The sequence below is a fragment of the Vidua macroura genome, chromosome 4 (genome assembly GCF_024509145.1).
Source record: "Vidua macroura isolate BioBank_ID:100142 chromosome 4, ASM2450914v1, whole genome shotgun sequence".
Lineage (NCBI taxonomy): Eukaryota > Metazoa > Chordata > Aves > Passeriformes > Viduidae > Vidua > Vidua macroura.
The window spans coordinates 29827289-29949184 of record NC_071574.1 but is presented as its reverse complement, the minus strand read 5'-3'; the positions used below and the strand labels follow the sequence as shown (position 1 = coordinate 29949184).

General features: G+C 42.5%; 5 protein-coding genes and 1 non-coding gene across 11 annotated transcripts; 3 read left to right on the top strand and 3 right to left on the bottom strand.

Annotated features, from left to right (window-relative positions):
• The first annotated feature begins 874 nt into the window (after positions 1–874).
• SH3D19 (SH3 domain containing 19) lies at positions 875–82427 on the top strand. Of its 5 annotated transcripts, none has more exons than XM_053976199.1 (20): positions 875–1064; positions 40394–40434; positions 46508–46548; positions 47405–47447; positions 48695–48842; positions 49072–49273; positions 49876–50877; positions 61476–61583; positions 64914–65026; positions 67213–67271; positions 69308–69569; positions 70819–70887; positions 72194–72266; positions 72578–72708; positions 75010–75068; positions 76677–76864; positions 77130–77182; positions 77681–77867; positions 78482–78579; positions 79795–82427. In XM_053976199.1, the coding sequence occupies exons 3-20, from the start codon at positions 46533–46535 to the stop codon at positions 79909–79911; spliced, it is 2928 nt and encodes a 975-aa protein (XP_053832174.1). In that variant the 5' UTR covers positions 875–1064; positions 40394–40434; positions 46508–46532; the 3' UTR covers positions 79912–82427. The 5 variants fall into 5 exon arrangements, with proteins under 5 accessions (XP_053832174.1, XP_053832171.1, XP_053832169.1 ...); XM_053976196.1 differs by lacking the exon at positions 46508–46548 and adding an exon at positions 18947–18986 and having other exon boundaries at positions 49879–50877; XM_053976194.1 differs by lacking the exon at positions 46508–46548 and adding an exon at positions 18947–18986.
• A 1903-nt stretch (positions 82428–84330) lies between these two features.
• On the bottom strand, positions 84331–87965 carry RPS3A (ribosomal protein S3A). Its single transcript, XM_053976398.1, has 6 exons — positions 87857–87965; positions 87493–87596; positions 86124–86311; positions 85751–85959; positions 85073–85182; positions 84331–84494 (listed from the first exon to the last, which is right to left on the bottom strand). Exons 1-6 carry the CDS (start codon positions 87916–87918, stop codon positions 84373–84375), a joined length of 795 nt encoding a protein of 264 aa, XP_053832373.1. The 5' UTR covers positions 87919–87965; the 3' UTR covers positions 84331–84372.
• Positions 84760–84829, bottom strand: LOC128806996 (small nucleolar RNA SNORD73). Its single transcript, XR_008437011.1, has one exon. It is a non-coding gene; the product is annotated as a small nucleolar RNA SNORD73 (small nucleolar RNA).
• Positions 87966–88207: 242 nt separating the features above from the next.
• LOC128806361 (uncharacterized) lies at positions 88208–89847 on the top strand. Its single transcript, XM_053975864.1, has 2 exons — positions 88208–88413; positions 88727–89847. Exon 2 carries the CDS (start codon positions 88775–88777, stop codon positions 89717–89719), a length of 945 nt encoding a protein of 314 aa, XP_053831839.1. The 5' UTR covers positions 88208–88413; positions 88727–88774; the 3' UTR covers positions 89720–89847.
• Positions 89848–89943: 96 nt separating this feature from the next.
• On the top strand, positions 89944–91009 carry LOC128806362 (ribonuclease CL2-like). Of its 2 annotated transcripts, none has more exons than XM_053975867.1 (2): positions 89944–90023; positions 90481–91009. In XM_053975867.1, exon 2 carries the CDS (start codon positions 90487–90489, stop codon positions 90916–90918), a length of 432 nt encoding a protein of 143 aa, XP_053831842.1. In that variant the 5' UTR covers positions 89944–90023; positions 90481–90486; the 3' UTR covers positions 90919–91009. The 2 variants fall into 2 exon arrangements, with proteins under 2 accessions (XP_053831842.1, XP_053831840.1); XM_053975865.1 differs by having other exon boundaries at positions 90006–90089.
• Positions 91010–96635: 5626 nt separating this feature from the next.
• On the bottom strand, positions 96636–119381 carry PRAG1 (PEAK1 related, kinase-activating pseudokinase 1). Its single transcript, XM_053976767.1, has 6 exons — positions 119332–119381; positions 116445–116837; positions 113474–115308; positions 105273–105430; positions 101250–101983; positions 96636–97932 (listed from the first exon to the last, which is right to left on the bottom strand). The coding sequence occupies exons 2-6, from the start codon at positions 116799–116801 to the stop codon at positions 96895–96897; spliced, it is 4122 nt and encodes a 1373-aa protein (XP_053832742.1). The 5' UTR covers positions 116802–116837; positions 119332–119381; the 3' UTR covers positions 96636–96894.
• Between the last annotated feature and the right edge of the window lie 2515 nt (positions 119382–121896).

Sequence of the window (121896 nt, the reverse complement as noted above, 5' to 3'; positions counted from 1 at the left end):
CTCACTGGTTTCAAGTAGGTCCTTCTTAAGTAGTTCAAACCACGGTAATGAACTCGGGCCAAGACACACATCCTCCTAGCCGTGAACCACAACTGCTGCCGGTCAAAAACCTGCCTGCCCCCAGCCCTAAGCCAATATCGGGGCCACAGTCTGCTGCACCTACAATTCCCACAGCTCCCGGGGCTCCCGACTTTCCGGCCATGCACAGCAACTGCCCTTGTCAACTCACAGGCTCACAGAATTGTTAGGAGGTTATCTAGTTCAACCCCCCCTGCCAAGGCAGGGTCACCTTGAACAGGTAACACAGGAACGTGTCCAGGTGGGTTTTGAGTGTCTCCAGAGAGGGAGATTCCACGACCTCCCTGGGCAGCCTGTTCTAGTGCTCTGCTCCCTCAATGTAAAGAAGTTCTTCCTCATGTGGAGGTGGAACTTCTTGTGGTTTAGTTTATGGCCATTGCTCCTTGTTCTGTCACTGGGTACCACTGAAAAAGAGTCTGGCATCTTCTTGCTCTCGTCACGAGGCGAGGCAGACCTCGCACCCTCTCGCCGCAAGCCCCTTCTCCGCTTTAGCAGGAGGCCGCCCGGGTTCGCACAGCCCGCTCGCTGCCGGCTGCCGGCCCATCCCCGCGCGGTGCCCGGCGGAGCCGCCCGCCGGAGCGCGGCTGCCCAGCGCCGGCAGCCAGGTACCTCCCCTCGCCGCCGCCTCCTCCGCCCCCTTTTGTGGCGGTGCCAGGCGGCCGCCGGGTTTCCTGCTGACGCCGGAGAGCCGCGGATGGGCAGGAAAGGCCGCCTCTGCTCCCGCCTCGCCCCGCCGGCAGCAGCGCGGAGCGGTCTCCGGGAGAAGCGCGGCGGAGAGGGCGCAGGTGCGGGGCGGGCCCGGCGGCCGCGAGGGCCGGGCGGCCGCGCCGAAGAGAGGGCGCCGGTCATGGCAGCCCCCGCTTCTTGAATGCTGCCAGCTGACCTTCCGCCGCCGATGGCCGAAGCCTGGAGGCTGGAGGAGGACGAGGAGGAGCTGCGGGAGCTCGGCAGGAGGCACCGGAGGGTCGCGCTGAGCTCGGCAGCAGGTGAGCGGCGAGGGCGCGGCGGGCCGTGGCGTCGCTTCCTTTGGGCTGGCCCTGGCCCGCTCCCCGTGTCTGGATTCCTGTCGGGGGCAGGGCGGCATTGGCGGTGCCGCCCCGAGGTGTGCCGGCCCCGGCGGCCTCGCCCCAGGGCAGCTCGGTTCAGCTCAGGTGCATCCGAGCCGCCGGCGTGTGCCCGCGGGCCGACCCCAGAGCCTGCTCCTGCTCCGCGCTCATCATAGTCATACAGTGGTTTAAGTTAGAAGGGGACCTAAAGATGACCCGGTTCCAACTCCCCTGCCGTGGGCTAGGACGCCTTTAACTAGACCAGGTTGCTCAGAGTCCCATCCAACCTGTCCTTGAGCACGTCCAGGGATAGGGCATCGCAACTTCTCTGGGCAATCTGTTCTACTGTTTCACCACCCTGAAGCTAGCTTGGGCACGTGCTGACTAGCACAGACATGCCCAGGTGCATAGGTTGCTCCACCAGGAAATTAAATGTACCAAGGTAGAGAAACATCTAGGTAGCGAAGTTGTTCACATTTAGCCATTTCTATGTAGGTTTGGGCAGCAGGCCCCGTCGAACAGGCGAGAACCAGTGCATGTGAGAAGGAATGGAGCTGGGGATTGAGCAGATTGTCATTGTAGAGAGACCTGGACAACAACAAGCTTTTGTTTGAAATGATGAACTCGAGTGGACCCTGGCAGTAGCTGAAATTATTTAATTTGGACACTATTGTTAATTGAGGGTCAACATGCATGCCACTGTCCTGTAGTCACTGAGGTGTGAGTGCAGCATTTCTTTTTCTGTGTAAAATCCCTTCCAGAATGAATCATTTTCATAAGGTCTGTTTCCAGGTAAAATCTCAGCCATGCTACATAGTTGAATTCCAAATATTCTGATTTTTAATAATTACGGTACAACTGTAACAATAGAGCACCCTTTGCAATTCATGTGAGTTTGCATCCATTTGAGCAACCAGAAATTGAGTGTCCCTTTTGTAGTGGATAAAAACACAGCAACATGAGGGATCCTAGAGGAGAACTTTCAACAGGCAGGCCCTGTGGCCTTCAGTCGCTCGAGTTATGTCAATGCCTGTCTGTGCAGGTGCAGGATTAGCAGGACCCTATTGAAACCACTGTCGTTTGGCATGTCTGCAGGGTTTCACCTTGTCTGGGGTAAAGTGCAGAAAAGCAGTGTTGGTTCCTGTATGGTTTCCTCCAGAGCAAAATGTTTGTGCTACTGGTTATGGTATCTGTTTTCTAAAGGTGTTTCTTCTAGAGGTTTTTATTAGCAGAAAACATGGAATTGGTTCTACCGTTCATATATGTACATAACCTTTGCCACCTTCCACCTTCTGTGGAACAAAGCTTGTTCCCAGAATTTGTCTTTGGCCCAGTGCTATTAACCAGTAATGAAAGGTGTTTTTTCAATTTTTACTAGTATTTTTTCCTGACAGCCACTGCTGGAAATGGGGCCAGCACTGTTTGTTTACCTTACTGGTGTAAAGTATGTGTGAATGAATAGCATTCTGCTTGAGCAGTCTCGCCTTCTTTCCATCTGTTTGCACATCTCTACGCTGGAAAACACCACTAAGGCTCCCAGCGGAGTATTCTTAAGGGCATCAGTGAAGAATATTGTCCAAAGCAGATGAGTTTGCTGCTCTTCCCTTACTTGACCTTTATTTACATACTTTTATTTACAAACCTGTTGAAAATTAGTGAGGCTTTTTTGCATGTAATGTGCGGTTGCAATGGTAGTATAAATAGGTCTTAAATAAGCCTGCGAGATATTTTGTTGTAGGGTTTAAAAAAAGTAGTGGCACCTTAGGAGACTGTCAATTTAATTATTTCAGTCTGTTAAACCAGTTGTGAATGCAAGCAGTTTAAATTTCTGCTATGTTCAGCCTGTGCATGTCTGTGTAAGGGCAGTTGATCACCTTTGTCCTGCCAGTGCGAGGCATGTGTGCAAAGTGGGAGCTGGAAGGTGAAAGTTCACAAGTGCTTCTGACTTACTGAACGCTCAGACTTATTTAGCAGTGGCTTATTGGAGAAGCAGAGCTCAGGAGGCTCTGCAATGAGGAAGTAGTATTTTCCCTTGAAGCCAGTCGCAGTTGTGCTGCACCATGTACTGCAGGATGAAGCTAGCTAGACTAAACTAACAGCTTGCTGCTGCTCTAGAGGTGTGATCTCCTTTGGGGATGTCCACTTCTGCTCTCTCTTGTGTGTCAGCTCTGCTGCTCGTCCAACCTGTTGGTGAGTGCAGTCACTAGAGTTGTGGTTTGGTGGTAGCCTGGGCTGATGTACTGGGTGGCAGCCTCACTCAGAGCCCCTGTGCCTGCTAGAACCTGCACCAACCTGTTCTGGTGCATTGTACAAGCAGAGTGATATTTTTCTAGTTCTCTTCAGTGGTTGGGAGTCTTCTGATTCAGCTCACTGTAATGGTTTTGGGTGAATGTTGAAGCTGGCACAACGGAAAGAGTAGGAACATGCAGCCAGAGGGAGGTAAGAGCCTATGCCAGTCAGAAGTTAGTTTGGCTTAGATTGCTGTGAAACGGCATCCTGAGAACTGTTAGAGACCTACTCATGGTTTGGTTTTTTGGTTTTTTTTAATTTGATTCACTGGAGGGTTGATTTGTTTGTTTTTTGCTGTGTTGGGTTGGGGGCTTTTTTGCTGGTTTAATGAGCTGAAGATGCTTGCTTAAGCAGTAGACTGCCAGAGCAGATCTTGGAGAAGGGAAACTTGGAGGAATGAGATAGGCAAAACCATTTGTGTCCATGGGGTAGTTGTAGATAGCTCAGGTGACGTGTCTGACTGCCTGTGTCTACCACACTGCATGCCAGGATCCCATGTCATGGCATTATTTTCTCTGAATTTAGAAGGTTTTTATTTGGCATGTTCTGGAAAACCTGTGAGAAGATATATTAAATACAGCAATTTGAAACTCTTTTAAAAAATTATTTTCCCTTTGAAAAAATGCTGATTGGATTTTATATATATATATATATATATATATATATATATATATATATATATATATATATATTTTAGGTTATAGGGAAGAGAACTACAATATATTCTTTAAAAATTGAGAACAATGAAAGTAGCTGCATAGGTTCATTAAAACTGAATCATCTGGTCACCTGCTCTGGGAAAGGAAACCACTTTTGTTGGAAACTTTTTGGGGTTTTAACTGCAGTATAAATAATGTGATGGAATTCTACCTCCCTTGTTGCTTATTTCTGTCACGTGCATTATTGTTCTGGGAAGTTATAGAGACTGCAGGATATTTACTAGATATTTTTTATTTAGAATGTTAGTATTTTTACTTAGTTTTCAATAAATAAAGGTGTTTTTTTTTTTAAATAAATAAACTTTTCTTTGGTAAAATAAATAAACTTAAAAAAAATCCAAAGAAACCATAACAACCTCACTAAAATGCTATTTCTCCATAGACTTACAGGTTCTCTCCAGTCTAAACCTTTATCTGGTGTGCTTTCCTATTTTCACTACCTTTTTATTCTGTGACTACTGACTAACATAGACTTGCAGGAGAGTTTATAGTGAATGTAGTAAATTTTAGTTATGAACTACATTGGTTGATTATCTGTCCTTACTGTCACATTAGAACTGAGTACCACAATATTCTGATATTATCTAAAGGACACGAGAAATTTTTAACATAATCTGTATCTGCATTATTTCACTTTGAATTCTGGCCAGTGTTCCCTGAGAAAGAATAGCCCATTATGGATGTGGCAGAAATTTCCTTACTTAAAAATAAAATGAAATTACTAAATATGGAAGCCAATAATGAAATTTGAGTTGTTCGTGAAGCCCTATGTGATTTTTTTACTTTAATGTGTGGTTAAAAGTACAGGTGGTCAAGGCTTTGGTTTAATTTACTCTGTTTTACTTATCACAAATGCTTGTCTGTGGTTTGCTCTCATACAATGGCTGTAAATTTTGCAGATGAGTTTAGCTGTGCTGATTGAAACATCTCTGGGTTGAGTTTTGTTGGGGTTTTTTCCCCTTCCCCTAGTTCAGATGTTTCCTGGAATTTTTTGAACTGTAGTGAGCAGTTTCAGATTATGGGTGAAATCATCTGGTTTTGGTTGGTTGATTGACTGAGTGCTTTGGGATTTTTTGTGCCAAAACAAGATTTAGTTCAGAGTTGGATCAATTCATTACACTCCCACAACTCCCACATCAAACTGGCACTGACTTGTTTTTGAAGCTGAGAACAATGAGCTATATCCAGTATAAAAAAATTAAGGTTGAATATTTCACTGCTCAACATGCTGAGAGGTTGTGGGGGTACGTTTCTGTAGTGTGTCTGACAGAGTTCAGTGAACACTAATCTGCAGGCATCATGGACTTTTTACAGATAAATGAAGAATTTAATGCAACAATGCTCAGCAGTTGTTCCCATGTAAATGCAAAACTACATATTTGGCCTTAAGTAAAGAATAAGATGGTCTGAAATTCTTCATTAAATTCTTGGGTCAGAGACTGTTTCTGTGGTGATGTCCTTTAGGGTTCACTGGATCATAACAAGGACAGCTCAAGCATAGTCCTTCCCAAGAGGTGTCAGCGACCCTGGAACTGGGTGAAAGCATGATTAGGAAAAGGGTGATTTGAAGACTTAGTTGCTTAACTGACTCTTATATTTAAGAAGTAGAAGGATCAGCGTCTTGCAGAAGAGAAGTCAGCATTGTTCAGCTGGAAACTTCTTTGTCTGCATGCCTGTGTCCTTCAGTGCTGATCTAGAAATTGTTCTGCTTGTCCATACCAAGTGTAACCATTTATCCTCTTTTATTAAGAGAAGAGAAAAAAGTCTCCATCAGGCTGATCATTTGTTTTAAATAAATTCATAAATCTACCTATGATCTGCTAGTCTGCCCATGTGTACACAGGAAGCCCTTAAAAAGAGGACTAAGAGGAGCATTCAGGATAGGGGAGTGGGTGCCACTATTTTAATTATGTCTTAGTTTAGTCAGTTAGCTCACAAATTCAAGAAGCGGTGGAGTTGATGGCCAGCTGAACATCACTTCCCTCTTTTCCCTGGGATTCAGTCTGTTTCGTTTTGATAGTCCTGATGCAGATTTAGGAGCTTCAGTTTTAGTAACTGCTTCAGGCACCACCACAGTAAAACACTTAAGATCCAAAGAGCACAAATAATGTAATTCTCCTGTACTAATCTCTGACTGACGCTGGTATGTTGTATCTTGGAAGTATTAAGAAGATTATGTGATTAAGCATTTTTCACAGCCCTTTGAAGTTACTGGGCACATTTCTACTATATTTCATAGTCTTTGACTGTAGGTTGTTTGAGGTAAGTATAAATACTTATATAAATAAAGCTTTTCTGGAAGTTAAATAATATAGCCTATACATGGAAGTTCTCCAACATATCATGAGATTCAAGTTAGTGGCAAGAAAAAAACCTGCTTGCAGTTACTTGGCCAGGAGAATAGACTGAACCCCAAAGAATGTTGTGCCTGTTGAAGAAAAAATGCTTCTAAAAATGAAGGCTGGTCTTAGAAAAATAATTAAATAACTTCTGCTAGTCAATGGGGTGATTTCCTAGCCAAGGATACTGTAGAAGAACAAATAATAATAAGTATTATTATTAAGTGATTAAATGGACCTACTTCATTTAGGTTAGAGCCAAAGCAAGGCACAGAACTATATAATTGCTAAAGAAGAGATGAGTTTGTAGCCAGAGAATGACCCATAGAACTGTGATTGCGCAAAGACCTTGCTGTTACCTGTGTTGTAAGCAATCATTTCCTGTCAGGACAACAAATGATAAGTCTGGGATGTTGCATAAAGAATGGGGATAGACAGCAAAGCATAAAATGAGTCATAACCTCATGGCAAGAAGCTTTTACCAAAGTGGTTTTGTTTACAGATGGAAAAAAATGTAATATTTGTAAATAAATTTGTTAATATTTGCTTTTGAGAGTATAGCCTTTATTGTCCCAAAATGGGTTCCTTTACCCAGTGTGCAAGAGGCCAGTCCACACAGAGTTGAGGTATTTGATTTATGTAGTTCAGCTCAGAAATTTGCCAGTCCTAGCTAGCAAATTCACAAAGCCAGTACACCAATTATCAAAACTTTTCATTGTTTATACATTTTGACAAGCAAAGACATTAATGTTTATCAGCTATAATTTATACAGTTCTCTTATTAATTAGTATTTTATTTTTGTTAGTTAAATTGCTTTCTTTCTTCTGCTAATCAGCCCACATGCTCACTCACATATACTCTTTTGAGTATGTGGGTTTCTTGAGTTGGCTGTGAGTCAGTGGTTGTGGTCTTCCCCTGCCAGAGTTGCCTTTTACCTAGTTAGAACATGAGTTTGATGAGTTGGCTTTGTTTCTTCCTCCTAATCTGGTTCCTGCCGGCCTTATCTTGGACATTCTACCCAGTGTCCTTGTAGTCTATCAGTTCAGCATTCTATTGTGATTCTGTTTTTCAAATTTTGTACTCTGAAGTTCTCTCTTTTTTTTCCTATCTCTATAGCTGAAGTCACTGAGGCATGTTAAGCTGCAATTACTGAGGCATTAAATATAATTTATCTATTTGGAAGCCATGCATCACCTTGATTTAAAATCTGGAAACAATAGGGTAGTGGTGTTTACTCTCTCCATTAAAAGTTTATGTAGTTCTGTGTGTTTTGTTTCAATAAGCATCTCACACAATATGTGCCATATGAAATTTTATTTTGATAGCACTAAAGTAATTTGCCATGAGCTTCTTTTCTTGATGCTTATTAGCTATAGTGAAATACAATGCTTTCCCATTCTTCCGTTTCTTTGCTTTGCTGACTTGTGGCCATGGAAGTGTTGTCTGGAAGGGAGCTCTGGGGTTACCTAATCCAGCCTCCTTCTTGAAGCAGGCCTGTTGCCAAGGCTAGATCTGTCCAGCCAAGGCTTTGTCTAGCAGTGTCTTTAAAAGTCTCCTGAAAGGGAGGGATTTACACCCTCTGCAGGCAACCTGTTTCAGTGCTTTACTTATTCCTAATGGAAGAATTTCTGCTCACCTATAACTTGAACCTCCCAAGCTACATTTGTGACCATTGCCCCATTCAATATTGTCCACTAACACCAGGAAGAGTCTGAATTTGTGGATCTTTGTTGCTACCCTACAAGTAGCTGTGTGCTGTGGCTAAGTAGCTTCTTTGCCTTTTCTAGGGTAGAGGAGTCTGGCCCCTTCAGCCTTGTTATTGCATGGTGCTGTCTTGCTTATTCAATTCCTCTGACTGTACAGAAAAAAATCTAGTGGAAGTGTTGTTTTCATTGCTGGCCAAGATTTTTTACTCTGTTCTTGAAAAACAGTATGCACAAAAGGCACTGAAGCATTCCAACAGCAGATTTGGGAACACAGTATATCATCTGTTGATCTGTGGTTTATGCTTGGCAAGCATCCTTCCCTTTAGTGAAGGTTGTAAATAAGTTTTGTGGGAAAGCATAGATTTAGTGGTTGATGGCATGTACCAAGAAAAAATTCCTGATTTTCCCCTCAATGTTGTATAAATTTTGACAGACACAGGATCTTATGTATATCAATATTTTTAAATTGACCACTTGATGTAGTGCTGTTAGACTCATTGCTTCAGGTGTTTTACATCTGTAGAGATTTGTATGGAATTAATATGTTATTCTAAAAACATCAATTTGACATTCTGACTTGAGAATTTAGAATCTTCTGACAAAAGTTAATGGAATGCTAAATAAGATGCTTCAAAGATGAACCTGTTTGGTTTAGAAATTCTTGCAGGTGCTACAAAACAAATATATTCTTGCTTTCTTGCTTTCTATGACTGTATTTGGGTCCAGCATGAAAGGCTGGATGACAGCAAGGCTGAAAAGGTTCACACTGGAGTAGAAGCTGTATGCAACACATTTTACTGTTCATTTTTTTTCTTTTCCCTAAGCTTTTAAAGAGGTCATAGCATTTATTTTGTGTGTGTGTTGTGACCTCAGTCAGCTTGTTCATGCTTTTGAAGAAAATACGAGTGGATCAGAACATGCTAAAGGTTTCAAATGATTGACATTGTTACTCCTGTGGTTAATAGTGGGCACACTGTCAGCCTTTCAGAGCTGTGCTAGTAGCTCTTGTGTCACAGCATACAAACTGAAAAAACAAATGTCTTCAGGAAAGTATGCAAGAAGCACCTCCCAGGATTCAGTTTTTACTTCCAAGAGAAATTCCTTCCCCTCTGCAGTCAATTTCTTAACAACTTCTGGGAGGCCGTATATGAAAAGCCCTGCTAAATTGCTGCCAATGGATTTATCTTTCACTAATTCAATTCCTTTTTGGAATACAATTAGACTTTCAGTCTTCAAATCTTGCATGATAGTAAGGAACACAGTCATTCATTATATGAAATCAGTTACTGCATACTGATTGGTATGTCTGCTGGATAATCACTGGGTCTTGAATTATGATGATGAATTTCTTATCTGTATTTTGTTTTTTAATGTGGTGTTGATCATGGTGATTTACTTCCTTAAAAGCTTAGGTAAATTTTCAAGCACTATGTTTACTGCAAAAGGGTTTCTGGTCCATTCTCCTTCTAGACAGAATATTGTATATATTAAAGAAGCTGTTTGGTGTTTTTCTTCAATTACAGCATTTAGATTCTGTTTATAAGAGATAAGCTAAAATTAATATAATTTGTTTTCTCAAGGTGATAATTTTGTATTCATCATGAATTCCTTCTTGCATTAAAAACTGAGTTCTCAATATCGCAGATCTATACATGAAAATTGATTCAAGTTATGCACATCTCTGCTAAATCATTTAAAAGAATTTTTGAGTGTAAAGTGTGTTGTGATCTTATTTGTTATTAAAATACTGTTCTTTCATCCTGTTGGAGAGATGGGACATAAATGTCTGGAAACAAGCTCAGCATTTCAATAACTTTCTCATATTAAATTACTCCATTGATGTGCTGTATCCATTTTATAGCTGCACTTTAAGTTTAGGGTACAAAACTAATAGAAATGTGGGACTTGGGATCAAAGTAGAAGCTTTATAAGAGGTCAGTCTCCTTCTGCCTGGTACTTGAAGATCAGCATTGTCAGGTGCCACAGTTCAACTGACACCAAATGCTGTACACTTTGTCATTTGTCTTAAGCTTGCTATTCTTTGCAACATCCAGTGAACTCCAAACTGGCATGATGAAATTCACCTGAGAATGGAGTTCCTGAGGCTGGGCACCTGCCACGTCCTCCCTGGACAGTTTTCCATGTCCATTGTTTGAGCAGGTCAAGTCCATGCTTGGACAAGCATCACTGCCAGCATGGAACACATATAACTGAATGATGAGACGGGATAATGCTGCAGACCTAATGTATTCAGAGTTTATCAGCTTAACTTTATGAAAAAAAAGTTTTCTCTGTTCTAGTGTGCAAAGCTTGCTGTAGATCACCAACATCATCTCTGGGAAATACATGGTAGCAGCTGCCATGACATTAGGCACATTTCATTTCTGTAATTGCTGTCCACTAGCTTGATGTTTGTGGATCCATTATCAAGAACTATTTGAAGTGTGTCATTATGGTATTTTGGCACTATAGCAATGTAGAGGTACTTATTAGTATATTTACAGAGGTTGAATGCCTCTGACAGGATCTGTAGGCCTTTTTGGTGAGTGCACAGAACTGGGGAGAGGTCTAGTAATACATGAGAGGGTAGTTATTTCCTCCAAGGTACCAAACAATTGGAACTGTTTCTGCCAGCATTACCAGAGTGTCCAGAAAAGCTGTGCTTATCTGTGGTAAGCACAGGATTCTTTGTTTTGAGGGTTTCTGAATGCTTAATAACTTTGCCATCCTTTTTCTTGGTCAAAGCAGATTTTTGAAGCCCTTCACTGACTGTAGGTGAAACTGCTTCGTGTTACCATGAGTAGCACCTGAATGGATGAAATTTGCATTTAGAAGACTGAGAACAAGATGCAATAGCCACATGTCGAGGGTAGAAACAGGTAAAGAATGACTTTTATAAGAGCTGCACAAGGTGACATCATGGTGCAGGGAATCCAGCTGTACATAGTGACTGCTGGTCAGAATGTTCTTCCAGGTCCAAAGGGCACGTGTATGCAGATTTACATGCACACATTAGGCCAGTAATGAAGGACTCTGAGGTACCTTAAAGGGGATATGGTAGATGTTTAGCACCTTGGAGTAGATGTGGATAAATTCAGCGCACAACTCAGTAAAATGTCTTCAGAATGCCAGGTGATTCACATCTTTAAAAACTGGATGCCAATCACTACATTATTAAATAATATGCATTAAAACATTACTTGCTTTAATAACAGTGAAGTGCTGGACTTCCTGTTCTGTGGAATAGTGGCAGAGAGTTGCACAACTTTTAAGCATGTGCTCAAAGCTGATGGATGAGGGTTATCTCAGGGTACAACAATTTATTCATATATGCCACCATCATTAAATAAATCCATTTTTTGCACCTTCACATTAATGCTTTTTATGATGTATCTAGGTCTTGTAGTCTTTGTTTGATGATATAGTGCAAGAGTCCTTTCTGGGAATAATCCATTTTATGGTACTTCAGAAGAATCCTGTGCACATGAGAAGCAATTGTCGTATTCAGTTTCCTAGAATTTTTTTATTTCTGTGTTGGGCAGAATTACCAATGTCACTGGAGGGAAAATATTTTGTTAATAGGCTAATTTCAAATGCACTTCCCTAGAAAATTAATACTTGTAAAAAAATCAGTGATATTTAAGACTGTTCTTGTTAGGTGAACTGGGTAAATGGCTTGGGGATCCTTTAATCATAAATAGTGACAAAGGACCACAAAATATTCCAAGAATAAGTTACTGAGTATTTCAGCAGTATCTTAAGAGAAATAAATACTTTCATTTGCCTGGTACATTTCTTCTATTTTTAGAGATACTGCTTTTTTTGTGGTTGAGTGTATTACAGTCCTTTCTTTTCAGACATTTCTTTCTCTCTGTGTCATTTCATCTCCCTAGTCTCCAGATTCCTCCCACAGTGCAGACCTATGCACTTACTTGCACTCACTATCATGTCTGATATCTAAATTGAAAGCAATGTCACCTTTATTCTGTCAGTGGCTTCACAGGATGAAATAGTCAAGAAAAAAATTTCTTGTGTGTTTTAAAGTCAGATTAGTTTCCTGATGTACAGAAGGGGGAATATCTTCTGAATTGCTATTCAGCACTTTATTGTGAATCCATGTTTTGCCCACATTGAATATGATTTAGCTTCCAAGTGCTGAATCCATTAGATTACACTGGGGACTTTTGTTGAGGTTGGCCACCTCAGCAGTATATTGTGATATATGAATGAACCTACACAGAGGTGTTCAAAGCTGGAGGCGCTTTTGGTGCTGGATGTTCTGATTCTCAAGCAGGGCAAACCCCTGAGGAGGAAAATAATGGAATTCATTTAGATCTTGCATATTGTGTATGAATGCTTATAAGATAGTCTGTTAATACAGTGTCAGAAGGACAAGTTTATTCACATGTCTACTGCATTTTTTGCATGTGTGTCAGCACCCTTTGACAGGCAGACTGAGGTAGGACTGAGAGAGCTCTGTGGTCTAGTTGAGGAATATGCTGAATCTCTGCAGGCATGCTAAATCTCTGATTTGGGAAGAAAAAGGTAGTACAGTGCTCTTGAAAGATAATTTCCTTTTATTGGCAATGCTAGCAACATGAGAATATTATTTTTCAGAAATGTAGATTTAACATTTCAGAAATGCCTAGAGAGAAACATATTTTGTGGTTATAAATCTTCTGTTCATCAAAATGTGGAGTCAATTGATACTTTGTTTATACAAGTATAGAAAAATTAAGGAGTAGGGCTCATGCGAGTAGCTCCCACTGTGATTCTGGCGGTGTACTGATACCTGTGTCTAGTTATACCTGAAGTTCATAATCTAAGAATTACATTGCACTGATCAGCTGGAGTGTCTTCTATGAAGATCTAGGGATTTGTATTTTCAGGAGTTGCTAATTTTTTGAAAAAAGAGCTTTAGAAGCAGCTATGTCCTAAATTTCCTTCTTAAACAACTGTGGTAGAAGGCAAAAGTGTGGTAAGATATGTATGTAGTGGGTGTATTTGATTGCTTATATACTTCATTTATCATTTATGCCTTAATAACAAGCTCAATTCCCAATGCTGAGTTTAGTCTAGGTTCTTACAGCACGAACCTTTTAGAGAAATGGTGAGAGCTTGCACAGTCTGTTTCCTTTCTCTGTTGTTTTCTGCATCAGCCCCCTCTTTTGCTGGCATACATGCTTACACTGATGCACAGACACTTTTGCTGTTGCAGTGCAGGAGAAATGTAGGAGCAAGAATGAGGGGGTGGAACTTCAGTCACAAAAACAAATCAACAGCAAATGTAGCATTGGTAAATGTGACCTCTGCTGTCCAGAAAAATCCTTTTCCACTCATATGTTGGGCACTTAAAGTGCACCAAAGGCTTTAAAGATGATTATAGTTTATTTTTAACCTTTTTAGCAAGGTAAAGATAATGTAACTTAGTCTTGGGATAATTACACGCATTATGGTGGTCAGTAGGTTTCAAAATTAAATACTTGACTGCAGGAGTTCATTGTGTTCTCAGCTATGTGTTGGGGTCCATCCCTAGGCATCTATCAGTTGTGTTTAAGAGTGGGGGGAAAAAAAGCATTACTCCAAGTATAAAAAACTGCAGGAATGCTTTATGCTTACAGCCTCAGTTACTGTTTAGCACTGAAACTGACAGACTACTAAAATTTCATTATGGGGGATGTTATAATATTGTTTTCTTCCTGGCAGTATACTGCTCTGGAAGTCAACAGCATACTGTAGAATTTAAAGTAAGTATATAAACTGTTTGCCTTTACAGTTAAAAACTCTGAGCATGTCCTGATTTTGTAGCCTTTTGCAGTAAAGGGAAAGCTATGCATAAAGTAAATTTAAAATGTTTCTTCCAAGCCTCTGATTAACCTCTGCTTGAGCCTTCTGCCTTTTAAACAGCTGATAAGGGACTCTGCTGTTAAAATATTAAAATACATAAAAAATATTCAGCTTTGTGCATTTTGCTGTATGGCTGTTCCTAACAAAATTGGCCAAAATTTATAGTAGATTCTACACAGTGGAACCAATTTGCATTGTTCTGATTCCTTACCTGAGGGAAGTGCTGAAAAGAAGGAAGAGTGGCTTTGAGCCACAATATGCCATAACAAACAGAGGCAAAAAGGTGGCAGTATCAGTGGCAGTTACTGCTTGTCTCAGTGCAGATAAAGCAATTAGCGTTGAAAATCATGCAGAAATGCAGATCTTTTTCCCAGAAAATGTGCAATTCATTTGAGTGAGGGCTCTGTGTACAATAGCAATTAGAAATGAAAATTTGGGGTTCTTGATGCAGTTGGCTGGCAGGGACTGGTGCACCATTTAGCTATGGTCACCTGGGTCTAGATGTATATGACTAAAATAGTGGCATCACGTTTCTGCATGATGCCTTGTAAAGCTGCTGTATTGGTCTTTGTGTCAAATTGGGTTTGTTACGGCCTGATAGCCTTCAGAGCTCATTGAGGTTGATGCATTCAGATGCATCATCAGATAAAAGTTGTACAGCCTCTTCCAATAATGTGCTTATCATGAAAATATCACTTCTCTCTGTATTTTGGTGTTGCCAGCACTGCTTAAAAGCCCATGGTTCACATTGTTTGGTTTATCTGGAGGTCTGCCATTGTTACAGTAGCATGTCATACTTGCTTTCCTTGTGAAACCACTGCTGGGCTAAAAACTGCTGGGATGGAGACTGCTGCTCTAACTATGTATCCTCCTGAAGAGTGTTAGCGTCCTGCCTCTTGTGCTGACTGGTCAAATTCAACAGGCATAGTTAAACTTGAAGATACGGTATTTCCCATAAATGGGAATGGTATGTGTCCCCCTTTCCTCCCTTCATCTTTTAAGAGATCAAGCTGTGGAATGGGGTTAAAAGAGGGAAGTTACCAGCCTCAGGAGGTAATTGCATTGGAGGTTCCCCGGTAGCTTTGCAGTTTGATGCGGCAGAATGTGTGTTAACTTTCCACTCATTTTTCAACAACGTTTTATGTTTATACTCGAATTTTTTTCTAGTGAGAGCAAACTTTTTAGTTGAAGTCACTCTTAGCAACAAGATACTTTGAAGAAGCTTGCAAAATAAACAGAGGAAAATAATGGGTCTACTGAGTGTGAGTTGCCTTTTTCCTTTTCTTTGCTTATCTTCCAGAAACAAGAGTGATTGCCTTAAAAGATACTGTTTTCTGCATTGATGGTCTTTTTGGCAAAAACTTAAGCTATTTCGGGTTTGTGGAGCAACTGAAATGATGTTGACCCAGTTATTTTTCTCCTGATGATTATAGTTATATTTTCCTTGAGAAGAAAATCTTTTCTGTCATATTAAAAACAAACAACAAAATAAACTAATTTTCCCAAACTTGGAGTGTAAGAGAATGGCCTTTTTTTCTGAAAGCAACTGGAACGTGGCAGTTCTGTCTGCCACTCACCCTTTGCATGCTGAAAAAAAGGCATAAGGTGTCCATGCTGCTGCTGAAATACACAGAGCATGATTTGGTAAAGAAACACTAGATTTGCCAAAAGATTATGGTATGAAGAGCAGATTTTTGTGCCTTAATGTTTTCCTTGATTCTTCTGCTGTGCTTAGAACTGGGCAACAGTCTTCCCAACTTCAGCCAGGAGTCTCTGACTTCTTCCACCTCGTCTGTTCCACCTGCTAGCTGCTTGGCTTCTTGCACTATATCCTGCTTCTGAACAAGGTTAATATATTTCTCTTGTATGGCTGTAATTTCATGAGGGCAACAAAGGTTTTGTAAATAGTAGGTGTTAATCTGATGTGGAGAGAATCTTGAAGTACAGTCAGCAGGAGGTTGGAGCATGGTCAATTCTTACGGATTGTGAGACTGCAGATCTCTGGCTATGCAAATTATGGATTGGAAGACAGGCAGAAAGAACTTCATGAAATAAACTTAGGATCATACAATCCAGTTCTGTAGCTGGTGAGTACTAGCGGCTTATAAATTCCTGGCGTATTTTACTACAGCTACATACACAGTAAACAATTTTATTACTTCTAGCAACAGAAGGATAGAGAGGACACTACTGGTATCTTGTGTCTGGAAGGTAATATCTGTCACTGGAAGTGGCATTTTTTCCTGTGCATTTCCTATGCCAGAGTGCAGACCAGCTTGTTTGTTTATTGTGCCAGTCCTGCAACATTCAGTGTTTGCTCTGATCTGACACACAGTTTTGGCTTCCAGAGTTTAGAATTGAAGAATATACAGTTTTCTGCTAGAAAGACATAATGTCCTGTCATGTTTTATAGCAATTTATATCTTTGATATAGAGGAAAATCTGTAGTGCAGGAATTAATTTTCAGATCTTTGTAACTATATAGTCTTCTTGCTTATTTCTGTTAGAAAAGATTACAAGGACATCTCTCTGCTGTTGAGGTAGCATGTATAGAGAAAAGAGAATCACCTGTGGGCATGCCTTTTGAGACAGCTTTTTTCAAGTCAAGGATTTGCCTACAGAATGGAGAGATAAGATCTGCGTGTGTTTGTATTTTAAAAAAATTGCATTTTTCTAGGCTTTCATGTTCTAGTGTTTGTAGAGGTGTGTCATTATTTGAATTTATGCTGGTACCTAATGCCAAAACAGCATTTAGAATTGCAACATTTACAGAATCACAGAATCAATTAGCTTGGAAAAGACTTATGAAATTGAGTCCAATCTTTGACCACACCACCTTGTCCATCAGACCATGGCATCAAGTGCCATGTCCAGTTTTTCCTTAAACACCTCCTGGTACAGTGACTTCACCACCTAATTGACTCTGAGCCCATAACTGAAAGATTGAGCTCTTTGAGTCTCTCCTTACACTTGAAACTAAAACAAATTTAAAAGGTTAAGGTCACAGCAAACTTAACGAGGTGGAGGTTTTAGTTCTATTTTAAAATGTTGGCTCTTTGCTTGTTGGCTCTTTGTTCTTTTCAAGAAGATCAATATGCATGTGGATGGTGTGCTCTCACTAAGTTTATCAGAAAATAAAATGTGCAAAACCAAATGTAGTGTTGAAATGCTGAAACAAGAATGAAAATAAAAGGGGAAAAGGAATTGCATTGATTTCCTGAGTGAGCAGGTTGCAGTGATGTGGGCGGGCTGTGGTGGATCTGCTGACTGGACACGGGCTGTGTGGGAGAGCTCCCAGATGCTGTGCTTACATGTGCTCCGACTCGCTTTCTTCCTTTTCACTGGTTCATTCACACGATTGTTTTAGCAGTGGGGGGGCTTTGTCTGAATACTGTTAGACTGTGGCTGCATACAGAGCAGGAGACACTGATAACAAGCAACAGATGGCAAACAGATTTCAGTAGGAAGTCAGGTCTCATTTTGTTCAGTGCTCCCAGGTAAGGAGGTTACATGGTAAGGATGGAAGGAGTGTGTGTTTGAAGAACTGCTGCTGCAACTCTGGTTTGAGTTATTCCAGAGCTATGCCATGCTGCTTCTGCTAGCAGAGTTGCACACAGTGTGATGAAATGGAGAACGTTGTTTGTCAGGAAGACAAATTATGACTGTGTGGCTATGACAGCTCAGTAGGAGCACCTATGGATGGAAAAAGCATTACATACTTTTAAGCACTTGCTGATATAATTTTTTTTACCACTTTAATGAAAGCTTAATCAAATGAGCACATAAAGCTTGGAGAGGAAAATATTTCTTTTACACAGGAAATAAAACTGCACAAGCAAATGTGTACTATTAACAGAACAAATTTTATTTTGAATGCAGAGCTTTAAGATTGAAAATACAATCTGTGAGCATGAAAATTTTTTTAGGAAGACTCTTCTGTATAGACTAGCTTTTCAGTAAATTGTTTATTAACACATGAAAAACAGGTTTCTGTTTAAAGTACACAGAGATCAAATTAGAACCAAAATCACCATGGTCAGTGGAGATTATGTGCAGCTGTAGGAATTACCTTCTGCTTGTATAGTGGATCTTTCTGCATTAAAAGATTAAACCCCTCTCTAATTTTAGAATATATGCATTTTAGGCGGACAACAACAGTCTCAGCTTTTCAGATAGTTCAAAAGTCATGCAGTAAAAGATATTCTGGACTTAAAATATAAATGATAATACATGAATTCTAATATCATAGCACTGGAGTTATTTTGTAATGCTTGTATGATAATCGTAACTCTTGAGAGAAATATTTTATACTTTCTGTGCATACTGGAGCTTTATGTGTAGATTTTTGGGTCAATTTCATTAGTCCAAATAAGCTACTTGAAATACTTACAGGATAAACAAAACCCTTTCTAAAAGCACAGAAAAATTCAGTGTTTGGAACCCCCAGAAGCTGAAGGGTTAATAGTGGGGTTGCACTGGATTCAGTGTATTTGCAGATGTTGCTGCAACCAACTGCTGATTTTTCTCCCATCCTGTCAGGGAACTCTGCCAGCCATGATTCATGGAATGATTTTTTTGCGCTGAGTAATCTGTGGTTTTTCTTTTTTCCTCTTCCCTCTCCCTTATTTTTATCCTGAACTAAAGCACTATTCATTTCAGCTAAAGGGAGGGGAAGCTTCCAAAGCAATACAAAACATTAAATACACTGTGTTTTGAGTGAAGGAATTGTAACAAATGTTAAACTTGCAGTAATTTTACTTGGTCTTAGGCAGTCTAGTCCAGTGTGGGAAAACAGTTTTAGAACAGAATCAGCTTTTGGTTTTGCTAGTCATATGGTTTTACAGTTCTCTTAAGACTTCTGTACTAGTATTGCTAAAGAACATCCAACTTCTGTGCTGATATTATGCCTCCTTTCTCACAGATCGCTCAGAAAGAAATAAACCAGACTGTCGCTCTTCAGGGTAAGAACTGTATTTCTCTATTTATTCTTCCCTTCTCTTCCTTTTTTTTTAACCCTTATTTTTTCCTTTTATTGGGTGAACTAGGAAATTGGCCAGAAATATAAAAATGTCATTCTTCTACTTTTCTGTTTTGGTAACAGTAATGTAATACCAAAATAAGTTTGTGTTTAAAATAATTGTTTTATATTCTTTATGGGCAAAGTTGTTTGTTTTTTTTTTTTCCCAAGAAATTCATAGGACTTGCTACATTGTAATTGTGCACACTGAAACTTCAAATGCTTGTTTATGTATCATGTGCAGGGTTGTTTCATAAAACTGTGATTTAAAACAAGCCCCATGACTTTTATTACTTTGAACTGTTTGCTTCTATAGCAAGGAAATTAATTCTTGTTTCAGTCAAAAATAGCAACACTTTATTATTTATTCCATTAACTCTGATCCCATCATACCTAAGGTTTCACAAGAAGCAAATGAAAGTGTTTTAAACAAAGCCCATGTGCACACACACCAACACATTGTGTTTATTTAGAATTTCCATCATGACTTGTCATGAATTTCTAGGCTATTGATTTGCAAGGCCATATTTTCCCTTAAGCTTCTGAATATTCTGTAGTTCTTCTTATCCTCTAATTTTTAAATAATCTCTTTCTCTATTGCCTCATTTTCGAAATGCCTTTCAGTTCTTCACTTGGGAATAGGATTTTGTCCATGTCATGTGGTAGATAGTAGAATTGTAATGAACTAAAGTCATAGAGCAGACCAGCAAACACTGGCTCTCCCATTCCTTTGTGAAAAGTCTTTCCAAAAAACTCCCCTGGTGTCCAGGCTTTTGACATGACCTGACCTTTTAATTTGATTTTTACAGTCTACATTTTTTCCTTTTTAGTATGTCTTTACAGTACAGTTGGCTAGGATTTATAGCTGGAAGAACAGTGTAGCATTTTCTTACAGCACACTTGATGTGTTGTATCTATTGTGTGATGTGATAGGAGAGGATGTTTTTCCCTTCCCTCCCCCCTCTGCCACAGCACTGTAGCTGATTCCAGCAGCTGATTCCAGTGTTTAAGTTACAGGGGGGTATTGCCTTTGTCTTTGAATACTTTTACCTGCTTAAAAGCTCAATCACTGCATGTGCTGATTTCCTTTAATACTTAAAAATACTGAACTTTTTTTTTTTCTTAAAATTATGTGATTGCAGTCTAAATGTTAGAACTTTCATTAGATCATGTCATAATACAATAATGTCAAATAAATCCAAATCATTATCAAAAGGAAATCTTATTTTATCAAAATGTTTAGTTTAAGGTTGAAATACCTTCAATCTCTTCCCCTTTCTTCTCTCTATTCATTCTCACCAGTACCTTTTTGCTCTGGAGTGTGTTTTACAAGTTTGAATTTGGACCAAAAGCAAAGTAAAACTTCAGATTTTTTTTCCATGGAATTGGAAAGTTGAATGTGGACCAGCCTTGGCAACAAACTGCCCTAAGTTGCCTGGACTACAGTCTCCAAATTCTCATGTGGAAAGCACAGAGTAATTAATAGCATAATGTAGATTGTTCATAATGTTGAGAGATGCAACTTTCAGTAGTCTTTCATTCCTGTAAGTAGTGCATGTACTTTCTGTCTATGTATCTTCTACCCCCTTCTCTGTCTCACTGGCCATTGTGTCATGAGCTGCGAAGAAGAAAATCCACCATTTAAAGAGTAGTGTTGTTTTGTGCATGTCTCACTGCTGTTTCTAGGCTGGAACAGGAGCAGCCTGCCTTACTTAAATGATGTACTCTGCTAATTGATATTGCTGCACGCAGTGGTTCATCTCTCATAATTAGAAACATTATTCTGTGGTGACAAATTGCTGGGTGAGATTCTTATCCTAAGTCTGGCCATATCAATGCCCTGGAAAAGAGCTGCAGTTGCATCAAGGCCAGAGCCCCTTGATAGAAGACCTGAGGGAAAACTAAATTGTGAAGCATGCACAGCTAAAACTGTTACACTTCTCTTGTAACATAGGCAGCATTTCCAAGCTGTTTGAATTTTACTGGGGACAGTTTTATTCCATTTTATGATGAGCTGCTGCACTTTGGATGCTGTCCTCTCTGGGAGCAGTTCATGACAAGGGAAGGAGAAAATAAAATGGTTCAGAGGCATCTTGGCTACTTATTCCTTAAATTGCATGTTGAGGGATGCATAGCTTAAAAACACAAGATACTATCCCTCTCATGGTCTCAAGTGGAACAAAAATGACACTACAGGTCTTAAACTCAAGATCTGGAAACAAGAGTTTCTGCACTAGAATTATTGTGAAATATTGGATGTAGACGTGGGTAGACCAGCTGACAAGATGAAGGAATAAGCAGTGAACCTTAAGAAAGGTAGATAACCTAAGATGAAATAGCAGATGTAGATGTTTCCAAGAGAGATCCAGAGAAGTGGTTTATTATTTCATACAAAACTCTGGTGAGATCTTGCCTAGAAGTCTGTCAAGTCTAAGTATAAATGTGGAACAGTGGGATAAGAAGAGACCAAAAAAAGGCCCTGATACCCAACTCTTCCTCATGCATTGTAAGGTTAGGTTGTGGTCTGGAACATGATCATCATAACAAAAAGGTCACATAACAATATTTCTTGTGATTTCAAGATTCCTTGCCCTTTCCAATCTCCTATTCTTATATATGTCTCTGCCTGTGTATTTCTAGATGTATTTCAAGCTTGTGCTTGAGTCTTTACAATATTAGGGATGAAGACAGGAGTGAGACAGGAGCAGTTTTAAAACATACCTTTGGATATAATTCATTTGCAGTGAAAGACATTAAAAAACCTGTTCTAGGTAGAACAGTATATAAATGGTCATTAATATAGTACTTTATTATAGGGTGATGCCATTTAGAAGAATTTTTATGGCAATATCAGGAACTCTGACAAATATTCTGTTCTGGTTATTAGCCTGTCAAATGTTTAGCATGGGAGAAATGCTACAGAAAGAGGGACCATTCTGAGAGTGATACAGGGATCTAGCATAGCATGGGAAAGAAATCTGGAGAGTAGATGAACCAAAGACCATAGATAATGATTTAAAGGGAGAGAAACAGGTAATGTTTACAAAATGTGCATTATTACATTATCTTCTGCCTCTCTTGTGATTAGCAACCATCTGACACTCAGGAGAGTTTAGATAAAGCAAGGAGTAGTAGAGCAGGGCCTGTGTATCTATTTTGCGTACTGCTCTGTGCTGATTTTTTGTTAGCTATAGTACATTAGTAATATCAAAACAAATGTTCACTGAATCCAAATAATACCTATTGCTGTATTAAGTTTTTATCAAGAGACATTTTGTTTCATGACCTAATAGCCACCCTTCAACTGTTATATTTCAGACAGTATGAAAATATATCTCTACTGGTAACAGTGGTCTGTAATTATAATTCTTGATTTTACTGTCAGGTCATGCTTGTAATATTGTCTCTGATAGCTTCAGGTCATGCACTGCTGTAACACAGGTCAATTAGGTCAAAAGAAGTAGGTCTTTATTCCTCTAAATGTTTTCAAACTGAAAATTATATTATAGTAATAGAATAGAAGATTTCAGGCATCTGCATATTTGCAGTTAATCCCTGAACATGAGTAAAGCTTGTAGAAGGAACTGGATTTTTTTTCTTCTTTTGGTTAAGGATTATGGATCAAAAAATCCTGAAACACAGTCCTATAATTTGGTATAATTCATTGTAGTTGCCTTGGCCTTGGAGATGAGTGGATGAAGGTAGCTAACAACTGCAACAATTTATTGAGAGATTTAGTAGGGTATCAATCACTTGAAGTAAAGTCAGAAATATCAGTGTCTACTGTGAAAAATGGGGAGGGGGATGAAAACAATTAATTCATTTCTAGAAACAGATCCTAGGTTTTACTGCATGTAGTCTGCCTGGTGACTGTAATGTGTTTGAGTTCTTTTACAGCTGGTTGCCTTCATTTGATTGTAGTAAATTGAGCTTTTTTATTTAAAATGCATCAAGTCAACAATACAAATAGACAAAAGTAATCTTTTGTTCCTTTATAAACAAGCACTTGTAGTGGCTGATCAAAGGGGCTACTGATCCCTTTAGTGAAGCTCTGGTAAATCAAGTAATCATTTTTATGAATAGTTTTTTTGTATCTGACTTTGGTTTTAGTTGTTTGGGTTTTTTTTTTTAATGTAGCAGAATTCCATTAGTGAAAGCTTCTCTGCATTTCTATTTCCTCTGCTATATAATGTTGATTTTGTGAAACTGTGTTTAAGAAATACCACAGTAACAGTATGACTATATCTTAAGAATGTGTTTTCCCAGATCATCTGTGAAACCTGAAAAGACACCTTTTAATTAAGATCTTAAGCGTTTAACAGAGCGTGAAGGGAATCCTAAGGCACTGCCTTGAGAATGTGGTGGAACTGTCCCCTCTTTATAATTAAAATGAGGTGGTTTTGCAAATCAATATGCTTTTGAGGTCTTGAGAAAACAGACAGAAAACATTACAGTCAGTCATTTAATAGTTTCACTGGATCATAGAATATCCTGAGTTGGAAAATACCCACAAGGATCAATGAAATGTATCTCCTGTCCCTGCACAGAACCATCCCCAAGAGTCACACCATATCCCTGAGAACACTGTCCAAATGGTTCTTGAACTCTGTCAGGTTTGGTGCTGTGATCACTTCCCTGGGGAACCTATTCCAGTGCCCAGCCACCCTCGGGGTGAAGAACCTTTTCCTGATATCCAGCCTAAACCTCCCCTGACACAATTTCAGGTCATTCCCTCAGGTCCTGTCATTGGTCACCACAGAGAAGAGATCAGTGTCTGCCCCTCCTCTTCCCCTCACCAGGAAATCATAACTGCAATGAGGTCTCCCCTCAGTCTCCTCTCCTCCAGGCTGAACACACCAAGTGACCTCAGCCACTCCTCATATGGCTTCCCCTCAAGGTCTTTCATCATCTTTGTTGCCCTCCTTGGGTCAGTCTCTAATAGTTTCAGTGTCTTATGTTGTGGCACCCAGAACTGCCCCCAGCACTTGAGGTGAGGCTGCCCCAGTGCAGAGCAGAGCAGGACAATCCCCTCCCTTGTCTGGCTGTGCCTGATGTCCCCCAGGACAGGGTTGGCCCTCCTGGCTGCCAGGGCACAATATCTCACATTCAATTGCCATGGACCAGGACCCCCAGCTCCCTTTCTGCAGTGCTGCTCCCCAGCCTCTCGTTCCCCAGTCTGTATGTGCATTCAAGGTTGCCCTATCTGAGGTATAGGATCTAGCATTTGTCTTTGTTAAACTTAATATTGTTGGTGAATGCTCTGCCTTAGTCAGAGGGGCAGTGTGGAGAGACTTCTGCTGCTTCTGTACTGAGAAATCACAGAATGGTGGGAAGGTCATGCAGGTCACGTAATCAAGCATGGTGCTCATATCAGGCATGGGAAGATGCTGATGCTAGATCAGGCCTGTGATGGTTTTTTATAGCCAAGATTTGAAAATTTCCTGGGAACAAGAGATTTGAGCCTACTTACTTTCAGCCCACTCTGAGGCTGCTTGTTTGTCATTTGCTAACTTTATTTCTAAATGGTGCTGTGGGAAACACTACCAAAAAAACCAGTCTAAACACTGGGCTACTTAATATTCAGGAGGACCGAATTCATTCACGTAAACATTCTGAAGTACAGTTTTTCATCACTGTTGTTTAAAACCCTTGTGTTGTCTACTAGCAATGTCTGGACAGCCTTGTCAATGCTTCTGTTTTATACAGGAAAATTTCAGGCTTTTGCCCATCCAGCCAGTGTAACAGACTGTAATACACATCTGAAGTTTGAGACTTTGAAACCTTTCTGGCACTCCATCTGAATGGGAAGGGTTGTGTGTAGAAGAAAGAATGAATGTTGGGTGATGTTTTACTGTGATATTCTTATTCATTACATTTAGCTTGTGCAATTTTTAAGGCTAGGGACTGTCAGGTTACTCTTGCTCTAAGCATGCTTTTAGGCTGTGAAAACAGAAATGTCCTGCTTTTGTACCCTCCCAGTAGGTCAGAAGTTGGGGTAGTTCTAAAACGTATCTAGTCTCTTTTCCAAATCCTTGGGGTGCAGTTTCACAATTGTCCTGAGCTGAGCTAAGCCTGTGTTGCTCCAAGAAGGAAAGGTCTCATTCTCTCCTTTGGGCTGCTGTCAGTGCTCATGTGGTTAGTTGGATCAGAAGGCTGATTTCCAGAGGAAAAAAAATAGTTGTGTTTCCACTTCACAGATGAAGCAGGTTCAGCACAGGGGAGCAGAGTGATTTCTTGCAAGTTCCACAATCAATCAATGGCAGAACTGGAAACAAGGGCTCTCAGTTGTGACTTTTCTTGTTATCTTAAAAGTAGGCTCATGTGACTCCTTTATTTTCAGTCTTAGAGATACATTTTGGACTCAGTCAGTGCAATCCCACAGGTTAAATATAGATTTAAACTGGTGCAATTTGAGATTGGAATCTACTTATGTGTCTTTCTTTTGTTTATCACGTGTTTCTAATCAGCACGTGCTTTCACATCAGAGCTGTTGCTTCTGAGAGTAGAATAAGCTGGAGCAGTTTTGTGCAGCTTGTTTCTTTGGTAGCTTCTTTGCCACAATAAATCATTATATTTAATTTTTAATTTGCAATGTTAATTTTTACTCTGCTCAGTTTATACTTATCTGTAAATGAGGAAAAAAAGAATCACAGGTAGAGCTGAGGAATAAATGGCAGATGTGTTCAGCATAGTTTTTGGCAGTTAGGGATCACAAGAGTATCTAGAACCTGTTCCTGGGGCTGTTTGTTTTAATGTTAGCAATTCGGCACTGTTGCGTTGGGGATTTTTGGCTATTCGTCTCACAGATAAAGGTAAAGAGTTATTGTGAAGGGTGTATCCTAGCCAGCCTCCTAAATCCCGTATTCCTAAACAGAGAAGAGGGATTTGTTTTAATAAAAAGAATGCTCTGTTCCTGCTTTCTGCAAAGGGAATTCTGAAGGACTGCTTGCTCTGGTGCCCTGAACAACTCTTTCCGTTGTCTGGGCTGCTCTCCAATGCTTATTCCAATTCATAATGGAAAATAACGCTGCAAATGAGATGGTTGTTGAAAGAATAAAGAGAAAAAAGCTCACCCTCTGTCTTCACTGAGAGAATTTCACTGCTTCTTTGGGCATCTTGTGTACATGACCAAGTTTCATCATCCCATCATCTTTCAGAATAGACTGCTGTAGAAAGTACTGAGGACCATCTAGACACATAGCAACACTCCTTGTGCATTAGGAGAATTATCTGGGGCATGAACAACCATGATGGACATTAGTTCTAAAAAGGTGGTTTCAGAAATGACACAATTGCACATTTTTTAAGCCAAATTAATCAGTCATGGTTATAATTTTGCTTCTTTATATTTTTTTTTCTCCCCAAGACATTTCAATGATAAACAGCAGATGAAGCTTATGTGGTAGCTGGGAAGGAGGGCTGGGAAAGAATTCTTTCCAAAGGTATTTATAATGTTCTCAAAGAAAACAGAAAAGGAGGAGGAGCTGCTAAGAGAAGCCTATAGGATATGTGTCAGGGCTGAGGAGGCAGACTCAGCAGGTTGTAAACTTACAATGCAGAAGTAGTAATCGTGAAGTTGTCTCTGAAAGAATTTCATCTTGATATTTTAAGAGTGTTGGAGCTTTCATTTATTTCCCTGAGGATTTATGTAGGGTTCTGTCTAGGCTCAGTATCTACATTTTCCTTTGCCTCTGGAATTTGAGTGGGAGAGCTCAGATTGCAGTTACATTGTATTCATTTCTATGGCCTCTTACTCTGATGTGCATAAAAGAGAAGAGGTTGTTATTTCGTTTTGTTTTTTTTTTTGTTCTCTCTTAATGTACTGCTCACCTACTTTGTAATTTCATTGTAAGTCATTTCTTTGGTGTCTTTGCTCCTTATTCTAGTATAGGGAATCAGTTACCTTAAGTACCAGCATTTGATTTGGCAGGTTGAACATTGAAATGATTGATCAAGTACTCTTTTAAAGCATTTTACAGTTGCATTCTTACTATATCATGGGGGTAAAGTATTCCTAGTGAGGCCTGTCGCATTGATAATTTCTTCCTCTTAAATGTATTTTAGTATAATGTGCAGTTTGCACAGCTGTACTTTTGACTCTGAGGCTGTCGTTTGTGAGAGATTGCATTTCTGATTTTTGCTACAACATTTCTCTGTTCAAAAGTGGTATTTTGCTCAGTGCAGACATCACCATTTGAATTTAAGCCATGTTTGCATGCTGCATTTGCCCTAGTTTTGGCCATCTGTGACAAATCACAGGCTCAACAGAGTATTAGCCCCTAGTATAGACAAGGGTGAGCTGCTTTTTCATCTGTTCCAGCTGCTTCAGCTTCAAGAAGAGAACTAAGATCCAGTGATACAAAATGTCATGTTGCCTGTTCCCTTGGAGGCTTACAAGCAGCCTGATCACTAGCAGGTGTCATGCCCCAGGAAGGTCCCCTGCTCTAGAGGACTGAAGTTAGGCCATGCAATCCTAAATATGGAAAGTATTCGTAGAAGTATGGTCTTTATAAATATGTGTAGCTGCATCTTCATCTTGGGAGCATTGTTACAAGAGGCTTGTCATCTGACTGGTAGACATTGCCGTCTCCTGAGGCTTGAGGCAAAGGTTGACTTCTAATTAAAGAGAAGGTGCAAATCTAACCAGGATGTTCCAACCACAAGCAGTAATTACTTTGGTAAATCTCTCTTTTGATCTATAGCATAATAATCTGGTTGAAGCAAAAGAAGTACCTCAGTGATACCACGTTTTTATTAGGCAATACTTTTGCTTGGAATAAATGCTTAGTAAAAAGAAACAGCTTTGGTTTTACTATTATAATTCTTCTATTTCATGTAATTGGACTCCTGCTTCCCCATCCCCTCACACACCAATATCTGGTATCTAGTATTAGAACCTGAAAGGAAGTTGTAGAAGTGAGAGGACTAGAGGAAATGGCCTTAAGCTGAGACAGGGGAGATTGAGATTAGTATTATAAAAAAAAATTCACTGTTACAGTAGTCAGGCATTGGAATAGGTTGCTCAGGGAGGTAGTGGAGTCACCATCCCTGGAGGTGGTCAGGAGACATCTGGATCTGGTGCTGGATGATACAGTTTAATGATTTAGTGGTTCAGGGGTTACAATGGTAATGCTGGGTTGACAGTTGAACTTGATGATCTTAAAGGTCTCTTCCAACCCTAATGATTTTGTGTTAGTTCAAGCAGTCCTGATACTGTTTTGTGATTGGACCAGGTCAGGAGGTTTCACAGTTTCTATGGACAACTGTTTTTAAAACCATTGTGTTGTTTTATTGCCTTTTTTTCCACGGCCCCTTCTAAAACAATAGATTCATGAATAGCTAAAAGCATGTAGTGCTCCTGACAGGTAAAGGTTGGATAGCTAGGAAGAAAGAGAACAATATGATGGGACAAGTACATTAATGACAGCTGCAGGAGAGGCTTTCTCACCACACCTTACTAGTGTATAGGACAAAAGATTATTTGCTTTACTATTCAATCTATCTTCTTCCTTCTAAGGTTGTTGACAAGGAAATGGGTTCTGTTAAATGAACTTTTTACAGTGTGAACTGAATAGAAATGCTTTCTGTTAATAACAGCAGTCATTTTTTTCACCAAAGACGGATCTGAAATGACTACACAGTTCTCTGGTGCAACTTGAAGCCATTTCCTTTTGTTCTTTTGCTTGTTATTTGGCAGAAGAGACAGACCCTCGCCTTGATCCAACCTATTTTCATGTGGTTGTAGAGGGCAATAAGGTCTTGCATGAGCCTCTTTTCTCCAGGTTAAACACCCCCAACTCCCTCAAGCTGCTTGTCACAAGATTTGTGCTCCTGACCCTTCATCAGTTTTGTTGCCCTTCTTTGGACACTCCCAGCACCTCAGTGTCCATCTTGTAGCAAGGGGCCCAAAACTAAACACAGAATTCAAGGTATGGCCTCACTAGTGTGGAGTACATAGTGACAATCACTGCGCTGGTCCTGCTGGCCATACTCTTTCTGAGACAGGCCTGGAAGGCGACCTGTATGTATGGTGGCTCATGAACAAACACTATCAACCAGCATCCCCAGGCCCTTTTCCACTAGGCAATTTTCCAACCATTCTTCCCTTGGCCTGTTGCAATGCCTGGGGTTGTTGTGACCCAGGTGAAGGACCCTGCTCAAGCAGGGTAATGCTAGAGCACACTGCAGGGATTATGTCCAGACGCTTCTTGAGTATCTCCAGTGATAGAGACTCCAGAACCTCTCTGGACAATTTGGCACAGTCACCTGCACAGTAAAAAAGTTCTTTCCTATGTTCAGTGGAACTTCCTGTGCATCAGTTTCTGTCCCTTCCCTCTTGTCCTCTTGCTTGGCACCACTGAGCGGGGCCTGACTCCATCTTTTTGTCACCCTCCCTGCAGATACTGAGACATTGATGAGGTCCCCTCTCAGTTGTCTCAAAGCTGAACAGGCCCAACTCTCTCAGCTTGTTATTTTAAGGGAGATGCTCCAGTCTTATCATCATCTTTGTTGCTCTCCTCTGGACCTGCTCCAGGAGCTCCATGTCTCTCCTGTGGTGAGGAGCCCAGAACTGGACACAGCACTCCAGATGTGTCTCACCAGAGCTGAGCAGAGGGGCAGGATCGCCTCCCTTGCCCTGCTGGCATTGCTCTCTGAGAGAAATGATACTTTGTATTTATTAGCCAACGGTAGGTTTTCATTAGGGTTTTCTTGAATTCATCCACACTTTTAGCACCTACAGTGTGTTGTGGCAAGCAGTGCCAAAGCTTAACCTCACATTGCATGTTGAAAAGTCTCTGTGGCTCTTTTGAGCTTGGTGTCTGCTAGTTTTGTATTGTGCTTTCTACGTTCTGTAGTGTAAGAGACTGAGCTGTCATTCCCTATAGCTTTGCTGCTTCGTAAGAAAATTAATATGGTGTTGTTCTGCTTTTAAATAGATCATGTCAATCAATTAGGTAGTCTTAAGGAAAAGGTCACTACTACTTTTGGAGGCCCAGTGGCATTTTAGCAATAGGCAAGAAGATTGACTGATACAAGAAAAAGGATGGGAATTATTTACTGCCTTTGGAATTAAGGGCATCACTGAGAGTGGAAATTAGAGAAACTACCACCTTATCTGAATTCAGGGCTTTTAAGTTGAAATGGAGATTGAAAAAAAGTAATATTTATTTTCTACACCTGTCCCTGTAAAAATTATGGATCAAAGGTTAAAGGTCAGAGATGAAGAGGTTGTTATAAGAGAAGGGTAACCCCACTGGTCCCTAGTTTTTCTGTTTTTTTTTTTAGTTGCTGGTGTAAGCTGACACTTTGTGGCTCTTTTTAATTTCCTCTGCCTAATTTACCTGATGACTTGTGGCACATTGATTGAAGTGCATGGAGGAGCATGTGATAGAGCTATGTGTTTGGGGGATACTTACAGGTGAGGGAAGGGCATTGATATCTGTGGCTGTGAAATGTTTTGGAGAGGTATTTCTTAGGGCTCTTGCTCTGACAAGGTCCGGTTCAATCTGTTCTACAAGGTGTTTGTTTCTGAAGCTAAATTTAGTTGGGTGGCAAAAATGATAGTGATTATTTCTTCCAAGTTGTAATCATCCATTAGAGACTGCAGTATTTACTGTCTTGCCATATAATTTGAGGTCCATGATGTTGTAAGACAGCCAGGATATATGATTGAGGGTGGAGGAAGTTCCTTTTGTCTTGTAGTATGTTTGCATGGTGACTTGCTCAAAGATGAGATCTCTGGAGAAATGTCCCCGGAGGTTAAAAGCCTTCTCTCGGTTGTTGAGGTAGGTATTTTGTTCTTACAGCAAATTCAGTGCTGTTCCACCTATCAGGATTTTGCAGTGGGATAGATGAAGGTTTTGTAGGCATGGGAATGATTTTAAAAATTTCTTTGGCTCTGTGGGTCAGTGCTTCTATTTCACTCTTGGAAAATAATTTGAGTATGTATAAACTTGAATACTTTTCCCCAGCCTGGACTAGCAAAGTCCTATACACTATACCTTAGCAACCTTCCTGTAGAATCAGAATTAAAAGACTTGAAAAATAATCTTTGATGTGTATGATTTTGGAGTGGTTGACCTTAATCTCAGAGTTTCTGGATCACTATGAATGTATAAAAAGGACTGAAGTTTAAGGTCATGTTTAAGCTCAGAGGTAAACACTGAATATCTACAGATATCTGAATGTATGGTCTGTTGTTGTGTAGTGCAAATTTTCTGTATTTTGTATTTTCTGTATTTTGTAACCAAAAGCTTCATGAATATCTGTGGCATAGAAGAAAAGGAAGCTTTTCAAGAAGGGCAAAGGAAAAGTGTTCAGGAAAACATGCCATTTCTCTGACTGAGCTGCATGCAGAGTTCCTTCTGGAAAGACAGGTCCAATGAAGGGTGTGGTTGTGAGACTTTATTTGACAATTTCTGTGCACTGTGCATTCTGTAAGGGCCACTGTTAAAAGTTCATGGATCTCACATAGTGTAGGGTGTAACTGGGTGAGTCAGCAGTACATTGCAACATATGTGATCATGCATGAAGATAGTTCTACTTTTGTGAGATTTTAATGTAAGAGGGTTGAAAATTAGTGTTTCTGCTGCATGTTAAATTATTTGTTTATAAGTACAAATGGCCTGTTTGAAACCAGCATGTTTCTTTATTTGGATGACCTTGTAGTATTCTTAAACACATCTTTTGGCTGTTGGTTCACATTTATGTTGTACGAGGGGTTTTGGTTTTTTTGTTTCTCATTTTTAAGCACTCAGTTAAAACTTTACTATGCTTGGTGCATATATATTAATATTGCTGTCATGTAGGCTGTCCCTTCACAACAAATGCCTTTACTCCCAACACACATCTATAATTAAAACAATAAGGAAATTCCCTTTGTTTCCTCACTCAGCTAAAGGTTAAGCTCCAGCACATTTCATGCTGCTTGTTTGACTCGGCTGGCCTATAAAGAAGTTGAATTAGGCTGAAGGAGCACAGAAATCCTATAGCATGGGACTTGTCAAAGAACTTAGCATTGGCAATTGTTGTACTTTTGAGATTCTCAAAGGTGTTCAACTGATTTTTTTGGCACTGAGGTCACACCAGTACTGAATGCTTCTCATAATCCCAGTTCTGTGGATTAGGTTGAACTTTACATTTTAGATCCCAAACATCTGCCTTTTGTATTACAGTGCTGAAATTGTGCTGCTAATCTTTGACTAGGCAAGATCCAGATACTATTTCAACTGCTGAGTGTAGAACCTATTTAGTAGTATTCCTGGGAAGTGAGACTCAATGATTCACCTGTTGGAAGCCTCATTGCCTCAAGATTCCCCAGGAACTCCTTCCTTGTTACTCTAGTTTCCTCTCAAAGGATGTACAGTAATTGAACCAAATGGGCATATATTTTACAGATTTTTACACAGGAAACAAACATACCTAGGCAGAATAAGAAACATGTGTACCTTGTTGCCTTGGTGTGATTACTGCTGTGATGTCTTCGAAGTCTGTATACTTGCAGGCACCTGAGCTTTCTCCACTGGATTCCTCACCTCCAGCATATGTGTTGTCTGGATCTTGCTGAGTTCTTGTCCTTGCAGTCAACACCCTTTTGTTCTTGCTTGTTCTTCTCTGGAGCAGTGTTCTTTTGTGTTTCTATTCTGAAGCTTCTCTGTTTTCAAAAGTCCAGCTGAAATATTCCCATCTTTTAATTTCTTTGGGTGATTTCCCCACTATTCCCTATTGTTTTCTCTTTGCTGATCTGCACATAAGTGATTTAGTAGGGATTTAAGATACTCACTGCTATAAAAGTAGACTGTATTTTGTTACAGTCATTATTAATGTTTCTAGTCAAATGAGAGCATTGACATACCACTTTTTCCCTTTACAATACTTTAAAGATAATCTTACTACCATACTCATATGTTCTGTGAAATATAGAAACTATTTGAAGAAAATCTAATATTCATACTTTATAACAGTTAAAGCCCTGTAAAGACATCTTGAATCCTGTGGATCCAGATTTACTGGTTTTCTTTATGCCTTTGTCCTGCTCATCCTTCATGATTAAACCAGGTTTTATTCATCTGTGATGTCATTTACAAAGGTTCTGGAGCTCATTTAGCCACCAGGTTATATTTGATGTACAGAAATGTAGGAAGCAAGCAGAATGTCCCGTCAGTAGCTAGAGCAGGCTTTGATTTAGTGACTGAAATGCAACTGCAAATAGTTGAATCAAATAACCATTCTTCAGATATAGGCTTTGTTTTGTACTCTTGAACTGTAAAAGTAGGGCACTGTCATCTTTCCCCATGTGCAAATGCAGAAGCTCTGTAGACTTTATGGTAAAGTATTTCCATCAGCAGAAGCTGCACTTTACATCTAAATTGTTCTATTTGAAAGCACTTTTCTTCCCTTCTGTTTTTTAACTGTTACTTTCATGTCTGAATGTAATTGTGGCTGGGCCCAAATATCCCGTCCCTATCACTATAACAATTCAGTGATACTTTCATTTACATTTACAGTGCTACATTGCTATTATGCTATTATTAAAATTATAGGTGCTTTCTGCTCCTAGAATTATTTACTACCAAGATTAAATTGCCATTAATCACAAATACTATTTACTGATTTTAATCAAAACATACTAGCTGGCTTATCATAACAGTGAGTGTGATATGTTGATAGATGGCATAGTGGGGAGCCTTTTTAGCTGTTACAGGAGGGCCAAAGTCTTCTTGTAGCATACATTTGACTGGGAGCTGAAATCAGTCAATATGCAGTGAAGACTGAGAATTACTTGAATCATGCTCCTGGCATTTGCCTTTCTGGAATGGCTGTGTTTATACAATCATCTTGGGGGTTAGGGGCAGTTCAGCTCGGGTTGTTGACTGAAAGAAAATGCTGTGGGAAATCTATCTAGAATGTCTGTAGCTCAGGATCAGGAAAGATTAGTTCAGGGTGCACACAAACCAAGTGACTCAGATTCACAAAAAATTTGGGAGGTGTTTCAGCTTCAGAGTCTAAGCTGGACATTATTAAATATGGAAACCATTGTGACCTCACGACTTGTAGGCTGCTGTGAGAATTGAAGTGTGAAATGTTATCATCTGCTGCCATGATTTGCTTTGACTTCCTGCCTGTGTTCTGCCTTAAAATTGAAGGTTCGGTTGCTAAAATACGATCCCAAAGTATGACAGTGACAAGCCCATGAATATGTAATAAGTAGTTGAAGAAACAGCTAGAGAGCAATTCCTGAAAGGATTTCCCTATGCTGATCAGTGTGAGCTGTTTTAATTAGCAGAGCAGCTGGATTTTAGCTGCTGCTTAACTACATCCTCACTTGTCCAGACAGTGGGAAGTCACGGTTGTGGCATTCATTAAGTGATGCAGAAGCAGACATCCTCAGCATACTGATGAGGATTGAATTGTTGCTGGACTTAATTACTGGCTCAGGATTTCTTGCTTTTGGGGCTGAACCCAAGAGAGAAGTAAAGTTGTGTGGGGATAAGTCTTAATTTCTAGATTACCTATCTGTACTATTGCGCATGTGATTTCTTAGGTGACTAGATCTTTTCTAGCCTCCTGTACCTGCAGGGCCAGGACAATACCCCATGATCTGGCAGAGAACATGCAAGTGTTCATTTTACAGAAAGACTGTGGGGGACAGACTGCTGCCAACCGTGTTTTTTCTGGTGCTTGTCTGATCTCCTACTGAGCCAATATGGATGATCAGCACTAACAGGAAAAAAAAATATAAAGAGTGGACCAGCTGATACTGAAGGATGAGAAGAGCAGCTGACATGAGGTATAGCCAACATTTGGTGATTTACTGTCAGATTAGTGGCAGAATCATGGACTTAAGGTTTGTTTTGTCAGTGGAGGTTGAGCTGCTTACCCCAAGGACTGCTGCTGGCCTCCCCATGTACTCCGATCACTTCTCCAGTGCCACCCTGATGCTCATGTGGCTCTGCAGCCAGCTGGAGCAGTTGGCCTGTCTGGCTGAAAATTAATCAGGATATTTGGGATGGGATTCTTTGTTGTTAACAAAACCACGTGGCTGATCCAGCAGACTTGTGACCGTGCCAGCACCAACACAAGAGAGCTGGTGGAAATGATGAGCGTGGGGAAGGCAGGAGTACTGGCTGTGCACTGTCTGCTTCTCTGACACTGATGGGTAAAGTGCACCTGGACTCCATGTGCCATATCAGCTAATTTACACTATCAGCTAGAGGACTGGGGCTCCTCAGCAATGGAGGCATTGAAGCAGCTGACCACTGTGGTTGCATGTTCAGTGTAAATTGACTTCCACAGGATTAATACAATTCTATCTACTGCACCCACATCATGAATTTGGGATAGCTGTGAGTCTTCCGTTTTAGCTTTAGGAGCTTTCTGGTAGAACTAGCAAGTCTGTCTTTGGCCTGCAGGTGGTGGTAAAACTGATCTTTTGCACCACCCCTAATTTAGCTATTAAGTTACTACCATCTTTATGTAATTCAGTCTGCAGTGAAATAATTTAGGTGACATTTAAAACATTCTGTGCTTGGAGCAGTGTCTTTTAATAAGTTTTTAGAATGTTGTACTGTAGTACACTGGCTGTTACAAAGATGGCATGATTTCTAAAGTAACAGTAATGAAAATAACTAATATGATGCTTTTCATTAAACTCGTGTTTTGCCTTACAGTAATTTCAGCATGAGCTGTTTTAAAATTCTTGGCTCACATTCCAAGAAGTCACAAGACATTAAAAATAGCGACATTTTAATTCTTTTTGCTCTGTATGTGAGTATAAAGCAGGGTCAATAACCATCACAATTAGACATATGTTTAACTGTTCATAGGTATGTGAACCTAAAGACTGATACTTTATGAAAAGCTTCATATAACTTGACAGAAAGAAATTTTGGGATGTTGGAATAGATACTTGAGAATATTAATTTTTTTGGAACAAGTGATCATTCTTTTTCATTGTTTTTGTTGGTTTTTTTTCCCCTTTAGGCTTTTATGTATGTCTAGAGTGATGTATGAAAAAAGTGCAATCAGTTTTCCTGTAGAATATTCATTGTTATGTCAGTTTAGATAAATAAACTAAAGGTCCTGGTTTTGATAAAGGAAGCAGGCAGTGTGAAGGGCTGCTCAATTCCTACTGAGAATCCCATGCAAGCCAATAGGAGGGTATGGAAGTAGATGACAAAGAGATTCTGAGACAAGCTAGTAGCTTGGGATGTCTTCTGTGTCCCAAGCCGTATCACAACTTGTAGAGCAGAAGACTGTAGATAGCCAGGGGAGACCCTCCCTAGATGGCTATGGGTAGGCTCACAGGCTAGAAGGGGACAGTCACAAGCCAATCCTGTCTGTGATCTCCAGAGGCAAGCAAAATCCATCAATCCTCTGCCTGGTTGCACTCAACAGCCAAGCTGCCTCACTGTCAGCCAGCTTGTGGGAATGTGCCCATGAGGTGCCCTCCTCTGAACTGGAGACTCTGCTGCTCCTGAACCAGCTAAAGGACCAGGTGGGTGAAAGATAGCCCGATACCTCCAAGCCTCTCGGCTTAGGTAGCTCTCCTGCTCTGAGCAGACACAACTCCCTGCCTGCTCCCTTGGAGATGGCTGTGTGATTTGAGCTTTATTCCACTTAAACAGCACTTCCCCTTCTCTTCTCTGTGGGGACTGCTGAGGTGAGTGATGCTCACACAGTTGCTGTGTTGGGTCAGGAGTCACCCTGCAGGAGCAGCCTTCTGAGAAACCTGGCAGCTACATTGAAATTATGTTTGAAGAGAGACAGTGTTCAGTCAAGGAAGTGTCAAAGCAGAGCCCCAGATAAGGGAGAAACTGTGGTTTATGCACAGTAAGTGCACTTACTCCACTGAACAGTTTACAGCTCTTTGCCCAGTCTACCTTGTGGCAATTTTATTTTCCTAATGCACAGATCTGAAACACGTTTTTGAAGCATTTTCCTCAAGTATTTATATTTAGAAAACCTGTCCTTGAAACCCAGAGTAGAGCCTACCAGAAAGAGTGAGTAGGTGTTTTAACAACTTGAAACACACCACTCCAAGTTCTTTATCTTTCAGAAATGGTGACCCATAGGACCTTTTCATATCGCTGCCGACTTGAAGTACCCAACTGCTTTCAGCATAGCAGGCACAGCAACTTACAGATCCCCTCTGAACTTATTGAGTGGGTTTTTCTGGGTGCAGTGTGGATTTTGAGGAGTTGGCAGGGGAAGTTCATCAAAGCTATTGCCTTAGCTGGAAATGAAACCAAGTCTGTGATTTAAATTAACAGTTAGCAAGGTCTGGGATAAATGTGCAGATGTCAGAGGAGTTGCTCTGGTTATTCAGTCCTGCCTGCTAAAAGACTGGGGGGGACGAGTGGATGACTAGTTTGCATTTTTACTTATTCTGCATTAGATATGAGTCTGGTGTTCTTGCTAATGTTTATAAGATTCTTTAATACTTTGGAACTTCCTGCTGTCTGCATGGTTTTCTTCCAGCAATATGAGTTTAAACTTCTCTTGTGTACATTGCAGGGTGGCACAGGAGCTGCTGTTTCCCATCCCCACAGCTAGTTACTGTCACACTGTCCCCTCGGGTGTTCTCATGTAGTTGTGGGGAGAGTCACATTTTGGATGGATTAATATTTCCTTGGCATGTGCATTTGTGAGGATTATTTTTCTGCCTTCTGGTTCATTGCTGTCCCTTATGAACAGGAGGAGGAGGTGGGAAAGAGGCAAGAGCCATACAGTACAGTAATTGCTGCAGCTCCTACCTCATCAAATAGGAGAATTAAATTTGATTTGGTTATATTAATTATTTGGATGGCTTGAGAGAAAACATGTCATTAACTGTGGAGCAGAGGAGGTTATTAGTAACCTTATCACTTCTCTCTTTGCAACACTGAATAAGAGACCAGGAATTGCTTCCTATCAAGCAGGCATGGGTAGGCTCAGCATAAGGTATGGGTAAAATCACCAGCTGCCCCAAGAACAGAATCTTATTTAAATTACTGGGGTTTAGTATATAATGAGGTTATGAAATTTGCAGTTCCTTTACGGGGCTTCATGGGGAAAAAAAAAAATAATGTGTCTACTGTCATTTCCATGTTTTTAAAGGACTTAAATAATTGTAAGCTAGATGTGAATCAGACTCTCCTGGGAGTAGGAAATGTAGTGTTTTGCCAAAAGGCTGTTGATGAATGACCTGTTAATGGAAAGTGGAAAAGGAAAAACTGTCTTCTAACAGCTTGTGTTGCCTGTGAGCTAATAAATTTTCTAATAGAGCCATGTTGTCCTGGGTTCTAAATTACAGATAGTTGTATATTTGGGCTGCCTTGCTGTCCTTGATATATCCATTCTTCAGCTTCACTAGGTTGGTTTCATGAGAGATTTTTCTTCTTTGTTCTTTGCATTTTGATTATAAAAATGTTTTCTATGTATCCTTTTGGTCCTCATGCCGTATGGAAAGTTTGAACTTTGGTCTATGTGATGACTCCTATGATCTTCAGCCAAAAGTACTTGCTTTTATATGAAAGTGTTTATCAGATTCTGAGGCAAATTGCAATGGGTCAAAGGGTTTTTGCCAGTGGAAGAAAGAACTTGTTTCTTTTTGTTCTTACTGATACTTAAATGTGCATACTTCATAGATTTCCTAATTTCTGCCTATAAAACTTAAGTAAATCCTGAATTCTCAGTACAGAAAGTAATAATCCAGGAGATTTCAGATTTATATTACCAGACTTCAGTCTCCTTCCTGTCTGATAATAAATATGATTAAAACCCTAAAGATTGTAGTTATTCAGAGTAATGAAAGCAAATGAATAAAGCTTCAAAAATGAACATCCAAAAGAAAGAGATTTGAGATACGAGGAACTAAGAAAAGAGTCTGGGCTACATCTGTGAAGAATACACAACTGAAAGTGTTTCTTAAAGATAAGGCTGTATTTTGATGGGACACTTAGAAGGAAAATTAGAACCCTTTCCTGCTAAAAATGCACAGTGAAATATGACTGATAGAAATGTTTTCTAAAGCAGCTTTGCGAGCAGCGTGGATTGAGGCCAAGCCACATTTGAACTGTTTCTGAAACAAGACAAATAGGTATTGTTTATCCTAGACTAGCCAGACTGTTTCAGAAAACAGTTCAGTCAGAGCAACATTCATTTCTAGTCTTAATTAGTTTCCAGAATGACTGTAGAGGGAAGACGTTTTTCATCCACATCCTTTTTGACTGTCTCTTTCTTCTCTCCTCCGAATCCCCCCCACTCTTCATTGCACTGGAGTAATTACAGCCATCATGTGCATGTGGAGCTAAACTGAGTCCTGACAGGGTTGGTGTGCTACACGAGAGCAGACTTAAAATGCTAATGCACTCCCTGTGCTAACATTCTTGCTGATGGAGTCTGGTGCTGGAAGGTTTCTGGAAAAGGCTTGATTAGTATACTTTTGTTTTGTTGTTAAGATACTGTATTAATTTGAACCAGATACAGTCTCTTTATTTTCAGCCTTTAAAAAGTCCATTCAGCACTTCCAGAGGCTTCTCACCAATAAATATTCTTTATCTCTTGCATTTAAAAGAGAAAAAAGAGAAAAAATCCTTCTCTTCTGAACTGGTTTGTTTGTTTGTGTTGTTCTAATTCCTTTGTAGCTTAGCACAAAGTGGAAGAATATTAATACCATGTTCTTCAAATTGCAAAATTTCTGAAAGTGATAATTCCAAATTAGATTTGCTTTTTACATGCAGAAATAGTAGGGACTGCTGTATCTCTTAAATAGGACATTCAGAAGAGAGCCATCAGAAACCTTAGTCTTACTAAGAAAACAGATGAGTTGGCAAAAGGAAACATTCTTCTGTCCCTGCGTATCAACAAATATTTGGTCATGTTGTCTTCCTAACCCCACCCACCAATTTATTACTGAAAAATGTTATCTCAACTGGAAGGGAAGACAAGTTGTTAAGTAATTGTTAAAAATATTTAGCAAAAGGGTTGTAGGTTTTTACTTTACTGTGTAAGTTTTATTTATTTATGAGAATATAAGTCATTAAATACTTACAATCTGTGAATATGCACGCCCACATGAAACAGAATACGAACTTCAAGACAGGATCGAGAGACATAATGGATTTAATAATTGGCTTTCTATCTTTGCAGAGTTTTGAAGCCAAGCTGTAACCTGGTTTTCATTAAAAGGGGTTGGGTACGGTTGTATAGTCCAGGGGTTTGGACAAATTTCTGTAAGATAACAACACAGGGGAAAAAACAGGCTTGGCAAATCCTTTAAAATATATGGGGAATTTTTGCATGGTGTTACTCAATTGTTTTTTCTTTGAGACATTAACCATGTTTTAACAATTCTTTTTTTTCAATAAGCCAAGGACCCTTGTCATCCATAAGAGCGGCAATCAAGAGATGTAAGTTTACTTTTCCTTTTTGAGAACTGTAATGTTGTAAGATTGCTACATCTTTATTTTTAGTAACTGTTTACCTTGGTATGTGAAAACAAAGTAGCTGTAAGTAAGTAAGCAGTAAGCTGTGGGGCTGTAATTTCTTTCTCTCTTTAGACCATCTTTTTGTTCCTTCTTTCCAGTTGCTAACATTTTCTTATTTATTCACTAATGCATTTGTGCACAGATGTGATCCTTCTCTGAAAAGCTTGGGTTAGATGTGCCCAATTTTTAGTTAATTTGACAAAATAGATTGTTTGTTTAATTTTAGCAGAAATCTGCAGCAACTGCTTTTTCACTGTACTGGGGACAGAATTAGATTCCTGTACTGGGCTTGTTTTGGAAAATAAAAGATTGTTTATAAATCTTGAATGAAAGTCCAAACTCTTCTTCCCTGATTTCAGCATTTAAGTCCTTTTCCCCTTTCCCTGCTCATGGTGTTTCCAGGCAGAGAGTTTCTTTAGATGCATCTTTCAAAGTATTTTATGCTGTTACTTTCTTCCCCTTTTCAGTTTTATTTCTTTTCTGTCCATGACTTTAATTTCATATTAATGAAACAGCCCTCAGAATTCTGCTATGGGGAAAAATAAATTAGTGTATGTAGTACTGATTTGTTTCTCCTAGACCTATTAGTCAGGGACTCATTAGTGTGGATTAGATTGGAGATAGTGAAAGGGCATCGTGAAAGCTTTACTCAGAGCTAGTCTGCCTGATGCTGTCCTTAAAATGCAGCACTTTATTTGTGCTGTTGCTGCCACAGATGGAAACTGGAAAACAGCACCAGATCACAGAGGGCCTTTTGTGGTGGAGTCAGAAATTGATTCAGACCGCCTAAGCCCCAGTACCTCGCCAAACTGAGAAATCATCTACAAGATCATTAAGCATTTGATATCTATGTTTTTGAAAATGCAATAGCAAGTGATTCTTTGTTTTGAGGCATAACACATAAAGATCCAGTCAAGAAGCTGTGGCTCATGTTATTTACTTATTAACATGTGAATAACTGATGAAATATAAGTACCATGTGAATTATTCAGATAATAAGCTAGCAAAATAATATCCATGTACATAGCAAGGCATTGTATATGAAACTATAGGGTTTTTGTACACCATTACCCAGTGCTGTTAGGATGGACCTATATTACAGTGGACACCGAATAATTCCTAACTTCCCTTGCCATTAATCTGGAAAAAGTTTGGTATTCTCTGGACAAGTATATTTCCCTAACAGAGTTAGAAATCTGTCTTTCCTAATTCCTGATTCTTTGGGCTCTTACTCTCAAATTTGGAAGAAACATGATAAGTATGTACAGGGTTTCAGCTTACCCACCTGTGGACAATACTGTATATAATTTTGTTTTGATAAGTCTCTTCATTTCTTGTGGCCAGAGAGAAAGAGGGTTTTTTTTCCTTTGGCGCCCTGACCACAACTCCAGATAGAAACATGGTGTCATTTTCAGTTCTTGACTGCTCCATAAGATTCAGAAAAGTGAGCCAGACATAACCTGAAGGAAGCAAGCATGTGAACATGGGATTTGCTCAGGAGTAATCTTTTGATCTCAACTCTTAAAAAGTTACCCCAGGATCTTTAATGATGGTCTCAGGCCTGGACACACCACTCTTATCTAACTCCCACTGAAGTCAGTGAAACTGTTTACACTGATGCCAGCACAGCAACTGCACAAGAATGGCAAAGAAAGTGGAAAGAGACAGGCCAAATGCTGCAGCAGTGAGACAAAGGGGAACAGTGTTTTCACTCGTTTCTCCACTCTTCCAGACCAGGCTGTTGTTAGGAAGCAGGGCTACAGAAGCAAGTCTCTTATCCTAAAATGTTGGAAGAACCTGTGGGCTTGTTCTGTTCTCATTCTGTCCTAAATAAATACATGGCTGAATGAAGGATGTGTAACAGCTTGTATGCACTCTGAGGCTGTGGCTTTCCATTTGGCAGTTTTGCAGCCATTTTTGGCTGTGGGTTTTGTTTGTTTTTCATTTTGTTTGTTTTGCTTGGGGGCTTCCTAGATTCTTTTGGCTCCCATTTTTCCCAGCCAGATCAATTCTGTGACCTCATTCTCTTCCCCATCTGCACAAACATTTGGGCTGGCATAATACAGGGAATGGTGCAGAGGCAGGAACACCAAGGAAAGGTGTAGGAAAGAGTGAAGTGCTTTCATAAATCATGATTGTCAAATTTGAGTAAAACTATGGATTTGCTCTAAGGGTGTAGTTATGAAGATTTTATTCAGCAGCAATGCCAGCCTCTACAATGCCTAACAGTCAGATCAGCTGTGAAAAAGGCACAGAGGACTACCCTGGCGGTGGCAAGAGGAATTCCTGTAACCTCCCATAGGTTATTATTTTATCAGTTCCCTCCCTGAAGTTGCACAGAGAAGCACTGGAGCCAGGAAACAGGGGCAGGAAAGAGACTGCTGTTGGGGGTGGCATGTTCCTTCCCCTGTGCTGCTGGTGGTCTGAGCCCAAGGTAAGCAGGCTCAGGGAGGTAAAGTGGGACAACAACTGTACAGACGTGGTTACTTTGTTATCACTCTGGAGTCACATGAGTGGTAATGTTCACTCAAGGGGAATCAAAAATCTATGTTTGGAAGGGGAATTGGGCATCACCATCTCTTTAGCTACATTCAGGCATTAAATTGGCCCAGCTGTAATGTTAGACAATCTAATATTTCCTTGAGATGCCTGGAAACACAGCCAGAAAAGGAACAAGACCTCCCCCTTGTGCAAAGAAACAGTCTGGGAAAAAACTCTCTTATTGCAGAGATGCATGAAAAATTCCAATTAGTTTGAACCTCGACATCTTTTCTTCACAACCTTTCCATACAGAAATAGTCTAATCAGATGTTGGGTGAAATCAAGGCTCTTTTTTCTGGTGTTGGCTTGAGGATTATCTGATCATTTTAGTGTTCCCTGAGGAAGGATCTCTGCAGTCATGTAACACCTTTGATATTTCAAAGACCGCAAGCATGACCTCTTCCATGGGAACATCCTGTCAGTTCTTCAAACTGCATTACTTTGTAGGTAAGGGAGGGAGTGTTTGCTCACCCTTGAGGCTTTCCTTGAGATACTATAATGAACAACCTTTATTCCTAGTCATCTATATAGTGAAACAAATAACTTCTTAGTCTAATAGTCTCCATATTTCATAGGTTTGGAAGAAATGTCTAACCTGGTTTTAGAAAGCATTGAAAGAAGGCGTGTTTTTAAATATTAGCACATGTCCTTGTTGTAGAAAGGCTTGGCCTATTTGAGGCTATCTTTCCAATCTTTAATGCAAAATTTAACTTGCTTTTAAAACACTCTGCAATGACAAAACTGTTCAGTATTTCATACAGTTTTGCTAATGGAAGCACACAAATATTGTTATGCAGTGTGTACATTGTGGAAGCACTCTGTGCCCACAGCAGAGTCTTATCTCAGAGCAGATCATTGGTAACTTTAGTTGTCTTTGTATTGCCTTAAAAGGTTGCCCAAAAGACTGTAATTTCTAGCCCAGCTGTCTTCTACAGGCTCAAACCTGCATGTCAGACTTCTGTTGCCACCAGCTTGTCTGTAGCATCAAAGTTTATGGGTTTGAGGTATAATGGTAGTTGTACTTACACAGGCATTTTGATCCCAAAGCCTAAAATACCCCTTGCACCATATGTATGTATTTCAAATACAAATGACCTATTAAGTACACTTGAAAAGTAGGACCCTGAGAAGAAACAGTAGAGGAAAAAAATTGAAACATAAGTATGCAGCACAAATAGGATACCCTTTGCCTCCACACGTTTAAAAATAATTGGAAAAAGCCCACTAAATAGTTCTTCTAAGAAATACATAGAAAAGAGGAATATATAAGTCACTGATCTGCCCTCTATTTACAGTATTACCATTAATCCTTTATGCTATACAAGGTTAAACACATTTAGATGCCTCATTGACACTGGCTAATAAAGTGCCTCATTGACGCTAACAGAAATAAATACTGACAATGGTATGAGTTGATTTGATTTTTTCCCCCCCACAAGACCAATACAGTTATAAGTTGAAAAAGTGAAGGTTTTATGCACTGAGATTTTCCTCTCCTTCCCCTTCTGAAGTTACTTTACTTGTTTACTTACATACCCCTAAGCATAAGCTTCTGAAAATGTTAGTGATTCTCACCCTGAGCATTTCTTATTGTTTAAGTTGAGAAACCAACTCTTTTCAGTTGTCAGTGTATAAAGCAGTGCTGAAATACATTTCCATTGACTCCCATGATGGAAAATAGGTTTTTTAAATCTTAAAACTGTCATAATTTGAAATCTGTATTTTTCCGATGGAAGAATTAATAGTATGCTTTTTCAAGACAATCCACAAAGGGAAAGAAGAATGGACTTAAAGGAAAGACCACAAGGCCAGAAAAATGGCTGCAGGTTGTGTTTTTTTAAGTCATGTATATACTATATTTTAACAATTCATGTCTTCTTTCATGCACTTTTTAATTTAAATTATTTTCTTAGAAATAGTGAAGGAATAAAAGCTGTGCAAGTCTGAGGACAAGGATTATTTAGAAAGTTTGTATTTTCTTTTCCCTAGCATTTGTGGACTACCTGAGAGCAGAAGATGCAGTAGCTTTCATCCCTGTTTCTACTGTGGATTTAAATCCTCTTAAGAGCTTCCAAAACAAAATATGTTCTAAAAGTGTGGTTGTAAAATAATGTGACAGCAAAAGTAGAGGAGATGTTGACAGAAGAAGGGAAGACCTTTGTCAGTGTCATTAAAAAATAAATGTTTATATTAAATGTTTATAAACATGGAAGTAACTTGATTCCATTAATGTTTGAGAGATTTTTTTTCCAGAAGAATGAGTACATTCTGAAAATATACATGATGGCTTGGGCATTAGTCTTCTTAAGGAGACATTATTATATATTTATATATCAATTAGTAAAGTTATTTTTATATAAATGTTTTAAATATGTTGTTTTCAAGAGAGTTTATTTGTTTACTTGAATTTTGGAGCTTGATGGATTACGTAGATACCTCACTAGATTTTTTTTTTTGCCTGTGTTAAGAAAAGAAAAAGGTCTTTCAGGCTTTTTTTTTAGATTTTTCCTGTTTAATAAATAGAAGCACTTTGATAAATAGAAGCACATTTAGAGTCTCACAGGAAGAAAGAGCTTGTAGAATTTATCCAGAAATTAAGAAATAGTGAAGAAAGGTGACAGGTTTATCAATTCCGTTTTACATTCCTCATTAATTAGCTCTAATTTCTCCTGCCTTTATCATTGGAATTGGGTTATAACCCAAGCAGTTGTATTTACTACATTTACCAAAAGAACACTTTCTTCCATCATCTTTGCAAAAGTAATCTTGGATTTGATTGGTTTGAGTCAGTTTGGGTTTTTTTCCCCTAATGTGTGTGTTAGATCAGTGCTATGTTGAGATCTCTAAAGAGGGAAGTGAAGGCAAGATATTTATTTACCTAGTCAAACAATTTTTATAGAACTGATTTAGATGTGAAATAATTTGAGGTATGCCTCTTTCTGGGATCAATCTGCCTGCCCTTACCTCTGTGGTAGAGGATCCCAATTTCTTTGCACCTGTATCGAGTCCTCAGTGTAAATTATTATTTTTGGAAAGGAGAAAAGGCAGACCCAAATAAACGACGATTTTAAACTGGAAAAAGCATTCAAAGAGATTTGATTTCCCTCTCTGCATTCCCAATATGTTTACATGTTGAGCCATACAGTGGGCATTTCCATGTTCAGTTATATTCTTCATGGTTAATTTAGTGCAAGGAAAACTTCTAAACAGCCACTGTTAAAATTAGCATGTGACTAGAAATACAATGTACTTTTATTTTAATTTTTTAGGAAATTAAAAAGTGAAATAAATAGTGTTGTGAATAGACATTACAGTTATCCCCTTACATCACTGGCACGTGCACTATTCTTGCATGACTAACCCATTTGATCATGGCTTCTGGCACTCTGAAGCCTTGGTTTTTTCTCCTTCACCTCCTCTTTGTCTTCTGTAACCCCTTCTTTTTTTCCTCTAGCACTCATGAATAGTGCACATCCAAAATGCCCTGTCGAAGAGGTATGTCTGACACAACACTCTGCAACTCTCCAATCAAGTATGCTTTGCTGATTTTGGCTAATGATGCTGTGATGTTGCACAATAAGATGCTACCACTTCCTTAAATTGCACTTGCTGTGCAAAATTTTTTTCCCTTGGATAATTTGTTTTTCTCTCTAAAGAAATCCAAATGAAAATGCAATGTGGCCATTGGAAAAAAAATATTTGAATGTAAATATGGCAAAACCAGAAAAATTCAGGGGTCGGGATTTGCTTATTTTATGTAACTTAAAACACATGGTTTGAAAAAAAAGTTTCTGACTCTTAATCCACAAATGATTTAAAATTTAGCAAATACATAGCTGGGAACATTTAATATTTTCTTTTTACATGCAGGAGAGTGAAATATCTTTTTAGGTTCTGTGCCTTAGTACCTTTCTCTTCTATAAAACAGAAACATTAAGTAAGATTGAAGAGTACATCTAAGAAATTATCCATCAACAGGAAAAGCCTGAGATGTTTAACACTTCTTTTAGTTTAATCCATGCTATCATTTTAATGAAAGGAAAAGAAGTTTCAACTCTTGTGTCCCCACAATGCAGAATATAGGAAGGTGTGGAAATGAAGAAGACAGGGGAAACGACCATCTCTCTTGGTGGTAACTTGGACATAGAGAGAGACTTTAAAAACTTCTCATATTTAATACAAATATTTTTTTTTAACCTTGGCCAGTCTTAAAATCTGGGATTTAGGATCAGATGCTCTATGTTGTGCATTTCATTGATAGTGGATTGGTACGGGCTCTGCTATTATCCTCATATTGCTATGACAGTATATTTTAACCTCTTCAAAACTTTTGTTTCTTTTCTTTAAATAGCTTCTCGGACCTCTAGCCATAGTGATCAACAGAGGGATAGAAGGTATGATGCTCTTATTTATATTGCAATTAGCTGTTATTGTAAAAGTTGTTAGATTGTGTCACAGTATTACTTTTACAGTATTACAGTATTACACAGTATGGCTTTCTCCTCTAGTTTATTTTTTTCCTTGTCTCTATTCTTAGTTTGTTTAGAGTAGACTTGGAAAAAAATAGAAATACTTTGATTTTTAAGCATGATAGGTTAAGAGTTTGAGGAATTCTCTCATCAACTTTTGTATGTGTCCTCAAAAGGAGAATGCAACCAACCATCAAACCTCTGCAGAACTGTTTTATTTTCCTGACATCTATGTACGGGATCACTTCACAATGAAAATAAGCACACTTTCAAGCCTCCTTTCAGTTTGTCAAAGGGTATTGAGAAAGGAGGTCACCAACCTGGATGGCTGGTGAACTGAGTCTGCCATTATTTTAGATGTGAAGGAACTGTACCCTTCTTTTTTTAAATTGTTTTTAAAATAGTTTTAGAAGTTATGCTTCTGCAGCTATATTTCTGTCAGCAGACAGAAGCTTCTGTAAGCAGATGCTTTATCTACTCACAAAAGTCCCTCTTCAAAGTGGAAGGTTTGTGAGATTCTGGATGGATCAGTGGTGCTGCAGGGACCATGGCCTGGGAGCACGGGCCATCCCTGCAGCTGAAGCTCTGAAAGAACAGGTACAGTGATAAACCAGGGGTGCTACCTGTGGGTTCTTCACTGTCATGGAAGTCTCTATAGTCCTGCGTGATGGAAGCAAATAGGCCCTGTCCCAAAGGCCTTGTGAGACTTGCTTTGCCCCACTTCAGCACCCTGGAAGGTTTCCCTTGGGGTCTGAGGATACACAAGTTTTTAGGTATCTAGCCAAGAAGCAGTTTTAACTACCCTGCTGTTTTCAGATTGTAGCTGGCTACGGGCAAACACATGATTAGTTCTCATTACCCTGTGAAGACTAAGACTTCTGCCATCTAATTGAGTTACACTTGTGTTTAAGTACTTTAAGCATTTAAATTATTTCACTGAAGCCAATAAACCTACTTTTTGGCTAAGGCATTTAATTAGGGGCTTTAAATGTAAGCCTAAGTGTTTGTTAGAAAGGTCAGGTAAGTTGCTTTGAAATAATGGAAAAACACCTTTAGGTAAATCAAAAAGCCCTATTTTTACTTCCCATTCCAGGAAGACCTTGGACTGTTACACTTTAAAAGAAGTATTTCTAAATGTTTTAGGTAATCATTCCCCTTTGCCTTCATTCCAGGCGTCCAGAAATTACAATAGTTGCTGCTGAACCCCTCCGGCCATCCTCCTGGTTTCCAGGTGCAAGTCCTGTCACTCCTCAAGGATTAGGATTCCCTTCTGCTTCATCTCATGCTCAGTGGAGGAGAAATGAGCATCTTCCAGCTGAGGTGAGCCTGAATTTACATGAGGCATTGTTTGATTTACAAAGGTAAAAAGCTCATTAGGTTAGACAGGAACAGTTTTTGCTTGCTCAGACTTTCATCACATTGAATGGAAGACTATGCCAGTGTTCTTTTCCTCTGTATATGTTAATTTAGGATTTTTTAATTCATATGCCAATTTTTTTTTAAGTATTCTATCTGGATGTACCTTAATATTTATCTCTCTATTTTGTAGCTTCCGCCATCATATGAGCAAGTGATAAAAGAAATCAATCAAGTGCAAGTAAATACAACAAATAACAATAATGCTGCTGCTCCTAGACATACCACTACTTCTGCAACACAAACTGACTTTCCAGAGGAACTAATCAATCATTTGCCAGGAAGTAATGTAAAAACTAGTGTGCCTACACACTGGGAATCTGCAGGCTGTCGAGGTGAGGCTGTTTTGGATTTCTCTGTGATGAAAACCTTACTCTGTCTTCTGAAGATGCACTTTATTGTTGGTCTGTGCAGCATTTAATATGAGTAACAGTTAAATTTCTGTGAATTATTACTACTGTAAATTTCTGTAAAAATCCTTTCTTCTGCAAAGCTACTATTGCATTCAGAGTATCATTAAATCTTGAAAGTTTTGTTCAATTCAGCCAAAATGCCAGTCAGAACTTTGGGGCCATAGAAGCTCAGATATCAAAATAGCAGCACTTCATACATTTAGACTGAAAAGTGTGCTAACCAAGTTGGGGAAGCTACTGTGCTCTTCTTTGGTCTGGATTTTGTTTGCATGCCTCTTAATACTGCAGGTTAGCAGGAGCTTTCTAACTCAGCTTGTAGATACCATGTATTTCAGCAATCTTCAGCTTATTCCTAAAGTTTGTATATTTTTCCATTCATCTTTTTAGGAACAGAACTGTATTTTTACAAGCACTAGTAGAGTTCTCAATGAAAGCCATCATGTTTACCATCCTGATAGCAGTCAAAAAATAACACAAGTTAAATTTTCTGGAACAGAGAAGTAAAACCTTTTCTTTTCTGTTAGCAGGGCAGAGTCCTCTTAAACCTCCTAGGCCTCCTGCAACTCTTCTGAGTAAGTCTCCTGCAGAAAATGAGAATCCTTTAATAGTCTTTGAAAATCCTGAAGCTCAGAGGTGCCAAGAAAATCCCAATGCTGTGATATGTCCTGTGCCAAAGCCAAGATCAAGAAGCAATCTCAGACCTGTGGTCAAAAGTACTGAAAGTAAGATAGACAGTGGAGAAGAAGTGAACCAGCCTAATGCAAACCAGCAGCAACCTCCAATTCAGCAGTCACCTCTTCTAGATGAAGACAGCTTACTAGACAATCACTTGGTGATGGACAGCATGAGTACAGAAAGGAGCCAAAATAGTATTGTTTCAAGGATCAAAGTTTTTGAATCCCAAGGCACTAATGATATCTCAGGATTATCAAAAAAGCCAGAAATTGCCCCTCGTTCATTTGTTCCAAGATCTGTTACTACAAAGAAGCCAGTGATTGCTCCAAAGCCAGGGGTAGGCAGAGTTTCAGAAGAGTGGGATGCATGGACTGAAAGCAAATCAACACCTTCCAAGGAATTGCAGCCTCAGTCTGAAATAGCTGGGAGCAGTGTTGTAAGCAAACCTGAACTGCCAAAGAAGCCAAAACCTAGCCTTGTTAAAAGTAGCAGTAGTGATTTTCTTGATGCAAGGAGTGGATCAGTTGCAGAAAACAGCGATGGACAAAAGAGATTTCCTGTTCCTGCTCCAAGGCCTCTTGTTCCTAAAAAGTCTTGTTACTCAGAAAATCCTGGCCTTTCTTTAGCCTCACTAAAACCAGTTGCTGCTCCTCCACGGCCTTCTGTATCTGCCCAAGACAAGATTTTAAAGTCTCTGGGGGAATTGTCCCCTGCAGCCAACTCCACAGCACCTGCTTTGCAAAATAAACTAGATGTGGAAGGAGATCTGATTAGTTTTGATGATGATGTTTTGCCCCTAAATCCAGCCTGTGTAGTTAAAGATAGCATCGGTTCTGAAGCAGCAGCAGCAGGTAAGGAGAAACTTTTTTTTAGCTGTTACTATGGTTATTCTTTGCAGCTGTATCCTGTGTGAGTTACACATAAACCCCAACAAGACAGGTAGATGTGTGTAAGAAACTTTTGGTTTTCTATTATGCCAAGATCACTATGAAATTGCATGGACTTTAAGACTTTGGAGGTTTCAAGATTATATAAATCTCAGAGCTTGTCTGCTGGATATATTATGTGATTACTAAATAATGATAAAAGACTTGATCTTATATGTTAGATGTCACCTCCAGAATGTGTAACAGTTCTCTCTGGGGAACTTGGGACAGCGTATCTCTCACCATCTAATGTGACTAATTTATGTGAGTGCCTCAAGTTCTGTAGTGGAAACCTAGTCATCTGAAGAAGGAGTAGTGTTTGTGGCATATAGGAACACTCATGATCAAATATACTGGGGTGGTCTGTCCATCTCACCAATGCCTACTTATTTTCTCTGTCCTATCTTTCTGTCTTGTCTTGTCATGTGACAGCGTTGTTGTAACACAGTTTCAGCCTCAGGGTTTTTTTAATAAATGAAAGTAATTATTTAATGTGGACTGATCAATTACTAGAACTACATTCCTTTCATAAACCTTGTTTGATACTGTTAGACACTTGGTGTCAACTTTTTTTAGTGCTGTTTTTAGGTAGTTTAAGATGCAAGTGGGTGTTGGGCTGTCATTACATTTTATAGCAATAGGTTTTGCTCTCTTAATATTCAATATGTCTGGTTTGGTTCACCAGCCCCATTGCAATCCAGGTTGAGTTCTGTTTTAAAGCAGAAGGTGTGTCATACAAAATGCTCGTTTAAGGAAGTGACTGTGACTTTCAATGTTTTTTTTTGTTAGCCTCATCTATTAGGTTTGTGTGGGCAGAGTTTGATATTGGTGGGGACTACAGGGTGGCTTTTCTGACAAGCTGCCTGAAGCTTCCCCCATGTCTGACAGGGTGACAGAGATGTGTAATGAACTGACCACAGCCCCTGTTTTCATCCCCCTGTGCTGCTTCAGGGAGGAGGTGAGAAAATTGCAAGTGGAGCTGAGACTGGAAAGAAGGGAGGGGTAGGAGTAGGTGTTGTTAAGATTTGGATTTATTTGTCATTACCCTTCTCTGATTTGACTGGTAATAAAGTCAAGTAATGTTTCCCCAAGTCAAATCTGTTTTGCCATGATGGCAGCTGGTGAGTGATCTCTCCCTGCTCTTATCTTGACCCAAGAGCATTTTGTTACATTTTCTCTCCCTGTTCCTTGGAGGAGTGGAGTGATAGAGTAGCTCTGGGGGGCACCTGACATCCAGCCAGGGTTAACCCACCACACATCATTTTTCATCTTAACTTTCACAAAAGAGAGGTGTAGATGCTGTTCAGTTGTCACGGTAAATCAATATTAATTATTGTTAGCAAATGTAATTTCTTCACAGTTCGTGAATTATATGTCAGATGAGGTTCCAATTTGTTGTTTCTCCTCTGTAGTCATAAAAGCCCCAAGGCAGATGTAGAAAGTTGCCTTAAAGTTTTAAATTGTTAAGATTGGTATGTACAGACATACAGTTCTCAGGAGAGCTTATGTAAGCAATGAAAATAAGGCAACAAAAGATCCTGCAGGAGAGATGATTATTTCAATGTGGATACAAGTCCATTCTTTCTTGGGCTGACAGATTCCAGGAACATGGCAAAAATGTCACCAAAACTGAAAGGAGGCAGCAGTACAGGGTGACTGGAGAGGTGTTTCTTGCTTACGTCAAGGAAATGTATGGCTGATGGTGTCTAGGTGGGAACAGAGGCATGATCATTGTGTCTGGAGACTGGAATCATGGAGTAGACACTGTAAATGTGGATGGTTTTAGAGGAAAATATATTTAGGGTAAAACTTTTGTAGTTTCAGTCATTTTATTTTGATTAATAGAGGTAGCAAATAGAAGGAAAACGTACCTGTTCTAAGTAGTAGGCAAGAAAAGAGAATATTTACATTTTGAAAATGCATAAAAAGGAAAATAATGTTTTAGCTATGTTCACTAAAAGACAGACTTGCCCACAACCTAGAAAAAATAAAAAACATTAATTCTTCCATTAAATCAGAGGTTGAGTGATCACAGAGGAAAATCACCTGAGAAAAACAGCTTTCATGATGAAGTGATATGAGTGTTGTTTTACTTTTTCTGGTCAGTGCCCTAGGTGTTATTCTTCATTTAATTAAGAAGAAAATGCTTTCCATCCTCGTGGTTAACAGAGGAATTATTCATAGAATAGTTTCCTGACTTCTTAAGTCACCTGCCCATGATTTTATTAATTCAATAAAATGTCATCTGCATTACAATCCCTTCTTGTCTACTAAAGAGAAAAAGGTATGGCAGCATTACCACTTTATTGCACCGCAAAATTAGGACTAATTCCAGATTTTTGCTGGCATTTCTGAGCTCAAGATCATATCCTGTACCCTTGGTAAGTAATACTCTGCAGTGTCCTGACAGAGCATCCACAAGAACACTGGCTCTCTGAAAATGAGGCAACACAGAGCACTAACACTAGCTATTTCTCACGTTCCCATAGGAACGGCTTAGGGATTTGCAAGATGAATCCATGGTAAAATGTTTTGTGAAGGCAGGAAGAGAAGCTCTAATCTTGCTCCCAGTTCCCCAGACCTTTGCATTTCTTAGATATTTGTCATTGTCATTACTTAGCAAAATGACAGTGCTCTGCTTGTTGTTATGGCAACCCTAGGAAAGGAAGAAGATTTTATGCAGTGGCATTGGAAGCCAAGCACCAACATCTTGTTTGTCAGAGAGCAGCGTTACATTGCATATCGCAGTGTTAGCAGAGCTTCATTTTGTCTGGAGCAGCACAGCTGTGTTAGGCCAATGTAAACAGAACTGCAGGGATCAACCCCTGTTGCTGCTGGCTCCTGCTGTGAAAGGAGGAAGGGGAGGTGTTCAGTGGATGATGAGGAGGGCACAGAAGGCAGAAGTTGAAGTGAGCATATGAATGAAAAGGTGAAACAGGCAAAACAAAGTTCAGAGTCTCCACAGCAGTTTAGTTGACTGATGTAAGGCATCAGCTTCCTCTAACAGAAGGCTACCACCTCCACAGTAAGTGAAAGATATTTCAATACTGTGTATGTGCTAAGATCAACACTGTTGGCAACAAACCACTTTAGTTTCACCTGTCTAAATGTCAGTGTTTAACTAGTAGTTCAACTACCAAAACTAGCTGAATGATTCAAGTTTACCTCAAGCAATCCTGTGAGTTTTATCAGTGTTTGACAGCATCTGCAGCAGCTCAGCTGTTAGTTGAGTGAATTTATCCAAACATCAATAATTTTATCCTTGTCCAACCTGTATGAAGAGGGGAATCATTCTGGTGCAAATAGAGACTCTGGATACTGAGATTTCTTTTAAAGCTTTCAGCATCCACTCAGAGAGTTAAAGTCTGTGGGAGCTTTGGAAGCTTCAAAATCCAGAGGAGAATTGTGACAGAGTCTTGCAGCCAACTCATGATGTTGGCCCAAGGGAAGTGCTAGGAGGGAGAAGTCAGGAATGACAAATCTGTAGAACTGCTTTGTCATCAGCCGAAACAGTTGTAAGTGCCATACTTGTGGACTCAAAGGCTAATGTTCAAAGCCATTTGTGTCCTAATGAAATTACTTCTATTTAAGTCAGTCATTTAGAACGTGAAGGCATCTGTTTGGGACACTACGCCTTTTGGTTCTAATGCTTTGATGACATTTGTGGTATTTTTGGATCATCTGGGTTACTTCTGCATTTCTTTTATGGCTGATAACAGGAACTTGTGCAGTTCCTGGTGGTTAAAAGTTTTGGTAATCTATCAGGTGGGCTCAATTCTCACTTATCCATTTTTACAAAGGCTTGAAAATTAAATCCTAGTGCAAGTTTAACTGTGTAAATTTCACAGCTTCAGAAGACTATGATTTTACCTGTAACTTGTATTAGTTGCTAGGTCAAAGCATGTAGTGTGCCTGCTTGCTAAAAGTTATGAGAATATATGTTTTGGACAAAGAAGATCAGGTTATGGTGCCTTTACAGCACCCATTTAAATTAAAACTCAGAGGTGATATTGCTTGGAGGCGGTATATTGCTGCAATGTTTTTATTCCTTTTCACATGTGGGGAGCTCTTCTCTCCTCTTCCTTCTCTCTAGAACAGCATATAATTCACTGATTGCTCTGTGCCTGACATAGCAGAATTCAATTTAAACCAGATGCTTTGAAAAGTAGTTCAGAGAGTGCCTTACCTTGCCAGCAGGAGACAGCTCTCATTTTGATATCTTCATTACGTTCAGGTCCAACAGTAGTGAGACTACTGCATTTCTTAATTGTCTTATCTGTCTAACTACTTTATCGTAATGTAAAGGTTAATTTCTGTCTCTGCTGAGAAAAAATATCCAACTAAAGCAATGCTGCTATTCATTTATATGTATTGTTGCTTCTTGTGGCATGAATGGTGGCATTTGTGTGACATTATAGACAATTCAGAAAAACTGCTGCTTGAGTAACTCCAGATTTGTCTGCTATGAAGATATTGCCCAGCTGCTTGATTTTAATTGTTTCCTCAGGATGGAAAAGAAAAAAAAAAAGGAAATACTTCTAACTGGTCTATTAGTCCAGACATATCATCAAAATAATGCAATGTTTCTAAGGTTCAGCAGTGTTTCTGATGACTCTTATTGTGGTTATTTTTACAACACCTGTCTCCCTTTTTACTTACTGACAAATTATCACCCCAGAAAAGAATGAGCTGTCTCATCCATTTTAATCTGCTCTTTGGCATAAAACCCTGTAAAAACAGTTTTACCTGAGGACATGCTGCTGTTGGAGACTGGGGGCTGTGCTGTGTCCTGTAGGTTGTGCTGCAAGGTTGATAGTCTCCAGGAAAAGTGATAACAAGCATCCATTAACTCTTCAGTCACTACAGGTGCTTGCTTAGTGGATATAAATTGGAGCCTTCAAGGACCTTGAAAGTTGGCACAGGAGAAGGCTCAGGAAACAAATAAGGTTTTTAAATCATAGCTACATAATAGATGAGTAGCTCTTTAGGTTGTCAAATGCAAATTAATTTGGTTTGAGTTCCATGTCTATAGATGCTGTGAACACACAAGTAATAATGTTCTTAATAAGATCTGTCTTCTCTGATAATTAAATCTGTTTATTTTACAATATTTAAAATGCAGATATCCTTTCTTCACAAAGTTTGTCAAAGAACAACAGAATGCTTATTTAAAAGAAAATGTTTATTAAAAAAACCCTTTTTTTCCTGAAAGCATGTGAGATTCTTGCAAGAGAGTAGGTTAGGTATTTTAAACAACATTATAAATTACCTTGTCCTTCACATTTTCAATTTAAAAAAAAAGATTTTGTATGTCCAACTGCTTTCCATTACCTGCTTTGGAAAGCCTGTTTTGGGGCACTTAAATCATTCATTCACCTGGCAAGAATGGACAAGGCTGTGTTTCTCAATCTTCAGGGCAATTTGGGTGTATATTTTCTTGGTCACCCACTGTATGTCCAAATACCCTCCGGTGTCTAATTTTTGAAGTCAAACTAGGTTACACAACCAATTTCTAGCAACATGCCCTCACAGCTGACCTGTTCTGGGCAGGAGGTTTGATCAGAGACCTCCTGAAAGCTCTTGCAATCTGAACTATCCTAGTCTTACTTCAACTAGCAAACTAGACCCGTGATAGAGGAGGAACCTCCAAACTCTCCCATAATAGCTCATCATGGTATGCACAGTATTTTTGTGCCAAAGGCAGTGTAATTTCCAACACCTTTACTAGTACAGGTGAACAATGTACAAATGGTTATGCTTTTAAATACACACAGGTGCAAAGGGTGGGCATTCCCTTCCCCCACTTCCAGAGAGAAAATGCTCACAGAAGGTTCATCTATATCTCTCTATATGTACAAGTAGTATGTGTGTCATTTTCTACCCCATGAATGCTTTTATTGCCATTAAGTGTTACAAAAGTCCAAGAAGTTTTGCTATTCTAGTAGTGGATTTTATTTTATCTGCTCTCCAGCTTTCTGACTACATGGATGGGATTTCATTGCTCAGTTAGGGACAGCTTGCATTTTCAGCAGGTACATTTAAGTCAAATCTTCAGTGGCATCTCTTGGCAAATTTTGTCTATACTTTACAGAGAATACAAAACTCTATATAGTTCTTCGTCTTTGTGCACTTTTGTCACACTGATGGCTAGGCTCTTTCTGCAAAGCAAATTTGCTTGCCTCTCCTCCAGTTTTAAGTCTGAAGCAGTACTAAGTCTCCTCCCAAATGCATGCATCCCATTGTCTCTTTTTTTTTTTTTTTTTTTTTTTTAAATTTTCCAGTCTCTTAAAAGTTACAGTTATTGCCAGATTGTGACAATGTTCTGTGCAGAGGGAGCTGCAAATTGCATATTTTGTGAAAGGTGGTATAGTCCATATTATTCTCTCTGTGTCAGAAATCCATTTCTGAAAACAGTGAACTGTTAATTTTCTTGATGAAAAATACTGTGGAAAGCAGCTTGGTAAAATCACTGATGCTGGAATTTAAATTCCATACCTGTCTAATACATCTCTTTATTGTTGTAAATAGGTTGAGATTTATAATGTCTGACTTTTGATCCAATCCAACTTTTGATTGTGGCATTTCACAGTGTTTTTTGAGCATGAGCCCCATCTTTTGAGGTGTTACCTGTCAGGTTTCCATTGACTCTCTGCCTATATTACTAGGAGGGGCCTGTTGTTGAGAATCTTCCCCCACGTATGGGCTGATTGTGCTTCTATAAACACCAGAGTGCTTTCACGGGGCTGGGTTTTAATAAAACCATTTGTTGATGAAATCTGTTCCTGTTCTCTGTTCCTGGAAGACTCTGGTGACAATACTGTTCTGTGTGAAGGGAATGTGGGGGTTTTGTCTTTAGCAGCTGATTAAGGTTTTTAAATTAAACCTGGAAAATAGACACAGTTGCATACTTCTGTAGTGACAAGTGTAATATCAGCATCCACACCTTTGTACTCCATTGTTCTCATGTGTATTGAGTGCTTCTTGCAGGACTGAGCATCTTCACAACAGATAGTACCATGTGGGCTTTTAGCCTTCCACCTACTATTTGTTTGGAGATTCCCCTTACTGATGCTTAGGTATCTATTACCATCTTACTACCTCTTACTTAAAGACTGCTGGTAAATATTTCAGGAAGATGCCCATCTGTCCTTCTTGCATGGGCAAAACCTACTGCTTCTTCTGTAACCTCATTTTTAATTTTAAACAAGGGTGGTGTATGTCAGTGTGGGGTGGGGGGTAAAAGGTTGTTTCTCCAAAACTGTTTAAAGAAAGGAGATTATGTATAGTTTATTTGAAGACACAGCTTGCATTTGTCTTTCCTGACAACAAGCATGGTAATATATGTTCTCACATAACCCTTGAAACAGAAGCTCTAGAAAAATGAGACTAAGTAAGCCACAGATTTTAAGCATCGTTGCAAAACTTTAATAAAAAAATCAATAGAAGTCTGTTGATATGTCTTATGAAAAATTATTTGCAGATTAATTTCCTTGAGCTGAGAAGCTTTAAATGAGTACATTAACAATTCTGTTTTCACACCTCCATGAATTATGCTCAAATTATGCCCAATTGTTGTTAAACAACATAAAAAATTGATATGTTGTCAGTCCCATTGCACAAAGCAGCACAGTTATTTTCTCAGCCAATTTCTGCTGCAAGCCCAGCACTGGAGAATGGAATAACACAAACAAGGTAATGAGTTTTAAACTAATTATGAGGTGACAACAGTATAATTGAACATAAGATAATGAGTGGAAAACTAATGTTCATCAAATGGTTTTCTCAGCCTTAGAAATTGCTTTTCTGAGACTTAAAAATTGTCAGATGTATTGATGTAGAGACCTCTGCCAACTGCTGAATGGTCAAGAAAACTTTCTATGCATAGCAGTGATTAACAGCTGACAAACAGCAATTTTTTACAATTTTAAATCTTCTTCAAATTTACAAGACTACAGAACTGTGATTGTTTGGGATATTTAGAGCATTTCCACTAGGTCTCTCAGTGTCTATATTTTCATAAGATGGAGGCTTTGGAAAATTGTTTCCTCATTTTTCGTGCAGAACTTCCTTCACCTTTGCAGAACCTTACCCTGAGAGATGCTCTGCATGCCAGAGTGTTCCTTATGGTCATGCTGTGTCAAGGAGCCCATGACTTAGTCCTGCTCACCTTTCCTCTGCTCATCCTGTGTCTCCAGCTTCCCTATAGGCAAATGCAGCTCTGAGGCCTTGCTGCCTCACCAGGGTCACTCCTCAAGTCTGATGTAGTTGCCAGATAACTAAAAGAGAGAACATAGCCCAGTTTCAGGGTTTTCTTTTTTTTTCAGCTGCACTTAAAGTCACTCTAAACACCAGCAAAAAAGTTAGGGTTTGATAAATCTTCAGGGTTTTTTAATGCAATTGAAGTGTTAGCAGTGTAGCTAGCAGATGGAGGTATAAAAGAGTAAAATAATATTAGAAGCTTTCTCCAATGATGGGATTTTGATTCTAGTAATGACTGTACTTCCAGAATGCTTCTACCCCACTAGTGTAGAAGTGTTTTCAAGTCCTCTACAAAAACTCTTGCTGCAATGCAGCTTTCACTGGAGAGACCTAAACCCTCTACCCTCATGTGCTAATCCATTACTTAAACAAAATATTATTTCACCCGTACATTCTAAAGCATTGTGGGTTGCCTGTACCTAATTTCCAGATGCAGTAGAAATCTTTGGGCACAATGTGATGGAGCCATCTTTTGTCTAGATGGTAACAGAGGTTTTTTAACTGTAGCCTGTATACCTTTATCTGTAGACAAATTGCTGACCTGCCATGATCCTTTGTACCTGAAGTGTACACTCCCTGCTGTTGTACAAGCAGCCTAACGGAATTGATTTGCTTGATTCCTGATTAAAATGTGATCTGAAGGTAGCCAGGTGGGTTTCTGGGGAACCTGTAGGCAGGTTGGCTTTAAGAGGGGCCATGGCATAAATCCACACAGCACACCCGTACAGGATGGATCTGCCTGTGAAGAAAGCCTTAAGCAAGGGCTGGTGGGAGGTGGACATCTGAGCAGGGTGAGCCATGCATGGGCCCTCTGGCATGTTGTCCCTGCTGTTGTGACAGCTGCACGCTGGCAGCAGGAGCTGAGGGCACTGCCAGAGGGGGCTGATGGCAGATGCACTGGTAAGGGGGAGCTGTGGCCGCTGAGTCATGCGCATGTGGGAGGGCATGAGGTTGTTCATAAATAAATACTGCATTTCTGGACTTTCTAAAATCTTACGTGAATTGCCAGGCACAGATCGTGAATTGCTTGGATTGGATTGTTCAAAATCATCCGTAGGAAATCATTACTTCATGGGACATAACATTTTTTTCTAAGTGTTGAAAATAAAATTTTATCAAACACAGATTTTTCCAGCTTTGTCAGGAAGTGTGGCAGTAGTGTTGGGAAAGGGTATGCTTTTATTAAAGTAATGAGGAATTCAAAGAGATGCCCTGCGTATTTCTTCTCTTGGACTATGACACTCCATAAATAACATCTCATTGAGCTACACATCTGAAAAGGCCAGCAGAGGAGATCAGACTCGGTTGTTGTGGCTATGAATATGTGTCAGATTTATCACCCAGAGTCCTTCTCCAGTTTCTACTGTACACTTTTATGATACTGTTAAGCATTGCCATTTTACTGCAGAATTTGATAATGTCAGACAAAGAAGTAGCAGTTGTTAAGAAGAAAGAAGTATTGCTCTTTGACATGAAAGTGGACTTGAGAAAGAACACATTAATTTGGTCTTTATTTATGTGCTAGTATTTTTACAGCTGCCTTCTACATGCGCCTATATTCCCATGCCTGTTAATAAGAGACCAGTGTTTAAGGTAATGAAGCATGGGAAACATTGCTCCTGTCTTACCAATGGAATGCTTGGGCAGGCTTGTAGAGGAATGAGTGATATAGGCAGGAGCAGAGCTCAGGCACAACTCCCAGACCTTGGTGTGAACCAGTTCCCTCCATGTCACTAGGTTTATAACCAATAAAATTATGCAGAATCTTTAAAAGAATTAGTTGTTCTACAGCAAGGATATTTTGTACTCAGTAGTATTTAATTTTTTGTGTGTTTCTGTAGGTATTTTATCTGCTGCAGTGCTGATTGTTTAGCTTTGACAAGATTGTATTGATTAAAACTTTTCAGTGAATGTGTTCATAGAATGTCAGTGCATTAGATCAAGTGCTTTGTACCTTTTCCTAAAGCCATTCTGATTTCAGGTCCCTATTACCAAGCAATGCAGTTCCTCTTGTTCAGTGGCTCATATAATCCCAGAAGGTATCTGGAGCATATTTATGTTAAGTAAACTATGAAAGCAGGTGTACAAAGAAGACCTGTTACTTACAAAGAGCTGGGTATGGTTGTTGCATCAGCCTGATCTATCATTTTTATTACTGTATTGGGTGAGAAATATAAATATCCTTAATAATGGAAGCAGTATTTGGTAAGATTTGTGTTCAGCAAATAAGTATTAAAAATGTTGGGTTTTCTTCCTCCTTCTAGATCCGTTTCAGTTCCTTACCAAAAATGAACCTGCCAAGGAACAGACAGCTCAACCAGCTTTAGCTCGGAAACCCACTGTAATCCGAATCCCAGCTAAACCCGGGAAGTGTAAGTTCTTCTCCCAAATGTCTGAGAAATGTGTTAGAAAACCATTTCAATTGGGGCTTAACTGATTTGCTGTTTAGTAGCTAATAATCAGCTGCCAAAGGTATGGTTTGACAAATCAGAGGAGCCCAGCCTAAGAGCTGTGGTGGGAGGGAGAGGTAGATGAGTGTCATGTTCCAATCTCCCTGCTGCCCAGCTGCCTCACTGGGCTCCCTCCCTTGAGTTTGATGTCTCTCAAACCTGATGGAGCCAATATATATCAGAGGTGAAACTGTATGTAACGGGCAGATCTAAAGGCTGGAAAGGAAAACTTGGAGGAGACCCTTGCAGCAGCAGCAAGCTTGTTTTGTCTGCTAAACCATATTCTGGAGCTGAACCTTTGGCCATCCTGACTTTGGTGCTGACCTTAGCTGAGGTTTAGTGCTGCTCCCAAGCTTCCTTATCCAAAGAAAAACATTGCTGCATTAAACTTTCCTTCAAATACAACTTGGTTGGGATATTTTGCATAGTTTTCATCGTTTAAATCAAGAAGTTCCCTTGATCCTTGCTAGTTTTGAAATCTGTGGCCGTTTAAGCAAGAATGTTTAGGTAGCAGTTTGAGGGAATAAAAAAGGCATGTGGGAACTGGGATGCAAAACCCTTATGTGTTCAGTTTTATGTCAGGGTTTTGACTATAGTTTTCTGAGTTACTGTGTTCCTAAAGCCTGCCACCTCTAATCCTTTACAGCTTTACAAATGACACTGACAGCGTCTCAAAGTGGAAATTTATCAATGAGCCACAAGCTCTTTGTGTTGGTCTCTGTATGCTGAAGTACATACTTGCAGAATTCTGTTTGGCTTTATCTTTGATCCTCAGAGCTTAGGGGAAAATGTCAAAAGATAGCTCTTTAAACTCATGTTTCAAAATCATGTTTTGCCACATTTAGTAGGTGTATAGTCAACTTGTAGTAACTGTATGGTCAGGTGGTATTTCTCCTAGGAGTTTCACTCATTTCCCATCCCCCCCATCACCAACCCACTGTTAAAATACTTGGTTTTCTTTTCCCCTGCATATGTGAGAAATGCAGTGGAAATTATTAAAAATGCAGAGAAGACTGAAGATAAAGCAGAAGTCTTTCTGTTAATACAGATGAAATTAGTTTTCTGATTAAAAGGTTTTTTTCAATTGGAAGAATATGTTTATGGACTACTATAAAGAAACTATGACATTATTCTTCTCTATAAAGGAAATTTTAATTACAATTAAAAAATAAAATTAAACAAAAAGCCAACCAACTACCTGACTTTTTTTTTTCTTTTCCCTTTTTTTTTTTTTTTTTATGAGATGGATTCCCTTTTGAACTTGTAGGTTACTGGGCTCTTGCTGCTCTCTAGTGGTAATTGCAATTTCCACAAAGGACTGCCGGTCCTGTACTTGGCTACAAACAGCAGGAGGTTGTGATGGACTGCCTGCCTTATGGGAAGCAGTGGTTGGAAGATTAATGGGATTGGGAGGAACAGAAGCATATTCCAAGATATCAGAGTAGCCTTTTGTCATATAGGAGCTGCTGCAGAAATGTAACCTGTTAAAAGAGGAGAACAGTACAACTGGGCCAAAGTATAAATGGATATAGTAGGATTTACATTGTAAAGGGGCTACATCATCTCAGTACAGGGGAGTCTTTTGCCCTCTTGTTTATTGAGGAGATAAATTCTGTGAGGAACCAGGAAAGACTGAAAAGCCCCAATAAACAAACAAAACAAATTAATACCAATTTTTAACCCCCCCCCAAAAACAGCCCATCCAGCACTACCAAAAAAGGGACAGAACTGCTTAAGAATTTGAGCTCCAGTGAAGTTTTCAATTAGGACTAGCATTTTTGTTGAGATGTGGTTACAAAGAAAGCATTAAAATTCCACTTCAGTTATTACACTTAGAAATCACTGAAAATAACACCTGACTTCGAGTTCTTGGGGATTTTTTTTTTTGTTCCTCTAGTTCCTTTAATTCTGACTTTAAAAAGAGTAAGGGAGAGGAAATTAGGCCATCTGTGTTTATAGCAAGATTTGAATTGGTAAATAAATATTTTATGCTTTTTTATCAGTAAGACACGATTTAAAACAATTTCTTTTGGAATTACTGCCAGATATTGGTTTTATGTTTCATCCATTGCAGTACCTTAGAAAAGTGATGAACTTTTTTTCCCCATGCCTGGTCACTGCCAACACAGTAACTGTGAGCTTCTCCTAAGAATTGAACTGATCAATTTTTAAACATCACAGCAGTGTTTTACATAATAGTAATGCCACAAAGATGTTGAAAATAAACAACACTGCTCCTTTCTATGTGTTGTTTATTTGTTGAGAGTAATTTTCATGAAATGAGCAACTGTTTCAGTCTATTAATGTCCAGGCTGTCGACACATATTTTTATGTAACTCCAAGTTCAGCTGGAAGTCAGAGGAGCTTAAGTGTGTGTAGTTCTTTGTAAGAAATTAATTTTCTTGATATACAAACAGATGGTAAAATAGATGACATGGTTCCAATATATAAAGACAAAATGGTAAACATGCTGGTAAAACCTGTCCAAGTGCTTCCCAGGTTTCAACGGTGGAGACATTGAAAGCAAATGTCATATATTTAGAAGGGTTTTCTGTTCTTTATTGAGCATGAGGACATCATCACTCTTCCCTAGTAAGATCTGTAATGTTTCCTCTTCTGTGTCCTAAACTTGTTTTTCTCCTTAAAGACTACCTGGGAACTTCCATCTCTGTTTTATGTCATCCTGAATTTGTAGCAGGCAATAATTTATTTTCTTGCCTTTACCTTTCTGGAGATTCTTCCATCAAAGTCTCCTGATCTTTCAGGGTTGCTTGAAATAACCCTCAGCTGTTTTCCAGCCTGAAGGATATTCCAGGAGCTGACAGCTGAAGAAAAAAGTGAGCCAGTTTAGAAATGTGGTGATGGCGTTTCAGGGTATCCAGTAATGAATCTGACATTCCAAGGAGTAGAAACTCTTCTACTCATCTAATATTATATCACCAAATATTGCAGCTGAAACCTTGGAATTCTGAAATTACTTGCTGGTGTCCTTAGAATAAAGTGAAGATTCATTATGCAGGGTGGGAAGTACTTCTGAATTGAACCTCAGAGTTAAAATGTTCCCCTCCTGTTCCTTTTCCCTTCACTACTCTTTAAGTGGTTCTTCCCTTTGGCTGCTCCAGCTTTGACGAAGGAAGTTGCATTCACACAAAAAATGCTCCAAACAAAAGTAGATTCCTTTACCTGTTGTTGATCCATGTGAGGAGGGTATTAATTAGACTTTAATTTGGGATTTTCTTTGTTTTTTTACAGCTTTAAATGACAACCCACATAGCCCTCCGCCACTTCCTGCTGAAAAGCCTATTGGGAACACATCCAGTATCACAGTGGGAAAACCTAGCAGTGGTGACCTAGTGAAAAAAGGGGTAAGTTAGAACTGTTTTCTTGTATTACAGCTTTGTCTGCTTTGGTTAAAAGATCTCTTGTGATCCTCAAGCATTTGTAAAGTAAGTTGTTTGAAGGACCAGAAGATGAAAACAACTACTCAAAAATATAAGGCTTTTTTCTTTTAATTCTGTTCTCTAATTAATTAGGTAATTTAGACTGCTGCCAGTTTTGAAAAAGTCTGTGGTGATTTTACTAAACTTTGATCACATCTATCTTCAATTTTCTGTATTCATCATCTGGAATCACAATATTCTATAACTGAGTGCAAAAGCATTGCAAAGTGGCTCAAAGTCCGGTGGGATTTACATGGTGAAACGTTGTCAGTGTTGTGCTTTAGAAATGTATTTTTTTACCTTTGTGCACACAACTTCTCTTGGTGTCTGTGCTAATGTGCAGGCAGAGGGAACTTTTCTGTAGAAGAATGAGGCTTGCTTTTTTTCCAGCTCTTTCCTTCTAATTGTTTCTGCTGAGTCGAACCACCTATTTTGGGAAGTAAGGCTCTGCTCCTTGCTCTGAGGCATGTACATAGTAATGGATGGTGTTGTAGTTAAATGACATTTGACACAGATTTTCAAAACAGAATTAAAATAAACTAGAAAATGACAGTAAAATTTAAAAATACTGAGTTTTCTGGTGACAAAAATGGCAGAGAATCTTGTGAAGGCCACAGGCAGTAAAAGATCAAATCAAATTAAAAGCCCTTACTAGATGGATGCTGCCAACAAATGCCTTTGTAGCTACCTCTGCAATTAAGATAAAGGATATTAAAATGTCATCATTGAAAAGACTGTTCAGAGAGGTTCCACCTTTTCTGGATAATGCTGAAAGGAATAATTTATGAAACAGGACATTAAATGACATTTTATGCAGTAGAACTCCAAACTTTTACAGTGTCATCCAGGTTATTGTGACAGGCATGTATACGCTTCAGAGGATGTTTTTTTTAAAAAGATTGTATTGAATCCACTGGAACATTGAAATCCTATCTTTGGAAAGGCAAGAGCTGTGCTTCTAAAACTAGTATTGTTTGTCAGTGGAAGTGATTAAACAGCAACAGCAAAAATTGTTGACCATAAGCAGCAGATGGCACAGATTTCTTCCTTTTCACACAGAAGAGGAAAATTTTTGATATGAGGATAACATCCTCATCTGAAAGTGGCAGGTTGTTTTCTTTCTAATAGGGTCATTTAATCAGAGCATTAATTTGGGGACTCAATCAAGGGTCAGATTTTGTCAAAATATATCTGGGTGTTTTCTAGATGAGAAAAATCACAGAAATTGTTTGAGTTTCAAGCACATTCAAGCACCTAATTAAGTGAACCAGACTGTTCAGACCTATCTATAAGTACTGGGTCAGAAAGGGTTCTTTTGAACCCAGATTCAGCACTCTGATTTCTGATGCTGTTCCAGAAGCAGCTGTGCTTGTTCCACAGAGCTGGCAGAACCTTCTGGCACTGGGATGAAAATGAGCAGCAGGAGGCAGTAAGGATGGTCACTTGTTAATCCATCACTGTGGTCCAAGCCCTTCAGACATGGCACATGTCCTCCTCTCCGACTGCTGTACGGGGGTAATCTCTTGCAGGGCCAGCATGGGCAGCTGGGAGGAGTGATGCCTTCATCTGCCAAAGCAAGATTCACAGGGATTTGTCTGTTAGATCTCTAGCAAACATATTTTGATGCCTTCTTTAATGAGAGCTAATGTTGTTTGCAAGAGAAGCTGTCCTGTGTGAGTTACATTAATGTCATGTTTTCTGCTTTAAACCTGTTCAAAGTGTTCCTTGCATGGAATAAATCAAAGTTGATAATACAAATTCCTGTGGGCAATGTAATTGTACATTTGTATGACTCTCCTGGAATTGGCTCTTAAGGCTTTACTGCCATGTAGTAGGAAAGAAGGGGCTGGGTCATACTTAATGTGCAACTGAAGCTGTGTTTCAGGTGGTAAATCAGGTTATCTGCCCTTCATATTTTCCTCCACGTTCAAAAACACTTTAAAATTGCAGCATCACACCATAATTCTTACTACTTTACTCCCAGACCTCCAGAAACTCTTCTTTTTCATGTCCATAGGATGTAATTTAATACAAGAATTATGTCATTTAAACAAGATTTTTTATTTTCCTTAGGCTTAAAGAAATGTCTTTTTTCTTTTGAATGGTTGTAGGAGTTGGATCACTCAGAACAGGCTGGAGTGCCTCAGCTAGAACCTCTACTACCCCCAAGGTGAGTGTGGTTCTCCAAAAGCCCTAACAATTGGTGTTTCTAAATTAATTTACATAGTTAGTCTCAGTGTAGACACTACTGACTCCAGCCATAGCTCAATAGTCTTGGCTGGGCACTCTTCTCACTAATAAATAGGCAGGACCAAGTTGGTAGCTGTTTAATACTTGTTTGTACAGTATGGTATGAGCAAGGAGATTATAGGAGAGCAGCTGTTTGACTTTTCAGCTAATGTACAGTGGCTGCTGACAGTCATTCCTTTCTGAATCTTTAACCTTTTCACCCACAGCACTTGCACTTGTGGTGGGATTTGGGTGCTGAAGGAATGGAGGTGGCAGATGATGCCACCCTGAAAAGGGCAGATGCTCGGCCAGCAGCCTCCCAGAAGCACTGGCTAGTCTATACACTTTGGACCTAAAATGCAGGTGCAGGATCAATGGATAACCTTGGAGTTTTTTATTCTTGTGAACCAAAAGGAAAGAATGTCTGCAAGGGCAAAAGTTGCTGGACCAGCCTTTAATTCATGTCCATCAATGCCAGAGACACAGTGGATGGAGATCTGGCATTGAATAGCCAGCCCGCTGTGGGTATATCAGTGTTTGCATTCTAAATCTCTGAGTTTAAACACGAGAGTTTGCTCTGTTGTGTTAGGACGAGAGAATCTTTCTGTTATTGAAATGAGTCTATCAATAATAATAGTAAGTAATAACTAACATGAAAGAACGTGGATGTGCCACAAGGAAACACCTCATTACTGGCTTGTTCCTTTCCCACATTCACGTTTAGCATAACATTCCTGATTCTTATGAGGGGCTCTGGAACTGCAGTAAATATTTTGTCCTTTCACTCTTCTGCTCAAATGGATTTTTAATTTATTTTTTTTAAGTAAGCAGTAATAATTCACTGAATTGCTTGTTAGGGTCTTCATGTTTAGTTAAGTTGTTTTAAAAATGTGTGGGTTGGTCTGTTTACAGATTTAAAGTAGTTTAACTTGGAATATCCCCTTTGTCAATATTAAAAATGCTTAGTTTAAGATGGGGCCAAGAAAAGGGAGAGATGGATAATGAAGAGAAGTGGAATTTTTGACATTTAAAAATTGTTCCATACTTAAATAGTAACAGAGAACTCTTATCAGGAGCATTAGGAGAGCCACTAGTACCTTCTCAAGCGATGGGTGACACTCACAAAATGTGTTAGAATTATACTTCAAAGATCCACCAATGCACACTTGTTGGGGTTGATAATTTTTGTAGACCCATGAGGATTGTACGTGAGCAAATATGCTGAATTACGTTCTATGAAACAAAAAAACAGTTGTAGCAGAAACTTGCAGTAACTGGTTGAAGATATCACAATAACAATTAAATGATACTGTCATTTTGGAATATTACTAGTAATATTAATTGCTAGTAGATATTACTACTATCACTTGCTAGTCTCTGATTTTGGTTTCTAAACTGCTCATCCGCTAATAGGATTGCAGGACCTCTAGCATTGCCAGAGAATTTGAGTGTTTTCATCAGTGTTTTCTTTCTGTGGTAGACATCTGTTGCATAAAAAGTGATAAATTCTGCTATTGATGGCAATGTGCAAAGTGGTGTGATATGTCATGAGTTTCATCAGAGTCACTTTAGGTAAGTAACATCCCAAGGAATGAACTAGGTTCATTCCTGAAGACCAGCATTCACAAAAGCTCTCCAATGGCAGAACTTCATCCTGTAGCAGCTACAAAGAAAGCTCTTTCTAGAGCTGGATTGCAGAAACAAATCCTTCTTATTTAGTGGGCTCCCCAGAAAGCTGGCAGGCTGTTGGTGAGCAGACTTCGAAATATGTAGTCAAAGGATCTGTCTAAGGACTTGATCATCTGGTCCCAGTCAGTATCTGAAGAGTTCGTGTATTCCTGGAAAGCTTCAGACACTACACACTGTACAGCCCAGGTCATCAAAAATCTTGTTTCCTTACTGCACACTCTGTATCTAGGATGAGGTGGTAGGCTTATTAATATGCATGTTTTTCTAATGTTTTGCAAAATGTTTTAGGCCTGTGGATGGAAAAATTATACCTGCTCGACCTCCCCCACCTAAAAGTGTTCCTGGAAGGCCACCTCCACCGAAATTCTCTGCAGCCAAGACCTCCTCCCAGAAGGATGTTCTTTCGCGATCTAGTTCTGACACCGCTTCTGATAAAAAAAACAAGTTCAGGTTGGGACCCAAGAGAGCAAAAAGTGCAGTCTTTAAAAATCCAGATCCAGCATTACCTCCTAGACCTAAACCTGGTCATCCTCTCTACAATAAATACATGGTGAGAGTTGAGATATTCTATCTGAGTACATTGTTTTTATAAAACAGCATGGGTTAAAATAGCAGAGAAAAAGGTATAGTAGTAACCTACTTTAGTAGGTTAGATAGATGCACTTTGAAAGCCACATAATAGTAACCTACTTTAGTAGGTTTTTACTATTATGTGGCTTTACTATTATGTGGCTTTCAAAGTGCATCTATCAGCATAATCTTCCCTAGAAAATGCTAGTAGATAAATAGTAAGGCAATACTGGAGAAAGTAATAAATACATGTAAAGTATAGATCTGTGTGGTATATTTTTGTGTATATATGTAATTATATTATCTTTAATGCATAGCTCTTGGGGCTTGGGGGTTATTTTTTCAGTCGCTGGTTCTGAATTCTCTTTCAGTAAAATTATGCTGAATAATTGCATTTGTATATTGGTTCACCCATACATATCAAGATGCTTCGGGAAATTGGGGAAGCTTTGGAACTTATAAAGTAGTTGACCTTATTTAATCAAGCTTGCAAAAAGTGAGGAATGTAACATTGCAAATCTTACATTTTCATCCTATTGATGTCATTCCTTTTCATTATAAAAATGGTTTTGGTATTGTATGTGTTATTAGGGAATTTTAAATACAAATGGATCAACACTGCAAATAAAAACAAAGAAGGTCTTTCCCCAAAAACTTGAAACTGGTCAGTGATAGAGCGGGTGGCTGCTTGAACCAGTGCTGTTGTCAAAAAAGCAGCCACACAGCCATAGCATGAACAGCATCAACATTCCATCACCATGAAGTGGAAACTTTCAGTTGCCACCTTTTTGATCTTTCACTCATTTCGAGTTTTGTGTATGAGACTTTTTTCTGTAGAAGATCAGTAGTAATTCCCTGCCCCGAAGTGTTACTGTCAATGGAAATTTCCTCCCAGGGTGTTTTTCTAGTGCCCTCCATGACAAATGAATATGTTTCTGCATCAGAGTGTCTTCTGAATATCTTGTAGTGTATGGTGTGATATCAGTTAGGTGTCTAAGACACTTTCAAAGGCGGTGACACCACCTAAGTTTCTCAGAGTGGCAGTTCATATCAGCAGCAGTCTGTTCTGAATGCCTTCCAAAGAAACCTGTCCTCTTCCACTGGACTCCTAATTACATGCAGTGGGTGGTTTAAATAGTTAAATCATTTGACTATTATCACTTGAAGTGAAAATTTGAGGTGCTTAGAAGTGAAAAAAACTTTTCCATTTGCCTCTGTTTCTCTTCAAGCTGCCTGTGCCTCATGATGTTGCCAAGGAAGATTGTCTTCCCAGGAACACTGGAGAACTGTCCTGTAAGGTAAGATGTTTTTTCCCTGCTGGCTTAAATATTCAATGAACAAGGCTCCTGTTGCAGTAAAGTATCAAATGTTTTAGTCTTCAGAGGTTACACTGAGACATGTAATAGCGATTTATTAAATCCTTGTTTCTGTAATCAAAACAAAACAACTGCCAAAACAAAACCCAATAATGATGATTTGCCTCATAGCACAGGGACATTCAGCTTATGGAACAGAACAAGAGTAATTATTTGGAGTGCCAAAAGGGAGAGGAAACCAGTAAAGTTCCTCCATCTCATAGGAAAATAATCACTCCCTTGGCTGAATATCTGAGAATTGAACAAAAGATAAGCCAGTACTTTATGAAGTGCTGTACATGATACATCAGCAAATTGGCTGTGACATAACAGATTTGACAGTAATTTCTTCTCTGCTTCTACAGATCCTGATGTGGTTTTAGGGCATGACCCTATTAATATTAAATAGCTACTGGAAATGAGAGCAATGAGCAGCCTTTTTGACTATTGTCAGAAGCCTACATAGCTGAAATAGATTTCTGTGCAGTATGTTGTTGTCTGTTGTAACTCAGGTCTTATCTTTGTCTACATTGGGGTTTTTTTGTTGGTGTTTTTGGTTTTTTGTTTTGTTGGTTTTGGGTTTTTTTTTTTTTGTACACAGTGAATTACTTCATATGTAATTCACACATCATTGTCATCAGTACAGCCTAAAAATTCCTGGTGGGTGGGACAGAGAAGGTGGCTCAGCATTTTGAATAAAATTTCTCTTTATGAAAGATGCCACAACAAAACTGTCATCTCCCCTCAGTGTTACCTTAGTGTAAGCAAAGGTATAGTGGTTTCCTTGCTCCTCTTGGAATGTGACAGCATATGTGCTGTCTCTGCTGAGTGTGCTGGGGAAGAGTTGGGTTGGGTGTTCTCTCGAGCAAGGAAGAGTGACTGGTGGCACAAAGTACCAAGCACCAGTGCAAAATCTGTCCACAGCTCTTGCAATGAGTGTTGCTATCAGTGCTACAGATTTCTGGCCCACAGAGATAGCTGAGGCTCTTTCTACACTTGGAAAACTTGCATGCCTTCCCTTCCTTTCACTGGCTCAGAAGAAGATTTTGGTGAAATGTATTCTTGTTCACACTGGCAAAAGGCATACAGAATTCAGACCCATAGTTGTGTGACCAATAACCATTTCCTTCTGCAATACCAGAACAGCTCTGTGTCCAAAGCCAGAAAATTAATTCAGGAGTACATAACAGAGAATCTGTTAGTATCTTCCATGATTTATAAACTACTTGGATTTATTTGTTGTTGTCAGGATTCAAACCACCCTCCAAAAGTACCTGACACAAGTGCACCTCATGCTGTAGTCCTGCATGATTTTCCTGCAGGTAAGTGAATGTGGATATTCTGGAAGCATGTTTTACTCCAACACTTTCAAATGGAAATTTTCTTAGAAATTAGAGCTTAAAAATGGTGTGGAAGCTCAGTCTGCAAGGTCTGCACATAGAGTTGTTCAAATCAGTGGGTTTAGCTGTAGATGGATCAGTCTTTCAGGTAAAGCTAATTGATTTATCAGGTAAAATTAAGACTTTTTAAAAACTGACTCTGGTTTTGTCTGTGGTATTTGTATTAAGGTTTTACTTAGAGAAAATCAGTGAGTGTGACAAGTACTGTTAACTGAAATGATGTTGTCTTACAGAGCATGCTGATGACTTGGACCTTCATTCTGGAGACACTGTTTGTCTTTTGGAGAAAATTGATACTGAGTGGTACAGAGGAAAATGTGGGAATCGCACAGGGATATTTCCTGCCAACTTCGTTAAAGTGGTTGTATGTATACATACAATTTGTATACATTGCTACATAAGATCCTGTTGCATTTGTTTTCTGGTTCTATTTTACTAAGGCTCCTGTGTGTTTAACTCCATTATGTGTTTAGATAATCTCTTTTCCCACTGGCAGCACAGAAGACTCATCAACTTGTTTGTGTGGTATTAGAAAGATGCTTGATTTGGCACAACCAGCTTGTGTTATGGGGAATAATTTGCTGTCTATTTAAAGCCAAGTGAGAAAATCATTCCCCTTACCAGATTCTCTTTGGAAATATGCACAGTTTCTCAGGGTCCTCAAAGCAATTTATTTTTTGACAGCTGCATGTCAGAATCAACAGTCGGTATAAGATGGTTGTTTTTTGTGCCTCCCCCCAGTTCCCTGTCTTCTGTCATTTTCTCATCCCTTGAACTTTGCTGGAATCACCATTTTTTTAGCCATGTAATGAACTAGGTCAGAGTAGTAATTTGAAACCATGGGGTTTTTTTTCTTCCTAGAATACTGTTTTTTCCAACAGGATTAATTTGCCTAAGTGGTTTTCTGAGTGGCTGCACAAATGGTTATTCTGGCACAGTGCAAGGAGGTTGTGTTGTTGCAAATGAGCAGCTAAAAGCAATCCTGTTCCTCAACATGACACTTGACAGTGAGCGGAAGGCAAGAGACAGGTGCTCTTTTGGAGCCCAGTGGTAATTTAAAAGGGATACAGTATGGTTCCCTGCAGTCAAATGCTGGGTCAAACCTATTGCAAACCTGAGACTGAGACTGAAGTCTGTTTTGTGACAGTGGAAAGGGCTGCCCACACCAGCCATATGAATATGGAGGAATGCCAGAGTGACACCAGGATGCTGGGAAGGTGCATGGCTTGGCACTTAGGACAGGAGGTGTCTGTGGCAACACTTCTGGGCCAGCACAGCTGGCAGAGTGAGTCCTGCTGCTGCATGGATTTGGTAGGCATCAGAGAGGGTAGGGTGTCTGATGAGTTTGTAGTGGTGGTATTGGAGAAAAATGTTAAGATCTGAGAACTGCTGAAGAATAAAAACTAAGCCCATAGTTAGTAGTAATGGAACCATGCTTGATTCACTTTCACAAGAAAGATTTGTTAGCTAAATTGATTGGCTACTTCTGCACAGACCAACAGTTCCATTTAAAAGCTCTTGCTTCTGCTGATAGCTAATAAAGAAAAGATTTTATGTTAAAGCAGTGGAGTGAGTATTTGGGGTCAAATTCAGCATTGATACAGACAGATACAACTTCATAAAAGCTAGGGAAGATGCATTTCTGTTTTAGTTTTACAAGATGATTATCCTTTGAAGGCAAAAATCTTTTGTTTGAGAATTTGGAGTTGTTTTAAAAAGAAAAAAGAGTGCAGTACATGAGGCTAATTTACTTGAGTGAATTCTCCTGTTAATTCATGTCAGATTTCATCTTGATACAAAGTCTCCATACAATACATACAATGTGTTTTGAGCTGGGTAGTAGTTTGGATCTGGACACCTAATAATAATACATAGTTATGGCTTTCCATGGAACCTTCAGAGCACCACAGATACCAGCTCATTCAGCAAGAGCAATGCAGGGTTTATTTGTCCTAAAAGGCATTGTGATTCCCTCCAGTGCTTCACACAAGCTAATGAAACATTCCTGTTGATTTTATGGGAACTGGCTGGTATAATAGTGAGCTGTAACCCAAAGCTCCTCACCAGGACCTCTGAGCTCATAGTCCTGTACATCTCACAGATCATCCTTCATGTCACACCAAAAATACAGTTGAAATCCTCCTGTGATAAAGGACTTGAATGTTGGGTTTTTGATGTACCTGTGTATTGATTCTTTAAGTTGTATTTCTCCAATTCAAGTGAGATTTGTGAGATGTGTTTTTGTTTGGAGAGCAGTTGGCTACCGAAGCACAGAAGGGATAAGTGTAAACAGTAGTTTTGTCTGTTGTGGTATACTGTGCTAGTAAATAATTGAGAGCAATTACCAGTTGAGAATTGGGATCTAAATTCAACAACATGTAGTAGCATCTAGTCACATATTCTGTCAGTCTCTCATGCTGCAAGTAGAAACAATAAACCAGCTTCATAAAACAAAACATTAAATATTGCTCCTTGTTTGCATAAGATTAAAAAATGTGAAAACAGGCAGAAATGTACATTAATGTGGTCATATATCAGAGCATGCCAGGGATTACAGAGTGTCACACATCTGAAAAACAGATTGTTTTAAGCAGTTTCAGGTTTATTGTGGTTAGTTGCCATGAGCTTGTAATGGAAAATATAATTTATTTTACTGTCTTATTAGATTGATGTCCCAGAAGAAACCAATAAGAAAAAAATACCCTCTTCATCACGATGTATCAAGTGAGTCAGATGAATCTTATTTGCTTTCTCATGTTGATTTACGAGGAATGAAAAAGAAATACTAACTTTGAAGCAGGGGCTCTCTGCGCTGAAGTTAATAGGGTTAACAATTTATTCACCAAAATACATTGTAAAAATCAAATTATATGTTTTAAAAACCTGAATGTTTATGATGCTTTATTAAGACTCATATTTAGGTAAAAAAAGCCTAAAACCTTACTTTCATGAAAACTGGTTCCAGAAACCATGAACCAATCTAATTAACTTCAGCAGCACTGTACACTCCTCTTTTTGCTCCTGACCTTGCTGCTTTCTTCCATTGTCCTCACAAGACTGAACATGGTAGGGCTCCTACTCATGTGAAAGATACAGTGGAACAGAATATAGAGGTACTTTAAGCAGAGAAATCTCTCTGTCTCTAAGGTGTGCAGATGTATGGGTAAATCCAAAGTTCCCCACAAGTGATCAAATAAATTGCCAGCACTTTCATTTCTGAATTTCAAACAACTTGTATTAATATTTGTAGGCAATAAATGATTTTTCATGTTGCTTATTTCTCAGTGATGTTTATTGGATTTTGTAATCATTCATTCCAGGAATTAAAGCAAATTCATGAAGAGGCAGGAGCAACTAGTGTCAATGGGATCATACAGTTCTTCTTTAGGTGAAGCTTGGTTTGTCAGGAACACAACTTTATTTTAAAAAGTTGCTTCTGCAGCTAAGAAAGAAACAGAAAGTTCTAGCTCTGTCCTGAAAGAAACATCTTTGCAAAGATACTGAGTGGGGGACAGGGGTGGGAATCAAGCTACTTACTTTGTTTGTGTGCTATGAATATATAGAAAGAATTCAAACTTTTTAATTAAATTAATGTTTTTTTTACAGCATGGCATTTCTGATAAACCAATATTTTCTTAGGTTAATTTCTTAAATTTAATTTACTAGGTTCTTAAATAATGAAATTGATTTAAGTCAGGGGGAAAAATAATTAGGATTTTTTTCAGTGCTGTGCCAAAGTATATAAAATTTATCAGATGCATTGAAGTTTCTTTCTTTGATAGATAAGCTTTTTTCCCTATAAGATTATAGGGATGGATTTTACAGAATAAAGTATTTTAAAGTAGATAAAAACTAGCTTCTTCCTATGAAACCTCCATGTATTTGGGACAAATACACAGCACTCACCCCCCACCCATGTTTGAGTGCATCTTAATGGGATGCTAGCTTGAAAAATAATCAAACTCTTAACAAAAGTGTATCAGGACACTTGCTTGGATATAGGCAAAGGTATTAAATTGGACAGGTGACCAAGAAACAAGGGGGTTAATTGTTGCTTGGAAGGGAAATAGGGTCTTTTCAAAATACTGCAACAGCCAGCAAATGGGATGCAGAAATTGCATCTGGCTTCTCCAGACTCTGTACTCACTCTCCTCAGAAAGCAGAGACAAGAACCAGGGCTAGCCCCCCAATTGTCCACCTGTCCTATCTTCAGTGCATTTTTTTATCATTTTAATTAAAATATCAATCCATATATTGCACACAATGCTATCTGATTATTGAGTAGACAGTAATAATAAAGAAGCAAAATAATTTTCTCTTTTGTTTGTGCAGAGGTCCAAGGTGTATAGCACGATTTGAATACATTGGAGATCAGAAAGATGAGCTCAGTTTTTCAGAAGGTGAAACTATTATCCTGAAAGAATATGTAAATGAAGAGTGGGCCAAAGGAGAGCTCAGAGGCACGTCTGGAATTTTCCCCTTGAACTTTGTGGAAGTTATTGAAGACCTACCTGGAACAGGTATGAATATGTTTGCAAAAATCTTCAAGAGCATGGGTTTGTACTCAAAGCAAATAGGCAGCATATAGGAGAAAATTCCAAAGGACAGTGATTGCAGAAAGGAGGTAAAAAGAGAGGGAAGGCTGATAAAAACACCTCAAAATTAACAGTAGGACTTCTTAAGAAGCTATTCTTAATAATGACTTCAAATATCTAAAATCTCTGTCATTAGTAACATTCTGAATAGACACTGCTCCTGTTCTTAAGTTGTGCTTTACTTACATAGGTACAGAAACAGCGCTGAAGAATAAGGTGGAGGTTTCATGTTCCCTTCCTCAGGTAATAAAACTTTATAGGTGAGGGCCCAAATTTATGTATAGATTTACAGAGACTATTATAATGTGAGAGTAACTGCAGAATGTGACACCACTCCCACAACACACAATGCTGCATTGTCACAGCCTCAATTCTGACATGTGGCCTAGGCTGATAGAATTCAGAGCTTCTGACAAATTAACATTGGTAAATTTTTATCCTTTGTGCTGAAGGAAATTTTTGTTAGGTCTATTTTAAGTATTGTTGAAGTGATCTAATTTTGAATTTATTAATCCTTTCCCCTGCCACCAGAGATAAAAAGGAATGTGGCTGAGCCTAGATGAAATTCTGTGGTGGTAATTGCTGAAATGCCATTCTAGTCTACATCTGCAGCAGCACTGTTGTATTGGGAGGGTGTCAGGACAGCCATGTGTTGTACAGCTGCTTTCAGCAGCATCCGTCAGTTTTTGGGCTCCATTCACACTTCTAAAATTAATGCATCTCTTCTGTTAACTTGAATAGAGCAACAGACGCTCACTAGAGTGGTGTGAAGCGCTTCATGATTTTACAGCAGAAACCAAAGATGATCTGTCCTTCAAAAAGGGAGACTACATCCAAATACTGGAACAAGTAGATTTGGAGTGGTATAGAGGAAGACTGAATGGAAAGGAAGGGATTTTCCCAGCAGTTTTTGTTCAGACCTGCTCAGGTACAGTGCTCCTACTAGATGGCAATTTATTGTTCCTTGGATTGTGCCAGTCATGACAGCTGTGTGAGAGCATGACATCAACTGCATGAACAACTCACACACCACCAGAGCCTTCAGTATTCTAAAGCTAAACTTAACTTTTGAACCAACTTCTCTAATAATAGCAGTATAATGTTCTAGTCAGTAAGTAATCTCTGAGGTTACACAGACTCTGGAATGTTTTCCAGTGTGGTTTGGGCACAGGCAAAACAGGGCCATTGAGCCACCTTTAAGGAATAATTCAGGAGTATTGATGCTGCTTCATCTTAGAGCAGAAAGAGGGAAAGTCAGCATTTATTATGTGTCACCATTGGGAAGTTCAAGTTAAGTGAGTTTTAAATTTAGTCTGCTTAGAAGCAGAACTGTGAGACTGTTTAATACTAAAAAATGAACTGGTGGCAGTAGAGTTTTTTTGTTCCAGTAGGACAGTGAATTTGGTACAGCAGCAGCAATAACATTTGGACAACTTGTAGCACAATAACACGGAGAAAACATGAGAATGACAGGAATCTTCTCCAGAAACAGAGATTTATTTCACTCCCATGCAAGTAACTTCTCTTGTCCACGTTCTGTAGCCAGGATAGAGCTGTCACAGCCTGGAGGAGGGAAGAAAGGAAAAGCCAAAGCTCTTTATGATTTTCATGGAGAAAATGAAGATGAGCTTTCCTTCAAAGTAAGTACCTCTCTTAGACCAATTTTCAAGAGGTCTCATGCCCCTACGGAGTGCTAAAAAATAAGGTTCATCCCCTGTGAATGTAGGCTTTAGACAAGAAGGATGAGCTCAGAGGTATTAACACATTTGCTAAGTGGTTTCTCTTTTCCCTTATCAGTCCTGTTACCTATCAGCAAAAATCTTCATTAAAGACTGACACTGAAAAGATAAACAAACCTTATTTTGCAGTACATTCAGTTCTTGATTGGTTGATATGGTCAAGGGAGCCTCTCTTTGGACTAGAAAGAAAACTCTTGAGTAGGAGGTGATGGTGAGAGTGCCAATACTACAGCAGCCAGGCCTCTAAGGGAAACCTAGTACAGCAAAATCTTGAACTGGCAACACAATTCAGAGTTACCATGGGAACAAGGGAAAAATTAAATACATGCTGTATGTCCAGATCATATTAAGCATGAACAAGAAACAGAGTACCCTTGATATTCAAAGTCATGATTTAGGTAACCATGTTCTCAAAAGCAAATTTCTGAGAAACAGTAGACTTTAATAGGAGCTGAAACACACAGTATTTTCTCTTCTAAAACTAGCAAAATAGTTGCAGCATTAGCAGCTTGCAATGCTGAAAGGATAGATGATTCTTTAAAGCAGAAAAGGGGAATAGAGGTGCTGAAAGAAAGGCCAGTACTTCAGATGAAGGGTGTGGCATGGGACAGTGAGAACAAGAACCAGGACCAAACACAGGACCTGCAATTTAAATGGCCATACTGAGCTTTTAGATTGATTTTCTTCTTTTTGGGAAAGTTTCCAAGTGCTAGAAAATACTGGGACTAAATTAAAAAAAAAAAAATCTTTCCAGTGTTTTAAGAAAACAAACCCTGGAAGCACACACAAATAAGCACTAAAGCAGGGGGCCCATGAGCCAGCTCTTAACATACCTGGAGAGGCAAAGCAATGTGAGAAGTTATCCAGCAGTGCTCTTCTGTCCCTCCAAAGGTGGTGTTTTTTCAGTACAGACAAGTATTTAGCCTAAAAGAAGCTTCAGCTGGTTTGGCAAACTATCTCCAAGAGATGTAACCAAGAGAAGAGACTGGCCACATCTTACTCCTCTTCTCTTTGATTGATATTGTTTCTAAATAGAATGAGCTCTGCATGCATTAACATTGCTCATTAAGATTGCACAGTAAGCTGTACTGACTCACGTTACTGCTTCTCTTACAGGCAGGTGACATGATAACAGAGCTGGAATCTGTAGATGAGGACTGGATGAGTGGAGAGATACTAGGAAAGTCGGGGATATTTCCCAAGAACTTTGTTCAGATTTTAAAAACACCATGAAGTGTTGCCTTTCTACTACTCCCTGCGTGTGGGAGAGAATGTTTTCTACCCTAAAGGCACAGCAAAGACATCAACAAGTGTTGATTATCAATGTTTTGCACTACTTTTTCTAGACAGTCATAGTAGTATCTTGAAGTCAGATAAGAAAATTTGAGTCTTTTGTGACAGTGTATGTAATCATGTTTCATGAATGCTCAGAGAGCAAAACAAGCAGGCTTTTTAGCCATTTCCAACTAGGGAAATACTGTGGTGCAACACCATTTTAACTTATATAGCATTCTAGTATGTTTACTCTCTGGTATTATATTTCTCATGCACAAAGTCTGCATAACATAAGCTGCTTTGGCCTTCTTTGAACTTCTTAAGATCCAAACTTTAAAAATTGTTTTAATATATAATTACAGCACTCAGTATGTAGATGAAGTTTGATATTCAGGTTTCATTACTGCTTGAGTTCCACATTAGCAGTAGAATCCACTTGTTTTATGATTTAGAGGATAAGAAAAATAACTGGTATTTCTAAGTAGAAAGGTATTAATCTAATACTGGTAAGAGGGGAAATGGAGAAATAAATCCTTGTGTAGTATCCTTCTATTCTTAGCCCAAGCTGCTCATACAGCAAGATCACAAAAGTAAAATTTGTGAGTATTTTGCCTCTTAATTCTGTTTACATTGGTATGACTCATCTTAGACCTTCCTTGCTTTCCTCAAAATACTTTGCAAGTACAGGTTTCGTTTTTTCCTACTGCCCACTGTTCTTGGAGCACCATCATACCCTTCTTTCCTAGCTGAAGTTAGCAACAGACTGTTGATTGAACTTTCTCAGATCCAGCCATGGAATAGCTGCACTATTCTAACTATTTGCCCCTCCACTCCCCTCGTGGAAGTGGAAAGCCAGTGTTCACCCAGTATGCATTTTATTTGTCACTCAAGCACTGGAACATACTTCAGTAACACTATTCCTATTCTTAACATGAAGGATATTACACAGCCTTGGGTTTAGTTCTCAGCAGACATGGGATTAGTTTCCAGTTTGTTGCCACATACCAGATACACTGAGAATCCTTATAAATGGTCTGTCGAGGCCGTAAGGAAAACATGCCTGGCAAGAGGTTACTCCAAACAGCTCTAACCAAGGCACTTGGTAAAAAGCAGCAGTGTAGCTTAACTGACCAACTAAGATGGATGTGATTGAGGTAGTTTCAGATTATAGGAATTTCTGGTAGTCAGTTCTTTTTTGTAACAGCAAGGAATGGGCATCTAGTCCCAGGGGCAGACTGGAGTTCACCTGAAGCAAGCCTGAGGGACCTGCAGTGCAGACATGAGTGTCTCAGCACCATCCACCCAGCAGTCACTGCCAGGCCGTGGAACTTGCACAGACAGACACAGGCCCCACTTTGTGTTCTGCTGTGTTTGAACTACACCAGTACCCTTCACACAACTGGGGGGATGAAGACCACACAAAGTTTTAATGAGCTGAGGAACTGGACTTCTACTGCCATTAGGGATTAACATGATAAGCAAAATGCTGAAGTACGTGCTGTTCTAGAAGGTTGGAAATGCAACAATGGCTACAGCTGTTACTCAGTTTTAGCAGCCCCAGCAAGCCTGTCCAGAACTCCTGTGGAATCATGTGGAAGTCCACAGCCAAGGACAATCCTTCCCGCTCTCTTAAGTTTTCCTGTTAGGAGATTCTAAAGGTTCTTTATTCAAAAAAAAAAAAAACAGTTATCTCCTAAAGAAATCCAAGGAATAGCCAGATCCTTCAAAGACATACCACATCAGTGTGGTGGTAGATGAGGCTGAAGTGTATGATGTTTACTTACTGTTTGTCTGGCAGTTTTCTAATGTTTTGATACAATTCTCAAAAGTAGAACTGATTTTTTTATATTTTTTTTCAATTTCCTCTTTTCCATTTTTATAACTGTGTCTTGACCAGTTGTTTTTTGTAACTTCACTGAATGTTTAAAGTCAGTGCCTGTTCATTGACAAGACCACTCTGCTGTATGTAATCTCCTCTCTGTGGGGCAGGGCAGGAGTAGCAGCAAGGCCTTTTACTCAGAGCACCGAGTGCCATCTAAGGGCTGCTCGCATGGCTGCAGGCAGCTGACACGGCGTCTCTGTGAACGCTCAAGCAAGGGAGATAGATGCTCGGCTTTTACAGGGCAGGATTTTCCGAAGACAGTGCCCAATACCACCACCGTAAGACCGATCACATGACATTCCTAAGGTGTACAAAAAAGCCGAGGATGAGGTGAAGTGCAAATCTTAACTGCAATGTAGTAGCAAATTCCAGCTGTAACCTTAATCCAGCTAGATCTCCATGTATTAGAATAAAAGCCTCACTTACCAAAATATTTTGTTTGACCCATCCTCTAGAAATATCTTCAGGAAGGTATCTTGGTTCTGTGTACAATGAACAGTATCCTAACTAAACCTTTGTTAAGTCCAGTAAGTTTGTTATGGTACCTCTGTAAATTAAGAATGTATTTAACCAATAAAATTTTTATAATTAAGTCATGGTGGCATTTTAATTGTCTTATGCTATGGAAAGCTGAGCTTTCCACTTGACAGTTTGAGAGATCTCATTCTGCAAAGTAACACCCCACCCCCAGACAAGCAGTCCAAACCCCTCAGAGAACCTGGATGATTTTAACAGGTTATTCAAGCCTTTGCACTTGGGTGTGCCTCACACTCACCACCTACAGAACCTTTTGCATTTTGCTACCTGCAGCAAGCAGCTGTCACCACAGGGTGTCACACGCGCAGTGGTTCTCACTGTGACAACGTCGTGAGGAAGACACAGGCTGATCCTGCACGTAATTTAGGTGTGCTCTGCTGATTGCTGCTGTCATGCTCCATGATTTTTCAGCTGGTATTAAATGAGAGAATACAGAGAATGATGCACAGTATTTTCCTTCCTGCTTTCCCCCCACCTGAAATCACATTACAAAGCGTGCATTTACCCAGAACACCTACGTGGCAATGCACTGTTCCAAACAATACATTTAAAAGCCTGAAAAAATCCCAAGTTCTTGTTTTCTCCCCCACTCCTCTTGGACTAACCCTTTGGCAACATACAGTCCTCAGATATGCAAGTAACAAAACCTACAGCTTCAAATATGTGCCTGTCTGGGATTCCTGGAGGCAGGTGGCACCTGCCTCAGCCGTACAGATGGAAAGAGCAAAGCAACATGATTCCTTCCCCCTGTTCCAAGGCGCCGTGTTGAGCACTCGCTACTCTTCTTTCCAGTACACAAAGTGGAAAAAACAGAACGTATTAAAATTGTAACTTGGAATCACAAGACAAAATTACATCACCTGCAGCATTCTGAAGTAAGTTCAAAAGCAATCTTCTCATTTTGCCTATTACTTGGTCCAAACCAGCATTATCAACCAGGAAAATGTAAAAATCCCTGACAGGGAACAGTACAGCCATCATGGGTAGCAGGGCCCCTCTCCTCCAGTAGCTTTGTAGGAACAGTAGTATTTTCACTATTTTCCTTTATTTCATGTCCAAAGCTCTGTGACAACCAATTGCAAGAGCCACCACTCTCAGAATTCCGCATTTTGCTCTCAGTTTTAAATCATTAACTTACCAACAATTTAATAGGACTAAGTTTAGGTTTGTTGGCCTAAACAAAACACATTGATAGCGCACAAAACTCATTTTAGCCTAAAAAAAAGCCAACGTAAGTTGAACAAGAAGCAAAAACGCTGTTAGATAATGAAAATCAGTCTTAATATTACTCAGCAAAACATTTAAGTGCTTTGTTTTCAGAATACACACCATTGCCTCTTTACAGACTTTTTTTCCCCTGAAGTCCTACAGGTTTTCCATTACAGTCATCCCTCAGTTCTGACAGGTTAAAATCCAACACCCAACTCCAGTGCTCGAGCACATTTTGGATTTTTCTGCAATGCTCAAAATTAACACTGCTTCCATCATCGTAATTACAACTTCAGCACCTTCAAACACCTTCTGACTACCAGAGACCACACCTATCCCATGAGAGGTTGACCATGAAATTTAAACATATGCACATTATTCTGAAGCAAGTCATGTGGATAAAACTGTAACACTTCCCAGTAGTACCAAATTCTGACACAGATTTCCCTGTGCAATTTCTGCCTTCGCTGTACTCTGTGAGGCACCTCTCACCAATACAATCTCTGCACACATACACAAGTTTTTTTTTTGGTGAGGACTAAAATTACTGGGTAAAGCCATCAGAGAGAATCCACAGAAAGGACATCCCACCTTCTTCCACCCATCTCCACAACACAATTGGAGAAGTACATGTGTACTTCTTTTATTTAATTTTTTTAAACCAAGGCCATAGGTTTACCTTTTCGAAAACTCATCCACACATCCAGTACCAATATTGTCCAGCAGCAATACAGGCAACCAAGCATTAGTTCTGTATATTAAAACCTTTTATTTTCCACCAATTTTTAGTTTCACACAGACTCTTGCACAGGCGGCTCATATCCATCAGCTCGTTCTACCTTGGTGCCTGCCTCATCCCCAGAGGGCTTTCCAGCACCACCACCTTCACCATGCAGCTCCATCAGCTTGCCCACTAAAAAGAAGCAGAGACAGAAACAGTGAGAGATAGACCTGTTTGAACAGTTTTAAATTACTCAATTATTCACGACACAGAAATGAAACCACCAGAACATTTTCTGTAGGTAGGACTAAGTCCACTGCAGACAGCTCATGCACAAAGATGCTGCTGCAGTGACAGACAGAAGCAAGCAGTGAAATAAGGCTATGTAACGAAACTACAAATGACACCTTCTCCTAAAAGGATCTGGACTCAAGAACCTACTGCTGCATTACACGGGAATGTCAGAAATTGGTGAAATGGAATCATTCCACATCATCTGGGACCGAAACATTTTGTCATCATTCATTCCCAAAGCAAAGCTTTTAAACATTCAGCAGCAGTTCCAGGCGAGAATTCAAGAAGCTCCACACTGGACACTCACTGCTTGGCTTTCAATCCTGGAAGCCACACATCGGGACAAGGACATGCTTTCCCTTCTACAACTACTAAAGCTCACTGATGCTGCTGTAACATCTTTTATCCAAAAGCAAACACATTTAAACTCCCTCCTTTCCACACCCTCCTCCAAATGTCTGCAGGAACAGACTTACATTCAAACTTGGGCTTCTTGAGCATCTTCACCTTGCGGACATAGACATCGTGCAGAGGGTAAATGGACTGGCAGGCCTTCTCGATGTCCTTGCCAATGCTGTCTGGGATCCTGAGAAATCACAGAGCACCACAATGCTAAAAACTCCACCTGCTTCTGCAGCTTAAAAAACATCCTTAACAATACAAAATATTCTACAAAAGTTTACACCATCACACTGACAATTTTCTTCAAGTACATTTAGATTCTATGACACCTCCCTTACAATGTTAGAAGGGACATAGTGCAAGTGTGCTCACTCTGAGAGCAAATCTGCCAACTTGTGGAAGCAATCAGCCCACTTTGAGAAAATCTTCTATCAGAAGAGCTCAGAGCATTCACAGCCCAAGTGGATCAGAATTACAACTTTAGTCTGTAGAAATGTGAACCACAAATCTTCTGGAGAGTGATTTTGTATTTATGCAAACGTGACAGCGGATTCAGGTCAGATGGGATGCAGACACTAAGAGGAGCCATTTGCAGAAAAGGGCAGTTGTCTTTTCCACAAGAGGGACTCCTTGCCTGGTCTCTGACAAACAGCCTGGGATGCACCAGCACTCCCCAGGCACTCAGCAACAACCAACCCCCAAACAAGGATTTAAACTGTAGGGGACAAAAAAAGAACACGGCCAAAGCTTACAGCTTATTGACAACTTCCTTCAGGTCATTGGTCTGCACCTCGCGGGTCATGATCTCCATCATTTTCTTACGGATCTGCCGGACCTGCTGGTGCTGGGCATAGGAGGTCTTGCGGATTTGGTTATTGCGCTTCTTGGTGAAGCCCACGCAGAAGAGGCGCAGCAGGTACCCATCTGTGGTTTTGACATCCACGTGGGCTTCAATCATTGTCTGAAAGAGGAAGCACGGAACATTTACCACCCACGCAGCACAGGCTGCCCAGCCCCACACGCCCCACGCCGTCTGACGCTGCTTCAAACGCGGCTTTGCCAGGCACCAGCGCTTCCCTCCCTCCCTGAGGCACCGGCAGTGACCAGACCTTGTTTCTTACACACCTGCCATTTTTTGACCATGGAGCACATTTTGTCCCGTGTGAGGTCCATCCCATGGAAGTTGGTCAGACAGTTTTTGCCCTGAACGTCCTCAGTGATCAGTTTAAATTTGCGGAAGGCAACCTCATCATTCTGCAGATCAGCCAGGCTCACTTCAAACACGCGGCCCTTCAGCCCATCAGAGGCAATTTCTGGGAGATGGAACAGAATAAAACACCTTAGATTAACATTAGAAGCACATTCTTCAAATCAGATACTGAATTCCTGCTGGAATCCCGTTCTCTGATGTTTTCTAATGGTGATCACAGAGCCAACAAGGTTGGAAATTTCTCTGATGTTTTCTAATGGTGATCACAGAGCCAGCAAGGTTGGAAATTTCTCCCTTTGGGAGGAATCTTTCAAGGCAATAGTATCAGGTGTGGGATATGAACAGCAGCACACGGCAGATTCCACCACGTGTAATAATTTGGTTTGTTTCAAGCATAAATGGGTTACAGAGTATTTGGAAATTATGAACAGTAATGAGAAAACTAAACATAAAAAGCCACAAGTGCTCAGCAGAGATGAAGCAGCAATGAACGGCCCAGTACAATCATTTCACAGCTCCTCCTCCAACGAACAACCATTTTAACAACACCAGCTGGTTGATACTTCGTTTGGCAGTGACCCTCATTTTTTTTTGTTTCACATGTTCGAAGTAACAATCAGCATCCTAACTTTGAGTGCAGCCAGCAGAGTATCATAAAGCTATTTAGCCATTCTGCATGGATAAGCTTCCAAAAATAGGGTTACCTCTGCATTCCTAACAGAGGTCTCCTCTTTCTAAGGTGTGCCAGATGATATAAAACCAAATTTACCCTCCTGTGATACATCCGTGTTCCCATTAAGTCAGCAATCCTGGCTCTAATTTTTACCCAAAACCTTTAAATTTCAGATATTTCAGCGTCTTGATGTGCTGGTTGTTACAATCCTATTAGGACTAAGGTCTCCTGTAGCACTGTCCCACATCTCTCCCTGTGACAATCAGGACTACTGCATGTTTCTTGAACTTTTCCCAACTTGCCAAGTTATCACAAGGAGAGCTCATTAGAAACTTCAGGCCCTTCCTTCCACGGTTTGGCATTCTTGTACAAACAAGAGCCCAGCATACAAACTTCCTGCATGAAATGAGCTAAGCTCATTTATGCGAACAATTCGGTCAACTCAAAAAAAATCCACTCAAATCACCCAACTTTTTAAGCTTCCAAGCTCGTAACAGTACAAGCAAACCCCATTTTTCAGCAGTCTTTCATGCAACAAGTTCTTTAAGCGCTTGGAGCTAGCACACGGAGCAAACACAATCCCCTGTACTGCCCCAACCCCAACTACTCACTAGTTCCTTGAGTCCTGGTGACAAGCGTCTTCCCGATGTTTCGGATATTGAACATCGCCGGTGCTTTGACATCGTACCAGTCCTTCTTGGAGAAAGGGTCGACCCTTAAATCAAACGAAGAAGGTTTTTTAACCGACTTTCTCAGGCCACACCGGGCTGCAGTAAGACCTTCCTCTCCGACTGCCCGCCGCCGCTCCCGCCCCGCCGGGCCCACGCCCGCCCGCCTGACGCCACGACAGCATCGGCCCTGCTCCGGCCGGGCCGCGGCCGCCATCCGCCCCGCATCCCCGGCATCCCACCTCCGCGGCGCCCCGCCCGGCGCCCCCGGGCACCGCCCGCCCGCCCGCGCCCCGGCGGCGCTCACACTTTCTTCTTGGCGCCCTTCTTGCCGCCCTTGGTGAGGCGCTTGTTCTTCCCGACCGCCATGGTCCGGCCCGCGCCGCGGAAAGGGCGGGGCGCGCGCGCTCCCGCGAGATTATACGAGAGCGGCGCTCGCGCGAGACCTGCGAGAACGGGGCCGCCTCCAGCGCCGGGAGCGGGGGCGGCCCCGCCCGGGACGAACCACGGCGGGACGGAACCAACGGCACGGGGGGGGCGGGGGGAGGCTCGGCGCAGCCCGTGCTCGTGAGCGCCCCCGCCCGGAGCCCTGCGGAGCGCCCGGCCCGGCGCTGCCGGCCCGGAAGTGGCGATTGGCCGGGCGGGGCCGCTGCGCGGACGGGCAGAGGCACAGGCGCGGCCTTCGCCGCACCCACTGCGCCCGGGCGAAAGGCAGGTGCCGCCTCCCGCCCGTTCTGATGTCTTCAAGCTGAATTACCTGTCCCCAGGCTGAGTCTCGTCACCTTTTGTAAACGAAACTGATGTCGTCTAGTATTTTCTTCAATGGAAGTTGCTTAATGAAGAACTTTGTATTTCAAGTATCACGTAAGAGTACCGTCATACAAATAAATCAAATAAATATACATCGATAGATGAGGAATATGCATTAGACAGGCGGGCTCATGTAAATATTACTGTATAAAAGATATTACTTTTTATCCCATGGTGTGTTTGATTTCTCAAACCGCCACCTTGCATCCTGTGCAGAATAAATAACATCTCCTTTCTAAACTATGTTTAGAGAGCTCCTAAAATCGGCAGCTTTCCCAGGCCCTGGGGCACCGAGGGAATAACCAGAAGTTGGTGGTCTGGGCTGCCCCAAATGCCCTGGCTGATGGCTCCTCTCCCCACTGCACAGGGCAGGAGGAGGCTTCACTCAGCCCTCCTGCATGGGCAGGGATGGCTCATGGAGAAGCGGTGCCCAGGACAGCGCCAAGCAGTTGGAACCCCCTTGGAACAAGAGCTGACCACAGGCTGTGGCTCACCAATGAGCCTCAGAGCAGCCTCTGGCGAGGACATGCCTGAGGCTCTGCCAGGTAGGATGGGATCCAGCACAGGTACCTGCACCATGCCCGCTAGAGACAGCCCACTGCCAAGCATCCAGGCTTGTTCCTCCTCTTGTGGGCGCCATCTCTTTTCCACCCACACCAGGACAGTGGGAAGCAGAGTGTGTCCGAGGGGTCATGGTGAGAGTCCCCATCCTCCTTCCATGCCCAGGAGCAGGGAGGGTATTGAGAGTCAGCAGGAGACTGTGCTGACCTTCCATGTCTGCAAGGTTTTGGCCAGGTGCCTGAGCTGTTCCCACTGTAGGGGCTGTGTACCTTTGAGGAGGATTTCTTCAGAGGCTGTAGAAATGCCACCAGAGCCCAGGGCAGGACCCTCTGCGCCTTCACTGTGGCCAGTATTGGAAGTGTTACAGCTCTTTAGGGAAAGGTGCTGCCCAGGACCTCATTCTCTCTTTGCCACTTCCCATCAGAGTCTCTCTGATGTCTTTGAAGAGGAGGATGGAGACCACTTGCACCCACTCGTGACAGCCTCTCCTGGGCACTGCATGCCTCTCCCTCTGGAGAGGACATGCTTGCCTTGGGGCTCCATTACGATGGTCAAGGGAAAGGAGTATTTGGTGAGCTCAGGCTGGTTCCTGGCTCTCTGCTTGTCTCTGCATCAATGGAGCAGCATGGGAGGTAGCAGTGAGGAAAAATGCATCCTGGCACTTCCCAGGAGTATGAATTTGCCTGCAAGGGGACACGGGGAAAAGGAACACATAGGCCCCTTAGCACTGCAGAAGAGCTGTGGATGTGCCGTATCTTTCAAGAGTTGTAGGAACAGCTGCCAGCTGCCCCAGTGGTGATGGTGACATCCTGCCCCCCCACCAGGGAACCACACAGCTTGCCCTGCCACCCAAAAGGACCCAGGTATCCTGCTTTTCATGGGACAGGTGGCCAAGGCCAGAGTGGGCAGGGGCCACCCAAGGGGATGCACGCAGACGGTCACGGGTTCGTTAATGACTACCTAATGACCTTGGCGGCCATGAGGGTGAGCGGGGCCTCCTGGACACCTGGCTCCGCCCAGACATCCACTGGACCTTGCTCTTTACCCTGCCCCTCCTCCTGGATCCTTGCCCATTGGGCACAGCTGGGGCCAGTATAAAAGAGGTGCAGAGGAGTGGGAGGGATCCTGGAGACCCTGAGCCCATAAGGGAAACTGAGGCGTGCACACAGGTGCGGGTGAAGGGTGCATAGGGGACCAGAAGGTCTGTGGGAGGGCTCTGTGAGGAACAAGCATCCAGTGGGGAAGGGAGGCTGTTTATGGCATCTGGGTGTGGGGGCACGGGGTGGATCTATAGGGGAGCCAGGGGTCTGAGGAGCAGGTAGGGGGTGTTCCATGGGGGACTGAGGCTTCTGGGGAGTGCATAACTTTAGGGGACCCCTGCATTCAGGCAAGATCCACAGATAGCCCAGCTGTCCAGAGATGAGCCCCCTGCACTGGGAGGGGATTTGTCTGGGACCCAGGGATTTGGGAGGGGGAGTCTGTAGAATAACCAAGCACTCAGGGTGGGATTTCCAGTCGGGGGCCCAGAGGTCCAGATGGCCCTAACCCCACCTTCCCTAGGTGGCCATGGCGGGCTGGGTGCTGTGCATGACCTTGGTGCTGGCAGCACTGGCAGGGGCGGCGGGCGAGACCCGCTACGAGAAGTTCCTGCGGCAGCACGTGGACAACCCCCGGACGTCCACGCTGGCGGCGCATCGCTACTGCGAGACCATGCTGGCACGGCGGCGGGTGACGGCCCCGAGCAGGTGCAAGCCCTCCAACACCTTCGTGCACGCCCCGGCCGCGGACCTGGTGGCCGCCTGCTCCCAGGCGCCCGACCCCGCCACGGGGTTCCACAGCACCCCGAGCGCCCTGAGCCTCACGGCGTGCCGCCTGCGCGGCGGGGACACGCGGCCGCCCTGCGCCTACCGCGCCCGCCAGGCGCAGCAGCACGTGCGCGTGGCCTGCCGCGACGGGCTGCCCGTGCACCTGGCGGGCACCTACACGGCCCCACAGTGAGGCCTGGCATGGCGGCCCCGTGGGCCCTCGGGGCGGATCCTCCCTCCCATCATGGGCTCTGTTAGTGCTGGCAATAAAGGAGGTGTCAGAGGCCTTGGCTCCAGCATCAGCTTCTGGCGGGACCCTGCGATATACCCCACCCTGGCTGCCCCCTGTGCTTCTTGGGTGACCCCAACCCTATCCAAGCTGTATTTGGCCCCCATGTGCTTATAAATCCCTGGGATTTATTTTTTCCCAGCCTTCTGGGAAAACCCATAGCCCCCTGGGGTGTCTCTGCCCTCTCCCCTTTCTTGGATGTCTCACAACTCCCATGGGTTCCCCATAATCACCACCACCCTCCCAGCAAGGCCCACCAATCTCCTGGATGTGTACCCAGCCCTCTCCCCAGTGTCTTGACCCTTTGGGTGTCACATTGCTTTCCTGGATAGCCCATAACTTTCACAGGGTTTCCCAACCTCCCACATGCCTTATAACCCCCCTGGGTACCCCCAAATTCCCCCATGTCTGCGCCATAAACTGTCAGATGCCCCATCTCCCACATGCCTCTGACCCCATCCGTGACCTCTCTGGGGCTGAAGCTGCTCCCCCTTGGGGCCCCCACAGGACTGAGCCCCAACTGGGGCCACACAGAGCCCTGAGCCACCATCCCACACTGAACGCAACACACACGCACACAACGCACACAAAACCTGCACTGGGCACACAGCGTGTAGCCACACTTACAACACAAAGCATTCAACACTCACAGCCCTGCTCTTAGCACAGCACACTGCATCAGCACACACAGGACGCACATACCAGCACATGCACACGGTATGCACACACATACAGAAGTTGTGTTCCTGAGTCTCGATGGGATTTCACAGTTTCAGCTGGTGTTCTTCATCTCGTCCTTCATTCTTTCCATCAGTACTTACCAGTACACTTAAAAACTCCCCCTGTCTGAGCCTTCTCTTCTCCAGGCTGAACAGTCCCTGCTCTCTCAGCTTCTGCTCTGGTCAGGCATGCTCCAGTCCCTTCATCATCATCAATTCCTTGCTGGACTCTCTCCAGTATGTCCCTGTCTCTCATGTACTGGGGAGTCTACCACTGGATCCAGGACTCCAGGTGTGTCTCAGTAGTGCTGAGCAGAGGAGCAGGATTACATCCCTGCATGTGCTGGCAGCACTCTGCCTAATGCACCCCAGTAGGCTGGGGAACCCCTTTGCTCTGGTCCTATTGCTGTGGGAGTCCTGAGAAGTCCCATGGGACTGCTGTCATCCAGGAGCTGTGCTGCTACAAAAAGGCAGCCCAAATGCATCCAGAAAGTGTAGCTGAGGAGGAAAAGGAGTGCAGAAAATGGTCTTTCCAATCCTTTTCCTCTCTCCCCAGGATACCTGTTGCTCATGTGCCTCAAGTAACTCAGGTGCTCCTTTTCTGAAATTCAGGTGAAAGGCATTTTGAGGGCCATTCATGGACTGGTGAGCTCCACCTCTCAGCACTGGCCCAGTAAGGGGAGCACTACTCTTTGCGCACTGGGAAGGAATTGGGGTATTTCAAAGGTATTGGCATTTCTGGACCTGCAATTTACAGCAGACTCATTTCTCCACACTGCTTACTCCTGGCCATGGGAGGAGCTGACTGGCTCAGGAGGGAATACTCAGGGTCTCTGCAAGTACAAGGGTTTGATCTCTGCTTCTTGCTACCTTGGTTCTTCAGGACTTGGAGGAGGATTCCACCTCTCCAATTGTTCTCTAGTAGCTGAGATCATCCTGGCAGTGACAGAGAAAAATATCATCACCGTGATTTACCCCACAGGCTTTGCAGTACAGGCTCTGAAGAGCATGGGAGAGGTGGCACCCATCCTAGGGAAACAGCCCTGAGCCACAGTCCCAAAACAGCAGTGCCATTTCTGGGATGCCCAGCATGCTGCAGCTACCTGAGTCTGCTGGAAAGTCTGGATGATTCCTGGATCTCCAATTTGATGGCAGGGCAGCTCACCACTTCAGCACATCCCATCCCATTATTGCACTATTGGTTCACTTCTCTGCTGTGTTTTCTCCTAAGACGCAGCTCTGTTTCTTCAGCATGTGTTTGTGTCTGTTCTTTGTGAAGGCTAAAGGGAAAAAAATAGCCACAAAGGAATCAGGATATCCAGAGGGTGTTGTGGCCTTTGCCACAAGCAGCAGTGGACCATTTACAGGCAGTGGTCAGCAAATTTGTAATGGCAGCAAGCAGCAAAAGGCCAGGGAACAACTGGTGCCTGAAAACAAAGGAAGGAATTTTGCAATATTATGTTTTAATAAATCAGTGCATTTATTTCCCAATTGGTTCCTCATTTAGGTACTTTCATGTCCTGTCTAACACAGTCAAATATAAAGTTGTGAGGTTTGTGGTTGATTCTGCTTTGTAACACAGAAACTGATCATCTCTGCTTTGTGGGTGGGAGTTAAGCAGCTTTCCTAAGGTCACAGAAAAGTCTAAGAGAGGAGCTCAGTTCAGACCTCCTCAGCCCTATTTAACAGCCTCCTTTCCCATTGATGAGCTTTTTTTTTTCTGAAGAAAAAAAAAGATGCGACCAAAAACGTTTCAAAAACAGCACTATATGCCTAAAACTTGTCTCTGAGTCATATCTGCTTAACTTTCATGCCCAGCCTTTGCTTTGACAGTGGTCAGCCTGCTCTGCTCACTCACTCTATTGTCAAACAATTCATTCCTCCACCAGAAACTGGCTGTTGCTTGTTTACACAGGGAAATGAAACAAATAATGCTTACTCACATGCTTCATTTATGGCTCACAAGCTTCCACCGCCCAGCCTTTGATGATAAAAAATGAGAGGCATGAGCAGTGTGTCAATATTTCCAGTGCTACTGTGGAAATGTGTTCCTGCTCCTTGAAAAGAAAGGGCATTTTTTCAGAACCAGAATTGCTTAAGCAGGCACTGCAGAGACCTTCAGATGTATTTACTCAGCAAAGTCATATATCAGCTCCATGGATTTGGCAGAACAAGTCCTGTGAAACGAGGCTGTTGCTGCATGCCATGCATGCCGAAATTGACATTGGAAAAAGCTTCTTTCCAGCGTATCACTTGCTCTTAAAATATACCCTGCACAAATACAGCAAAATACAAGACAGTTTCTGTGCAGCACATCCGCCTTTCTTGTGTGCTTGGACCACTGGGAAAGGGGCTGCCAGGCTGCCTGGGGGCAGCACAAGACAAGAAAACATTCCTTTCCCCCTCCAGCAGTACCTCTGAGATCCTGGGCTCTGTGCTGCTCCTCAGCACTGGTCCCTATGGCACACAGACATCAAGCTGAGCTCCCAATCAGACATATCCTGCAATCCTCCTTCCCCCTGACCGGGTGACACACTTGGCTCCCAGGGTGCAGGGTCATCTGTATCCCCTGCCACAGAGGGAATGATCCATCCCATCCAGCATTCTTGCAGAGGTTCCTGGGCATGGGGACAAGAATGCCTGCTAGGAATAGGGGAGCTGGTGCTCATGGCATGGTGGGGACAGCAAAGACAAGGAGGGCATAAGACAGCAAAGTCCTCAAACTCAGCTGTGGCACTCAGCTGAGGCTTAGGTGTCATTTTCCCCAGAACAGCTACACATCAGAAATCCTAATGCACTTCTCCCGTTCAAGCATCGACCCTAAGACCTAAAATCTAGGCTGGAGAAGAAGCATGAGCTACCATAGGGGAAGTACCAGGAAAGCCAGGAGCTAAGAATTTCTGTTTGAGACCAAGAGGCCACCCACCCAATCTAAAAAAAAATATAGCTGAAAAATATTATTGTTGGCCTCTGGTCTGTTGGGAATGCTGCTGCCAAGACCAACACCAGAACCAGACTCAAGTGCTCAAACTCAAGGTAAAGAGTTTTGATCAAGTTAACATCTCACACCATGCAGGCCGTATGCCAATACCTGTGTTTGTCACTAAATTGAAACTCAGCATGCAAAATGGATCCAGTCTTATGTTTTGTGGGCTGGTTGAATGTTTGGCTACCTCTTGAGTCCCACTGAGTACACAGCTAAAGCTTTGCAAGCCACTTGCCTTGCAAATTATCTCCCCCTTGCCAGCACAACATGGATGTGTCATGGCCAGTCCCTGTCTCCTTCAGTGCTCTCCTGCAGAGCTGCCACCAACCTCTTCCCTACATTCATGCTTAGAAACTGAATCATCTCTTCACCTTATCTCAGAAAAAACATGCTAGGCTCCTTCAGACAGGTTCTCCAGCTGTTTCATCACTCTGCTGGCCCATGTGAGACCACATGCAGCAAGTCAGAGCCAGACCTTCCAGAGTGTTGTGTCCAGGATGATCCATGGGATGGACAGGGGCTCCCAAGCCAGAAAGCTCCTGCTACCTGTACCAGAGGGAAATTGACCCAAAAGTCAGATGCAAGAAAGCCAGTGTATAAAAAATTCCCAGCGGTCGCAGTTGGAGCCATCCCACATTCTTCCAGCAGGCAGGGACGTGCACAGCCTCCTCCCTAAGGGGATCAGGGGAATTTCATTGCAAATGGGTGCCCAGCCAAGGAACTATCCCCTCCCATCAGCAGCAACTATAGCCAAACAGATTAAAAAAAAGAAAGATCCAGGTGAGAAGCCTGGAAAGTATTCACAGAAAGTACACAAAGTGTCAAGAAAACCTGGGGAATTAAAATTGCCCCAAAAAGCAGGCTGTGTCTGGAGGTGAATCAAGTCTGGAGGAAAGTGTTCATGAATGTCTCCCTGTTAGAGCTGGGAGGTGGGTAGCTCAGCTAGTGACATCCTGTCTCTGATAAGCTGATGCTGGGCTCTCTCCAAATGTCCTTATCTTACTGCTTCTCCAAGGGCTGCAGAACTGATGTCAGGAGCAGGGCATTCATCTCTGCCTCATGTTGGGGTGGAAAAGTAAAAGAAGCTCGCAACCTTTGAAAAATATTTTTTTTTCTCAGCAGCACCGCCTCTCTCCCAATCTGAGTGGCTGCTCTATATCTGGATGGAGGGAAAGGGGCCAAAGGGAGCCAGGCCAGTTTCTCCACCTTTCATTGTGCTGCTCCTGCATCCCATCTGTTGGAGAAACATGTTTGCAGCACACCCAGCCCTATGCATTTCTAATTCAAAGACCAGCAGCAATAAGACCCTGCCAGCCTGTAGTGGCCCCAGCCTTTCACATGCCAGCTCATCTCTCAGTAAAGCAGTTAAATAAATGTTAGACAAGGGACAGGTGAATTACCAGGCGAAGGGAGGGAGCTGGAGGGATGGGGAAAGCAAAGCAACCTGGCCCTGACTTTCCCCCCAAGGCCCTGGAGGTGAATTGGGGATTTTCCATTTCATTAGCTTTACAAGGGGTAATTCCCAGCACCATTCTCATGAACAGGCCCACCCTGATCTCTCTCGAACCCCTTCAAGTCCAACAGTGGTGCTCCCCACAGAGAAAAAAAGAACTGATACACAGAAACAATCAGCAATTTTTGCTTTGGAAGGGAGAAGCAAAATGGATGCCAAAACTCACAAAAGATGTGAATTTGAAAGCCCCAGGTTCTCCCTTGCAAAGGAGCATTATGTGAACTGCCTTTGCTCCTGAAGAGAACCAGCCATCTGTTCATCCCTGCTTCCTACTCTAGAGCGTGATGTTGTTCCTGGGCAAAAAGGCTCTGATGCTTTGGGAGAGCTGGGGATCGGAGGACAGTCCCACAGGCACAGAAATCAACTCGGTACAGTGAGTTCATTAGAAACATGCACACGCGGGCAGGAGTTTATTAGTCCACATTTACCATACCAAAAACCAAAAATCCCCCAAAACAGGGGTAGGTTCCCAGTTTTGCCTGCTCGCAAACTAACAGTGCTGAGGATACTAAACATGCTGTGTGCACTCTGACTGGAGTGCGGGGCAGGAGCTGAACGTGCATTCACAGCTGAGGTTCAAACCTCTCACGTATGAAAGGGCTGTGTACCTTTAGCCACAAGGCAGTCAGGAGCCCTCAGCTGCCTCTGAGACACATCCAAGGTCAGAGCAGCTGCAGCAGTTTCAATGTGTGCAAGAGGGAGGCTGGCTCAGCAGATGCTAAGTACTGGCAGCACAGCCAGTCCTCCAGTTCAACGCTCCGCTCCGTGTCCACGGCCCTCTCTGCAAACTTCATCATGAGCAGGGCACGCTTCATGTCCACCCAGTTCTGCAGCACCTGGCGCAGGGTTTCCTCATGGCTCAGGGGCTGCTCTATGAGGTCTTTTCGGGGCCCCCAAAGCAGACACTGCAGCATCCGCTTGGCCTCGGTGATCCGCACACGCTTGATGGGATCTGCTTCCAGTAGTAGGTGGGCCAGCTGCTGGAGTCCCCGGGAGTAAATGGACAGGCTGGGTAGAGCAGGGAGGTCCTCAGGGCTGTACTCCTGCTCCCTGAGGTGTACCTTCTCCTCAAAGGGGTTGGGCTGGTGCAGCAGTTCATAGATGAGAATACCAGTCTGAAACTCATCAAACTTCTTGTACTGAGAAGCCGACACAATCTCCGGGGCCAGCCGGGCCTGACTCTTCTTCAGCTTGGAATCTCCAGTTCCAGTCTTCTGTTTAGCTTTCAAAAAATTGCTGATGATGAGGCGGGGTAAGTGTTTGTCATCTTTGGCTTTCACACAGCTCATGGGGGGCTTGCAGGGCACAAGCAGGAGGTTCTCCAGGCACAGGTCACGATGGATGATGCCATGCTCTTTGAGATGCTCCAAGCCGTTGCAGAGCTGGAGGAGCAGGAAGCAAACGCGACGTTCGTACAGCTCCGGCTTGGCTTGGTGGAGCATCACCGAGTCCCTCACGAAGTCGGCGGTGGTCTGGTTCGGCACCTCGCGGGTGATGACCACCACACAGTCGTGCTCACTGGCAGTGCGGGAGGGATGGAAGCCATCTCCAGGCGTGCTTTTCCCCACATCTGAGGCCAGCAGCATGCTGGAGGGGACGGAGGCCACAAAATGCCCACAGTCCTGCTGGATGTTGAAGTGAACTGGCACTGCAGGGCTGCAGTATGAAGCAGCTACCTTGGACTCCTGGGTTTTACAAATCTGTGAAGAGAAACCAAAAGAAAAGTCTCATCAGCCAGTAACAGAGACAGAGCAGAGACCAGAAGCTGAGAGGTGGGATGCTAAGCTGTGATTTGCAGATGCTCTGGAAGACAACAGGACAGCAGAAGCAAGATGTGCATTGGTCCCTTAAGCACTTTAAATTATCTCCTGACTTGAGGATTGTTTTTGTCCTGCAACAGCCCAACCTCAGCCACCAGATGTCTGGGCTGCCTTTCTGGGCACGCTTCCTTTGCCAGGCAATGCCCAGTAACTGGAGGAAAGGAGGACAGTAGTCCTACCATGAATAACTTCTGAAGATTTTGTTTCACTGCCAACAGAAGCAACATAGCTTTTACATCACAGATATCATTTAGATAAACTCCTGCAACCCAAGAGACATTCCTGGAGGGAGAAAAGCAAAGCTTGTGGCAGAAGACACGCTGTGTCCATCTCTGGAGACAGTTAACAGTCCTGGATGAGGCCCCATTCAATGTGAGGTGACTGTGAGCAATAGTGCTGTTTGTGGTGAGGGGTGGACAGAGGCCTCCAGCACTTTCTTCCCACCTGATCCTTCTGTGGTCCCAAGCCCTGGAGCCACTTTCACATCCTCCTCAATCATTCCACTTCTGTGTGTCAGTAACTGCTCTCAAGCCCCTGATCAATGGCTAGGGGAAACCAGCAATAAGCTGTACTCCTCAGCACAGGCAAAAAAACCACCAAAGAGAAAATGGGAGCTTACAACAGGCCTAGAAAGAAGTGAAAGTGCAGCAAACTCTAGGGAGAAAAATGCATTTTATAATCTGGATTCTCTTTAACCTACATGAGTTCTATCCTCATTTTCTTCCCTATTTTAGCTTTATACTGCATTAGAGACTCAAAGCCAGGTTTATTACAGGAATATCCATTAGCTTATGGGGCCTTCTGGCATTTCTATTATACTCTTTTCCCCCTTTATTTAGTGATGTGTTTGTATGTCATCCACAGCAGTAAGCAACAGGCTGAAACTCAGCATAAAAGGTTTCAAAGCCTGGAGCGTGCCAGTGCCAGTCACAGCATGCATGCAAAACCATACAAGAAATCAATTTTGCCTCCAAGTTAAAATATACACAAGAATAGAGAGGAGCTGAAGAAGAGGGCGGCTTTTGTATTCCTCTAGCAAGGGTTTGAATCTAGGCATTTACAGATAATTCACTCAGATGAGACAGAACTGTGGAGATGGGGCATTTCAAATCCCTATTGTCCTCTCTTTTCTAAACAAAAATACCCTGCCCTGGCTTATTTGTGGAAAGACAAGCTTTGGAGAGCTAGGCAGAATGCAGATGAATGCAATGGGACCCAGGATGCACAGGAGGTCACCAAATGCAGAGCAGACCTTCCAGCCCTCTGGCTAACAAACCTGATTGTTCCTCCTCCCAGAGGACAGTCAGGTAAGGCATAGGAAAAGGAGGGGAATTCCTGGCAAGAGAGAAGTCTCTGGAAGAACAACTACAGCCAAAAGAACACAGGGAAATCTTCCCCATCCAGCCATTCTTCTTGACTTTGGCTGCACCAGAGGCATTCTCCCTGCTAAAATCTCCAAGCAGGAGCCTGGGCTGGCTTAGTCACACACCTCTAGTGGAGAAAGAAGCCAAGGCATGGAACATATATTGGCTTAATTCCTCTAAAGCCATTTCCAAACTGTTTTATACATAGTCATGTCTGTCTGTGCACAGCTCAGACTCTGGCTCCTGCTTCTCAATAGGCTCCTTGGCTCAAGTCTGAGCCTCTGCCCATTTTGAGCTCTCCAAGTCTAATTTTAACTACAGGTCTGTGATGTCTTTCATGTCAAAAAATCTATACCAGAAGCCAGGAGGGGCAGCTAGGGATCAGCCAATTGAATTGTTTCACAATTATTCATTCCCTGCTTTGGCTGCCAAAGGGATGGTGGCACACAGGAATCGTATCCATGCACATGGATAAACATATACACAACATCACTAAGCTGGCACAGAGTATGGCCTTGTTGCAGTGGCTTTGACTTCGTTAAGATACTCTGCAGTGTACCTAGGGCACAGAGTAAGCCCACTTCACACACAGGGACACAAGTGCAGTCCTGTCAAGAGGCGGAAATGTGCTGTTTCTGCCTTGGCAAGAATTCATGCACTACAGCCGTAGAGCTGAGCTACTGAACCCCACCTAGCACGGCAGGCAAAAGCAAAGGTGTGGGAGTGCCATAGGGTACTGCAGATTGAGAAGGAGCACAACAGTTCTTAGGCGTCAGGAAGAAAGTTGTGATGGATTTAGGCATAACACACAAGAAAAGCTGCAGCTCTGAGTGCTGGACTAAGGGTATTGGTGCAAGATCTCATCTAATTTGATTCTGATTATTTACAACCCCCCTGTTGGGTTGACTTTACTTCCTTTAGGATATGAACTGGCTTTTAAGCTACCACTTAACTAGAACATCCCTTAGGGATGTTTTAAAACATTCTAGAACAACCCTTAGAGTCCATAATGGTGGAAACTATTCAGCAGAGATTTTTTTTTCTTTTTTTCCCCTTCCTTAATGCATCTCTGACAGTGCTTTTTTGGAAATTACTTTAGGCTTTGAAACAACCTAAGGAATAAGCAGCAGTGAGATGTCCCCGGTGTTAAGTCAGAACGGAAATGAAAATCTCTGTATTCAAGTAGCAACATCAACCAAGAACCCAAAATCCACAGGATTTTGGGACTGGTTGGATAAGCTTACTTATCCAGGTTTCAAAGAGTTGAACTATTGCACCTCAAGTTTCCATTTCAAAACATGTATTCCATGGAGTTACATGAAAGTATTTCAGACCTGACCTTACACAGCATGTCTGGGTCAGCCTCGCATTGTTTAATTGGGATCTGCAATATCTTATTGTCTGTAGTTTCAAGATCATATAAGCACTCAGTATCTGGGTCAGAGCTTCTACTTAAAAGCAGGCAGAGGCAAAAATGCTGTCTTTTGAGCAGCCTTTCATCAGCTTGTGTTATCAGGGGCGAATGCCTCTGAGTTTACAACAGAGTATTTGCACAAAGATGTTTTCAGAGGGAGAAAATAGTTGGGTTTCAGACCCCTTTAGCAATAAGTTAAATCTGACTGGCATTTATTACAATGAAAACTCCTTCTCCAAATTAACCAAGCAGTAAGGGGAAAGTGGCAATTTTGGAAAGGATTTTGCTTGCCTAACTTCACCGTGAGAAATACAAGCAGAAAAAACAAGACATTGTATGAGATACCGTGTGCTGCTAGCGTACACATCTCCACCTAAAAGATGGAGATAAGCTTGGATACCTCCTGGCTGTGGACTTACCTTCACAGCATAGGTAGTAGAAGGGTCCTTGGAGCAAGTGGCACAGTAATAAATGGCGTCCCCTGAGTTGCAGCAGGGCTTGTTGCACGTCAGCTTGAAGAGCGACCAGTTGTTCTCGCTGAAGTGCAGCTCGTTCTTCTGCTCCCGCATGAAGCAGTCCTCGCACTTGGCAACCAGGCGCCGCAGGGACTCGGCGTACAGGGCCCCCAGCTTGCTGTACACCCCCTCCTTGCTGTCCATGTTGCTCAGGAGGTTGTGGAGGCTGGAGGCCGAGGACACCTGGCTGGATACACTGAGCTGCGAGGAGGAGAGGGACTGGAGGTTTCTGCTGGGCCCACAAGCCCCTGTGCTCTTACCAGCACTTGAGCCCCAGTAGCTGTTTCCTTTGGAGCTTTTCTCCAGGGACTCAGAGGAGGAGAAGGCACCAGGGCGGCCCCCCAGGCTGGCTGGGTGGATGAAGGAAGGCTCCTCTCGGAGGCACATATTGCTCTCAGAATGGCTGACATTCAGCCTGGGGCTGGCAGCACCAGCTGCTTTGCCTGAAGATGCCTGTCCCCCAAAAAAGCCATCTGGAGAAGACACAGTTCTGATCACTGTCTTCTTCTGGGGCAGAGGGGGTGGGCAGCTGGGGGCAGAGGAGGGACCGTCCTCAGTGGAGACAGGAAGGAACGGGACAGAGGGAAATACTTGGCTCTCAACTGGAGGGGGCGAGTGGTTCGGCTCAGATGAGTGTCCTAGGAGATAACAACACACAAGAAGATGCCATGAGTGGCCCTTGCAGGCTGAGAGCACAGGTCCTTCTCCATATCCCTGCCATCCCCAGGGCCCTGGCTGGGAAGAAAAGCAGCAAGCCAAGTTACATCTGAACCCAGTTCATAGTCTTCAGCTGCTCACAACTGCTAAGTTTTACTGGAGAGGTTAGGGATTTAATCCAGTTTAATAGGGCAGGTTTGCAAAGCAGGCTGCAACCAGCCATCCAGAGAAATGCACTTCCCCACCCTTGAAACCATTCCCCTATGAACTGCATATACAGTAGTAAAAAGGTAGTAGAGGGTAAATATTTAAGCTGTGATGTCATCCACAGGGAGGTAAGAATGAAGCACTTGATACAAGGACAATCTTTTAAACACAGCCTCTCTCACCTGGGAGCTGCCACCCAGTGCTTCAGCAGCAGGGCATGATAAGGAGAGAGTGACTCATGGCACACAGCTCCAGCCCTCTGGCTGTACTGGAGCACTCCAAGTATATCGAACCTTTCTCTCTGCTTCACACTGGGGAAGAGTTGCTGAGCAAGCCTGAGATTTTGGCAATTTCCATCTAGCTGAAAAAAATCTGGCCTTCCCCCCACGGCCTGTTTCTCAGCTTATTCTTTGCTCAGAGGGCCCCACTCCATAGCACTAAACCCCAAGCAGCTCCACATGCCAACTGCACATGGATTGGGTTGGGATGGCTGGCTCATTTTGGGCAGCCATAGCAGCTGCTTTTCTACCCAAGCCACAATGGAGATGGGTAATACACTTACATGCCATAAAAGAAGCGAGACATTAAAAAAGGGACAAAAAGATGATCTGACATTGAAATAAAGAGCAATAATTTCAGGTCATAGAGACAGAACAAGTGAGGAGTGGAGGGGAAATTAAAAGAAGAGAGACAATAATTCAAGGGAATTTATCTATGCCACTTGAATGACAAACGAGACCCTGCTAACAACTCACATGCAAGTGTAAACCTTGAAAGGTGAAAGGTGGGGTTTTGCTCCAAGCAAATAGGAAATAGTTCAGCAGATAGGAGGATCTATTGCTTTCTTTAAATATATTTTCCAAAGCTGCAGAGTGGTAGCAAAGGATCCTTCCTCCTCACAAAGCTGCTGCTGGGGGTTCAGCTGCCAGCAGGCACTTCCTCACAGTGCTTTCTGCCTGCTCCAGAGGAATGCCCTGGGGCCCTTTCAGTGTCAGCCCGCAAAAGGCACTTGTCTCCTCACAGCCCAAGTGACTCACCAGCAATCACGTACAACCTCCAAGTGCAGGGGCTCAGGTCCCTGAGCTCCCAGCCTGTCCTGGCATGTCACTTGCAGGTTTGCACCAGCTGTGCTAGACCAGCAATCCCTGTTAGCTCCACCACCTGAGACCACACGACGTGAGGGCAGATCCCCTGGTTCTCAGCTACCAGAATGGATGCTGGCACCATCTGGCCCTATCCCTCCTCACCAGATTGTAGTAGCACTGGTCAATTTTCATTTGTCTCCTCCAGTACCAAGGCTCTCTGTATGCACCTCCTGTAATCTATCCCATCACACCAACATCACCAAGAGATACCTCAGGAATGAGCAGCACTGATTTCAGCTTCTGCAGGTTTGTCTCCCATGCAAAGCTGTTTCAACAGCCCATTTCTGACAATATGCTCAGAAACAGCTCTGTTGGAAACGTGAATCAGCACATGTCTCTTTTGCCCCAGTGCTTGGGTGCCGAGCTATCTGACTCCTGTTGGACCCTTGCCCCAGGTGTGTGCCTGCATTGTACACCCAGCTGCCCGGCAACTGACTGCTCTCCAGTTTCAGCTAAGAAATATCTGCCTAACAATTGAGATTCATGCTCCAAGCTTTAGTGAAAACCCACACATCTGCATCATACTCTAATGGGTCCACAGGAAAGATTCTCTCCATTAAAACCCTGTCAAAAGCCACAGGCAGGGATCATTCAGCATGGCACCTCTTGCCACTTCCATCCAGGGGGCTTTAACAGAGGATAGAGCCAAGAGAAATTCTTCAGTGTGTAGTCCATGAGTACCTCACCAGAGGCATCTCTGCCAGGACATGCAGCTGAATCCCTGTTTCAAGAGACAAGATTTACTTGAGAGAGTCTTAGGAAACAAACGTCAGCACTGGAATCTTTGGCAACCAGTCCACATGCCTAGCTCACAAATGCCAAACTGCTCTTAAGTTTTTTTAATATGCTGCTGGGCTCTGCCCCAAGCAGAGGGTAATGAATTAATCTCTTTCACAACTTTCCTAACAGTGCTCTGCACCTTCAGCATGGAGTCTTTCTGCATGTTAAGGGCTCCCCCCCACTTCATATTTTAACATCTGACAGCACAGCCAATTAATTTGAGCTCACCTCACTCAGTGACTGATTGCACAGCTTCTTGATTGCATCAGCAAGACAAACTGCATTCAAGTGTTCATTTAAAAGCTCATCTTTCCTATTATGAGTTTAAACAGTTGCTTCTGTTAGTGAAGGCAGAGAAAGCCTCTTGTTCCTATCATTTTTGACAGCAAAATGCTTCTGTGCCTAGCAAGTAAAGATCCAACATATGTGAGTTTTTCTTACCCCTGTACAATTTCCTGGCAAGGTCTCACTCTCAGACTCCAAGCTAGTGGTGGAAAAACAGAGTTTTCAGAGCTCTGGCTCTTAATTTTATTGCTGCACATTGTTGCTTTTGGAAAGACAGAACTTCCACTACATGAAGGTTGCTCTTGGTAAGGAAATACTTTCTGAGCTGGTGAACACGTTAGTGCATGCCTAAGTTACGCACTGATGAAAAAAAGTGACTTCATAGTAAGTATTTTTTAATCTCAGTTAAACGAGTGCAGGCAGATTTTTTCCCCTTAAGAAATAGCTGGGAACACAATGAGAGGGAGAGATCATGTCTAGCACAAGACTACTTCTGGTACTCCTCAAATCTATGTAGGACTTTCCATTGCAGGGCTTCTTGTGACATGGTGAAATGCACAAAGCACAAGCAGGATTGTTTTTATATGGAGATTTTATCTAGACCAGAGGAGATCTACAGGGTGAATAATATTGGCATGTGCCAAATGAAAGAGAGAAAAGTCTGTGATGTTGGTCTGACTCTGCCACATTCATCAAAACTGCATCAAGAGGCAGAAGGGTAGGAGAAGTGGAAAAATGAAGGGTCTCTGGGGGAGCTGGGGACTGGACCCTCGTGACCCCTGCTCCGAGGATGCTGTCCCAGAAGTGGGCCTCAGGTACAATGCTACGTCTCCCATAGGCGGTGGTCACTTACTGCCATCGCTGCCGGTCTGTGTGTCCGAGTCGAGGCTGTCGCTGGAGCCAGCCGTGAAGCTGACGTGGGCACTCCTGAAGGGTGGGCTGAGGCTCTCTGCAGAGCTGTTGCTGACTCTCTCCAACTCAGTGTTACTTGGGTTCATTTTCAGAGTGTGCCTAGAGAGAGTGAAAGAGAAGTCAGGAGACAGATAGCAGAAGGATACCCTGCATGCACTTTTGCATGGAAACTCAAGCTGAGAGCAGCCTTAGTTTGGTATCTGCCTATCCATACACTGCACAGTCTCTTACCACACCAAACTACCTCATTCCTATGCACTTTTTTCTTTCTCCAGTACCTGGGGACTGGCATCCCACAGACTCTGAGCAGGTTATAGGCTTGCAGTCCCCATGCCAAACTAGCTGTGCTTGAGCAGAGAGGGAAAGCCGGTGAGCCAAAAGCATTCAGTCCCAGTCTACACCTCCTTTGCCTAGAATATGTGAGGTCCTGGACTACATCCCATTTTGGCCACTGCCACTCAGAAGTGGGGACCCACCAGTGTATGCCTTCAACAAAGTTCTCAAAGGAAGGAAGTAGCATCACTCTTCCCATTTTACAGAAGGCAGGTTGAGGCTGGGTGTGTGAACCCCATTCCTGCATGACAGAGGCATAGGTAGCAGAAGAGTCCATCATCTCCAACCGTGCATCACAGTTAACAACCAACACCTTACAAAAGAAGAAGCAACTCTGCAGAAAACATAAGTCTGCCAAACTCAGAACCTACCACACAGTTTTTAATGTAAGACCTGCAGTTTGCTGTGTAGCTTCCACCTAAAAAAATAAATAAACCAACCATAAACTGGGCTTATAACCTGCTAGGTCATGGTTTAAGTGACCAGTTTAGGCAAGCAGGATTTTTTGTTAAGATAAAGAATTTCCCCTGCATTTTCTTCATGTTTCTGCCTTGGAAAACAACAGGAACTGTTAAAATCATGCAGCACAGAAGAGCATAAATGCTCTTAGCATTGGTACAGTTCCCACTCTGTCAGCCAGAACACAAAGGTTATCAGTCCACATTTTTTAAGTAAAACTGCCAATCCACTGATAAAATTCAACACATTGATTAAGAATGTAAAAAGGTTAGGAGCAGACTTGTACAGAAATAAAAGGACTTCCACCAGCTATCTTGCTGGAAGGTATCCGGTGTTTCCTAATCAGACGGCTGAATGGCTGCTGAGAAAGACAAACAAAAGACATGCATGACCGTTTTCTTGTGGCACCCTGGTCACATGCATGGGACCTCTCCTCATCCAAAACTCCCAAGCACAGCAGACACAGATTTTTATTTGAAGATTGAGAAATGTTTAATTCCCAATCCAGACAAAGCACTTACTCTTGTGTCCACACCACCACATGGAGAGCAGAATGTATGAGAAGCCCGGAAGAAACTTCTGCCAGACTTCCTCATTTGCCTGAGCAGCCTTGGTCTAAAAATACTCAAGGGCTGATGAAAATAAGGCTCTAAAAACCAGTTCAGGTATACTTCAGCAGAGACACCGGTCTTCCACCAGTGATGAATTCATCACAGTCAGCCTCTTGGAGATGATTTACAAAACTTCACAATGCAGCACACAAGTCACAGTTTAAAAAACGAGAGAGGGAGAAAGAGAGAGACAGAGAGTTTGAGGGGTTTAGGTCTGTTATGACTAATGCTGTTGAAACCAACCAACTGCATTTAAATTCTTTTTTTTTGTTTTACTATCAAGATACAACTTTATCCTATAACTTTCTCAGATGTTTAACATTTAGTAATTTGGGTGGAAAAAATGCAAGGGTGCACACCCATGCCAGTACACTGTCTGACCTGATAGGAATCAAAGAAACATTCGAATCCATCAGAAAAGAAGATTTAGCGAGATATCCGTTCTTGATTCACACAGACGAGATGTTTTCTAACACATTCCTTCCCCCAGCCCCCCCAAAACCTCGGTGCATTTCCGTTTCTTTCCCATCACTAAACACAAACTCACGGAGCTGCCTTACCATTCCCGCACTCAGAGAGAGATGAGACTTTGCTCGGCGCGGTCCAAGGTCCGCCGTGCACAGCCACACCTATTCTTCCTCCGAGCAACCTGGGCGCAGCGCGGCCAGAGCCGTGCTGGCTGCTGCCCTTGCTGCGCTCAGCGTTGGCGAAGTCAGATGCAGAGAGAGCCCCGTTTCCTCCCCACATCACCGTGACTGATGTAAAGCGCAGTTCCTGAATAGGCGCACCGAAATAGAAATTGTTTGCTGCTTAAACGACATCCTGCTCTTGTTTCAGATGTTACAGCCAGGCCAGCTAATACCTCCTGGAATTACCTCTGCCTCACATCTCCCTCTTTTCCTATGAACTGCTTGAAGCCCAGGGTGCAGCCTGCACAGATCAAAATACTGCCCACTCTACTGAAGAATTACTACTGAAAACTTGCTAGGGTCAAACTCTCCCGTTTCAGTAAAATTCCACCCCAAGAGCTGAACAGCTCGTCGCTGCAACAGCCTGTGGGACCCTGATTTACAGCTAACCCAAACATCCCCTGCTTTGCTAGGATTCCTTCCACTTCACTTCACTCTTGCCCTGAGTGCAAGGGCACATGTGGCTATTTTCTGTCTTGCCCTTTTCACCAAAGGATATTGGAAATCACCAAAGGGTGTTGGAAATAAAGAGCACAACCCATCTTAAACCCGAAGGAAGCACTGGGTTTGTGCCCTGCACCACTGACTTGTAAACATCTGTGGGCCACATTCCTCTTCAGAAAGATGTAACAGTAGTTAATTTACATCAATTTAAAAATGCCAGCTCAGCACCTAAAACATAACCAGCAACTTCCAAGAGCAGCACCAGAGCCATCATTGTGTGCCTGTGCATAAAGAACAGGTCACTAGAGTCAGCTCTCCCAATCTAATAACCTAAACCCACAGGGTTTCACAGATTTTCAGCTCTCCAGCTATTCTGGCAGCTTTAAAAACACTTCAATTACTCAACATCCTCCATGCAACAGCCCGGCATATTCAGGCAACCCTTCCAGTTCCCTATTTAAAAGCTTTCCCATAATAAACAATTTCATTCAGCTGACTTTCCACATGATTCTCATAGTTCTGCCTAAAACAATTCAATATTGAAAAGAGTGGTCTTGTAAAAAAGCACACCAAAACAAAACAAACCCCCCCAAACTCATTGTCTGGAGTCCTCTTAACATTGAAAAGGGACCCAGCTCACTTCCCTTGTCTCAGGCTGCACCGCTGGCCAGGGTCTGCTTCATCTTTCCTGTGTCTCAATTTGACCAGTAGCCATGTGTATAATTTCACATTTCTCCACAGATTAGGGTCTCACCTAATGCTGCTGTGGGATTCCAGCATCACCAACAGCATGCTTTGCACTTCTCAGAGAGATGGTGGAGATGGGCCCCAAAGCTTGGCTCCACTAACTGCAGAGGACCCACATGCCTTGGGATATTGCCCCGGGAATCCCTGGACTTTGGACATACCTTCCTCTAGAATTTCCTGTCTGAGATTTGACACGGAGATCTGGTTACTTTCCACAAGTGCAATGGGCAGGTTTTGAGAGCAGGAGGCCCCTCAGACAGAAAAGCTGCCAGGCTCCCGCTCACTCCTTTCCCACAGCCATCCCACGCGCAGCCTGTTGGCAGCGCTGGAGGATGTGCAAGGCACCTTTGCCCCGCACAGAGCCGTGGTCACTCTGCAATGCCATCACGGGGGCACCCAGCCTTGCTGTGCCAGCAGGAGAACACTCCTCCTTAGCACAGATGACAGGACTGAACAGATAACAGAGATGCTGAGCTTTATAAATCATGTGACAGAGGAACGGAGAACAGAGAACACACACAGATCACCACACAGCAAACTGCACTCCAGGAGGTGTTTGGTGATAATGTCAACAAGACACCCCCTCCCAGTATAAAATAGAGGAACTAGTGCACAGACGAGAGAAAAGCCAGACTGTATTACAGCATGAAACATAACATATGGCTAGGCATAATTATTACACAAGAGGAAGCACCATTGTACCATATGCTTGTCTATCATGAAACATGAATAATTATATCTTCCTCTTCTTGCCACTTGCTGTTTCTTCCAGCATCTTCCCCTGGTTGCAGAGGGAAATTAAAACCCAGCATATAGGAGCTTACAACATTTGAAGCTTAGATTTGTACTTATCCTTCTGCTATCAGCTGGCAAATGTGGAGAAACCAAAACTGAGGTAAGGAAAATAAAGGATTTTGAAGAACTCCTAGCTTTGTTCAGAGGGATACGCCACTCCGCCCTGTACTAGAGAGATTTTATGTAGCACAGGTTAAGTTGAAACAAGGGTTTGGAGTCTGGAGATGCACAGGAAAATTCAGATAGGGTACAGAATTAAGAAGGTAGGTGGGTCAAAAATTAAATCACTGCATACTCTAATGTGGTAAAGAAGGTAAAGTATCTCATTTCAATTTCCAGCTCTGTGCTTTTTTAAGAGGTAAGACAGGAAACACACAGAAGAGTGAAAGACTTTAATTTTAAAAGAAACAAACTCTCCTAAAAGATAAGCTGATAGATCACAACCTTTTAAGCCAGAGTATTCTGTCACTGGGATACACCCTGACACTGAGCTCCAAGGAGAAATGGGTGCCTCAGGAATGGTAAGAAAAGAGGAATATTCTGCCTTACATACAGCTGCTGCTCCATCACAGACTGATTCCTGGCAAGAACACACAGCACAGCCCCACCAGCCAGCACCACCTCCCCAACAAGAAACAAACCTGGCTCTTTTCCTGGTGATCCTGTTCCCAACACCTGGCTCTCCTCCTGTGATCCAATTCCCAGCATTGCAGCTTTTTCTGTAACACTCCTATGCTCTGCTCCCTCCGGCAGCAAGCGGTGGCAGCAGCACCAGAACAGGCGATCTTGGCACTCCTCAGGCTCTTTCTCCCTGGCTGTGTTCAGCAATGACAGGTGTGGGGAAGTGCTGTGCTGCACCTTTGCTACCCTGTGCCAGTGCACTCAGCAAATTTCAGAAGCTTTTTTCGCCACTGCCTTTTGAAGGTGGCACTAATTGTGATGAAAACAGCTCAAGATGTAAAACAGCATCACTGGTTTCTTTCTTTAAGAGGCACACAAAATAAATTAGCCATCAAGGTTTTGGAGGCTAGAAGAAACCACGAGGATCATTTAAGCCTGATCCTCTGCATAAGACAGACATAAATTTCAGCAAAGATTCATTCCCTGTGCCAAGAAACTGAAGGCCATACTACAGCACTTTACACCAAAGGGCTTTTAAATCATCATTGCACGTATATGTCTGGGGGATCGTAGTTTCCCTGGTGAGCTCCTTCCCTAGCCAACTACCTTCCCAGCTTTTGGAAGAAGACCAGCCACCACATCTTCCCTTTCCAGTCTTTTCCCCCTTATAATTATACTTATTTGTTATTCTGTTTCAGACCAAGCAGACATCAAATATCTATAATTTTTCAAACAAGCAGAAAAATAGGATTGTATGAAGAAACAGTTGCAGGAGATCCAGAGTAGTTTTACATAGGATCAAAACCAGGCACATATTCATTATTTTCCTTTTCTTGTGACAACTTTTAAACCCTCCTGAAATAGCTCCTTCTGCCATCCTAAGAGACAGCTTGCTTCCAAACCAGAGCTTCCTCAGTCTCTGGAAGGAATTTACCCCGTAAATTTTTTTTTCCCTTTTAATTGTTAAAGCCAATATGAACAAAACAAAATCTACAGACTCGCTTTTTCTTTCTCTGCTTTATAACTATTCAAACACACATGAAAGTTTTCCTTAAAAAATAAGCAATTAAATTTCATTAGGAAAGTCAAACAGGCAAACTTAATTTTCCAGCATGAAATCAAATGCCTTGCTGCAGCTTGAGATCTAGAAGGAAAAAGGATGGTTACATGCCTTTCCTGCAGCTGAGATGAACTCTGATCTGCTAAGCCCCCAGCCCGTGCCACAACCAGATCTACACTGGCTTCACCTCCATCCTCCAAAGGAGCTTTTGCAGCTGAGCCACCAGTCCTGGGCTGAGGCGCTCTCTCTGTGTGGGGAGTACGTTAGCCTGACAGAAGGATCAGTGGTTCTTCCATCAGGGACAAGCACACGTTCCCAGGCCTCCCGGCACTAGGAGAGCATGGATGTGCCTCAGAGTCATCTTTGTGATTCTGCTTCTTCAGGTATTTGGCTGCAGCCCACGATGAGCAGAGGGGATGTTCCTCCAGCACCAGGCCATGGCCCAAAGCTGCAACAACTATCCAGGGTGACACAATGCCACCATGGTGATTTTACCAGCTGTGCATGCAGCTATCCCTCCCACCACCCTGGTTCCTGTGTTGACACGCTCCACTCCGAGCAGCCACAGTTTTGCTTGAGACAAAACAAAGCACCCTCAAAGCAAAGAAACAAAGCAGGGCTTGCAAAACCCGAGTCTGATCAGATCACTCCTTACTGCTCCTCAGCCAGCTGGGCTCCAGTAGCTGGAGGCAGGACTAAGCTTTTTTGAGTAAGGTGCCCCAGGGCTCAGCTACAGGCATCAAGGCCCTTGGGAGACAAAAACCTGTAGCACAACCTGCCCTGCAGCCACAGGGGGTAACCAACACCTACCTCAACCACCTGGCAGGGTTTACAGCTCTGCCAGAGATCCCAGTCATGGATGCCACGTGTTCCCTCACCTCAGCTTCGCTGCCTGCTTTCACATAGGCTTTCTAGCACACAGATGCTTTCATCAGGATGACTCAAAAGCAACTGTAAGAACAGACACAGCCCAATCGCACCAGGAGCATGAAGTAGCCCCTCAAAGGGGCAGAAAATGCTCCACGCTCCTCTGGTGTCATAACACCACACAGAGGACAAAAGCAAATACATCTGTGTGCTCATTTGCTTGTGGACCTTTTGTTTCCTCTGACTCCAGCAGGCATGTCGCATCACAGCAGGAAGCCCAGCATTAAGGAGAACTAAATCCACTTGTTCATCTCTTCCCTTCCCTTGAGAAACCTCATTTGTTCACCTCTTGGCCAATTTAAAACAGTAGTTCCCTGGGTTAGCCAATCCCGAACTACATGGAAAATTCACAGTCTCAACCTGTAGGTCAGTGATGCCTACACATAAGCTTGACCATGGACCCCAAGGCCAAGTTCTCCTCCAAACACCCATCCCTTCTTCTCTTGACTTTTAAATCAAGGAGCTGCAGTCAAATCTGTTGCGCAATGCACAGTTTTAGGTAGCAAAACTGCCACACACAATAAAGCAAATATGGGACACCTGCAAAAGGTGAAAGTATCCTTCCCTAGTATAGTCAGACAACATAATTAATGGAGAGAAAATCAAATTTTCTTCCCCCATTTGACCTTTGTTTTATTTATTTTTTCCCTTTTTTTTGGTTACTTTTTTTGTTTGGTGATGCACACAGCTGCAGATACTAAATGCACACTAAGTATTGTAAGCCTGAGGTTTTTTTAATTGCTTAGCAGGGATGTTTCCTTCCCAGATAGACAGCTGTCCCTCCCTCACTTTTGTTTTCTGGGGCTTGCAGTTGCCCTGCCTGCAAACCTGACTTGCAGGAAAGCAGAGAGCAGAAGGTTGCCTGAAGCCAGGTGGCTCCCATACATAACAAGCCCACGTCGAGCAAGCTCCAATTACCTGCTTGCAGTCAAGGAGCCCTCCCTGGGAAATTGCAGCTTTGAGAGTTCACCTTGAAAGCAGAAGGTCATTAGAGCCAAACTGAAAATGTCGATTTTGGAGGCCCTTGTTATTAGCATCAAGAAAAGTTGCCCAGTCCCACCTACGAGAAGATTGCAACCGGGTTTTCTATGCTATTCAACATCAAGGAACTGCCAAGACAGAATGAAGCTGACCTGTGAAACATCAGCCATCCCAAGCATGAACCTTTTTCTCACTTGAATATTCGGATTTAAGGCCATATCTTGCAGCCCTGAAGGGCTTTTACAAGTGCACATGATGTCCAAACCAAGACTTGCAAAGATCAGACAGCTTTTCAGAGTAAAAAGACAAATAGCTTTTCAGCTGTGCAGTCACCCCCCATGTCCTGAAAGCCCACCTTTAGACAGAAAAGGAGGAAAAAATAATGGAAGCACCTTCTAGTCAATGAACTCCTGCAGCAACTATCCCAATTGCAAAGGGTTAATACACCACCATGCACACACTCACGGGGCTGTACCTAGACTGCTTTTTTGGCGGTGGCGGTGGCGGTGCAAACTCCACTCCATTGCTCTTGTCTTTAGGGAACTCAAAGGAGAAAGAAGAAGATTTGGTCATTCCAGTCTGGCTCTCCAGTATTGGGCCGTCATCCGCAAAGTCGGCACCAGCTCTTCCACTCTCAGCTCCTACTGTCCATGCGTGGTTCGAGACCTCCTGCTCCTCCTCCTGCTCCTCCTCCTCCTCTATTCGGCCCTGCTTGGTCCATGTTGGGTTATAGTATTTCTGCCTCCTGTCATAGGATGAGCCTGCCAGGCCTCTACTGGACTCCTCCACAGAGACCCCATTCACATGAGTGCAGGGAGAAGGGGTCACCCCAAAGGCACCTGTATCAGTACAGCTCCTCGGCAGCAGCTGAGCACCAGCTCCATCATGGCTGTTGTCATCACCACACCTTCCCACCTGGGAGCTGACTGGGGGCACACGGCTCCCCTCACTGCCTGGCTGGCTGTTCTTGGACATCTTTGGGGGGATAGCTGGACTCTCAGTAAGTGAGGTCTTGACAGGAGCTGCCAGATGAAATCTTGTGCTGTTTTCACATCCAGATGCTTGAAAAATCTGTCCAGACTCAATAGCAGGTGATGAAGTCCCAAAATCAGGGTGAGAAGTGGGACTGATACATGGCCACTGAACTCCTACTGCTGAGTCGGGGCTGCTGAGGAATATTGTCTTGTGATCATCCTCAGTGTGTGCTGTCATTATAGTTATCTTTGCTGCCACCTGGCCAGTGGAGTCCTGGTGTTCCTTCTCACCTCCCAAAGCCCAGCCACCATCCTGCCACAACCCACCAGCTTTCTCCTTGGCAGCGCCATGGGCCAGCTTCTCTACTTTTGCCTGGCTGCCAACAGCCTTCAGCTGTGCCTTCCTCCTCTTGGTGCTCTCGGCATAGATGGGATCACCATGGGCTGGCTCGGTGAGGTGAGGGCGCTGCGGCTCCACCAGAGCCTGCTGAGGGGTGGTTGAACCCTCAGTGCGAGGGCCTCCAGTGACAGAGGGCTCCCCAGAGACAGGTAACTCCTCATCCTCCCGGGACAAAGCAAGGGCAACTGCCTTGCAGCTCCCCGTGGTCTCAGGGAGGGTGGCAGGCTCAGTGTGGAGAGCCAGGTTTTTCCTGTCTGAACACAGGGCATAGGGAAGAGGATCACTCTGGTCTTTCGTGACGCAGAAGGCCACGTTCACAGCTCTGTGCTCCTCTTCGCTGAACTTGACTGCCCGGCCACTTGGCCTTGGAATCTCGGGAGCATCCCGCTGCCTCCACCCTCTGGGAGTGTGACTCTCCTTCTCACACTGTGCAGCCTTTTCCTCTGAGCAACACGGCTCCCACGGGACAGGGCGCTCTTTGTGGCAGTTCGTGATTGAACAGTACTCGCCCCCTTCGCTTTCCAAGATGGAGGAGATGTGACCACAGTCACGCCCCGAAGGGAGTGCTGCTCCTTCTCTGGCTTGGGAAGAAGTGTTTCTGCTGGAGTTAGTGGTGCTTCTGTCCCCCAAGGCAGATGGATTAGGGCAGGGGACCTGATGAGGCAGGGCAAACTTGTCTTTAACTCTGTCCTCCTGCTTGCCCACCTCACCCACAAGTACCAGGCTGTGGATGGAGACGTTCCTCTCCACTCGACTCTCCAGGCCACGCAGACCCACCATGGAGTAGCTGGGAGGACAGCAAGACAAGCAGTCGCTCGGCTGGTTGTGAAGGAAAGGCTTTCTCACACCACCATTGCCAAAATTGTCAAGGCAGATGTGCTGTGCATCTCCTGATTTCAGGAGGAGCTGCTTGCCAGAAATCACACCCCAACTGACCTGCATGGGTCAAAGAGACAAATTCCCTGTCAGAATATGCATATGCAAAATGAAAGACAAAATTTAAGCAAACCCACAAACTGCAAAAACAAAAGCCCAGCTCTGCAGAACAGCACTCTGGAATTCACCATCTATTTTGCTCTGCTCACCCCACCACTAATTTCCACAAACCTTTCCAGGTAAAACTACACTTGTCACATTTCCTGGATCATTTGTAATCCTTGCATTACCAACAATGGCAATGCACTGGAATAAGACATTCTCCTTTCTCTTCCTATGGGTTTGCTGCCAGAAACATGTCCAACCTGTCATCCTGTCTGTGAATCACTGTGCAATTAAAGATTCAGAGAGCGAAGGAATATTTGCACCTCTCTGCTTATTTTCATTTCATTTCACACTGCTCCAGAGTGTGTGACTCCAGAACACAGACACAGACTATCATGGGTTATCCTGGGACAGCAGCTTGGCCATGCTCAGAAGCAGGGACTGGGGAGCAGGCATGCCAAATCTGCACGCACAGATCAAACACCACCAACAATGGCAGCTCGCACTCATGTGCCCTTCACTCCTTAGAAGAAAAGAAAGGGACAGAAGTGGGAGGCTAAGAAAGGTGGTGAGCCCTGACTCTGCTCTGGGGCATGGGGAAATAGGAGCCACAGGCAGTGGGGCAGCAGTCTGTGCATCACTCTGCTGAGGCACTGCTGGTATCAACTGGTCAGGGCGAGGAGCTACACCCACAGGGCATTACTGCTGTGGCAAAGATTGGTAAGAAGGAGTAGGAAGGTAGGGCACTTTCTTCCTCACCCACAAAGACCACAGATCCAGTCAGCACTGACTGCAACCAGACAAGATGTCTTTTAAGTAAAACTTCCCAGAAAAATTACCCGCATCCTCATTTTAAAACCGGAAGTTCCTAAACAAACAATGTATTTTTAAGCTCCTCTGCACATGGCTTGTGAGCAACAGCTCATTCAGCTTCACCCAAAGATACACTGAGAAACCAATATATGGCTTAAAATCCTGAGTCAAGACCAGAAGGAAAAATAAAGGGAAGGAAGCGTTTGTAACAGATATTCCTAGCACTCCGAGGATAGGTAAGTAACGGGAAGTCATGCTTTGACTGGATTAATCATTACCTGTGACAGGTCTGCATTCATATTCACATCCGCCCACGCGTCAGAAACATCCGAGTTTATCATTGTTGGTTTCACAGCAATTGTTGGCTTTGAGAAGAGGGAAGTAGTTATACCTTCGTCTTCCAACACGACGCTCTCTGGCTTGGTCCTAGCTCCATCCGGGAGCACGCCACAAGCTCCCACGTCTGGGGGTGTTTGCAGCCGATGGGAACTCTTCGGGTTGAAGCAGTTTTTGCAGGAGCCAGGCTTCCAAACGTGTTCCACAAAGTCACTGCACGCAGACATCTTCAAATCCTCGTGGGTCAGACTGAGAGCCCACTGCGTCTTCTGCACTGCCCTCCACTGCTCATTTTGCATTTGCTCCCGAGCCACTCGAAAGGATCACCTAGTCATCTGGAAAAGCACAACACTGTCTGATTAGCTTGATTATGCCCCCAAATGGGAAGATTTTTAATAGGACAGGTGATAATTACACTTACTCTGCCTTCATCACAAAGGCATATTGTTTACAAGGCTTTTTTCACAGCTTAGCTAAAGCCCACACAATCACTTGAAAAGTCTCAACTTCTAAGCATAGCTCTGTAATAGAGAAGACATCAAGCAAGCAGCATTCCTATGTGATTTAATTCCCTGCTTAATCAGCATGTATAACCAGCCTCATGCAAGGTTTAGATCAAGGGTAAAGAAAAGGGGTCTTGGAAATAGCTGTTCACAGCCCCACAAGCAGAGCCAGGCAGGAAAAATTTCTTCTCCAAAGTGGCATCCTCTCTCCGGAAAATAAAAAGGCCTGGAGACACAAGGACCAGAATCAGAGACTGTGTAACCAAGGGGACCAGCAACAACCTTCCTTCACCCAGAAGCACCACTGTGATTACTGCCGTGGTACACAAAGGCTTCTCTCCCACCCAGTGAAAGGCAATCAGCAGGGCTGGGGCTGGCACTGATTTGAGCAAGTGTCTGGCAGAATGCTCTTATCTCGTTTGCCAAGAGCCACAAATAACAGTGTCAGCTCGCTGAAACGATTCATTGTCTGCAAGGAGGGAAACGTTTTGCTCTTGGATTACTTACAGACAAGGATTCCTTCCCATCTTCCTTCCCCAGGAGGGAAATGCCCCAGGAACGAGACATTCCTGCTGCATTCCTGTGTCCCTGTCCCTGCCAACCCCCTCCTGGACAGGTCTGATTGCACTCTAGCCAGTAGCTAGATACCTGGAACTAAGAACTTTGGAGATACTTCCCAGGAGGACTCCCGCAAAGCTCAGTGGATTAGGAAAGATCAGACCGAGAATGCGGCCGCCTGCTATGGGTGTCAGGACGCACAATTTCCCCACGTGGCTCCATAGAGCCCTTCCTCATCTAACCAAGTTTAGGTCATCATCCCCCAGCAAACTGATCCCCAGGCAAACTGAGGCCCCTTTCCTGAGGGTCTCCAAGTGAACAGGCACTTTTACACTCCAATCCTAGAGGCTCATGAGCAAAATTTACCAGGCTGATCCTTAAGCACTTCCTCCATGCAGGCTTACTGGAACGCCACCAGATCTACAGACACTTTTGCAATTGCATGCACCCCTAAACCAGCTTGCACTGCAGTAAAGATTCTTGTCTCTGGGCTCAGAGATGCCCTGGCCAGCCCCTCTAACAGCCACCCATACCACATGGCATAAAGAAAGACAACTAATAAGAGCCTGGGTGGGACAAAGTGAAGGGGAAGGGAGTCACTGACCCACAAGCATCACCAAATTCAAGTGCCACCTATGGGAAGGGTGTCTTTGATCGGCTAAACCATTAGCACCTGCAGACTCCTGTCTGGCCGGCTAATAAATTAGGATTTGTTTCTTGGAAAAGCAGGAAAAAAGGGAAATATCGGTGGGATTGCCATGTGTCTCCTTTTAGGGAAGACACTGTTTTAGACAGGCTTTTCATGGACTTCTTAGAGTCTGAATTAACCAAAGGGCAGCGAATCACTCTCAGGCATATTCCATCACCTTCAATGAGGTTATTGGTATTCGCAGGGAAAACAGCTTTAAAAATGTTTTATCCTTTGTTTCCTTTTAGATCTAGCACGCACTGTCCAGCATCACCCGAAGTTGAACAAGCGTCCTGATGAGAACCAGCAAATTAAAAAGAAAAATCAATGGGAGGGAAGCAGGCACCGAAGCCAGAAGAAACTCTTCACTTCTGGTTTAATATTTGGCTCTGCCAAATCCCTGTGAAAGACCAGGGTTTCCCTGTCTCCAGCCGTCATTTCCCGCTGCCCAGATCCCGGGGCGGGCCCGTGTCCGCACGCCGGCTGGGCACCGGGGACCCACCGACACCAACCCACGCGGCGCCGCGCGGGGAAACAAGCCGGGATCGGCGGGGGATATGGGACCGAAAGCCAGGACCTGGGTCTGTCCCCGGGCAAGCCGAAAGCCAGGACTTGGGTCTGAGGCATTCCCGAAGCCCTCGCGCGCCCCGGGGCACCGGCGAGGACCAGATGTAACAGCTACCTGTTCCCTAGGATATAGATTCCAGGCTGCGGCGCAAGGATGCCCCGGCGCAAAGAAAAGCCCCAAACCCCCAGCCCAAGTAGCTCTCGCTAGCAGACGGACCCTCTGGGGCGCCGGGCGCCCACCAGGACCGGGAAAAGTTTACCGGGCAGAGCCCGCCGGGGCTCCCGGGGCAGGCGGCGATGCCGGTCGGGACCGGAGCGCGCCCCGAGCCGGGTACAGACCCCCGCCCCGGCCCTCCGCCCGCATGCTCGGTGGGCAGCGGCACAGCCCCGCCGCCCCGGCCCCCTGGCAGCCCCGCCCCGGCCCCGAGTGGCGGCGCCGGGGTCCCTCCCAGCACGGCTTTGTCCCGGGAGACGGAGGCTCGGTACCCACCCCTGCAGCAGCTCCCCGCTCACCAGGCTCCCGCGGCGGCGGCGAGCTCCGCTCGGCTCCGCGCTGCGCCCGCCACGGCTGCCGCCGCCACCGGCGAGTGGCGAGCGGGGCCCCGCGTGGGCCGGGGGGCAGCGGCCGCCCCGCCCCGTCCCGCCCCGGTCCCGCCCCTCGGGCACGGCGTGGGCACGGCCCGGGCGGGAGCGGCGCCCCCCGCGCGTCCCCGCTCCGCACAAAGCGCTCTGCCCGCGCCCCGCCAGGCGTACGCGGCTCGCAGCCACGTCCCCACAGCACCCCCGCCCCAGCAGCGCCCACGCAGACAGGCTCTGTCTCAGGGACAGCCCGGCGGGCATCAGCCCCCGAGGCGTGCAGACACCCACACACCCAGCAGCCCCGCACAAATCCCATAGGGTCCTACGCACGAACCCACCCCGCACCCCGACGCCAGCCTTGAAGACTGTAGTGATCCAGCTGGAAGGCACTGGGAGCAGAGAGTTCAGAGGGTTCACTCATCTTCACTCATCAGATTTCCAGACAACGACATGGTGAAGTTCGTCTCCAAGGGATGCTGTGAAAGGGAGAGAAGTTTGCCACAAATGAAATCAGGATTTGACCCCACTGTGCAAAAACTGCAGACAGCATCTCAGGAAAATCTCAAACCTCTGCTGGTGTGGGAGGCTGGGCTTCATTAAAAGGGAACAGGATGAGATTTTGTTCACTGTAGTGTCTGAGCTACGCTTTAGGGCAGGCTGGAAAAGTCTTCACTTACCCTGGTACTTGTTCTGTGGTGAGTAGTTTTGAGCGTCTAAATTCTTTGAAACTATGAAATTCTTTGGTAAAACCAAAACAGTTCTCCCCCTGCCCTGGTTAGGACCATAGTTCAGTTCCTTACTTAAGTCACCACTCCTTTAGTGCAACAAAGCATTCCTAGTCTCATACATAATAGTGGATTAAAAAGGCAAATAGGCTTGCATAATGGAGAATCCAAGCCCCAAATAACAAAACAGAAACTAGAGATATGCACAGCACTTATACAAAAAAAAAAAAAAAAAAAAAAAAAAAAAAAAAAAAAAAAAAAAAAAAAAATCTTTCTCAGGAACTAAACTTCCCAGTAAATTCTTCCCCTTCAGGGAATTTTGGCAGTAGCACAGTTTGCAAACATCCCGGCTGGCTGGTCTTCTGCAGTTGTGGCTGTCTGCTCATGTTCTCTCTCCTCTTTTGATCAGTTATTAAAGCAGTCCAGAGACCCCAGAACTCCTCCACTTAATTTGCTGTATTGCCATGAAGACATCTGCTTAACAGCCTCCCGTTTCTTCTTTCAAGCAAACCACTCACAATCAATTTGCTGCATCTTTTTGTACACGGGATCCCAGTGCCAGCACACCCAGTTGTACGAGTAAATTATCTCTCAGAAATGCCTTCACCATGACAGAAATCTCTCTCCTAGCACAGATCAGCTCATCTGTGGGAGGGGAGAATGAGCTGGGAAAACAAATGGCCCAAATTTCTGACATTTTCTCTATTTTAGAAAGTTTGAAGGAAAGAACTTAGCTCTAACCAGCACGGATGAGGTTGTGGCTGCATGACTGGCTAATCCTGGAGGGTGGTGAACTTCTTCAAATTCAAGTATCTGAATTTCATACCTGAAAAGGGTACCTTTAAAAAGGGCCTCAATTTTTTTCAATAAGAGCACTATAATTTTCTCAGCAAGCTTTCTTAGTGAAGAGTCTAGGACAGCTTTGAGAAGAAAAACCAGATTTAAAATTCATGCTATGTTCACACTGAAACAGCACTGACCTGAGTGAAATCTCCTGAGATGTTTACCCCAAGTAGGAATACTTTTCCCATGCCAGAAGCTTTGGGATTACAGGATAATTAAAGTTTCTTTTTTCTGATGAAGTCAGCCTGTAAATGCCCAGAGATTTCAATAGAAAATTGAACATGAACAACCTCTAGTTTTTATAAAACAATTATTCCGTAAGGTCTGAGACCAAGCAGGATGGATTTTACGTGTCTGTAAAGTCACATGGTTTCCCCAGTACAGTATTTGTCATTGTCCAGTTTTGGTATTTTCTCAATGTCCAAGAAAACTGGCAAAAAAGAAGCCCTCTCAAGTGGAAAGCAGTATACAATGCCTGCTAAGACATGACTACATATCCTAGCCAGCCATATGTCTCCCAATGTATTGTTTTCCAGAACACTGTCACACAACGAGGCACATGGCTCAGAGCAACCCTGACAGCACAAAGGGAAACTTTAGGATGACTGAATGACTGGAGCTTCAAGTGCCATCCCTCACTGGCAGAAAGGAGACCATCACTGAGTCTTGCTTCCAAAGAGTCATCTGTAAGAGTAACCCCTTGGGAGCAGGCAGGCAAACAGGCACAAACCCACAGTGAGCATCTCTGTAGGCAGATAAAAGAAGCAAAGCTCTCTGGAGATGGGTTCAGCATCGCTCATGACCAGCAAAGTTGCCCAGTTACCAAGATTGCTGGTGCCAATAGTGCTTTTTACTGCAAGAAGCTTAAAAGTACCCAGCAACAGGAAAATTGTGATACCTTTTATCAGTTATGGTCTACACTGTGTGGTTG

What these genes read in the sequence shown, in the direction of transcription:
- LOC128806361 (XM_053975864.1), top strand. Translation starts at nt 88,775, where the DNA reads ATGGAGAAGCGGTGCCCAGGACAGCGCCAAGCAGTTGGAACCCCCTTG.
- SH3D19 (XM_053976194.1), top strand. Translation starts at nt 947, where the DNA reads ATGCTGCCAGCTGACCTTCCGCCGCCGATGGCCGAAGCCTGGAGGCTG. An exon ending in TTCTGAAGCAGCAGCAGCAG is followed by an intron (nt 50,878 to 61,475) that starts GTAAGGAGAAAC and finishes TCCTCCTTCTAG; the next exon opens with ATCCGTTTCAGTTCCTTACC. An exon ending in TTTCATGTTCCCTTCCTCAG is followed by an intron (nt 77,183 to 77,680) that starts GTAATAAAACTT and finishes TAACTTGAATAG; the next exon opens with AGCAACAGACGCTCACTAGA.
- PRAG1 (XM_053976767.1), bottom strand. Translation starts at nt 116,801, where the DNA reads ATGCAAAATGAGCAGTGGAGGGCAGTGCAGAAGACGCAGTGGGCTCTC. An exon ending in TGAATGCAGACCTGTCACAG is followed by an intron (nt 115,309 to 116,444) that starts GTAATGATTAAT and finishes TGACCCATGCAG; the next exon opens with GTCAGTTGGGGTGTGATTTC. An exon ending in CCGCCAAAAAAGCAGTCTAG is followed by an intron (nt 105,431 to 113,473) that starts GTACAGCCCCGT and finishes CACTCTCTCTAG; the next exon opens with GCACACTCTGAAAATGAACC.
- RPS3A (XM_053976398.1), bottom strand. Translation starts at nt 87,918, where the DNA reads ATGGCGGTCGGGAAGAACAAGCGCCTCACCAAGGGCGGCAAGAAGGGC. An exon ending in CACCAGGACTCAAGGAACTA is followed by an intron (nt 86,312 to 87,492) that starts GTGAGTAGTTGG and finishes TCCATCTCCCAG; the next exon opens with AAATTGCCTCTGATGGGCTG. An exon ending in CAAGAAGCCCAAGTTTGAAT is followed by an intron (nt 84,495 to 85,072) that starts GTAAGTCTGTTC and finishes GCTTCTTTTTAG; the next exon opens with TGGGCAAGCTGATGGAGCTG.
- LOC128806362 (XM_053975867.1), top strand. Translation starts at nt 90,487, where the DNA reads ATGGCGGGCTGGGTGCTGTGCATGACCTTGGTGCTGGCAGCACTGGCA.